At 37.3% G+C, this 117,576-nt stretch overlaps 2 protein-coding genes across 3 annotated transcripts; one reads left to right on the top strand and one right to left on the bottom strand.

Moving 5' to 3' along the window:
• Nucleotides 1-3,003: 3,003 nt before the first annotated feature.
• On the bottom strand, nt 3,004-15,334 carry DDX59 (DEAD-box helicase 59). Its single transcript, XM_026700449.2, has 8 exons — nt 14,954-15,334; nt 12,025-12,845; nt 11,292-11,459; nt 9,548-9,637; nt 8,571-8,822; nt 7,419-7,571; nt 6,684-6,812; nt 3,004-5,171 (listed from the first exon to the last, which is right to left on the bottom strand). Exons 2-8 carry the CDS (start codon nt 12,832-12,834, stop codon nt 4,902-4,904), a joined length of 1,872 nt encoding a protein of 623 aa, XP_026556234.1. The 5' UTR covers nt 12,835-12,845; nt 14,954-15,334; the 3' UTR covers nt 3,004-4,901.
• Nucleotides 15,335-37,616: 22,282 nt separating this feature from the next.
• Nucleotides 37,617-116,993, top strand: CAMSAP2 (calmodulin regulated spectrin associated protein family member 2). Of its 2 annotated transcripts, XM_087930301.1 has the most exons (18): nt 37,617-38,621; nt 57,340-57,599; nt 70,298-70,459; nt 72,037-72,120; nt 77,102-77,134; nt 79,971-80,112; nt 81,759-81,898; nt 94,591-94,684; nt 95,883-95,976; nt 97,182-97,264; nt 99,474-99,543; nt 99,802-101,998; nt 102,885-103,021; nt 106,100-106,320; nt 108,008-108,080; nt 109,785-109,900; nt 110,588-110,706; nt 113,771-116,993. In XM_087930301.1, the coding sequence occupies exons 1-18, from the start codon at nt 38,483-38,485 to the stop codon at nt 114,074-114,076; spliced, it is 4,470 nt and encodes a 1,489-aa protein (XP_087786427.1). In that variant the 5' UTR covers nt 37,617-38,482; the 3' UTR covers nt 114,077-116,993. The 2 variants fall into 2 exon arrangements, with proteins under 2 accessions (XP_087786427.1, XP_026556233.2); XM_026700448.2 differs by lacking the exon at nt 77,102-77,134.
• The last annotated feature ends 583 nt before the right edge of the window (nt 116,994-117,576 follow it).

Raw genomic sequence — 117,576 nt, 5'->3', positions numbered from 1 at the left:
GTTTGGAGGTCTAGAATAACTAGCATATGGTCGAAGAGAAACGTATTAATTTCTATAAATATCTGTAGGAATAGTTATGTGTGTTAACAGATTAATAATAAATAATAAATTATTTGATGTACTTAAAGAGTCCATTGAAAGATAACATAAAATGTATTCCTAGAATATTTAGACTTCCTTAAATTGGTATGTGTGTCTGTGTGTGTGTATGTTTAAATTTCATTTCCTGATATGTTGGTTAAGTTATACAAGCTGATACCTAATTTCAGCTATAATTGGCTTCAATTGGCCTTGTGATTGTATACCAGAGGCTAATAATTAGATAACAGGGTGGTGTCACCATTCAGGCACTCCTATCTAGTGCCCAATTTTTAACAAGTCAACTGAGCCTTTCCATTTTTTTATAACATGCATCTTTCACTCCTCCAAATGTGCTTGAAAGACAAATGTCCATTCTATCTATGCAGATGATACAACAAGACTTTCAAGAATGCTGTGGTCTTTAAAATGCACTGATGGCCCTACCAGTGTTGCAAAGAAATTAGCTGAAACTCAGATATTAAAAAATTAAAATTAAAAACATGTTAAAATGTGTTGGTTCATAAAAATAAAATAAGTCATCTATATATTAATTCTGGGACATTGATCCAATTAAGGACAATATTTCTTAATTGGTGGAAGTCTACTTGTCTTCCTGCATACAGGTGAAACTCGAAAAATTAGAATATCGTGCAAAAGTTAATTTATTTCAGTAATGCAACTTAAAAGGTGAAACTAATATATGAGATAGACTCATTATATGCAAAGCAAGATAGTTCAAGCCATGATTTGTCATAATTGAGATGATTATGGCTTACAGCTCATGAAAACCCAAATCCACAATCTCACAAAATTAGAATATTACATGCAATCAATAAAACAATATCGGACCTCTGAAAAGTATAAGCAGTACTTGGTTTGGGCCCCTTTTGCAGCAATTACTGCCTCAATGTGACCTGGCATGGAAGCTATCAGCCTGCGGCACTGCTGAGGTGTTAGGGAAGACTAGGATGCTTCAATAGCGACCTTCAGCTCTTCTGCATTGTTCGGTGTCATGTCTCTCATCTTTCTCTTGGCAATGCCCCATAGAGTCTCTATGGGGTTCAGGTCAGGCAAGTTTACTGGCCAATCAAGCACAGTAATCCCATGGTCATTGAACCAGGTTTTGGTGTTTTTGGCAGTGTGGGCAGATGCCAAGTCCTGCTGGAAAATGAAGTCAGCATCTCCATAAAGCTTGTCTGTGGAAGGAAGCATGAAGTGCTCCAAAATCTCCTGGTAGACGGCTGCATTGACCCTGGACTTAATGAAGCACAGTGGACCAACACCAGCAGATGACATGGCTCCCCAAATCAACACAGACTGTGGAAAACTTCACACTGGACTTCAAGCATCTTGCAGTGTGTGGCTCTCCATTCTTCCTCCAGACTCTGGGTCCTTGGTTTCAAAGTGAGATGCAAAAGTTGCTCTCATCAGAAAAGAGGACTTTGGACCACTGAGCAACAGACCAGTTCTGGGTTTTTTTTAGCCCAGATAAGACACTTTTGACGTTGTTTGTTGTTCAGGAGCGGCTCGACAAGAGGAATACATTTGAAGTTCATGTCCAGGATCCGTTTGTGTGTGGTGGCTCTTGATGCACTGACTCTGGCCTCAGTCCACTCATTGTGAAAATCCCAAACACTTTTGAATGGCCTTTTCCTGACAATCCTCTCCAGGCTGCAGTCATCTTTGCTGCTTGTGCAACCTTTTCTTCCACGCTTTTCCCTTCCACATAACTTTCTTTAATGTGCTTTGATACAGCACTTTGGGAACATCCAACTTCTTTTGCAATTACCTTTTGAGGCTTTCCCTTCTTATGGAGGTTGTCAATTATGGTTTTCTGCACAACTGTCAGGTCAGCAGTCTTGCCATGATTGTGATTCCTACTGAACCAGACTGAGAGACCATTTAAAGGCTCAGGAACCCTTTGCAGGTGTTATGGCTTAATTAGCTGATTAGAGTGGGACACTTTGAGCCTAGAGTACTGAACCTTGTCACAATATTCTAATTTTCTGAAATTGTGGATTTGGGATTTTCATGAGCTGTAAGCCATAATCATCTCAATTATGACACATCACGGCTTGAACTATCTTGCTTTGCATGTAATGGGTCTATCTCATATATTAGTTTCACCTTTTAAGTTGCATTACTGAAATAAATGAACTTTTGCACGATATTCTAATTTTTCAAGTTTCACCTGTAAGCTCTTCAGATGGCAGCTAGGCACAATATGATCAGTATCTGCCACATTGAGGGGGGAAATATTCTGCCCATTTAAAGAGAGAGTCATGGCAGATACCATGTAAGTTGTGAAACCTATTCAAAGTTTTCCAGCAGTGGTGGGTAGCATCAAAATCTGCTAATGTTTTTGCATAGAATCAAAATCCAGTTTTCTTTCCACTGGGATTTTGCACCAATTAGTATTGTGCAACTGCTGTGCAGGTATCAGTGGAGGGATCCTGGATTTAAGCCTCCCAATTCATAAGTATGGCATATCAGAGTTCACCGGGTTTTAAAATAGTTTGTAATTTAATATATAACTTCTTGAATTTCTCAGACCCTACAAACTTAACCACAATCTCCACATACTATTATATTCTTTCTGTACAACTTTACTGCTACCCATGTTTCATGCTATATGCTAAATAAACAAATAAATAAATCTAAGAGCAGCCTTTCAAATCCCTGTCTCTAAAGCTATTTTATAACTAAATCAAAGTAGAGCCTTGAATATAGCTAGCCATAGTCAATTATTGGGCTCAGGCTGTATTTCTAGTCTGTAATAAAAATTGAGAGGACAAATTAAAAAGTCATGGTCTAAACTATTTTTTCAGATTTGTCAGTTTCCTTTTTTCCCATTAAAACTTTAAGTTTTATAAAACTAGGACAATACAAATTTATTAAACAAAATCTAAATAAAGAGTTAGATCACAGTAGAATAAAAATAACTTTATTTGAATAATTTCATTAAAAAGGAAAGCAAAATAGAAAGCCATTTTTCTTCTACAAATAAAAGATGTTTATGACAATTAAAAACTCATACAGCTTTATAACATGGGTTTTATAGAGAGTTCATTTCAGTTGATGGTTGGTAGGTAGGCAGATATTATCTCTTGAGAAGTCTACAATGCTTGAAAGGTGAAATGAAAGAGAAGGATGAATAGCAACAAAGTGGACTCAATTACAGCACCAGTAGAAGACCTGAAGGACATGCTGGAAGTAGTCTCTGTGTTCGGTAAGAGTTGCACCAATTTGACTGCACAATCCAATCAGTGTATTTCAAGTTCAAGATCTGTATTCTTTGCCTTTTGAAATCCACTCTACCTCCACTGCAATCAACAATATTCATTTTAAGCTGTTTCCTACTGAGGTAAACTGTTGGGTCAGTCTTATCTAGCTTTCCCCAACTCGATTCCCTTCCATAGGCCTATGGAAGCATATACTTATTTGTAATAAATAAACTATGTGCAGAGATGTAATCCCAAGAATTCCTAGCCAACATGAATACTGCCAAGAATCTGAGGAATCAACATCCACCTAACTTGAAAGTATCCAGACTGGGAATGTCTGAGTGTAGCTCAATATTCCCTACTGGCTGGATGTTGCCTTGCAAAGATTTGGTAAGTTAGAAATCTCTTCCTGATCTGCCTCCATTAATTAACGATGGCCAAAACTAAAACTCTTATGTGTTAAATATGTATGCTGGTACAGTTCTTCTGTACATATGTTCATTCAGTCAGGTAGCCAATCTTTGCATGTTTTAATTTCAAAACATGAAACGCAGTGGGTACAATTACTCATTCTAGAGATTTCTCATTAAAAAATTGAATAGGTAACTAACCCAGATGTTAATGGGAGAGAAAGAATAGCTCGCTCAGAATCACGATCTTTCTACCCCTTTTCAAATTTGGAGGCCCTTCCTGTCCAGGCAAGAAATCTAAAACATGTGAATTTAATTTATTTGCCCAATTAACTGTCAGTCTGAACTGGGATTGCAAATAATTACTTGTAAGAAAAAAAAAGATTAATCTCCCCTGTCCTATAATTGGCTTGCCCCTTAATCCTTACTAACGGATATAACTGAATAAATAACTTTCTGAAGTATTTGACCAGTTTGTTGTCTCAACATCTTTTGAATTTGAATTTAAATGTACATTTTAAGTAAGTTTAAGACTCTCAGATCCTTTATTTTAACTCATACTTCAGTTACTCTCTATGCTTCTTACAGTCTTTTGCTTTTCCAAATTCTAACCGCCCATTTTAAGAAATACATTCAGAACCAACTGCTTATTTTGCACAAAGCATTTCAGTTCATCAGATACATCTTAAATTAGATCATGACTGTTTAAATACTACCTTTATCCTCAGATTTGGCAGGATTAGTTGCTACTAAATGTATATATGAATCCTGTAATATTTGGTAACAGTGAATGAGATTTCCTGATTCCCTGTTTTTCTACATATATTGCACTAAACCCAGCCATTGAAAATACATATGTATTTTGCCATTTAACCTGAGGTCTAAGCCCTTAATGAAATACTATATAAAATGACCAAGGATAAGTCATTATCTCCAGTTAACAAAATTAATCTCTTGCTGAAATAGCACTCTTGATACCTCATAATTATGGAGATGTATAAACTACCATCTCCCACCAAAATTATCGGTCTAATTGAAAAAGAAAAATACCTTGCTTAGCTCTGTCATTTTGAATTAATAGGGCTATAAACTTACGTTTTTATTGAAGCACATCCATAAAAATGGATTAAAATTTTGCATATCAAACAAGTTAACATAAACAAATTATATTGTTAAATATAGCTTGTTACTTTTGAGATATACCGGTGCTTTTATCATGTTTTTTAATAATGTCCATAAGATTATCCCCAGTTACAAGATCATTCGGATGTTCTTTGCTCCTCAGCTGTTCTTTCCGCTTTTGGTCATGCAAATATGCTGAATTTAATAACTGAGGTGGGAGAATGGTGCCAGTTGGTTTAACTCGCTTTACCACATCCCAGAAAAGTCTCTTGCTGTTATTATTAATAAATGTAATTGCAGTTCCAGTATGACCCAGTCGACCTGCTCTTCCAACCTAAAAAAGGAAAAAGCAATGGTACTTAAAATCAATGACAAATGCTACAGGTAAACTATACAGATAGACCCTGACTTGCAGCCACAATTCTAATTAGAATTTCCATCATTAAGCAAGTCATCACACCACTGAACCTGAACATTAACAACAACCAATTCTATCATAAAAATTCAAGAAAATCACTGCAGTCCTTTACTAAATCATTCAGTTGTTACATGAATTAATTGTTAAATGAATTGACTTTGAAATAATAGAAAATTCTTGTAGCTTGGGTTTAAGATTTTGGCAGTGGTTTGCTCTCCAAGCTAGTTTCAATTTATTTTCTGAACGTTTCATTACCAGACTAGGTAACACCATCAGCAGGATGTTCTTCATCAATTACTTGACTGTTAATTAAATCTGGCTTCCACAAATGACTTTGCTTGTTGGGAGCTAAGTGAGGTTGCAAATCGCAATTACAGGGCCACAAGACGCTGCAAACCGTCTTATATGTGTGCCAGTTCCCAAGCATCAGAATTGCAATCATGTGACAGTGGAGGCAGTGTGACAGTGGTAACTTCAAAGGTAGGTCATAAGTCACCTTTTTTTAAGCTGTTGTTATTTCAAACCATCATTAAACAAACAGCCATAAGTCAAGGACTCTCTGTATAATATATAATTATAAATGATTACTAAAGTTTCAGTCATGAACAAAGGAATAATAGCAATAGCACCTAGACTTATATACCACTTTATAGTGCTTTACAGCCCTCTCTAAGCAGTTTACAGAGTCAGCATATTGCCCCCAACAATTTAGGTCCTCACTGCACTCTAACCACTGCACCAGAGGCTCCCTAATATGATACAGTACAATACAATACAATATTTCTTTGGTCAATGACCAATAAAATTTAAAAAACAAAAACAGAGTGTAGCAATTAGATACAATAACATACCAGCAATTAACAAAATAATTCACAGATGTTTATCATCATGTAAGGTAGTTCAGGGTTTTTTTTTATTTTTGGCCAGGATATGTGGAATAATTGACACAATGTTGCTCAGTGCATTTTAGTAAGGAAGTTATTTAAATGAATGTAACCAAAAGCCACTGGACTTCCTTAGTTTTTTTCTTGAAAACATTTCACTTCTTGGATGAGATGCAAAACATTTTCAAGAAACAAACTGAGTCCTAAAACTTGCCTTTTGAAAAGCACCTTTGGGATCACTGACCTGGATGATTGAGAATCTCCATAGACATTGAAATGAATGCTAGTTCTTTTACCTGATTCTTCAAAATGTGCTTGGAAAACTACAATTCATTGTTTATAGCTATACCATGATACAGAACATAGCTCTTTAGGCACTCTTTAAAATGTGTAATGTACTCAAGTGAACTTCTAATTTTAAAAGTCTTTCCTCTGCAGTCAAATTTGTATCATCAAGCACTTTATAAGACTTTTGAGCAATGACACTTTTTTGTTAAAAGATTCAATATTACACTACGCCTTTTAAATCAGAAAGTGTATTTACCTGGTGCACATATTCATCCATGCTAGATGGCATGTCAAAATTCACCACCAGCTTAATATTGACAAGATCAAGTCCACGCCCAAGGACTCCAGTGCTTACTACAACTTCATACTTCCCTTGCAATAATCCCTAGCACAAGGGAAATATAATCATTATTTTCATCGATAGAAATATACCTTTCAAAATTACAAAGGCATCAGCAAAAATTCTGAATACATTTCAAAGGAAACAAAAACAATAGCTGAACAATACGGAAAAACAAGGAACTATTTAATTTAATAAAAGCTGAAAGCATTTCCCGTGAGGCATTTCCTATGAAGTTAAATTCCCAAACCTGATTCCCTTTAACCAACATGATAAATCTTCAGATATATTTTATGTTATGAAAAATAACATTTATGTAAAACTCACTACGAGGTCAATTTCAAACACTCTACCTTGTAGCTGTATACTATGACTAGAGGAACAGTTCTCGAATATTTTAGTCTTAAGATCCCTCTACATTCTTAAAAATGACTGAAGACCCCAAGAGCTTTGGTTTGTATGGGTTGTAACTACTACATTGATATTTACTGTATTACAAATTAAAACAGAAATTTTGAAATATTTGACTTTGAGGACCCCTTACAATGTCTTAGGGAACCTCTGAGACCCTCAAATTGTACTTTGGGAACTCCTAGTTTAGAGTTCGTTAAGCCACTTTAAAGACATTTATAAACCCAGATGTTTACTAACCTGTAATATTGCAGTTCTTTCTGACTGTGATTTCTCAGCATGCATCGATGTTGTCTGTAAACCAGTGATTTTATGAACAGCATTACTCAGAAGATCAGCACCCAACTTACATTCCACAAATACCAGTACTGGAGGCTTAAAGAGTTTCTTATCCTAAAAAAGAAATGTGGGTGAGGTGGGGGTTGGGGGAGGACAAGGAGATGACAGTGAGTATATAAGGTGAAAACTGGAAGTTAAATATGTACTGAAAAAAAGGAAATGGAACAGTATGAGATTTAGCAGTAGTAAATAAAGCAAACAAATTATTCAACTCTTTTCCAATATTACTAAGCCTGAAGTAATAATGCTTCAAATACTTTTCAAATAGTAAAAAGAATGTAAATATCAGCCATTATTTTCTATTACTATAGTTTTTAAAAATGCTTTTAACAGCATGAGGATTTAGGTGATCTGACCTAATTGAGAGCTGTTTAAATTCTCACAGCCCAAAAGTTATGTGTTTTGGTTTCTTATCAAGGAAACAAGTCACAATATGAATTATTTTAACAGAGATTTAACCTGGAAATAAGGAGAAACTTTCTGACAGTGAGATTAACCAATGGAACAGCTTGCCTTCAGAAGTTGTAGGAGCGTCATCACTTGAGACTTTCAAGAAGAGATTGGATTGCCATTTGTTAGAAATGCTGTAGGGTCTCCCACTTGGGTGGAGAGTTGGACTAGATGACCTGTAAGGTCCCTTCCAACTCTGATTATCTGCTATCTGTTACTATGGACAGTATAGCATGGCGTGGTTTCTATTCAAACATAGCTAAAATGCCTTGGAGTATGACCATAATTCTTTGAATATTAGTTGTTGCTTAATTTAAATAGCTTCCACCATCACAGGTTCAGACACACACACACATATACATACACACATTATACACACACACACACACATATGCAGTAGTAATATGCAAGTCTAAATAACCAATAAGATTGATACTATCATTTCAGCAGACAAGTAGCTTGAGAGAGGAATAGATTTATGGTTTTAATGGCTACATTTCCAGGAACAGAATTGATTATAGCAATGGTTCAAACTCTTTTTCTCCCAATTATCTATAGTTGATGAAAAGAAACAAAGACTTGTTTTTCCATGAGGATACTAACATTTAATATTTCAAAAAGCTTTTTCTTTTTGGAAGGCTCTTCTACCCACAAAATAATCTGGCGAATATTGGAACACGGCAGATTCTTTTCTCCAACTGTTATTTTCACTGGATTCTGCAGAAGTCGGCTTGCCAGCTCTTCGATGCTTAAAGGCATTGTGGCTGATACCAAGATGGACTGATGATCATTGGGAATATTTTCCAAGATTTCTAACACTTGCTGCTGGAAGCCCATCTTTAGCATGGTATCAACCTATTTTAAACAAAGAAATGGATTAACTAGTGTTTGTTTTCTTCCTGTTGAAGATGAGTGAAAACATTATTTTACATTCTTTTGCAACATTTATCTGGGCTTTCAGATCAGCACTTCCCAAACTTAAATACTTCAGTATTGCAAGAAGTTCATCTCCCAGCAATATCATGCTAGCTAACTAATGGTTGTAGTGGAAAATATATATTACAGTAATGCTTATTTGAGTAACAAAAAACAAATGTACTTCCTGGCTAGGAAGTACATATTCCCAGTATCTTGAATTATGTCTCTTTTCTGCCCACTGTTTCTGTCAACATTAATTATGTTGAACAGTCCAGCATGATGGGACATTGTTTGAAATTTGGTCTATTTCAATGACCAACAAAGTAGATGAAAGTAACCCTTTTATGCAATCAGCTGTCTCTTTGCCAAGAAGATCTTCAGTTGTAATTTATAACTGCTGGAACATATGTTAAAAAGTAGACAGATGAAAAGGTCTTGAGATACTATGAAATTACATGTCAAGCGAAGTTAACCCAAATATGCTAAAAATTTAATCATGCATAAACTACAGTGTTAAACTGCAATATTTTGCCCACCATGGTCTACAGTGCTTAGTTACAATGCAGAAAAAAGAGTCATTTAACCTCCCTCCTCAAAATAGAAGTCATTACAGTAGTGACTATCCACACACATATATTTTTTGAAAAATAATACACACTTACTTCATCAACAACAGCAATTTTAATATTATGAAGTTGAATAGAGGATTGCTTTAGAATTTCTCGGAGCCTTCCAGGTGTTGCTATGATTACCTAAAATAAAGACAGGAAATACAAATAATAGAAAATAAATTCATTGTTATTACGAATTCCAACAAATGTATTAAATCAAGTATCCAAGGTGAGAAAATGTTTAAATTTGAAAAACAGGGTTTTTCACAGCACATAAAACATGCAATTATTTAGATTTGCTTGGACACGGATGTACTGGTTCTGAGGACGTAGTTGAGACATGGACTGATGGGATTATCTGGGGAAAATTTGATTCTATTAGTCATGAAAAAAGGACAGATTCCTTGGACCTCTTTGCCCACCAGTATTTGAGATCTATGCCCTTCTTTGGCTGGAATGTGGCTGCATCCAAAAGTGAATACTTTAAGAGAAAGAGTGATGCTGCCTGCATTGAAGGAAGTTGAAGAAATCATTTGGGGACCAAACTGTGCTGGATAACTTCTCGCCTATCTTTATTTTCATTTTAAGGGATGGTTGTTAAGAAGGGTGTTATGCTGCAGGTAAAAGGGCCTAACATTGATCACATTTGTTATTGACCTATGGGAAACTTAGGTGGAAATGGTACATCAATCCTGGTTCTCCTTAATCTCCCAGGAGCCTTCAATACCATTGATCAGCTTATCTTTATGGACAAGGTCAGGGGGCTGGAAATGGAGAAGAGATCTAATCCAAGACTCTTGCTTTATGGGGTAGCTGGTATTATGTGTGGACCTATCAATGTGCTGGATCAGCTGAAGCTTCTGAGTGAGCACTAAGGGCAGACCCATGTAGAACACACACTGCAGTAATCCAATCACTAGGACAGTGATGGCTAACCTTTTGTCGGTGTGCCGAAATAATGCAGTGCGTGTGTGACCTCCCCCGCCCCCTGCGCATGTGATCCCCCTGCACGCACTGCACCTCTGCGCATGCGCGCGTGACCCCATGTCCCAACCCCCTGCGCATGCGCGCACGTCTCCCACATGAGCCCCACCCCTCATGCATGCACGGCAGATACCCGACAATCAGCTGGCGGGAGGTGCACACGCATGCGCAGTGGATCTGTTCTGAGGGACAGCTCACATGCCAGCAGAAATGGCTCTGCGTGCCACTTCTGGCATGCGTGCCATAGGTTCGCTATTACGGCACTAGGAGATTAAAATATGAGTAATTTTGAAGAAAACCTCCAGATATAGGAATGGATACAATCCATGTACAATATGGAGCTGTGAAAGGCCCTTCAAACCACAGCTGTTACTTAATTCTTTGAGCAAGAACTGAGACCTACAAGAAACTGCATTACTGTCAGCAATGTTAGAGGGTAAATATCACAAAATTCTCTATGCTAAAAGGCTTTGTCTTTGTAAAGATGAAAACAATGGAACATGGACTACCTCTTGCTTTACTGCAACTTTTATAATATCACAGTACTGTATTTTGTTTTACAAAGTTTGGATATTTTACTCATAACAAAGTTTTAATTAATTTGCTGAGTTGAATGAATGAACGAAGAAGAAAAAAAAGTTTTCTTTTTCTTTTATGGTCCAGTTTTGAAAATAATTATCTGCCATTCTGAAATTTGCCAATAAAATAGAGACACCATTTCAATCAAGTTCTCTGACTTTTATGCCATTCCAAACATAAACTGCATCAAATGTTCATTCAAACCTTAAGGATATAACGTAATGTTATTTACCTTAACATTTTGCTTCAGGCGGTGAAGCTGGGGCGGTAAAGGCAATCCTCCAACCAGAAGAACAGTTCTCATATTCGGCAGACCAATCATAAGCTCTTTAGCTTGCTTCTCTATCTGTATAGCTAATTCTCTTGTTGGTGTCAGAATAAGAGCAGACAAAGTGTCAGTCTTAAAAAGCACAAAAAACAAATAATAGGTTAGTGATTTTTCCTTTGATTAAACTTTTCAGAAAAATAAAATGTGAGAGGGTTAATTTATATCAAACCAACAACACCATCACTACATACGTAGTTAATCTAGTGACGTCAGTAGTTATGCCATGTATAACATATTACGGTGGTACACACCAATATTCTGTCTTAAGTGCAGAAATGAGAGCAAGTGGAAGGAAAGGAGTCATTTGAACATGGGAAGGAAGATTTGCTCATGCTTTCACTACAATTATACTTTTTTTAAAAAAAAAATCCAGTTTTCACAAGCATTAATATTTCAACTGCCCAGGTATAAATTTCTTCCACAGAATACGTTCAGGCGAGCATCATAAATTTAATCACACATTTTAAGTGAGATGACAGGAAGACAAAACCTATTTTTTTTTAAAAAAAGTTTACATGTATAGTTTCTCTGGCAAACAACACAGTTTGAGATCTTATGCAGAATTTTTCAAACGCTTTGGAATGCTCTGAACAAATCTTCCCAATAAACATGAATTCTCTCAATGAACAAAGGTTACCTCTTCTGAAGCTTTAATTATAACAGGAAGCAGGAAAGCTGCAGTTTTCCCTGAGCCAGTGTCAGCAGTTGCTACAATATCCCTGCCCTGTAACCCAACTGGAATCATCTGCATCTGGATAGGGGTTGGGACTTCATAGCCTGCTTTTTTTAAATTGCTGCTGAGAACTTCTGGGAAGCCACAATGTTCAAACTCAACAATGGGTCTTGCAACTCCTTGCCCTTCAACAGCTATGCCCAGCTGCTGTTTTAAACTTTCGATCTGTTCATCCTCAAGACTTAACAGGAATTCATTCTCTTCATACACATAAGCAGCATCAGGGAAGGTGGGCTGAGAGATGGCTTGTTCACTCTTAGTAGGCTTTAAGCTTTCCTTCTCCCCTTGGAGTTGTAGAAGGTGCTTGGCTTTACATTCCAAACTACATACATCTTCATCAGTCTTGTCACAGATGTACTCCCCATACCGACCACAGACCACACATAGAGGTTCCCCAGACTGTGGCCAGCGTTGAGTTTTACTAAAAGATTTTATGGGTTCTTCTGTATCACAAGAGTCCTCATTGTTTTCTGACACTGATTCAGTAAGGGCCAGAGTTGAATCTAAAAATATCTGTGGCACACTATGTCCTTCTACTGATTTCAATGAATCAGTCTCAACAGTTGCTGCATTTATGATGTCAGACCCCAAATCTCTGAGTTCTGTAGGCTTTTCAGATGCAGATTCATTATGGGAAGACTTGGGGTTTTTTGGGACACAACACTCCTCATGAGCAGCATTTCTCTTGACTTTGAGAGATCTGGGAACAAACATTCTTCAAGAACCTATCATGAAAATATACAATCATTAGAATTGGCAATGTTCTGACAAATTAATATTATTATATGATTCAGCAAGGGCAACAGGAAACTCAAAGAATAGATTATTCTCTATTTGTACAGGAGCAAGTTTATTTGAATTGGAATCATATAAGCTGTGGTTAGAGTCTATTAATTTTATCATGTGAGAGAGTTATTTAAACTGGAATTCATGGATCATTTTACAGCATTTAAATAACATTTAGAAAAGTAGCATAGTGGTGAGTTAATCTTGCAAGTAAAACCCATTACCTTCTAAGAGATGGGTTTTTTTTAACCAAATCCATCCATAAATATTTTTCTGATAATGGAAACAATGAACATAGTGTTGGATTGGTTTTCTTTCTTTCTTTCTTTCTTTCTTTCTTTTTTTCTTTGTTTGTTTGTTATGGAGCTATGAAGGGCTGCAAAGGCTCCAGTTTCAACGGAGGAATAAAATATAACTCTGGGAATTTTGCTGCAATAGTTACTTAACTATCAGAGGCTGAGGAAAGAACATTGTGCCATTAAATATAAGGCATCCTCCATTGCTTTCTGGACAATGCTCATAATTCAGTATTAGTTTAAATGACTGAGGCAAACATTTATTTCTAAATTAATAGACTGTCTCACAGTCTAAAATTAACAATTTGTTTCTTAAAGCAACTCAGTACTATACCAAATCAGTATATATTGTTCTTCAAATACAAAGCACCCATTGCTTGGCAGCAATACAGTCATAACCCAAGGTCATTTTGATTGAAAATAAAATAATATTTATATCAGTGGCTAGTAAAACTGAGGCCCCACTCATTTGTTTCCAGCTCCAAGTCTCACTCTGGTATTTCCTCCGCTCCTCATACTACATGCATTAAAAAGTTGTCCTGAATTATAAATTATCTTAATGTCAGTTCATTCCCACTGAGCCTCTGAAATAAGATTTACAAGTTGAGTGACTAAATCAGCACATTCTCATGTTAACCCAAATGTTCTCTTTTGCTTCACTGGCTGTTTCTTTCTCTGAAATTAAAAGAAAATCCCAAATGTTCACACAGGCTTTCTTTATTATGTGACCTCTCAAACTGACACAGAATAAATGAACAGTGATCTTTGTTAAAACTACATATTGCTGATCCCATGTTTTCAGATGGAGAGAAGATAGGAATGGTTGTCTGCACCTTTAACTTTCTCCTTTACTAATGTTATTTGATAAGTTGTTTTTAAACAGATTGTGTGTAGCAGTTAATATCCCGCTTACAATTTCCATAAAAATGGTTCCAAGAAAAATGAGGAAATAACTAGCATTAAAATCATAAAGACCAACAACTTCTAAATTAGACTCACTACTTTGTCAATTAATCAACTTTACATTTATTACAGGTATCGTGAGTTTTGATTTACAGCATTTATAAAATAACACTGCTGAGGAAAAAAGACAAAGGGCTGTCTTATGTAATATATGCTGTTCTGAATGAAAATAAGGTAGGCCTTATTTTCATTCTTATTTTAATCCGTTCTTTATCAGAGCCAGGTTTGTGGACCAACAGGGTTAAACCTAAATGGAAAATGAAATTAAATGTGCTGAAAAGAAATGTCTTAAATTGAGACGGGGATATTCTAAAAATAAAAAATCAGCTGAAGCCCTGGAGTCATATTCTGTGCACCGCAGGTTAATGTATTAATCAAATATGTAACATGTAAATTAGACAGACAGCCGCCCACAGATCAGGGTCAAAGCAACAAAACTGCAAAGCAGTCATGCCATAAGAGCAGTAGCACTTAGACTTATATACTGCTTCACAGTGCTTTTACAGCCCTCTCCAAGCAGTTTACAGAGTTAGCATATTTATTGATTTGATTTGATTTGTCAAACGCTTACAATATAATAGAAATAATAAACATAAGTATAAATGCATGAAATAGGTACGAGTAATTGGGGACAATAGAACAGGGACGGTGGGCACGATTGTGCACTTATATATTGCTCCCAACAATCTGGGGCCTCATTTTACCAATCTCGGAATCCTAAGCAACTAGGCTAAGAGATTTAGTTTTAATTGAAAAATAACTCTCAACTTTAACAGTTGCCAACTTACTGCAAATCAGCCCATAGACCTGTCATCAAGGTATCTCAAGCGATTCTCCCATCGGATCCGATACTCTCCCTAGCCTAGCACATCTCCGCAGAGATATACAAAGCGACCCAAAAAGGCTAAGCGTCGGTCCAATGTAAAAGGCAGAATGCAAGCAAAGTGGGGGAAGGAAGTTTTTGCAACAGCAGCGAGCGACGCATCCGATTTCCCGTGGAAAGCTTCCTTAACGATCCTACCACAAAGTCCGTCCTCCAGCGTACAGGACACTGAGATCTCTACGCTTCCTCCAACACTTAACTTGCCGTTCTAGCCGCCGAGACGGCGCCTCGGATTCTCCGAGATGGAAAAAAAGGCTGGTGTTTCGCGGCCTTCATTTCCGGTTCCTCTTGGAAACGCGGGCTGCGTCGTGAGCAACCGCCGCGGCGTCGCAGATGACTTCTGCATCAAATGCGAACGCGTTCTTTTTAAGCAGGCAAGGTTTCCTTGGAAGCTCCTGATGTGCAAACCAAAGGCACGTTTTGTCTTCTGCAAAAGCCTGCTAATTCCTTGCTTTTCCGAAGCGGCTGGTGCTTGCATGAGATGGAAAGACCGCTGGAGGGCAGCAGCAGATCAAACGTTACTATGTTGCTGCTCCCTCTAGTGGCCGTTTGACGTTTTGCAACCCAGGCGTAATATTCCTAACAAAGAGGGGGTGGGGGGAGAGGATAAAGCGGTTGTCGCCTTCCATAAGCGTTTCATTTTGATTAATCATAGTACACATCGCTCCACACCACAACGTGACATTTAGCTTCCTGTAGTTCCCTAGGGACGCTCAATGGCTCCTTTGTTCTCCCAAATAACAGAATAACAGAGTTGGATGGGACCTCCACGCCCCTGCCCAAGCCGGCGATGATCCTCTTGTCACTGATGCACGCAAGCAGATTGAACCCCTAGGATAGGTTTGCGTGCAGTTTAATTTGACCCCGCCTATATTCCATGCCCACTGTCACTTCTCAACTGTTTATAGAGCCCCTGCCTCTTTGATGGGGAAAACAGAAGGAGCATCACTCACTAAATAAGGCAAGGCGACAGAGACATATGTGGAAGACAGACTTCAAACAGTGGGAGAAGAAAGAAATACATTTTGAAGATTTTTTTCCCCTTTCTCAAAGAGAAAATACTGCAAAGTATATATTGCAATGGGTCTGAGACAGGCTGATTAATTTGTTTTTAAAATCGATTGGTCTTTCCAGTCAATGGGCTCTACTCAAAGTTTGTCTAAGTCAGAAGTCCCCAAACTTGGCAACTTTAAGACTTGTGGACTGGAGAATTCTAGGAGTTGAACTCCACAAGTCTTAAAGTTGCCAAGTTTGGGGACCCGGGGTCTAAGTTGTGCCACTAAAATCAGTGAGTGAGATCTATGAGATTCAGTCCTGTGGATTTCAGGGAGACAAATCTATTTCAAGGTCTATTCTAAACAGTCAGGACTGCCTTTGACCCCTGACTTTAGAAAGCAAACAGCCAACTGTTAAGCTGCTCAACAGTGCTGAAGCGCTTAGTGGAACTTCTATAACAAGAGGCAACCCACATTCAAAGATCCATGGCTTTCATGCAAAAAATGACAAACAGGCAGCTTTAGTGATTGGTTTGGTAGCTTCCTAGAGACATTTGTGTGGCCTGAGTGTGGGTCACAAAGGTGGAGGAGCAAGTGCCCTTTGATAGGAGGATAAGAGAGATGGGTCATCTCCTTGGGCTTTATGACTTCATCCCTGCAAGCTAAAGTGTCAGTTATTGTCAGTGACCAGTTATCAGAGTGAAGATGCCTTCCTGGAAGTCAGTAGCTCTTCAGAATTGCTCCTGGAAGCTTCCCTCCTTTTGTAGCCAACTCTCAGAGGGGTAAGTGAGAGTGAGTTTGAGTTAGGTTTAAGGAAGGGGTGAGGGTGAGAGGGTTTTAGGGGAAGGATGAGAGAGTGAAAGGGGGAGGGACAGTCTAAGAGGAAGAGTGAGGGTCAGGGGAAGGGGGACAGGAAGGCTAATGGGTATGGGGAATGGGAGGAAGAAAAGGTTAAAAGGTAGGAAATGAGCGGGGGGGGGGGAAGGGAGATGGAGAAGGGGAGGGGACAAAAAGGTGGAGTAGGATGGATAGTAGAGGAGGGGGACAGGACAGGGAGAGAAGGAAGAGGGGGAGGGGATATAGAAGGGAAAGGAGAAGGAGATGAAGTGGAGTGGACCCAATAAGAGAGGGGAGGGAAGAGGGACATGACAAGTAGAGAAGGGAGAGTAGTCATAAATAGATGTGGGGATGTGGGGATGTTAATGCCTTTATGACTTCATCCATGCAAGCTATTATCAGGGGTAAGGGAAAGGGAGGATGGAGAGGAGGAAGAGAGGGTTAGGCAAGAGAGGGAGGGGAATAGGGAAGAGGAAGGGGTGGGGGGACAAAGAAGAGGTAGATTGAGCGCAGAGAAGTAGAAAGGGGAGACAGAGGAGAACAGCAGGTAGGAGCAGGGAGGGGGTTATGCTGTGTTTAAGACTTCATCCATGCAGGTTATTATCAGAGGGAAGGGAGAGGGAGGTTGAGGGAGAGGATGAGGCGAATAGGGATGAGAGGGGGGGAGGAAGGAAGGGCATGGGAATAGGAAGGATGAAAGGGAAGAAGACAAAGTGGGCCAGGGAAAAGCTCAAGGGGAAGGAGGGAGGGGAAGGAAGTGAGATAGGGAGGAAAAAGTTGGGTAGAAATATATGGATGGGAGGGGGGAATTTTAATGTTTCATAACTTCAACCATGCACGTTACCAGAGGAAAGGGGAGTGGGAGGGTGAGGGAAATGAGAAGGAGGGGATAGGTAGGAGGAAAGGGAGGGGAACAAAGAGATTGAGTGGGACAGGGAGGAAATTCATCTCGCCTGCAAATCTTGAGTTTTACAAAACTTTTTAATAATGTGGTTTTTTGAGATTTGTGCCACTTGGACGACATAAGTATTCAGATTCAGGAAGGAAAAAATGAAAATCTGGATACCATAAAGGCCATTCACTTTATTACTGCATAAGACTGAACTGTGGTCTCTTGACCTGTATGCATTGGTGGGATTCAAATAATTTAATCAGTTGTCTGCCCTAATGACCAGCTGGGTGAGCATGGCCATGGTGGGTATGGCCAAGGGGTGTGACAGGCAGCACTTGGCCTCCTGCACTCCCCTGAGACCAAAAATGGGCCACGTGGGGAGGGGCACCGACCCCCACTCCATTTGGGGCCAAGTAGGCCTCCCTGCAGCCCCCTGGGAGCAAAAACGGGCCACGGGAGCCACGCCACACATCCCCGCACCACATTTTGGGCCTAGTGGGCCTCACTGAGACCCAAAACGGGGCACGTGAGGACTCCTGAAAGGGGTGGGGAAAGGAGGGGCCAGCCAGCAATTTAACAACTGATTCGGCCAAAGTGAGAACTGGTTGAATCCCACCACTATCTGGATGATGATGATGATGATGTGTCTTATCGCAACATAGAAACTATCTTACTTGTTTGGTTTGGTGATCACAAGTGTTATATGTATGTTGTATTTTAGTAAACCCTAACAAACAAGAACTTAGTTCTTGGTGATTGCTTGTTTACATAGTGTTCATGGAACGTGCATAATTGGTTTCCTATTGCCATTTTCTAGAATGTTCCAAATTCCCAGTTTTGTCTGTAAGTCTGGGATTTCTTGATGGAAATTTTCATAACCAACAGCAGATCTGATCATGTTTGGCAGCTTGTCGACTAGGTGCCGCCCTCCAACTCTAGATTAATATTCCCTACTTAAATTCTGTTTTCAAATGAGTAGACAACCTATTTAGCGGGTACTGTTTTTGATTGCCTAAATGGAAAAAAGGCTATGAAAGTAGAATTTATTGCTCAATTGTATCTCAAATCAATCTGTCCTGCTCTCAAGTTTCAGTGCTAAGAACTGAACATTCTACTTCCTAGATTTCTCTAAGCCTTTAAAGAACAGTTGCAGAATCTCTGAGAATATCCAGATTCCTCTTCATTTTTTGCATATCATATATATATGATGCCTATATTCAGGCATCCTGAAGCCACACTGTTGGAGTATCCCGGGTTTAGGTTCTGGGGTGATTTCCAGGCCTCCCCAAAATTAATAATTGGCAGGCACCTTTGGAATCTCCATCTCATTCAGTCCTTGAATGTCCCTCAGTTCTCTATATGCTGCAATCTTTGTTCAAGAGCAGTCCAGATAAACCTATACATACATAATTATTATTTGTCTGCTTATGAATTTTAATGTGTAATAATAATGAGGGACTATATAGAGTCTGATGGCTGAATCCTGTGAAGTGACAGAATTATACTAATATACAACTTTCTAGATAGAATTCTTCAACTTAGAGCTGTTTTGTTTTTTTTACAAATCAAATGTTTAAATATAACTTGCTGGTAGGGAAAGCTAGTTATCACCTTATGTGGTTCATGAATGTGGGGAAATAGGCTGGCTGTTGCCTAGGAAACCCACATTTCTTGTAACGAGTCAGTTAAAGGTGCTATTGCACTCTTTATATTTTTTTAACCATGTTTCTATCTTGAGTTGTTGAACAGCGGCAGCTCTAAACCAACTGTACACCTTCCTCCTTCTCTCTAGTTTCTTATCTTTAAGAAGCATATGGTTCTAACTTAATATGAAGAAAGCCAATAGGCAAAGTTTTCTATATACCAGAAAAGAACCATGAACACACTAATTATAGATATAGCAACATTCTAATTTTAAATACTTTCCATATGTTAGACAGTGATGGCTGTATGTTACCGTGTTTCTCATATAATAAGGCCGGGTCTTTTTTTTTTTTTTTTTGAGCCCCGAAAAATGGCTAGGCTGTCTTTTCGAGGTGACTTAATTTCCCCCCCCTTGCATCTTCAGGCGGGTGGGCGGCGACGGCTTGGATGTCGACCTCGGCATTGGTGGGGCACTTCATATCAGGGTCAACGCAGGCAGCACCATATCCGGGTGTGCAACAAAAGTACTTCCTAATGGCAAGTCCCCCACCCCTATTTGCATGTTTTAATATAGACCTTGATTTGGGGAGAGGGGCTTAATTTCATTTCATGGCTATAAAACATGCTGGGACTTCCTATTGGGGGAGGCCGTATTGTTGGAGAAACAGGGTAGGTGTCACATTTATAATGCTTATTTGATGTTCCCTTAACTACAATTGTTCATTCAGTCTTTGGAGAATGTACTTTTCAATGTTATGCCTTTAAATGAAATTACCTAGAATGTTGAAAGTTATATAGGCATTGATTAATCTACGATTAGAGTATCCCTTATAGTGAATAAATCAAAGTTGGTTGGATTCACATACAAAAATTGGCTGGATTCATACAGCCTCCTACAGTGTATAATTTTTGCTATTCATCTAATATCTAGTGCAAGGTATTGAATCTTTAAATCTATAAATCTATCTGTATGATATAATCTTAAATAGGTTTACTCAGAAATAATTTCCATTGACTTTAATGGGATTTACTGACTTCCATGTCAATTGAGTTTTCTTTCTTACAATAAAAGCCATTTGCTAATAAATACTGACTTCTTTCCTGATAATGAGATATTTTATCTAATATGCCTTTCTAAATATCAAGAGATTACAATATCATTTCAATGTCAGTTGGAATTATAAAAATCAAATGAATCCCAGAAGGTTTTTTTCTAGTCCTAGAATGTAGAAATTTGAGGAAATAGCATATGCTAATATGTATTTTCATCATGCCTTACTCTTTATGGGATAATGGAAATTCTTAAACAGCTGCAAGGGCCTCTTAACCATCCTGATAAAAAATATTTCAAGTTAATAGCATTACTTGAATGCAACTTTTTGAAGGTCCTACAGTCTCTTTCCTTGCTTAATAAAATGTAAATTAAATTTATTTTAGTCAGCAATGGTAGAGCAGCTATTACAACTCACTTTCTATAACATTCACTTGAGCCTCATTCAGCTTGAAAGTTACTCCACTAATTTGCATACTTATTTAGCTGTGGTTTGGAACAAGAGAACTGTATGAATTGGATCAGTTCACTAAGGAACAAGAACTCCCTTTCCCTTAACAGAAAATATTTATATCAGGGGTTCACATATAAAAGGCAAGTCTTGGCCTGTGACTCCAGTTCCTCCCCTGTTTTTCCAGCTAAGAAAAAATTAGAAGGATTAAAACCCATTTTAATAGAGTCTTTTTATTAAGAATTGTTTTCTCTTGATCCTGAATGTAAATATATTTAATAGCACACCCCAAACCCTGTCCTACTTGGTGCTAGATTGCAGCCCTGTTCAGTGTGCAGTGCCCCTCGTGTCCTTCTCTTCCCCTTTCCTTTCTAAGCTTGACTTCTTTTTCTCCCTTCCTAATGCTTAAGGTTTGTCCAGCTCAGGGCAAAATGCAAATACCAATTTTATTTCCCAAAACCAGAATCGAAACTTTTAATTTTTTTAAAAAAAAGTGGCTTGGGAGGTAAAATAGAACTTTTGAAAATGTTATTTAGCCCAGTTGAAACATTATGATTAACATCACTAGTTTTGAAAAAGGAAGAGTCAAGGACATAGAAACCATCCCAAAACTCTCTCTGCATAATTAGAATTAGAATTCTTTTCAGGCCAAGTGTGATTAGACACAAAAGGAATTTGTCTCCGGTGCATAAGCTCTCACTGTACAAACAACGATAGATCTTTACCATAGTCATTGTAAAAATACATTCATCACAAAACATTAGATACAACACTTAGGATAGTCATTGATACTAAATAAGCAATCAACATAAATCATGCTACGATACTAAGTAAACAATATAAATTGTAAGATACAAGCAACTAAGTTTTAGTCATAAGGCGATAAAGAGATAGGTAGTAGGGAAGACGAGAATAATGATGGTAATACTGCCTTTCTAGATAGTTTGACAGTGTTGTGATAATTAGTTGTTTAGCAGAGTGATGGCATGGGGGAAAACTGTCCTGTGTCTAGTTGTTCTGATGTGCAGTGCCCTATAGCATCATTTTGAGGGTAGAATCATCTCTGTGTTCATCATGTCAAGTCTCAATTGTTTGGGTTAACCATGATGGGCCATCAGCTATGGTTTATAAATCACAATGACTGCAGTCTACAATACCAAGCCACACTTAAACATGGTCTAATATAATATTTGAATCAGTCATAACATTGTTTGGATTTGAATCAGCAGATTATGTTAAGTTTATTAAAGTTAGGCAACAGTAACAAGTGTAGCTTAGAATACTGTATAAATTCTGTGAACGAGATGATTTAGTAGTCTGATTTTAATATACAATCATTTATACAGAAAGCCTAGATATTTGCCTTATTTGGTAGATTAGACAAGTAAACCAAAGTTACAAATGTTAATATGTCCTTTTATTATAGGGTTATATTAACAGAATATTACATATCTCAAAGTACTTCCGTTCTTTAGCCTAAAGAGAACTAGGGAAGGTAAAATATAAGATGTTTTCTGAAATTACATTTTTTTATTTGAATTCAGATTCTCTTGCCTGACCATTATCTTGCCTGCAGTTCTTTCTCCTGTTGCTTAAGGTTATATTGACAGTCCATTATATTATGGCTGCCACTCTTGGGCTTTAAAAAAAATTCCAGATAACCTCCAGTTGGCAGCAAAGAATTAAATCATTTTCTATTTCTCTTTCCTCCCATCTAATGGTCATCAGGATTTCCAAACCCAGGACTGACAGCTGAAATATAGCCAGTCTATTAAGAATAGATAATAGAACTCAGGTTCTATTTATTTATGAAACCTTGTCAAACCAGTTAATATAAAAATGGTTGATGACAAATAGATAAATGTTTTTAAAACCCTTAATGTAAACAGCATCATGAAAAAAATTGGAAAGAAAAGTTAATATCATATGGTCAGAAGCAAATTCAATAAATGTGTGACTAATCAAATCGTTACTGAATGTTGTGGTAGGAGGAATGCTTTTTTATTACAAAATCTCATATACAGTAAAATGCATTTTATATTTTTTTATACTTAAATATGTCAAGAACATTCCATAACGTGTCTCTTACAAATTGGAGATGCCAAAGATTTATTGTTGGGGGCGGGGGAGGTAACAAAATTTATTAGAACAAGAGAGAGAGGCAGAATGCTTGAATTTTTCTAAAACCCAAAATCCAAAGCTACCTAACAAAGAACTTAATCGGGGGGAAAAAACTCACAATGGCTATGTATCTGATTGTGACATATTAAAAGTGTCATATTAAAATTGTGGAAATGTGCATTTAGCAATTCTAGTTAATGGAGAAGGCAAATATACATAGAGTGAAAACTAGTATGATTTTAGCTAATACATACTTTGAGGGAGGAAGACAATATTCAATAATACTATTTTAAGAAAACTACCCTTATTTATTTAACATTGAAACTAAGATGAAATGAATAATTTGAGGGGGGAGGGGGGAAGTGACCTATTACTTGAAGAGAAAATTGATGTCCCAGGAGATTTGACCTATTGGATCTGTGCTGCTTATGAAGAGTAATATTTTTGCACAAGATGCAATTCAGGACCAGCCCATGAGATGTTGCATGAGGCAAATAACAAACAACAAAATGCAACAAGCCACACTAAACGTCCCTTTCTTCCAGAGGTGGTATTTAGCAGGTTCTGACCAGTTCTGGAGAACCGGTAATGAAAATTTTGAGTAGTTTGGAGAACCAGCAAATATCACCTCTGACTGGAGATTTTACAGTATCCGTCCCCTGCCACACCCACCAAGCCATGCCCACAGAACCGGTGGTAAAAAAAATTTGAATCCCACCACTGCTTTCTTCCCAGAACTCAGCTGGACTGCCAACTCAAATCTTATTGCATCTCTATCATCCTAAAGGAGTAAACTGCCTGGGATATAGCACTCTGTCCTCATTCTGTCCTCTGACACCATGCCATCACCCATTTCCCCATTTGAGGCCTGTTCTTTTCCCGTTAAGTAAAAGCAGTACTCATACAACTTATATCCCTCAGCTTAGTTTTCCTTCTCCATCTTGGCATTGCTTTCAAGGCATTTAAGATGAGTTGAAAGGAATGAGGTATGAACATGCTCATACCGAAGACATTTTAGCTTTAGCTGTAGGAAGTTCCATCTAAGTCAGGGGTGTCAAACTCAAGGCCCACGGACTGGATCTAGTCCATAATATGGTTGGATCCAGCCCATGGGGATGTCCCGGTCTACCCACATCACTTCGGCCCAGTCTACCCAATGCAGAGAGGAGAGATCAGGCCAGCGAAGCTTCAACCCGGTCTATCTGGTGCAAAGAGAAAAGGTCAGGCCAAGGTAGCTTCAACCCAGTCTACCCAATTAGGCCAGCGTGGCTTCGGCCCGGTCTACTCAATGCGAAGGGGAAACATGCTAGCAGTTTGGGAAGTAGCATCAAGCTGGCCATGCCCACCTAGTCAACCACACCCAACCAGTTGGCTGCACCCCAAGGTCAACCACAGCACTGATGCAGCCCTCAATGAAATTGAGTTTGACACCCCTGATCTAAGTGATGAACAAAAAGATAGAATCCTTGATATGACCCAAACACCAATAGTGATAAAGTTTATACCTGGGACTCTGGTTGTATAATGGTATGTGGGGATGAGCTAGGGAAATAGGGAAGAGCTGTAGCCAGGGGAAGTCAGATAAAAGGCAGCTTGGCCTGCAGAAGAAATGGGGGCATGATGAAGGATAATGATCTAAGGATAACATGGCCAAAGGCCTTTTCAGAATGGCTGAATATCTGTCAATGAATTGGTCATCTCACATTCTGTAATGCCTTAATATGTGTGTGTGTGTGTGTGTGTGTGTGTGTGTGTGTATACAGAATACAGTATATATATATATATATATATATATATATATATATATATATATATATATATATATATATATATATATATATATATATAGTGTATATATATACACTATACAGAAGCCTGATGATGGCAGATGAGATTCTGCTGAAACGTCGCTACAACTTTAAAAGCACAGCTACTATGACGTGCTGACTGCCTGCAATTTGGCAGTTTGAATCTCACCAGGCTCAAGGTTGACTCAGCCTTCTATCTTTCCAAGGCGGGTAAAATGAGGATCCAGATAGCTGGGGTCAGTATGCTGACTCTGTAAACTGTTTGAGAAGGCTGTAAAGCACTATGAAGCGGTATATAAGTCCAAGTGCTATTGCTATATATTGACCTACTAAGATAAGGCACACTGAAAACAGCTATCATTTTTCAGCTTTATCCCTGATAATTATTATTTAACAGGGATAAAGCTGAAAAATGATAGCTGTTTTCAGTGTGCCTTATCTAAGGTCCAATGAATCATTTTAGGATAATTTGTTAATATTGCTTTTTGAAATACAAGATATGGCTGTAATTACTGTATCTCTCAAAATACTTCCCAATATATTTTTGATATTTTTTTTCATATGGAATAAAATGAAATGGGTATTTCTATTCTCGATAATCAGTGATACATTCCTGGAGGAATGTGTTTTTGCTTCTGGCAGTAATCCACTACATGCTATTTCAAAAGAATCAGGATACATGAGGCTTCCGCTAATTTCTCTCAAGGTGTGTCAAAGAATCATAAACAATTGCCACAATAATATAGTTGAGAATGAGGCTACATCACCGCAGAAGTCTTCTGTTATGAATGGTGGGATAAATGCATTAAAAATTACATCTATATGCAGCACATTCCCAATATAGCCTTTGCTACATAATAAACTACACAAAGGCAGGCTTGATTCATAAATCACAGTACAGTAAGCTCTAAGGCAGGGGTCCCCAACCACCAGTCCCTGGACCGGTACCAGTCCGTGGAACAATTTCTACCGGGCCGCCAGTTTGCTGGCGAAAAAGTGCTTCCAGTGAGCTTTTCCGGGTAGAAAGTGGCATTTGGATGCTGAAAGAATCCTCGTGCCTTAGTTTCATCGAGGGGGGGGGGGGCGGCTTCTAACAAAACTAAGGCACCAGGATTCTTTCAGCATTCATGGCAAGGCGAGCTGAGCGACCGTCCCGAAGCCGTCGCGAAGCCCATCGACACAGGTACAAAGGAGGAGTTGAAGGTGGCGGGGAGAAGCGGGGGACAGCTGGCTGGCTGGTCGCTCGGCTCGCCTTGCCATGCGTGCTGATGCCGGTACCGGGCCGCAGATGATTTTGTGATGCCGGTACCAGGCCGCGGCACAAAAAAGGTTGGGGACCACTGCTCTAAGGTAGTTGTTTAGTTTTAGCGTAGACTGGGTTGATACATTGTGCTAAACTACGGGTATCCAACCGTGGCAACTTAAGATTTGTGGACTTCAATTCCCAGAATTCCCCAGCAAGCACGGCACACTAAAGTATAACACTGCTTCTTTGCTTTTGGCACAAAAGGCAAACCATTCCACCGCAGTTTCAATAAACCAAAGAATCAATGCTTTATTGTAATGGTATCAGTACCTGACATTTAACATGCCTATTTGAAATATATTTATTGAAGCAATTCCTGACTGCCAAATTTTATTTACTATGTCTCATTAATTGTGTACCAAGCTGCAGCTGTCATGTCAGTGCACAACAGCAACTTCTGATTCTCTGTATGATTTACATGGAGATCAATAGACTAGTATTCCATGGTTCTTGGGGAATTATTTCTATTAGAAACAATTGTTCTGCCGTGGTTAAAGATACAGAGGACTGAATTCCCTGTGACGGAATTGAGACTGCTATTTACATATTTCAGCCTATTTTTAATATTCTTTTCCTTCAGTAGCATATGTGAGGTTGGCTAGCCATTCCCTTATCTAGTCTTTTTTGTTAACTTGAAGCAAGGTATGTGTGGACTCTGTGCAAAAAAAATAAAGCTGAAGTAGCTTCTGCTTTAAAACCAAGAAAAGCTGATTTCAGAATTCTGTCTGTACTCTGAAGCAGAAAGAGATTTTATAAGTTATTTCAAAACGTTATTTTAAAGCATAACTTCAAAAACTTGTTTTTCTTAGAGGATCATTCCTTATTATAGATGAGACAACAAATATACAGTAGTCCTCAGCTTACAACTATCCATTTAATGACTGTTCAGTTACAACAGCACTAAATAAAGTGACTTATGACTCCTTTCACTCATGACCATTGCATAGTCACATGATCAAAATCTGACCTGAATATATATTTATACCCTAACAGTTGCAGTGGCCCAAGGCCCATTTGTGACCTTCCCAGCCAGCTTGTTACAAGCAAAGTCAACCGGGAAAGCTGGATTTTCTCAACAATTACGTGATTCCCTTAATTAAAATCAGGTGCAACTCACTTATCCACCTTGCTTAGCAAGGCAATTCTGCTCTGAATTGTGGTCATAGGTCAAGGACTAGGTATGTCTTGTTTGATGAAAAGAAGGACTAGGCATGACATAATAGCCATGTTCCGATATCTCAGAGGCTGCCACAAAGAAGAGTGAGTCAAGCTATTCTCCAAAACACACGACAAGAAGTAATGGGTGAAAACTAATCAAGGAGAGAAGCAACTTAGAACTAAGGAGAAGTTTCCTAAGAATTAGAACAATTAATCAGTGGAACAACTTCCCTTCAGAAGTTGTGAATGCTCCGACACTGGAAGTTTTTAAGAAGAGATTGAGTAACTATTTTGTCTGAAGTGGTGTAGGGTGTCCTGCCTAAGCTGGGGGTTGGACTAGACGACCTTCAAGGTCCCTTTCAACCCAGTTATTCTATTCTATTCTATTCTTATACTGCCTGTAACTGTCATAAAAGCAAAGTTAAAATAAAAACTAACCAACTAAATAACTGGTTTTCATCAAATGTTGGGAAGGTAAGCAAATAGGCAAGAGCTTGGGACAAGCTCTCCATGGCTGGAGATGCTGCTTATAAGAAGCCTGTCTTATATCACACATGCACACCCCAAATGTTTTCAACACAGAAACGCAGCCACAGATTTATGACATATTCTTATATGTATTTCAATCATGGTAGTTTCTGAGTCAGAGTCAGGAATGATATTTTTGCACCACATCCAACGTGATCAGCATCCTTGGAGTTTGTCATTCCAGTGACTCATTAATTGGCCCGTATGGCAAAGTGATCCTCATACTATGATGATTAATTCATCTCTGTTCAAGTTGGTTTCATTCTTCAGCAACAGAAACTCTCAGGATTTGCTGCTCCTATTTGGAGGCATAGAGAAGGATGCAGCTCACTGGATTCAAATTATATCGGTTTTCTCCATGGCGCACAAAGCATTTAACCTTGTAATATATTGAGGAGAATGGTTTTGTCCTCCATCTGTAGTCCAGGCCCTTTTGAGATAGATAGATAGATAGATAGATAGATAGATAGATAGATAGATAGATAGATAGATAGATAGATAGATAGATAGATAGATAGATAGATAGACAGACAGAGACAGACAGATAATTAAAAGGGCATGAAGTACAGATGAAGGATAAAATCATTCTCTTCAATATATATAACTTGATTCTCAATCAAAGAAAGTGAAAATCCAGTAGGTTTAAATTTACTGGCTGCGCTTGTATGACAAGAAGGCTTAACAGTCAAGGTTGTATGAGCACACAAGAAGATTCGCTGAAGTGTGCAATGCAGATATGCGTTAAAAAGAAATCTTCTTTTTATAGCACAAAAAAGATATCAGAAATACTTCATGTTATTATAAAGATTTTAGACAATAGACTGCTGTGAAGTATCTACCGTATTTTTCGGACTACAAGACACACATTCCCCCGAAAAGTGGGTGGAAATGTCTGTGCATCTTATAGAGCAAATACAGGCCCATTTTTGGCCTCCCAAAGCCTCCGTGCATCCTGTGCATTTTTGCCCTCCCCGGCAACTAGAAGCACTCTGCAGGCCAAAAATAGGCCTGTTTTTGGCCTCTGGAGGCTTCTGTGGGTGCCGTTTTTGCTCTCCCCTTAGGGAGGCTGAAAATGGGACCTGCAGAGGCCTCCAGAGGCCCAAAACGGACAATTTTTTTGGCCTGCAGAGTGCTTCTGGATGCCGGGGAGGGCAAAACCGAGATGCGCAGAAGCAAAAAAACTTTTTTTTTTGTTTTCCTCCTCTAAACCAAGCTGCATCTTATAGTCCGTGTGTCTCATAGTCTGAAAAATACAGTAGGATTGGGAAGATAGTAATTAGTAGCTGTTTTCAAATAATACATAGCACTAGCACTTAGACTTATATACCACTTCACAGTGCTTTACAGCCCTCTCTCTAAGTGGTTTACAGAGTCAACATATTGCCCCCAACATTCTGGGTCCTCATTTTACCAACCTTGGAAGAATGGAAGGCTGAAGTTAATCTTCAAGTCAGCCGGCGAGACTTGAACTGCCGAACATATTATTATTAATTTAATTATATTTTTTCAATTGAAGCAGTTGTCCAGATTCACATAACACACTGAAACATAAATCAGTCTGAGGTATTTACATCATGATAAGATAAAACTTTATGAATTTATAAACTGCTTCAGTCACAGCAACTTTAGTTGGCTAGTTTGTACTGCATTGTGTCACAGTAAACACTTTGAAAAACTCTAACAGGAAATGCCATGATAGCAACAGGGGAAAAATACCTTCCACTAGGGTTCAATTCTTGGTGATTACATTAATGCCAACTTACAGAAGTAGTCAGCTACTGCTTCTTCTGATCACAACTTTAGGCCTTATATGGAAAAAAAAATCAAGTGTGTAAGTATGTGGGAGATCTGTCAGTCCATGTGAAAAGGAACTAAGAGTCCTGGTAATTTATCAGCTGAACATAAGCAAGCAGCATGATTCATTGTTTAAAAGGCAATACAATCTTGGTCTGCATTAATAAAATTCCTGCATCCAGATCACAAGAAGTAAACAGTGCCATCTTATTTTGCACTTGTTAAATTGTGCTTGGGAATCCTACCTCCAATCCTGGACTCTTCACTTTAAAATAGTCACAGAGAAGCTGGAGTGGCTTTATAGGAAAGCTATGAGAATGTCAAGTCTGGAAACCAAGCTCAATGAGAAATGTTAGAGGAACTAGGCATGTTTAACTAGCAAAAGGGAAGGTAGGACTTTACAAGTATCTGTTCTATGTGGAAACCAAGGGCTGGACAAGGTTCAATGAGCTGAATTTAACAAAGAAAATGCAAACTTTATTAGGAGGAATTTATCATCAGTAAAAGTTGTTAAGCAGTGTATAAGACTGCCCTAGAGCAATGTTAGATTTCCCGTTGCTGGAAGTTTTCAAACTGGGGCTGGATGGCCACTAACTGTCTATGGGTTAGTGGACACCTACACTGAATAGGGACTTGAATAACTTTCAGTGACTTATAGGATCCCTTTCAACTCATATTTTGTGAGATGCTATGGTAAAGGGAATTCAACCATGGTGAAACTTCATCAGAGCTTCTTGGGCATTAATCTTTCCATAGCTTCATTTTCTGCGTCTCCAATTCCCAACAATACTTTAAAAAAATTTTTTTTTTAAGAATTATTCTTTCAGGTACAATATATGACTAAATTATAAGAATGTTTCCAATGTTTTTCAACTATTCCTCAGGATATTATTTTCTCTTTTTTATACAAGCCAATCTTTCGAGCCAATACTTTAAAAGGCACAGACTCTTCTTTTTGTGTTTCACCCAGTCTGCTATTACTAACTTCTTGTCTTGCAACTATATAGACTACATACATAAATAGATACGTCTACAACCAAAAAATCATTGAGCAACACATAATGCTTGCAACAGGAAGATTCTGGGAAGCCACAATTTTATTTAATGAATATTTTAATTATAACTCTGTTCTTTCAGCTGCGTTTTATTGTTAGCCAATTGCACAATATTTCCAATGGGCAGGTAGGCCATGAAACACATGAATTTATTAATGCTGTCTTCTATGAAACTGAAATGCTCAGAAGACAGACAAGTGCAGACAGGCTCAGAGACATGAGTAGCATTTAAATCCTTTTCATATCAGTGAAACAAAAATAGCTTTGTTTACAAATATGTCCCACTGACATCAAGGGAAAATGTCCAGCTAATGGCTATAGAACCAATTTCCTCAACCTGTATTTCTCAGGTGGTCCTGGCAGCTAGGTTTTCCTGGAAGATAAACTTCCCTAATGGGTCCCATATTTGGAAAAGTTGCTACTGAAATGCCAGCTCAGGCAAGAAGGAATAACGATTAAGTAAAGTGACTTGTTAGTTTTGTAATGGGTTAAGATTAAAAAAAAAAGTACTGATTGAACAAAAAAAAGCATACAATTGGGACTAGCAATCTGTCCTCCCAGTCTATTCACAAGGGTAATGAGCCGAAAGGATAAATTTAAAGGGAATAGCAATAGCACTTAGACTTATATACCACTTTATAGTGCTTTACAGCCCTCTCTAAGTGGTTTACAGAGTCAGCATATTGCCCCCAACAATTTGGGACCTCATTTTACCTCGAAAGGATGGAAGACTGAGTCAACTTTGAGCCTGGTGGAACTTGAACTGCCAAATTATAGGCAGCTGCCTGCAGAAGTAGCTTGCAGTAGTGCACTCTAACCACTGCACCACAGAGGCTCCTGTTTATAGATCCTGGAGGAAAGAAAAAATACAGATATAATAAGGATTGGCACCAGAAATGGTGGCAAATTGTGCACTTCCAATTCCTGCAGGCTTCTCTGGAGAAATAGATGATGATATATCTTAGATGCAATAGCAGATAGAAAATTGTTATCTTGGTAATGCAAATTAAGACAAGTTTGGAATTCTCCATTCTTAATTATCTTCCTTCATTATTCTAAATATGGCATTAAAAACAGATTGTACGGCAGTTGGTTGCCATCTCTGTCTCCTCTTAGAACCCTCTAGCCAAACTCATTGATCTTGTCTGATATGCAAAGCCTGGCAGCCTGTAATTCTGCTTCATTTCTTCCTGCTTCCTTTCCTGACCACTAAACTAAGTTGTAGGCTTTTGGATAGCTCTTACCTAAGAAATGTTAATCAAGTATTTATAAAGTAGGTAGTCCTTTTGTGAAGAAGTTGCTAAGTGAACCCATTACTATACTTCAGTTTTTCTTTGCTTTACAGACCTGCGAAGGTCTAAATGCAAGGATTGGCCACAAACGTACTTTTTTTATCACTGTCTTAACTCTGAAACAGTCACTAAAGAAAACAGTTGCTAAATGCAAAACTACCTGGATTTGACATCTGGCATTTTTCACTCCGAGTTCCAATTTCCACACATGAAAATAATCAGCTACTCTCTAAAAATAGATTTTTGAGCTTCTGGAATCTTTTATTCGCTAATTATCCAAGAGAAAGTCCATTTTACACAATGCAGTGTAGGGACACACTCTATGTGGCCTCATTTTTATCCAGTTCAAAGAGCAGATCTGTTTATCTTCATTCTTGCCAAGCTTGAAAACAAATGTTTCCAGGAAGCACCCAAACAAATCACCACTCTTCTCCAGATCAGCAATATTAAGGTGTCAAAAAGAAATCTCATCAGTGTCCCACCCATAAGCTATCCCAGTTCCAGAAGTAATAACAGTTCCCTCTCTCCCAGATTAGCAAAAAGGGAAATCATATAATTGGTTACTGTTCATTCATTCCCATCTATATTTTTAGCTCACCTTTGTTGAAACTTCCTTTTTAAACAAAAAATGATTGATTGCTCTGCAGAAAAGGTTATCAGCACCAAAGACATCTTTTCTCTTGTACTTAATGATGCAAGACTCTTGAAAATTAATGATGGGGGAAATATGTTGGGATACCGCAGGCAAGCATTTTCCTCAGCACTTCTGACCATGTTTGCACATTACCTATAAACAGCTACTACAGAAAAGGGAGAGATACCTTTGAAACAATGCCTGCAGACAGGTATCAAGAAGCAGATGATGGAGGTAGGTGGTAGAGTGAAGCAAAGATTCCCACCAGTGGGGAAATGAACGACCCAGACAATACCCAGCTGTGCACAGAACAAAACCAGCTTTGCTGTGAGTTCAAGTAAATGTGTGTAGAACCAGATAGGGAAAAAAGCTCTTGAATACTGATGACTTTATAGAAACACGTTCTCAACATTGATAATGAACTGGCATACACAGATGATGTAGATAGAGGGTGCCCTCAGTTCATGCCAAAAGCTGACTAGGCATGTCAAGTTTCACCACGCTTCCATCTGAAGTAAATGTGCATTGTAGAATACTCATAATTCCCATGAATGTAGACATTACAGAAGACAGGAGAATATACAGTAGGTACTACTGCCAATCTATTCCTTATTTTTCTTGCCATCTTATCTAGGTTCACTGAGACACATTCTATTCACTCTCAAATCCTGTATCCCTTTATGAAAAGTGAAGAGACTTCACCAACTGAATAGCAATGGATGGCAGCGGAACAGATTATTAGGAAGACACTGAGCCTTTGCCCATTGCCTCCAAACACAACATCAACAACATTCCTGACCTTGTTTTTCTCATTCTCTCTATGACCAGTTTGGTGTAGCTGTTAAGGAATCAGACTAGGATCTGGAAACCACAGGTTCTAATCCTAATTCAGGAGTGAAGCAATCTGAGTGATCTTAGGCCAGTCTCTCTCTTAGCTCTAGGAAGCAGGCAATGGCGAACCATCACCGGGAGCCAAAAAAAAAAAGATACACAATCATGTACACATCATCGTGGATATTGCCTTCATTTTATCCCCAATGAGACAGACTTAAGTCATCCACAACTGCACTAGTATTGAAGTAGTATTTTCCCTGTTACAGGTCATCTTCTTCAACATACAATTAGTCCATTTGATATTACAATAGACTCTGCCCAAAACATAATTTTACAACCCAATTTTGAAATTACGATGCCACATCTCCTGCAGTCATGTGACTGCATTGTGGGTGCTCAGTAAAAATCCACATTTACAGCCCTTCGCAACATCATGCAATCACTGAACTGAGTTTTCTAACATATTTGCTGGAAACTGGCATTAACTTCTGGTTTCTGGTGAAAATAAGGTCAAGGTGAACAATGGGTTTGCTAACCAGCCATCCTGTCTGCTTAACGACCACCACAAAAAAAGGGATCATAAAAACAGGCCGAATCACATCATGACCCACTTTACAATCATTACAACTTACAACTATAATTGATTACAGGCTCAATTACAGTCATAAGTTAAAGGCTACCCATACCCCTACACTAACCAAAGACAGCCTCAAAATACATAATATTGGGCTTTGCCACCTTGGACAACAGTCAAGAGACTGCAGTGATACATGATGGGAACTGGCAAGTGAGGCAGCAAAAGCTGGCCATGTTTTCTGCTGACTCAAAGACTGGTGGGCAGCACTTCAAGCATAGGGCGCAGGTTCTTCTTTATACATATTCAGAATGGCAACCTCTCCAGTTTGTCCATTTTAAACAATTGGGCTTTGTTACATCTATGCGGATGCAATCTGTACACTTCTCCAGAGCAATTCATCTCCAATGTCTATGGAGATTCTCACTCATCCAGGTCATGGTTGTTCCAAAGGTGTTTTTTCAAGAGGTCACTAGACTTTCTGGACTGACTTACCAACACATGTATTGGAACAGGTCAGAGAATTTATAAAGAAGGTACAACTAACACAACACGAGACCAGAAAGTCCAGTTGCCTCTTGAAAAAGCATCTTTGGGACAATCCTTCTCCAGAATATAATAGATATGAAATAGAGCAAGAGTCTCCAACCTTTGTGCCTTCGCAGCCTAGCTGTGGGGGAGAGGAACTGGACCATGTTAGTGGCAGGCAGGTGTGTACTTGTGCAAGCAGTGGGACAGCATTCATGCGCACAGCTCGACTTGCACAAGCAATGGTCCAACACTCACGTGCACAATTGCCCATTGCATTAAGCTGCACATGTTCTAGCCAGCCACTCACATGGCCCTATTCCAAATGGCCCATAGCCAGGGAGTGGGCTGTGGCTCACTGTGGGGACACCTGAAATAGAGTACAATTATTGTGCTACCACCAGGCTAGAAGGTGTTGCTCCTTGGTAAAAAGAATGTGCCTCTGCCCAGATATTACAATTCATTATAAAAGAAGGTGCCTGATAGTTTTCCGAGTACTATTTTAAGTTTAAGAAAGATTCTAATTAGTTCATACACTTAAAGGAATCTACAACCATTATAGTGAAAGCCAGTTGTGTATGTCTCAAAAAACACTGGCATCCAATATATCTAATAATGTACTACCACATAGGCTTTAAGCACCACTTGCATAAAGTAATTTCAATTTGCAGATTTTATGATAGCATATGGGGAAGAAAAGTAACCATTCAGATCCCGAAATATTACTTTTACTTGCTGCATAATAAAATTTGACCCACAATTTTATACCCTTAAATAATTTATAATTAGGAAGCAAAAGCCTGGGACTTCTTTAAAATTATATTTGCTCCAAGCTATGACAGTTATACAGCCCTGACTGAAACTATAGTTCTCTATGTCAACAAAAACATATAGACTGTAGAATTAAAAGCAGAAATGCTATTTGAACTTAATTTCAAGTATTGAGCGAGTTTTTCAAGTGAAAATATAACATTTATATTTACACTAAATACAGGTCCATAAGAATATAAATGCCTTTCTTTTAGAACAGTCCATTCTTTCCAACATAGTGTGGTGAACTTGATAATGGCTCATCAAACTCACTTTACCTGCTTCTTGGGAAAAATCCTTAACAAATCAGTTTTACAATACAATTCTAAGTTCCTTTGATAATTGAAAATGTTTTATTGTGCTGTTCTCAGGTAAACATGCACATGGGTTGTAGCTTGTAGTCCAAATACATTCAGTTACTCCACATTAGTTTAAAATTGAGATGGTTGGCAGGGTCTCAGCTATACATATAAACCTCCAACCCTATGGTTCTTTCAATAAATGTTTATGAGAGTTAACCCTTTTGAACTTGATCCTCCTTGATTCTATTTTTAATGCTACTATCTTCATAATAATTGATAAGGTTTCTTTGGTTTTGGCTTATAATTAATAAGCCAGTCAAAAGTGGTTTATTCATCAAACGACAATTTAACAAACAAAAGCTAAATATAATGGGCAAAGTGTTCTTAAGATCTTCAGGAAAATCTCTCTGGATTTTGCACTCAAAAGATTTCTTTATGCAGTTAATCTACCCCTGAAACACCCTCCCCATTTCAGCAAGGCTCAGTTGTCCAGGCAGTTTAAAATGTCATGCTGGTTTAGAATTGCGATTTTTATGCTCTTCATTTCATTTACAATGACACTGTATAATTTTGCAGTATTGTACTGAAACATACATGGATTATATTCCATGTGTACTCAGTGGTGGGATTCAAAAACTACTGGTTCTGTGGGTGTGGCTTGGTGGGTGTGGCATGGCTTGGTGGGCATGGCAGGGGAATGGTATTGTAAAATCTCCATTCCCTCCCCACTCCTGGGTGAAGGTTACTGCAAAATCACCATTTCCTCCCCACCCCACTGACCTGATTTCCAGATCTGTTCTCCTGCACAGGGCAACAAAAGAAGACCTAGCTGATCAGCTGGGACTCAATGGGAGGCAGAGAATAGATGGGGTGGGCCCAGTCAGAGGTGGTATTTGCCGGTTTTCCAAACTACTCAAAGTTTCCGCTACTGGTTCTCCAGAACTGGTCAGAACCTGCTGAATACCACTTCTGCATGTATTACCGTATATACACATGCCTTAAGATAGGAAAGGTTAAATTAATATTTTTTCAACCACCTGGACAAATCCTTCGTTTTCTTGGCAAGGGTTTTCAGAAGCAACAGAGAGAGAGAGCAACTGACCCAAGGTCAACCCAGCTGTCTTCATGCCTAAGTCAGGACTGGAACTGAAGATCTCCCAGTTTCTAGCCTGGTGCCTTGAATCCACTAACAGCAAACTGATTCTCACTGATAAACAGAGATTCTTGTGAATTAAGAATATCTAAGGAGGGAAAAAAGCAACAAAAATAGAACCAAAATCCTTTGTCAACTAAAACCCACTTCATCACTGATGCAATTTTCTGGGAGTCAGCAGACGTCCATAACCATCTTAACGGGATGGAGATGGAGAAGGAGAAGGAGAAGAAGGAGAAGGAGAAGAGCATCTTCCTAATACATGTTAATGAACCAAACCCCACAACCGGTTCGTTAGGAGGCCCTTTTCAGGCCTCAGACATCGGTTCCAAGGCATCCGTCTTTGCAAAAAAAGAAAAAATGAGAGGGGGGAGCTTCCTTGCAAGCGATACGGCAGAGCATCGCGGCCGATTCGCTTCCCCGCCGCGGCCTCTGCTCCAGGCCTTCCAGGGTTCTTCCCATTAGCCCGATGGCTCCAGTCTCCCTTCTGCTCAGAAGATGCGCCTCGGACGACGGGCGACGATGGGACGCGCCGCAACCCCGCATCCAGATCAGCCACTTATAGAGCCGGTCGGCCACGTGACCCTCCTCGAGTCACGCCGGACGTCAAGGAAAGACCGCTCCGCTTTTCTGTCCTCTCTGGTGTGCCCCCCATCCTCCTCCCCGCCCCACCAGCTCCGCCCAAGCCGAAGCCCGTTCACCATGAGGAAAGGGGGCTGTGGCGAGGCAGCGGAGCGCGCATGCGTCTGCGTGCCGGGCTCCTTTCCCACCCCCACCCCCCTTCTCCTTTTTTTTTTTCCTTCCCCAGCCTAGTGCGGCTGTAGTGGCGGAAGCACCGACAGCAGCAGAACCGGGTGGAGAGAGAGAGAGAGAGCGCCGAAAGGGCGGCAGGTTTTGGCAAGGCAGCCTCGGAAAGGGCGGAGGGAGGACAGGACAGGGGCTCTCCTTTGGAGCTGAGGCGCGGAAGGAAACGGAGAGGACCCGGGAGCGAAGGAAAGAGCAAACGCGCGCCACACCCAGCTCCGCCGCGTATCTCTCCTGCTGTGGCGCGCCCGGCTGGTTGGGCAGTCCCGCCGGTCTGCTGGCCATCTCCCAGCCGCCGCCGCCTCCGCCTTCGCCGCCTCCTCTTCCAGCTACTGCAGGAAAAGCCCCGCCGCCACCTCCCTCCCTCCCTCCCTCCCACTCGGACTCCTTTTCCCGCCCCCGCCGCCTTCGGTTAGAAGGGCAGAGAGAGAAGGAATCTCTTTCGGGTCTCCTTTTTCAAGAGCGAGGACGGCGTGGGGAAGACGATCCTGCCTGAGGGAATCTTCCAAAGTTGCCCTTCTTTTGCGTTATTTCACAATTGGCGTTGGGGACTGAGACAAAGCGCCCGAGGAGAAAGGAGGGGAGGGAAAAAAAAGAGGGGCCCCGAGCCCTTTCCTCACATTCCTATGCAGCGGCAAAAGAGGGGCGGAGAGGGAGATCGCTCCCGGTGAAACGGCGCGCCCGCCTCGCTTCTTCTGCCGCAACAAAAATCGAGGTCGAAACGTGATTCGGGGGTTTTGACAGATGCCCGTTTTTTTCCAACGCGGCTCCTTCCGGCAGGAGAACCATGTAGATCCCTCGTAGGGGGAGGGGAAGGGAAGAGGTTCCGTGGGCCGGGGTGGGGGAGGGAGAGGGAAGAAAAAATGGGGGATTCAGCGGACGTCAAGGAGATGAAGAAGACGTTCATTGTCCCAGCCATCAAACCGTTTGATCACTACGATTTCGCCCGAGCAAAGATCGCCTGTAATCTAGCGTGGCTAGTGGCCAAAGCCTTTGGGACAGGTAGGTTGATGCTTCTTGTAGTGCCTCCTTGTCTGCCATTCTGGATTCTTGCTCCATTTCTTTTACTGGTCTATGTGTTGAATCATTCATCCGTTGCAAACACGAAGAAGAAGAATAACAAAAGGAATCAAGGGAAATAACTCAAAGATGCTACGTTGTTATTGTACAATGTCCCATTATATGTTTGTGTCACTGCTACATATTATAGTGAAGGATGTGGATTGGCTCCCTGTGAATGATTTTAAAAAAATCAACCCTTCCATCAGCTTGTGTGCAAAAGGTTACTTCCTTTCAGTTGACCTCCTTAAATAGACACTGTTTTTTCCATTTAGATAGAGAGTGGGGGGACTAAACTGAAAACAGAAATGTTGAGTGGTGTTTTTGACATCTGGGGGTTATGACTAGTCATTCAGATTAGGTGAAACACAATTGTGTCCTTTCGAAACAAAGCTCAGGGTTTTCTCCTTGTCTAATCCATTGGGAGAAGGTTGAAAGAAGTATGAAAAGAGGGAGCGTCTTTTCATTGCAATGTAGGCTGTAAGGAGAAGAGTAGCCTTTTTCCCATCAAAAGCTTTCAGAGAATATTTACCCAAAAGAAGAAGTGACAATATTAACACAGAGAAGGCAATGGTAAATAATAGAGGCGTCTCCCGCCCAAAGCATTACAAGGTGACCATCTGTCATTGTTCCGTCTCTCTCTCTCCTGTTTTGTTATTGTCTACTATAGAATAATGAATGGGAAATAATGAATGGGAATTGGAATGGGAAAAGAGTATCTTTCTACTTTCAACTCTTCAACTGTGGGATTTAATATATAATATAACAAGATAACAGTTGCAATTTGTTCCTGACAAAAGGTTAGAAGGCACCTCTCTTAGAATATGTATCCAGTGGGAAGTAGCTGTTACAAATTATCAAGTTAAGGTACAAGTGAGCAGCAAGATTTACATTCAACTGTCAGTCTGTCTTTATTTGCAGGGGTGGGGTGGTTATTATCTTTCAATACTTTGTGTTTCCCCTTCTTTGAATGCTTGTGCCTAAAAATGCTGATGTGCTGGAAATTTAGGACAATACCTAAATCACAGAAATGGCATACTGTTATTATCTGCCACACAGGCTTTTACTTTGCAGGTACAATCTTGAAAAACATTTTAATTATGCATAGTTGTAATGTTGAAATAATTCTTGTCTGGTAAACAAGTGAAACCACATTCCTAAATTTCAACTCCTAGTCACCAAAAGAGTACAAGCATCAAGTACACAGAAATCAGATGATTATGTATTAATGTGTGAACTGTAAACTACAATATTTTGTGTTCATTGTGTCCCATTGAGGCACTATGCCTCATTGAAGTCAGTGAATAATTTCCAAGTAAACAGACACACATGACCAACTTGGAGAGATGTGTAATTTATTCTAAGATAAAGGGTTCTTTAAAGATACAAGCAAGAGAGTTGACTGTTTTCTGTTAGAAACTTTACTCTGTTGATCACTCTGTTGCCACTATTCAGAACAGTATTTTATAGGGGCATTATTTAAACTGTCCATAGTTGTCCTGGTCTGGTCTGATTTAGTTAAGATTTCAAGGATAATTTAGGAAAGGATGACAAATAAGTGTATGCAGTGTGAAACACAGAAGTATGTTATTTATTTGCATGAAGCAAAATTTAGAATATGATACTAGACACAGAAGACCATTATAACATCTTCTCTCAAATCAGTTACTCTCCACAGAGAGAGTCATAGGTCTTGTAAACATATGGGCTTACTATTCAGAAAAACAACAGACAATTTACCAAAGTGTAAATGTGGCTTTTGTGTTATGTTTTCATAGTACTCCAATTGTTTCATTCTGATTTCCGAAAAAACTGTTGTTTTGTGACATTATTTACTTCATACTTGAATTGGAACTGCCACTGATCAAGAAATGCTTGTTTTGATCGATCGCTTTTTTTTCCTCTAGCCTATTTAGTTGGTTGGTAGCTTTGAAATTTTCAAGTATAATGGAGAATACATTCAGAAAATGGTTGCTGTGAGAGAACTCTAACATTCTTGTTGCTAAACTGTCAATTGTCCCTTATCATACATTTGATGGGAGGCAAATCAAACAAGTTACAAGCTACCTTTTCTAGGATATTCCCTGCCATCCTCATCTTATTGCTGTCTTTCTTGCAGTCATCTTCCATAAGGGACTGGCTGGTGAACAGAGTCTCTAGTGAACATGAAGGCAATGTTGGACACTAGGGCTTTGCAGTATATCAGCTTGTTGAATTTAATGAAATGTAAAAGACTACCTCCTACTATATCGCCCAAGTAACCCCACCAGTGAGGCTGGCTCTCACTTTAGAGTAGGACCTTCTTCATAGAAAGTTAGGGAACTTTCCTAGGAAAGTATAGATGGCCCTCATGATTTCTTGTTTTACTTGACAATTGGCAACATGTTTATTCTCCTGGGTAGTTACCACAACTGCTCCTGGACTGGATTCTCTGACTACTCTTTAAAATGAATCCTTGTTTTAATCCTTCTCTAGTGGATGGAGAGAGAGAGAGAGAGAGAGAGAGAGAGAGAGAGAGAGAAGAGATTTCAGCTTTGTTCAGGTATTCCACGTCATTGTAGTTGTGCTTTTAAAGTTGTAGCAACGTTTGGCAGAATCTCATCTGCCATCATCAGGCTTCTGTATTCCTAGAAGCCTGATGATGGCAGATGATTCTGCCAAACTTGCTACAACTTTAAAAGCACAACTACAATGATGCGGAAAATACTCCAACAAAGCTGAATGCCATACATGTAAGTACATGAAATTATATATATATATATATATATATATATATATATATATATATGTACACACACACACACACACACACACATGTGTGTGTGTGTGTATATGTATGTGTGTGTATGTGTGTGTGTATGTATGTGTGTGTGTGTATGTATATATATATATATATATATATATATATATATATATATATATATATATATATATTATGGTTGATTTTTACTTTTGATTCTTTTTTATTACAGATAGCTTTTTAAATTTGTATTCTGCTCTGGGTTCTTTTATGATGTCAATGGTGGAGGTCTTTGTTGTCATATTAAGAACTATGTCATCAAGTCATCCATCTTTTGCCTGTTTTGATAATTCCATTGGAGAATAACTGCAGATCATGTTTTAGCCAATACTGTTGACAGTTTTTGGAATGGTGCATTGTGCAAATCTAGGTGCTCCAGTTTGGAACCATTGCTTTATGGCTTATTATTGTTTGTGAAGCCACCATAATTGCTATTTGAAAAACCAGCCCATAACAGCTCATTAGGATATATGAATGAATCACTCTTCTAATTTTCTTAGCAGAAAAAGCTCTTGGGAGTTATTATGTATGTGTATCTCTATGTCATTGCTCTGAAAATTATATTCCTTACAACAGGGTTGTCAAACATAACATTCAGTGGGGTTTCATTTGCCCTTCGAAGATTGCTACCGGTATTTCATTTGTTTTGCTATCTTTATAAAGGAAAAGGACTGAGAATCTTAGGATTCATTAATACATCACGCCAAACTATGGTTTCTTGAACTGCGATTTGTTATATAGGCCTTAATTAAGTGAATTTATACAAACCACAGTGGCTGGATTCAGAGAAATCAGCTAAGTAAAAAAGCAGCCTAATCACCTTACAGTATAATGAAAGGCATAAACAAATCTCATTAGTGACTAATATTGAGCAGCCCCCAACTTATGTAGCGCTAGGGACCAATTTCATGGAAGACAAGTTTTCCTTGTGGGGGGAGGCGTGGACAACCTAGATCCCTTGCATGCACAGTTGAGAGTTGGGTTCACTGTGCAGCCCAGCCTAGGGACCCCTGTAATAATGCATGCAGGGTCATCAACATACAAAATCCAATACCCTATCAATTTAGGCAATCCTAAGCAACTTTGCTTAGAAATAATTATGTTTCTGAGCACAGAATGGAACACTTATTTAGGCTGAGGAACTGTACTGACCCTGTAAGATTTTCCTAATTCTTGTAAGAATCATCAACAGGAAATATTGCCTGTTATTGGGCAATATGAAGATAGACTATACATATGTAGGTACATCCATCTCTCCCCCTCTATCAGTTGTTATCAAGACTGCTGTTTTCCTGTTGCTGATGGCAGCAAGGAGACCAGTTTGTTGCCTTCCAACTAAGTGTTATCAGTTGAATGATGGAGGAAACTGGATAAGTTCTTAGACTTGATATCCTATGGAGGATATCTTTGTGCAACATTCTAATTCATGATTTAAATGAACCATGGTTTACTATATCCAATTGCCTGGGTTTGACAACGCAGATGAATCCAAGGCATTGGATTTAGTAAGCCATGCATTTAGAACTGGTGGCAAAGGGGGTGATTTATGCTGCCCGTTTTCATAATTCATATAGTGCTAAGCAGTATTAGCATCTTTTGAATGTCTCCCCGGCCTTTATTCTTCAAATCTGTATAGATGTGCAAATCATTGATTTGTATCGTTGGAAATGTTAATTCTTTAAGTGTATTCTTACAAGGATAGGCCTTGTAAGATTCTGATGGGCTTCAGATGAGTATATTGAGTCTCTAGAGAAACTCTAAACAAGTAAACAAAGTTTTGGTCCTGACCCTTACAGTGACTTCATTGTAACATTCCAAAAACCTTCTGTCCCTTGGATGAGATGCCACACAAAGACTACCTCTGACAGTATATTTTAAAGTATTTCATACAGAGATACAGAGATATAAAGATAGAGATAGGATTATCTATAATCACAATAATGCTTATTGCAATCCTGAAGTTAGGTCAGTATTATTTTTGTACGGCAAATATGGGATAGGCTTTGCATTATTATGTTGAAGTTTTGACTATGCTTATTCCATGATATAAAAAAGTGCCTTGAAGGCAAAGAGAGATATTTATAAAATTAAAAATGAAGTATCCTTCAGTCTGTATTTCTGACTTCTTAAACTGCAAATAAGTTTACAGTAATTTGTGCTCTAATTACAACATAAGTTGACAATGTAATATAGTTTGTTTGATTTTAGTTCACGATAATGAGTGGATTCATCTTTTATGGTTTGGAAATTGTGTTTCATTTAACACGTATGGATCAAAATAATTGCAACTGAATCAGCAAACCATAGTTAACAAAATTAAAAGATACCCTGATTTGTGTATTTAGCCACTGAAATATTGTATAATATTTGATTAACTTTTGTTATAAATTACTTCTTTTGGAAATGTCACCAAGAAACTTTCAGTAATCTTTTGGGTCCTAGCAATCAATATGCGTTCTTCAAATATAATCCAGCAGAGTGAATTGACTCAATGGCTCCATTTCGTTTGCTTTAGCAGAGCTTTATGATTTGGGAGTGTGCAGTAGTGGAGTGACATTGTCATTTTTTTAAAGGTAGGATTTAGATTCAAGTTGCATTGTTTTAATAATGACGGGTCTAGAATATCTTGTGGCAAATAAATTTTCAGAAATTCGACTCTAGAAATACAGTTTTGACTAGGCACTTCATACTGAGTGGGAATTGCTTTAAATTTTGATCAAGACGCTTGAGTTTGGAAAAAAAATCTATTATAGCATTATATCTAAAAAAATTAGCTGAGTGGCTTTATCTTATAGCATCTTAAAGCTATAATGTCATAAAATCTTCCCTTATTGAATTTAATGGGACTCTCTTTCTGAATAGACACATATAAGATCACATATTAGCAGCCCCGAATTGTAGATCCTACTTTAAGGTAGGCATCATCATAACATACTAACTGAGTAGCAGTGGCATTTAGCCTTAATGCATCCTGGGCACTCATTGCATTCATTTGTATGTCATGTTGAAGTCAGATGTGACCATAGCATATTTCAGGATAGTATCATGGGTAGTCCTCAACTTGCAACCACAGTTGTGCCCAACATTTCCATTGCTAAACAAGGCAGTTGTTACATGAGTTTTGCTCCATTTTATGACTTATTTGCCGCAGTTGTTAAATAACCTAAGGCAGTTGTTAAGTGAATCATGCAGTCACTAAGAAAATCTGGCTTTCCCCATTGACTTTGCTTGTCAGAAGGCAGCTGAGAAGGTTACAAATGGTGATCACATGACTCCAAGACAGGACAGCTGTTATAAATACATGGCAGTAGCCAAGCACCTAATTTTGATCACATGACCATGGGAATGCTGCAATGGTCATAAGTGAAAATCAGCAATAAGTCATTTTTTTTCAGTGCCATTGTAACTTCAAATATATACAGAGAGTGGAAGCTGGCTGTCATGCCCCTGTTGGAGACTGACTCCGAAGGAGAGGAGGAACAGCCAACAGGGAGTGAAAGTGTGGCTCTGGAGGTTGTGGAAGAGGCTGGGGAAGGGCAGACTCTGGCTGGGCAGTCAGAGGAGACCCAGGCCCAACCCCTCTCCATCCTAGGGCACACAGGGAGGAGAGGATAAGGGAGAGATGGGAATGGCATGGTCTATGGGGGAGGAAAGGGCCTTGATCCTCTTCATGGGCTGCAGCTGTGAGAACTGGTTAAAAGGATGGACATGCGTATGGGCCAGTGCTGGAAACAAAGCGTGGAAATATCTCTAGACTGTCGTTTCTCTCTGAGTTTGGCGTCCTTCCCAGTGGGTGTGTTCCAATATCTGTGGACATCTTCAAGCCCTTACCTTGCCTGGTTCCTTTAATTGCTTCAGTGTGGTTTGTGTTGTTTTTACTCTTTATAATTTATAGGCATTTTTAGTTTAAATGGCATTTCCTCCTTTTCGTAACTACTTGTGGGGGAGTTTATTGTCTCCAGTCAAGGATATTTGGAGCTTTGAAGCAAAGTGAAGGAATAAAAGGGGCTTCACTTGTTTTTGTGACTGTGTTTATTTTGTATCCCACCCTGAGTCATCACACCGGCATTGCACCTGGCCACATATGAGGCATTGCAAAATGATGCAAAACCAGCAGAGGACCCCAGAAAAGCCAGGTAGCCAAGAGATGCTGGTGTAAAGATAGTTCACTCCCCACGGTGCATCAAGGTTAGACATGTAAGCACCAAACAGCATGAACTAGCAATCTAGGCTCTCAGGACTGCATTGGGTGTCTAGCATGTGTAGATTTCCCTGACATTGCATGCCATACGCTAAATAAATAAAATAATTTGAATGGTCACTAAAAATAAGTTTGTAAATCAAGGATTACCTGTGCTGTTTCAAAGTACCTGTTTTTATTTTAAAGTGTAATTAGAAGCATAAGCACATTTTAACTTACACAGCAATATCCATAGTAACAAGCTGTGATGTATCAGAATGACATGTATAATGACATAATCATTCTGATGTGATTTATGTCACAATGTTTTTTACAAGTATGTACCCCGCAGAATTTGCACGATGGCATTATTGTATACTTGCCATCGTTTGCTCCCTTTTTGATGCCTGTGTGACTGTATATGCCTGCATCTGGATGAAACAAATGCTAAATCCATTGCTAATATAAATACTTCAGCAACCCTATAAATAATAAATAGAAATTGTTTTCATTTATCAGAGATTTCTCACTTTACAGCATGACCTATCCAACCTATCCCATTGATAGGTTAATGCTTTCTATTGAAGTATTACGTTTGAAATTAATTCTCATTGCACCTGAAATAACAAGGGACTTCCTCCTACAATCTAATTACTTATGTGGTAGCTTAAAATCTGGTAGGATGAAAAGAACAAAGGATTTTGGACAGTGCTTATGAAAACAAGTCTAGGACTAAAAATTAAATCTTAATAGAATGGCTCACATTCTTTTCAAAGAACTCAGGAGAACTATAAAGCTAGATTCACAGATCCATGACTTGCTTGGCTTTAACCAAACATGCAGTTTGAATTGAGCTACTGTTGTTTGTAAATCATGTTTTAGAACTCAGCTAGTTTGCAAACCTTGCCAGCTGCGGGTATATATACAATAAATATTTTATTAAGCTAGTTCTGGATTAAAGCAATATGTGAATGTGACCATTATAAGCACAAGGCAGCATTTCTTCCACAGACAGACATGTCTTAATTGGTTGCATGCTGGCATGGCTTTTGTATTTCTAGACCTTATATAACCCTAAACTAGTTTCAGAGGATTTATTAACTTTATTGTCAAATCTGTTATGTGTTCTATGAAGGATCCATTTGACACAAGGTTTTAAGGGCTGAACTAGACAGGATTACCTGGTTCACATATTTCACTGGGCCATTATTTGCTTAACTGTAGAAATGTAACAACTGAAATCCATGCATCTGAAAATTGCTTGTGTTGCCACGACAAGGCTAATCATATATTGTAAATCATATTGCGACTTAGAACAGTTTTTCTCAACATGATGCCTTTCAGAAAACCACCAACCAGATTAAGACTTCTCACATTACAGCACCTTTGCTATGACTGCAACGTAATCTGTGTTGGAACTACAATTCTCAAGAATTCTGCAGCATACTCAGTAGAGAAATTCTCAGAGTTGGTCTCCTAACATATTATGAAGGGAATCAGGTTTAGAAAACTAACGTAGACCTCTGATGATATCAGGAATAGACACTTCCATATATAAGAAGAAGGCTTAAATTCATTCCCCTGTGCAGCATTTCTGAATTTTCTTTTCCCAGAAAAGATACTTATTCACAGAGGATGTCCTGCTATTAGGTCTAATATGATTCCTAAAGACTGCAAAAATTAATATGATGGAGTAGTTTTAAGTGTCATTAGTAAGTTTTCTTTCTCCAAAGGAGTTGTTCTGCCTGTCATTTCAAATAACTTGTTTAGACCAGTTGCATAATAATATACTTGAGTTGTCTAAAAGTTTTCAGCTAATTGAGCAAAGTTTCAAAACAAAGATTTCTGCGTAAACTAAGGGAGACTTCTAGTGGCATTTTATTATTCAGGAATCTGTGTACCCACTGTTGATTTAAATACATTTATTCATGTATATATTTATGTATAACAGCAGTCGGAAAACTGTCATCAGTCCAGCCAATGTAGAATGTTGGACCGACAGATTTAATTTACACAATGAAGTAGTTAATTTAGCATTTATTCAGTTTTTCAGACTTATTCAGTTGAGTTTGGAACATTTACAATCATTCTTCGGAATAACAAAAGGTATATCTGCTTGCTTCCTGACTTCTTGAGATGCTTATTTTCTCTTGCTCTGGTTCCCTTTTTAGATGAAGGTGGGGGTTGTTCTGAGATGAAGATATTCCTGTATCTATCTGTCCTTTCCATCTGAACAATCTTCTGCAGTGGTTTTGTCCTTGACTAACTGCTTGAGGTCAGCCATTTGCTGAATAAGAAGGACCACATTGAATTTCAATCCAAGTGAGACACGGTTATTTCATGGCACTTAGCTCTGCTCCTGAACAAGGAATCATGTGGGTGACTGTGGGGGAAAGGAACAACAATTTATGAAGTTGCATTGTGACATCCTAACATGACTTGTGCAGTTGCATCAGGCATCGTGTCACTGCATAATTGCAACATTTGCATGATATACAGGTAGTCCTCAACTTAACAGTTCACATAGTGACTGTTCAAAGTTACAAAGCACTGAAAAAAGTGAGTTATTACCATTTTTCACACTTATGACCATTGCAATATCCCCATGGTCATGTGATCAAACTTCAGATACTTGACAACTGACTCATATTTATGATGGTTGCAGTGTCCTGGGGTCATTTTTGCGACCTTCTGACAAGCAAAGTTCAGTGGGGAAGCCAGATTCACTTAATTACCATGTTATTAATTTAAGAACTGCAGTGATTCACTTAACAAATGTGGTAAGAAAAGTCGTAAAATGGGGCAAAATTCATTTAAGAACTGCCTCTCTTAGTAACATACATTTTGGGCTCAATTGTCGTAAGTTGAGGATTACATGTAATGGTGCGCATCTTTTTAATACTACTATGGCATATTACAGATGCCTGTGCAAAGTATAGAGATGAATGGGATTCTCTAATCTAAATAATTAGTGTGCTCTTTTTACTATCCTGCATCTTAAAACTTCTCCAGAGTTTACTAGTGGAACCCATAATCTTTTTTTAAAAAAAGTATTCAGAGGGATCCATTATATATAATCTGCTTCTCCATATAAAATAGACTAAGTAGAGTGCAATCAAAAGATAGACATAAAGAAGCAATAATTAACTTTTAATTACTAGGCACCCTGAAAGCCAATGTGGTATAAGGTATTGGCTAGCAATGGGAGAGGCAGTTTCTGTCCTCCTTCAGCTGTAGAATCTCACCAGGTGAAGTTAAGCCAATCACCTGTAGCCTAAATACCTGTCAGGATTATTAAAATGGAGCAGACTCAGGAGAAGGAAACATTATGTATGTCATCTTGAGTTCCAGAAGGAAAACAACATATAAAGGCATGTAAATCTTATAAATAAAATAAAAGTATAGTGAAGCAGGAGCATTTGATCTATTCTGGATGATCAAACTCATGCTCCAGTTTCCTATGGAATTTCTATATTGGTCCAGTATAGAAGTATTTTAATACGATAATGTTACTTGCTCTTGAAATAAGTTTGAATATTCGTATTTGGTTTCAATTTGGCAGCTGTATTCATTTTTTGAATTATCCATAGAGATATTTAGAATTTTTATAATGCAGCAGACATACTAATTACTCATTTTATTTCTGGGTTGAATATGATATGTTTATATCCTAATTACGATATATAGCTTGGGTCTTAGATGCTTAAGGGAAGACCCTGTTCCATCTCTGTGTTACTAAATCACAAGATATAATGCAGCAGCAACATATTATATTGCCAAATGCTACAAGTAAATCTTTTTCGGTGACTCTAAATAAGACTGAGAATAGAAAATGTGCTGAAAATTAATAGTACTTCAAACTTCACTTATCTACTGAAAGTGTGTGTTTATATTTATTAGGTTTTTTTCCCCATTTTCCCCCCAGGATCTCAAGGTAATATTCCCTCCTCCATTTTCCCCCTCACAACAAACATTCTGTGAAGCACCTAGGATTACATCGGGGTGGGGAAACAATGGCCCTTTTATGACTTGTGGACTTCAACTCCCAGAATTCCTGAGCCATGGAGTTGAAGTCCACAAGTCATTAAGGGGCCATCGTTCCCCACCTCTGGATTACATAATGAGTTTCCATTGCAGAGTTTGGACTTCAAACTAGATCTCCTAGGCCAGGGGTGTCAAACACACCTCATGACAGCATCGTCACGTGATGTATCATGACTTTTTTCATCTTCGCTAAACCATAGGCATGGCCAGCACGTGACACACATCCAGCCTGCACTTCATGAGTTTGACAGCCCTTGCCCTAGGCCCTAATTTGGACCTTAACCCAGTGTTTCTCAACTATAACAACTTTTAAGATGTACAGACTTCCAACTGCAACTGGGGGAATTCTGTGATTTGAAACCCACAAATATTAAAGTTGCTGAGGTTGAGAAACACCATCTTAACCATTACAATACTCTAGAACAAGTGTTAGGTACCCTGTAGATGAATTTTAGATACTGCTTCCTTATTTCTATCTTTATATTTGGATCCATCCTTGTGTAGTATATTGTACAGACTGTGTACTGTAGATTTCTCTAAACTATGTGTTTGAAATTTCCCATCAGTTCCCAGTTTTAAACCGCACTGTGGTATGTTGCTTTTAGAAATGAATGAATGGGGGTGATATAATTAGAATATAAATTGAGATGAAAGGAAAAAATATCTTTCAATTAATTTTATTTGTCTTTGTGAGCAATTTGGTATGGCTGTTCAAAGACCTTTGTTTACTTTTGCACTTGGGAACATTTTGTACTATATCGAGCAGACACATAAGGGAATTGTAGCAGCCCAGCACTGTCATTAAAGGAAAGGAGCTCAACTGAAGGTTACAAGGCTGAGGCAGGAAGAGACTGGAGTTGTTCCATCGCATCTGGACAGGGAAAATGCAGAGCTCCACTCCTAAAAAGAAAATAGCAAAGCTGCCCATCAGGGTATTACAGTAATTTTTGCAGTGCAAACCTTGATTTTTCTTTATGCCAAAACTTCTTTGGGATAGGAGGTTTGGGCTGTCCTGCTATAATCAAGACTTAGTCTTTCTGTGGTCAGTGCCTTCTGAAAATGGAAGGCAAATCTCTTCCTGATGTTATCATCTTATGTCTGGAACCAGCTGGGCTGATAATCATAACCAGCATTATATTTATGGTGAGCTAGATTGCCCAAACCGCTAGTTTAAACTGCTTATCAACTTTCTGACTTCAAAGCTCTCTGAAATAGAGGCGAAATCAGCACAGAGCATTCATTTACCAAATTTAGTATGGACTTCCTAGTGAACTGTGAACTTGAAGTGAGAGCTTGTTCACAAATCCCTCCATGCTGTAAAGGAACTTACTGTAAAATTGCCATTTTAATACCATGTGCAGGTCCTGTTCTTATGAAAATGGAAATAAGAATTCCCGATTATCCAATATTCATGATGAATATGAATTAGAGATCCATATTTCAGTAAGCTATTTGTTACTCGTTGTTTTAAATACTGGATTGTTTCTTCCTTAATGCCAACCCATTAACCTAAAATCAATGGCAACTGCAGGGACTTTTTTAAAAAGACAACATGGCAATTATGGTAGAGTGATCAGAACCCTGTCTCTTTGTACATTTATGCAACATTGACAAATAGCACTAATGATATTGCCAGCTGAGTAATGAAATGTCTGCAAGAAACAGCCAAACTTTCAGAGCACCAAGGATGCCACATTGGCATAGGTACAAAAAGGGGCAGAGCTTCCATCGCACTGTCAAGATCCTCATCTTGATTTTTTTACTTTCCCCATGGACAGTGCTGCATAAAATTTTCATGAAATTAAAAAATATTACTGATTTGTTGAGCCTGTTCTACCATAAACTACCATTTTTTTTTACAATAATTTGTATGCTGTTCTACTCACCAAATTTTAGATGGCTTACAGTATGAACATTTCAAAAGCTTGATTTTATCAAAGCCACATAAAATGGACTGGAGACACAGGTGATGCAGAAATTGTCCATAATTTATGAAGATGAATATTGACTTTAGCTTAAATATAATATTTGAGCTCGAGTAGACATGACAATGCCAAGTATTCAAAAAGAACAAAACTTAAAACAGCAACAAAAATTAGGCTGCCTTTCCATTTTCATTCTATTTTGTTAAATAAAAAATATTTTAATAATCTGTCCTCCTGTTTCATATTTAAGGTTTGTTTAAAATATTGACCCATCTTGTTTACCTGTATTGTCTATTGAAAATAAACTATAGTATTAACCTAATCTTTTAGGACAAAGGAGGAGGGGGAGCTATTGTGGTTCATTAACACCCTTGTCAGTCAAATCTACAATATTGGAATCATTTGTGATATATGTTGAAATCAAACAAAGCTGAAAATACTCAAGTACTGAATGTCTTAATTTAGCTTTGCTCTAGTCCCCACTAGAGCATAAAATTGATCCACAAGATCACACACCAGCAAATTGACTATATCAACACACATCAACTAAAATAACAGAATCTTCTTGCAAGTTTGATTGTTCTGTACCTCCTTCCTTCTTATATTCCTGTGAATTGGGGAGGTTTATGTCCGAACTGTTTCTAAAAATTATCTGGAAGTTCTGGAGTTTTAAAAAGTGTTTGAACCACTTTTGCCTAGCCCTATTCACCAGACCCTGGATATCTAATAATATCATCTTCCTTATGTGTAATGGATGTATACTTGAAATTCTCATAATTTTTTTCCAAATGTGTATCTAAGGAAGATTCTATAAGATCACATTGTTTTCACTTTAAAGAGACTAACAAATGTATTCAAGAAAAACTAGTAAGCACACTGGAGGCAATATTTTGATTAGTTACTGCTTATTTTGAAGATAAATGTGTTTCAAGATTTTATTCTTTTCCCAAATTCATGTATATATGTATGCCACTTCAGGTTTCAATTACACATTCCACCGTTGCTATGGAGATTAGCAATTTACTCAAAGTTAGGAGATAACATAGTCAAGGAATGTAAACCAAGCAGAGTCTGTGCAGAAGAAAGCTTGCCTAGGTAGTTTCACTTTCAGTAGGAATGCACAGAAGAGAAGTCAAATCCAGTCAGAATATCAAATAGCCAAGTCAGATTTGTCAGCCAGTCCAACATCAGAGTTTCATGACCAGGGTTCACAGGAATGACACGCCAAAGCAGGAAATAAGTTCTTTCCAACACAGGAACATGGGTCAGAGTTGCCTCTTAAATCATGCTGTAGCCAACTGTCTTTAATCAAGAGGGTTATTCCCTTGCTTGGCAAGGAGTCTCATAGAATGTTTTTTCTCTGCTCATTGCTCTACTTGCTGTGCAGGGCTGGGAGGCCTAACGTCATCATCTTAATGCTGATATGTTTGATGAGTCTCAGATGATTCTTAGCTTTGTGTCTCCTGAGGCTGACATTCTATAGGTTCTGCTGGAGCAGATGCTCCAAAATCAGATTCAGAGACTGAATGCAATGCCAAGAAAGCATGTTAGGCATTAATGAAGCGAAATCAAAAGACTTCAACCTTTGAAGGACAAATCATGCTAACTCACAACATCTTTACATTAAATCTATGGTAGTAAGCTATAGGGCAGGGGTGTCAAACACAAGGATTGTGGGCCGCATGTGGCCCACGTGGTGTGTAGATACGGACCATAGGGCTGCCCTGGAAACAGTGAAGGATTGGCCTGCAGTGCCTCTGCCAGTGAAAATGGAGTTCAGAAGGCCCATATTCAGGGCTCCAATGCCCCGTTTTTCAGCCGCAACAGTCTCCTGCAATCCTCTGCCAGTGAAAACAGTTTATCGGCCCAGCCGAGTTCCGTTTTCCCTGGCAGAGGGCTCAGGATGCCACAGGCACCCCGGACACAAGTGACATCAAGCTGGCCACGCCCACCCTGGCCCCCGAGGTCAAACACAACCCTGATGTGGCTGTCAATGAAATCGAGTTTGACACTCCTGCTATAGGGTAAAGAAAACATGTGCATTCAGGGCAAGTGCACTTCATTTGGCTTACTCGCATCATTGCATGTTTTTATAAGTGAGACAATACACATCCTTTCATGTGTGAGTCAGTGCAAAGTTCACATCTTTGCCTTGAAGGGCTTATGCTTATATTAATTGCAGTGTCTTTGCTTGTATTTTAAGCAGCTTAGTTTTAGGGAGGAGTAGTGTAGCTTTAGTTGTATGATTATTTTGAAATTATTAGCACTCTGTTCCTTTTGTTTGTGGAACACACTTTGAAGGACTTGGTTTTAAAAGTGGCATAGGTGTTTTTTAAGTAAAAAGTTATTACCTTTGGATGACCTGTGTTAGCTGCAACAAAAAATTGATGCAAGACATTTTATATAGAAATCTCAGAGGATAGTACATGCACACTCAGAGCTTACTGAGTCGCCTTGGTAAGTGTTACACTCATATCACATAATCCTCACTGGAATGAACATCTAGGACATTATGGGAACCAAAATCATGGCACTAAATATCAAAATCTATTTCAACTAAATAATTTAGAGAGATTCCCCCCAAGTATCTGATAAGATTATTCTTATGCTACTTATAAGTTAAGTTTGATGGTGGCCGTATTTTCTTGGAAGGGAGGAATGAAGAGCAAACCTGAAAAGGGGGCAAATTGAAAAGAGGTTCAGGACAAAAAAAAAATGTTTACATTTATAATTTTGCTTTCCAAAAAAATTTAAAAGCAAAATTTAAAACTTTATAAGATTTTACATATTCTAATAAAAATATATAAAATCAAATACTATATATAAGTTTATTTTATCAACACAATTCAGTTTCCATATTTTCACCTGAATGTGTAATTCAGTGGTTGTGCATTCAGTGATATATTTTTGCAATAAAAGTTAAAATGATTTCGTCCTTCAAAGTGGAGAGAAATTGGAGAAAGCAAATATATTTGCAATTCTCATCTTGTTCCAAGTATTCATCAAAAAGAATTGTAAAATGTTTTTCATTAAAAATAATCTTTACTGATAATAACTTGTAGAATCCAAAAGGTGCTTTTAAGATATTTATTCTAGGGCACAAATATACATATAAAGATTCAGCTTCTAACAATGGAAGAATTCTTTTTAAGTCTTTCTAAAAGTTTCATAATATTCTATATACATTGTGGAACATTTTTTGTTCATGCTGTTCTATCATGTTTTTGGTGTTTATATAAGTCAGTTGTAAATGATTTGAAAGATTCATGATCAGATTTTTTTTTGCAACATTGTACAGCTTTTTGGGTGAGAAAAGTGTTTTAATCATTTGGCCTGATTATTTTTTCAGTTATTGTAGCCAGTCAGGGGTATTTGAAAAGGCAAATAGTGCTGTCAGAGTTTTAAAAAGTCCTTCAACTTCAGTCTTCAAAGCATCTTCTTAAACCTGTTAATTTATGGAATAGTTCTGTCACGTTTAGTTTGTGTTTCTTCATATTCCAGGCTGAAGAGTTGAATTGGCAAGTCATAAATTTAACAAGTAGGCCTTGTTTCCACAGCTGTCCTGTTCTTACTGAAATAGTACACTGTTTCTATATTATATCACTTCTGACACAGACTCGTAGAATTTCTTCCCCACAGAATAAATCAGCATGTTGGAGAACTTATCACTTTATGTGGTCTCTTTACATACTGGCATATGTGACAACTTTATTTATTTAATGGAGTGAGTTTCATACTTGAAACCCCCCTTTTTTTCCTGAAGTTGCCATAACCTAGGAGTTTATCAATTGAATTTAAAATAGGTTTTTATTCAAGACTTTTTAATTCTTGAAAGAAGTAGAAAACTCACTCCAATAGATTGTGGTTGGATAGGGAAAGAGAGAAAAAGAATTTGTAGGAGATGTATATTTTGAAACTATCTCCCCATCACTACCAATATATAATTTTATTAAAGATGTTTAATTTCTGGACAGAGTTCAGTTGAAACCTCTGCTGGTTTCATATTTTGTATTTCTTATTCTTGCAAATCTTGTATTTATTCTATATATTTTATCATTGTCTGCCTCTCAATCCTCATCCCAATTTAAAGCAATTGCTGTAAATAACCTTCTCCAATGAACTGCTCCGAGCATCCAACAGTGGGAGGTGGTTAGACTTAGTTCTGATAGGCTGGGCTTGATTGATAGGACGCTCCTCCTCCTCCTCCATGTACTCCTCCTTAGCATCCCCCAGTTTTAGCTCAGCCTTCGTGAGGTAGGCAGCTTGATTGTTCCTTGGCTGGACTAGGAGAAATTAAACAGGTTTGGATTAGAACTTAAATCATTTCTAGATTCTTTTTTCAAAAGACCCATTATTCGGATGGCAAATTGGCAAAGACTGCCATCAGAACACAGATCAGCTCGCCAGAGAGCACTCAGCTCTCAACAACGACTTGACATTGTGAAAGCACTCACAACGACTTGACATTGCGAAAGCATTTTAAAAATTGCTGTAAATAACCTTTTATTTAATATCTTCACCAGACTCTTCTGGAATTGCTCTAAATATCAAACAAAATTCCTTCTCTTCCAATTCCAATACAGCCAGATTCTCTTTCGAACTCTCACTTATGTCTTATTTTTGAGAATTTCTACTTGGTTATTAAATTGCTTTACATTTCCAGACACTTGTTTTACAGAGCTTTGCAACTTTTTAACTTCGTTTTATCTACTCTTTCATCTTTAAAGATCTTTCATTGGTTCTTTATTCAAAGCTGTGAATTTGGTATTTGATGAGTATCGATAAGTGATTCAGTCAATTTAATATCAAATGATTTAACGAACTTGCTACCCAGTTTTTAAAAATATTTTTTAAAGTTTACAAATATAAATATAAAAAACTAATACAAACTAAAAGTACAAAAAGGCAAGAGAAATAGTGCAGAGAAAAAGAAAAATATATAATAAAATAAATATATATATATGTATAAACATGACTTCCCCCTGCCTCCAGACAAGTACAGACAATTAATTTATCATCTTCTCCAATATTTCAATAAAAGAGCTCTTCTTTCTATATCTCATCTCTTATCAATGAACATATTTCTTACATCTATTCCTGGTTAAGCTTTTTTGTCAAATCTTTTTAAATCTTTTATTTCTCTTTGTAATCCAAAAAGAATGTTAACCTACCAAGTGAAATTTTCTTGCCTGCTGCTCAGAAAATCTCTGTTTAGGTGTAATATAGACTACAGTATGGCTGTAAGCCTGATTTAAATTCCCCACTCCCAGTCATTTAACTCACAAGCCAACCAAAAAACCCCCTCAGTTTCTGCTCTTTTTCCCAAGGACCACCTGTCTAGAGTACAAGTGGATGATCGCACAAATTTTCCTTTATCCAGCTGGCCAAAATTCACCATCTGGAAGCCAATTTTCTCCATTATCCCCACTTGTTCACCATGAATCCTCTCCAGAAACTTTGAAGCTATCTTTTCCCATTATCATACAACCACCTATTCTACCAAATTATTACTTTCTAAGAAACAAGATAAGTGATTAAGTCTTGGCAAATTTTTCATATAATTTGAATGTTGGCTTAGAATTTAGACATTGATGTTGATATTACAGCAATTATGAAGTCGTTAAAATGTATTGTGGCTATTTAGAACAGATTATGTACTTGTTTTGAGAATTAGTCATGTTTAACTCAAGGCATGTGTGGTTTTTTTTCCAGAAAATATACCAGATGAGCTTCGAGAACCATTTTATACAGACCAGTATGACCAGGAACATATTAAACCTCCTGTGGTTAACTTGCTGCTGTCTGCAGAACTTTATTGTCGTGCGGGAAGTCTCATCCTGAAGAGTGATGCTGCTAAGCCACTCCTGGGTCATGATGCTGTTATCCAAGCTTTGGCACAAAAAGGCCTCTATGTTACGGACCAGGAGAAACTGGTAACAGAGAGAGACTTGCACAAGAAACCTATTCAAATGGTGAGTGTTGGCATTTCTGTGTTAGTTCTTGATTGTTCCTTGTAGCATTAGTACTCTTAGAAGCACTACTGGGGGTTCCCCCCAGTTTCAATACATTAGCACGTAAAAGATCATAAACTGAAAATACAAAAGAGCTACAGAGTTGAAGAGATGAATTATATAGTTCTTTCCTATTGCCCCAACAGCCTGAATCATTCCAGTTCGAAAATCTTGGTAATTGAAAAGATGGGTGTTTTGCATATTTATTTAAGATTTTTGTCTCGCTTATACAAATTTGGATTCAAATTTAGTATGAATAGTCAGTGCAATTGAATCAGTGGGACAACTTAGGCACGATTGGATGACTTAAATGAATCTCTTCTAAGTCTGGATCTGATTTCCCATGCTTTTTGATTAAAAGAGTGTAATTTATCTGTCCATATAATCTGTTCATTTGTGCTTTGATTAAAACATGTTGAAATGGCTTTAATATTTTATTTAAATTTTGGGTTGGAAGTTGTTGATATCAAATAACTATTTTAAAGAGGTTATGAGCTTATGTGGCACAGTGGTTAGAACACAATATTGCAGGCTAATTCTGTTGACTGCCAGAAGTTTGATTCTGATCAACTTAAGGTTGACTTAGTCGTCTTCCGAAGTTGGTAAAATGAGGACCCAGATTGCTGGTGGCAATATGCTGATTCTGTAAACTGCTTAGAGAGGGTTGTAAAGCACTATGAAGTGGTATATAAGTATAAATGCTATTGTTATTGCTATTCAATTTGAATGTTACAGTTGTATGTAATTGCATGCAATTGTAGAAATACAAAACATAGTGGAAATATTTCAGTGACTTTTTCTGATGCTGTCACTAAGGTATTTGACAAGTACTTGCCTTAAAAATTACTATCTGTTTAGCTGAATGAACAGTGTAGGATTAAAGTCAATATTATAGCAGATACCTAGTATTTTACTCTGTGTTTTGGATGAAGGGGTAGCAGTATCGAGAAGTGTTGATGTTTTTAAACTGATTATTATATAATTCAGTTGATGAAATCTGGATTTTTAGTGACAGAAAGGATGGAACATTGGAGCTTTAAAATCCAGAATTTAGTCCAAGAATATTTGATATCGATTCTTAGTTTTTCTATCCAGTGTGCAGTTGCAAAAAAAAAGAAAAGTTGGATAGAATTTGGTATATTTTCTGCTTCCGTGGGATAACTGCCTCCAATCAGCTGGCACAGAAGGCAACAAGGGAGCATTGCCAACATTCTTTGCGGTGCTCAACAATTGTGTCCAGCATAAATGTTTGGGAGAATAGCTGAGAACAGTTCATTATGAGTAAGACTATTTTGATGGTGCAGTGGGGAAAGAGACAGAGACTGGCTTAGAATAATTAAGCACCCACCCATCCCAAAAAATATTGAGAATATTTCCCTATTCAAAAAAACTAAAATTGGATAAATGAAAAACTTTTACCAAGATCTTTGGTAGGAGTGCAATGAATTATGAACCTAAGCATAAACCCACACAAATGCATCATGGGAAAAATACATGCATATATAAAATCCAAATGAGGTGACCTGCTCAGGTAATCTTCTTAAATGAAAGATTAGAGAGAAAAGCAACCATATGAAATAAATCTTGGTCCAAAACCTTGTTAAAGACATCTAAAGCAGGGGTGTCCAACCTTGGCAAATTTAAGACTTGTGGACTTCAACTCCCAGAATTCCTCAGCCAGCTTTGCTGGGAGTTGAAGTCCACAAGTCTTAAAGTTGCCAAGGTTGGACACCCCTGATCTAAAGCATAAGAAAACAGGCAAAAGGGCAAGAACACTTCATTGTAGATTCTGGAATTGAGAGAAAAGTATCACAGACTTTTTGTCTCTCTTTACCTTGTTATAACTTCCTCTTCTACAGCATTTTGATACATTTTGATTTTTAAAAATGGCATCAATGCCTTTTTTTTATACATGAGCTAAATCAACAGGATAATGCAAAAAAAGAAAATTATAGCAACAGTGGCAGAAGGTACCTCCTGATGAAATTTGGTGGTCAAGGGGTCTAGCCATTATAAGGCTTTTCATATTAAAACTATTCAGGTAGTCCTTGGCTTACAACAATTCATTTGATGGCCATTTGACATTAGAACATCACTGAAACAAAAAGTGACTTATGACCATTTTTTACGTTTACGAGCATTGCCACATCCCCATGGTAACCAGATCAAAATTCAGGCACTTGGCAACTGACTCATATCTATGATGATTGCACTGTCCCAGGGTCATATGTACCCTTTTTACAACCTTCTGACAAGCAAAGTCAATGGGGAAAGCCAGATTCACTTAACAGCCGTGTTACTAACTTAACAACCGCAGTGATTCTCTTAACAACAGTGGCAAGAAAGATGGTAAAATGGGCCAAAAGTCACTCAACAAATGTCTCAACAGAAATTTTGGGCTCAGTTGTGGTTGAGGACTACCTGTGTAGCATAAAATGTTACAAAATGTAACAGAAAAATATAGAGATATAAAATATCACAACAGATAAATGGCTATCTTACAGTTTTATGAATTGTTGAGAAATTTGGCTCTAGCTGCCGTGTTTCTCATATAATAAGGCCGGGTCTTTTTTTTTTTTTTTTGAGCCCCGAAAAAACGGCTAGGCCGTCTTTTCGGGGGTGACTTAATTCCCCACCTTGCATCTTCGGGTGGGTGGGCGGCGACGGCTTGGATGTTGACCTCGGCGTTAGTGGGGCACTTTGTATCAGGGTCAACACAGGCAGCACCATATCCGGGTGTGCAACAAAAGTACTTCCTAACAGCAAGCCCCCCTGCCATTTCCCCCCCCATTTCGCATGTTTTAATATAGGCCTTAATTTGGGGGGAGGGGCTTAATTTCATTTCATGCCTATAAAACATGCTGGGACTTCCTATTGGGGGAGGCAGTATTGTTGGAGAAACAGTGTACCTAATTGAAACATTTTTCTCATCTTATACATTTCATTTTTGCCAATTTAAAAGAAATCTCCAAGAGGAAACTATGGGTTCCCATTTCTTGCTGTCTTCCATAAATATAAGCGGATATGAACTCCTTAAAAATATTCTCTTCTGAACCAAAGGAGATTTTTCGAGAGGCAACTGGACTTTCTTGTTTTTCTTTGAAGTCTTTTTGCTTGTCATCCAAGAAGCTTCTTCAGCTCTGACTGGATGGTGGGGAATGGAAGGATTTATAAAACCAGCTGTCTGCAAGAAATATAAATCCTTCCATTCTCCAGAATGGTTTTGACAGGATCCGTGTATGGGATGTATTCAGCTCTGTTTGGCTATATACTGAATAGAAAATCTGAAGACACACCCCTTTCCGGGCCATCATCCCCAGTTCTTCTATTCAGTCTCTGCTGATATAGACGGCTGCTAGATTGCTCCTCTATTTTTCAGAGATAGAGTGGTGTTGGCAGCTTTAAATCTTTTTTTTTTTTTTGTCTATCCACCCAACAGTCCTTAAGGGTCTAAAAGCACCACGTGGTTTTTTTAAACAGCCCAGGTGCATACTTCAATTGCCAGAAGGCACAATATTTCCCTATTAGTTCTGGGAGGGAAGTTAGCACAGCAACCAATCACAGATTCTCAAGCATTGCTCTCAAAGACCTAGATAAGGGGATTTGGGAGCATCAAAGTGTTTTTCTGCCAGCGGGGCAGCCTGCCCATTTTAAGGGAGCCCCCACCATCCAGTCAGAACTGAAGAAGCTTCTTGGACAAGGGGATAGATGAGGAACTCATCAAATTTGCAAACAACACCAAGCTGGCAGGAATAGCCAATACTTCAGAAGATAGGCTTAAGATACAGAAGGATCTTGACAGACTTGAACATTGGGTGCTATCTAACAAAATGAAATTCAATGGTGAAAAAAGTAAAGTTCTACATTTAGGCAAGAAAAATAAAATGTACAGGTACGGTATATGTGGTACTTGCTCAATAATAGTAACTGTGAGAGGGATCTCGGAATCCTAGTGGACAATCATTTAAATGTGAGCCAGCATTTGTTTGTGCAGCAGATGCCAAAAAAGCCAGCACAGTTCTAGGCTGAATAAACAGAGAGATAGAATCAAGATCACGGGAAGTGTTAATACCACTTTATAATATCTTGGTAAGGCCACACTTGGAGTGTTGCATTCAGTTTTGGTTGCCACAATGTGAAAAAGATGTTGAGACTCTAGAAAGAGTGCAGAGAAGAGCAACAAAGATGATTAGGGGACTGGATAAAACATATGAAATGCGGTTGCAGGAACTGGGTATGTCTAGTTTAATGAAAAGAAGGACTACGGGAGACATGATAGCATTGTTCCAATATCTCAGGGGCTGCCACAAAGAAGAGGGAGTCAAGCTTTTCTCCAAAGGACCTGAGGGAAAGACAAGAAGCAATGGGTAGAAACTAATCAAGGAGAGAAGCAACTTAGAACTAAGGAGAAATTTCCTGACAGTTAGAACAATTAATCAGTGGAACAACTTGCCTCTAGAAGTTGTAGATGCTTCAACACTGGAAATTTTAAAAAATATGTTTGATAACGATTTGTCTGAGGTGGTGTAGGGTTTCCTGCCTGGGCAGGGGGGTTGGACTAGAAGACCTCCAAGGTCCCTTCCAAATCCGTTTTTCTATTCTATTCTAAAAACAAAGTCCAGTTGCCTCTTGAAAAAGCACCTTTGGGAGTGTGTGCTCTGTGATGAAAGCACCTGCACAATGCCACAATGCTAGCACGCACAAGTAGGGGGTGCGCGTATGCACACACACCTGCACTGGCCAGCAATTCATGCGGCCCAGGGGCCAACAACCCACAGCCCGGTAATTGGCCACAGTCCACAAGTTGGGTGCCTCTGAGCTAGAGATTTGCCCTATTCTAGACAGTTAAGAAGCTTGTTAGGATTAAAAGTGTGCATATAATTTACTGAATATAGTCAGGAGTCTACACAATAATTGGAACAGTTTTAGAGAGTAGCCTCTGCCCTGTGTGTGTATCCATATATACATATTCACCTCTCTATTTAAGTGGCCCACATTAACACTTTTGTTGAGGGAAAAAAAATCCCCAGAACTAATATCCCTAGTTGATAAGTAGATAAACTATTCAATATAAAGTGTATTTCTGTGCACATACGTATTGAAAAATTTAAAAGCTTATAATATTCCTTTTTTGGAGAGTGGATTGCATGAAGTTCGAAGTTAGCTTTCTTTGAGATAAATACAAGCAATTCATTTTGATAACAATTGGTGAATTTCTTTCCAAGACTGCTTGGCATTTAATTTTCCTTTGTTCCCGCAGTGTGCTTGTCTTAGCAATTGAGGTTAATACTTTGTTTCAAATAGTTCACATCTCTAAGGGCCAACTGATAAATGGAACAGAAACTCTTCTAGCTGCAGGTAGTACATTAGGACATGATACATTTACTGTTGAAAATTGTTATATTCCTCCTTCGGTTCAGATGGGGAATGGGATAAGCAAAAAAAAAAAAAAAGCTGTAGGACTTCTGAAATAGGAAGCAAGTTTATGGTATTAAGAACCAGTCACTCACTATAGTTTTTCCAAATCAGCTGCAATACTAATTTTCAGATTCCAGAGAAGTCTTTTTTATATTAAATTGCTAACCTAATAAAGGGAGGTTTCAGCATGCTAAGGGAATAATACTGTCCCATTCTTGTGAGCTGTTTTTGAATTTTTGCCCTGTTACTCAGTTTGTCCAGCGGCCAGTCCTTAACTGGCCTGCCATAACCCTGTATTCATTAGATGGGAATGTGAGGTCTAGTTATTCCCCAATCTATTTCAGTCCAGATAATCTTAGGCAAGGCCTGTATTGTAATAAGGATGAAAGGAACTATACATTTTGACATAGCAACTGTGTTTTTCACCTGTAAACTGTTAATGCTTTTGTTTAAATGTTAAGACTCCACTGATAAGTTAAATGTTAAGACTCCACTGATACATCCTACCCCAGTTGACTATTCAAATCTCAGGCAGTTTCAGGGCTATTTGTTTATTTATGACATTTCATAATATTCCACTTAAAATATAAATAAAAGACTAAGAATATGTTGCTTTACTATTTCACCTGAAGCTATTATGAAGAGAATATGTGCTCTGTCTTGTGGCTGCTTGCAGCTCTTAAAATATCTTAGGGAAAAAGAAATATTTAAAAAATATTTTAGGGAAAGATAAAATACTTTGTAATAAAAAATATTCAAAATTAACTTGAAAGGAAAGAAATATACTAAACTAGAAGAATTTTCAAATGAACATTACAAGAAGAAGGAAGGGTAAATGTGCAATGTTATCTACAAATGCTATTTCCTGGATATACAGATTTACAAAAATATCCAGTACTTTTAAAATTACTTTTTGAAAAAGTGCTAATAGAATGAATAATCTATGGCACTCTATTAATAATTTAAAATTAAGACAAATATTATAATTTAAAATAAGATTTTAAATTCTAAATAGTAGGCCCCAATTGAAAAATATGCACATTTCCCCAATGAAGGAATACTAAGACATTTGTGAAATCATGACTTGTTGTAATACATTTTTTTATTTTAAAGTTCAATTTCTCCAAAACATCAGAGTAATGGCAGAAGCATGGCAATATGTGATACAGTATATATATTCACACTATAATGAAGCAGGTGTTGGTGATTTTTTTTTTCTTGATGAGAGAAAACAATTCTGTGGTTCACATTTCTGGAGATCTGCTCTTGTAATTAAAATGTTATGCTAGTTGTTCATTTGACAGGGTTGAAATGTTACTCTAATGAATTTGTGTTGAGGGGCGGAATAATAGTATAAATATTTTGAGTGCCTTATTCAAATGTCTGCTTATGTGAGAGAGAAAGAGAAAAGGAATAGAGAGCTGAAGGAACTGTTGCATACGTACTGCATTGTGTTTGTCTACATAGGTAGTCCTTGACTTATGATTGTTGGTTTAAAAACAGCCCAGAATCATGTTGGCCATGGAATGAGCACATTTTGGTTCATAAAGCACTTCCAGCCATGCTTGGCAATTTGTTGCCAACTGTTTGGCAGCAATCAGTTGCCAAATGCAACCATGCATTCTCCATTTACAATCCTGTCTGTTGGCTTCCCCAGAAAATCAATGGGGAAGCCGGTAGGGAAAGCCTGCAAGTTCTTGCTGCTTGCTGCAAAGCTGAAATTCCCTCCTTGCAGGCAATCCCTTGATAGTTAAAGGGCTGCCTGCCAGGACGAACTCTTAGTTCCACATGGAGTTGAGATTTCCCCCTCCCTGTTGTGGCAGGCAGCCCTTTGAGAGCAAAAAGGCTGCCTGCTTGATGGGAATTCCTCCGGTTGGCTGAACAAACGGAGTTCAGATCCTGAACATCTGAGCTCTATTCCTGCAGCCCTTCAGAGGGATTCCCCCTTTGCAAATTGAGAGAGTTGAACCCAAAAGTCAACTCTCCCATTCTGTCCACTTAACAACCTGAGAAGATTACACAGTGATCCCAACTGGGATTGCAATCATTGAGTGAAGCAGTCATGTGGGCATCTTGTTTAATCATCATTTCACTTAGTTCTGTCCCAGTTGTAGTAATCAGTCAAGGACTAGAAAAGCAACAAAGATGATAAAAGGTCTGGAGGCTAAACCATATGATGAACAGTTGAGGGAACTAGGTATGTTGAGGGATTGAGGTATGTCTAGCCTATTGAAGAGAAGGATTTGGGGTGACTTAATTACTGTCCTCCAGTACTTGAGGGGCTGTCACAAGAAGACAGGATTGACTTATTCTTCAAAACACCCAAGGGCAAAACAAGAAGTAATGGGTGAAAGCTTGTTAAAGAGAGATTCAACCTAGAAGTAAGGATAAATTTTCTGACAGTGAGAACAATTAATCAATGGAATAACTTGCCTCCCAAAGTTCTGGATGCTCACTGGATGTTTTCAAAAATAGAGCGTTCAGTAACTAGACAACCATTTGACTGGCATGGTGTAAGACTCCTGAATTGTTCAGAGGGTTGGACCAGAAGAACTCAGAGGTCCTTTTCAGCCTTTTGATTCTATGTTCTATGTATAGCCTACAGCTATTCAAAACAACACTCTGCCTGTATGCTAAGTTAGTGTTCATTAATAAAGTCTAGAACGTATAATTGCAGTTATACGCCTGCATAGTGATATATCTATGTAGTGTTTACTGGTGGAACTCATAGGTTTTGTCCTATGGCATGAGATTTGTATTGATTCTATGGAGGAAATCCACAGAATTAAGGAAGGATGGAGGAAGTCCACTGAAAACTGTTCCTTGACTTCAGAAGAAGTCTGGACTCTAACATCCAATCTTTTCAAAGGATATTTTATAAATAGGAACTTAAATCAAACAGGACCAAAATGAACACAAGAAATAGACAGTAATGATATGTAAGGTAAAGGTTCCCCTAGCACATATGTGCTAATTATTTCTGGCTCTAGAGGGCAATGCTCATCTCCGTTACAAAGCCGAAGAGCCAGTGCTGTCCAAAGACATCTCCGTGGTTATGTGGCCAGCATAACTAAATGCCGAAGGCACACCGAGCGCTGTTAGCTTCCCACCAAAGTGGTCCCTATTTTTCTACTTGCATTTGTACATGCTTTTGAACTGCTAGGTTGGCAGAAGCTGGGACAAATAATGGGAGATCACTGTTACGTGGTGCTAGGGATTAGAACCGCTGAACTGCTGACCTTTCTGATTGACAAGCTCAGCGTCTTAGCCACTGAGCCACCACGTCCCCATAATGATATGTAGGTAATGAGAAATCCCTTGATCAAAACAGATTGCTTTCTCATGGATCCTCATTTCATGTATTTAATGCAATTGTACATGTGGAACTTCATATTATTGTCATGTTCCTTACCAATCTATTTTTAGGGAAAAGTAGTAAGAAACAAGCTTGAATAAAAAGCTGCCTAGCTCAGTTACTATTTTTTTAATCCCTTCAATCGATGAATAAAACCAAATATGTTGTCCTCAGTCATATAAACAGTATTTTTTATAAACTTAAAAGATTTCTAAATGCCTAAATAACCAATAAGGCCATATTTATTGATTATACTCTTATTATTGTAGCTGGCATTTAAAATACTGATTTTAAGTAAATTTAATACTAAGTTTTGTCAGTGAAACTTGTCTTGTAGACTCAGGTGGGGTCAGGGTTTATTTAACAAAATGAGCTTAGAATTTCTATGTCTGAAGCCGTGTGCCAATTTGTATACCTCTTTCTCCCACTAAATTCAGAGGGAATTATTTCTAAGAAACAAACATCGCACTGTACTTTAAGGGAATGAATCAAGGTATCAGAATGTTTTAATATTTTGTCATTTGATGAATTGAACTAAAAATAAATAAAAAGTTCATAAAATTATAAACTTTAACTTAAAAATTGGTCACAAATATTTTGATGCAAGTAATCCTTGACTTATGACTTTTGCTCATAAAATTTCTGTTGCTAAGTGAGACAGTTGTTTTGTAAGTTTGGCTCCATTTTATGGCCTTTCTAGCCACAGTTGTTAAGTGAATCTGGCTTCCCCATTGACTTTGCTCATCAGAAGTTCGCAAAAGGTGATCACACAACCCCGGGACATCACAACCATCATAAATATGAGTTGCTAAGCATCTGAATTTTGATCACATGACCATGAGAATGCTGCAACTATTGTAAGTAAGAAAAATGGTCATAAGTCACTTTTTTCAGGGCCATGTAACTTTGAACAGTCACTAAATGCACTGTTGTAAGTCAAGGACTACTTGTATTTACTACCTGTGGTCCATAATAATTGTGGAGTGTTCTTACTCCAAAAATGAGAGAAAGAGCTACACTAGTTAGGTTAGAAAAATCCAGATGACCCCTAGAATGCAGTTTTGTACCCATTATTCAGATTTTTGCAACCCATATACAGTAGCCTTAATGACATGGTCATCAGAAAGCCCTAAGCTATTTATGGAGTTAAAGATTAAAATCATTTTCTTAAATGGATTTAAGAATTAAGCTGGCAAGCAATTTAGATCTGGGTCATAAACTATAATTTTGCAGACATGACCTTTGCAATTACCCAAAAATTCAAAGTCAGTGTAAGATACAACCAGAAAACTTTCTGGATACTGCAAGTCCATATCTTTTAAGTTATGGAGGGGGGTGTGTGTGTGTGTGTTAAATTTTTATACCATTTTTTGTGTGCTTCTAGATTGGAATGCAGATAATATCATCTCAAATAAAAAAAGCACGAAACAATGGTGGCTTTTAATAGTGACATTTAATTCTTATCCTTTCAGCAAAAAATCCACTCTCCTTTTAATAAAACTGTCCCTTAATTACATTAAGTAAAGTTAGTATTAGTCACTGGTTAAATTGTTCAGGAAAATTCATGCTGCAGCAAAAAGTAAAGAATCACTATAGTTTCCTTTGACATTACAAAAACTGTGGTTACTATGAGTAATGTTGGCTTAGTTTCCATGGAGATAGCTTTCCAAGGTGAAAGGAAGACTGTGACTTTTGAATAATTACCTCAGACATTCCTTTCGCATATGTTAGACCTGGGCATCTACGAGCTGTTTTTTTCTAATCTTCTTGGGATTCTACAGAAAGCTGTGAAGTGTACAAATGTTTCTGCTTTTGAATTGCACAGTAGGACCTGTCTGTGGCAGCTTTGCATAAAACACAGGAAGGGGCAACTGTGTATTTTCTGACTTGGATATGACTAATATGACATTGGGCACTTGAGCATGCTAATTCCATTTCTTTATCCATGTCATGCTGCATATACGTTTTGATACACACACATAGACACAGAATGAGCAAGTGGAAAAAGAAAAGAGAAGAAAGAAATATTACATTTCAGTATCAATTTGGCAGATTTTCAAAGAATACAAGGGGGGGGGACCTTACTTTTATAGCAAATAGTAAGTGACCATTTGGATGACCATAAAAGAGTAAAGCTGTATACCAGGGGTGTTAAACTCCATTTCATTGAGGGCCACATCAGGGTTGTGTTCGACCTCAAGGGGCTGGGGTGGGCATGCTAGGGTGGCCAGATCAACGTTATTTGTGTTGGGGGCACCTGTGGCCTGAGCACTCTGCCAGCGAAAACAGGCTCCCGAGCTCTGCTTTCAGCTGCGACAGCCTTCTGCTAGAGAAAATGGAGCTCGGGAGGGCCACCTGCGGGCCAGTCCTTCATTGTTTCCAGGCTGGTCCCGCAGGCTGGAAGCCTTGAGTTTGACATCCCTGCTGTATATTAACCTTGAGTTTTCTCTTATAATAACAAACTTGAATTCGCAATATAATTTCACTAGCCATAGTGTCTCACAGTATCTTTCTATTGCTTTCTAGCTGTCTAATGGTAGAGTGGAAAAAGACTAACTTTATTAGACCATGCTTTATTTTCCTTTTTTTCTGGAGAAAAGAAAAAAAGAAATTGCTAAGTTTCATCTGATATTGCCATATCTCCAGGTGGAATTTGTTGTGTATGAAAGCAGATTTCTACCCCATGGAAATACTTCCATCAATTCATCCCTTGTTAACTTTCTGACCTGAAGCTCATGGTAGATAAATGTGAGCAAATATTAGAATTCTAGCAGAAGAATTAGAAGGGCAATAAAAGTAACATCTTCTCATTGTTTAAGTTTGCTTTGCTTGGGCATTGTTTTTTAAATGGCTTGTCTCTATTTTTTTTTTTACTTGATGCATTTATAATTGGCAAGATCCAATCCTGTTGTTACAAATAAAAGGAAATACAAAAATCACTTGGATCTCAAAGATTTCTGCTCTGTAAACTCAGTATTTCCATAGAATGAGGAAGGTGTTTTTTACCAATATTTATTTATCTCTTCCCTTTTCAACCACTAAAAGTCTTCAGCATTGTTCTAAAATATGAGTGTTCTGTGCAAGGATTAACATGGATGGTGATAGGAAAAATGAGTGCACTGACTTTCAGGTTTTTTTCTGTGTGCAATTCAGTATGCTGGTCATCATCTTGAAAGCTCTTCATGGCATGGGACCAGGTTAGTTCTGGGCCCATTTCTCCCTGAGAGTATCTGTCCATTCTGCCATATTGGATTGAAAGTGTACGTTCCAAGGTCCCTCTCTGAAATACTGCCATCTAGTGGGGTCTTCCTTTTTTGTGGCACCCTCTGCCCTTTTTTGGAGCACTCTTCCCTGAGATCTAGCAAGCCCCCACTTTCTCAGTTTTGGGGAAGTGCTGGAGGAGGATGTAGTTGGAACCTGAAGATGGTGTTGTTCGTTGAATTTTAAAAATAAGGATTGTAGTGTCAGGTTTTTGTTTTCATTGTGTTTAGTTTTGCTGCTGGTATGAGCTACTGAGAGTTGGGTCATTTAAGATTAATATGCATCTTTTAGATAACTAAGTAAATAATTCTAAGACTATAAAATGGATAACTGGACATAGGAGGACTTAAGTTTTAAATTTTCTATTATATATTCAAGGATAGAGGGCTACCCAATACACAACTTTTGTTTCTGGAAGTAAACATCTGTACAATATTAAATCATGAAAATTTTTCAGAAGAAGTTGCTTATTCTGTTACAATATTTAATTCCCATTTGATTCAATGTTTTGTAAAACTTATTTATTTTGTACTTCAGTTGTCTGATTCCTTTTGAAAATAAATTATTCTGGCTTCTTCTATGTTGGTATTCCACCTGTTAATGAAAAACATTATTATCTTTGCAGAGTGCTCATTTGGCTATGATTGACACCTTAATGATGGCATATACTGTAGAAATGATCAGTGTGGAAAAAGTTATTGCATGCATACAGCAGTATTCCTCCTTCTTCCAAGCTACAGACCTGCCCTATGACATAGAAGATGCGGTCATGTTCTGGATAAATAAGGTAAGCATTTCATTTAACCATCACAGTGTTTTTTTAAAGGAAGGAAATAAATGATGCACTTACTTGTCTGTTATTTGACTGCTTTCAGTCTCCTTTCAATTTCTAACTCAACAAAAATAATGCCAACTAATGTATGCCTCAAGCTCAGTTTGCCAGATTTCTAAATACTATACTCTTGGACAGTAAGCTTTGATATTTCTTTGCAATATTTTAATGCTAACCTATAGCTTTAAGCCAAAATTCAAAGCTGTATACTGGGGGAAAGAAAGAGTTTGCACAAATATTACTGCTCATTTTTGCTAATTTGGAAAATTATTCATTTCAACCATTGTGATACTAACAAAATAAAGTTGTTAATAATCTATTGGATATATTCACAAACTACTTAGCTAGGGTAGTTCCTGATTTTTCCCCAGGAACAAATTATGACCATAATTTCTTAAAACAAGCCTTAATGCGATCCTATAGTTTGAACACAGAAGTAATAAGTATGTTTGGCAGTCATAATGCACAATTGTTCTCAGGTTGCTGAGGTGTTGATGCAACTCAATAATGGTACCAATAATGAAGAATATTTGTAGCTCAGGGTTGAAATGAGGGTCCCTTGGTGCTCTCTGAGCTTAGTCCTAGCATTAATGATGTTGCCTAGTTTGGGTAATGAAACATCGGCAAGAAAACAACCAAACTCAGCACCAAGGACCCCTCAACTCAATAATGCTTTCACTGTTAGAATTGGGAAGACACTGTTGATATCATCTAGCAATCCCATCCTGCAGCTCTGAAGAGTGCTATGCTAGCTGTGCTAAATGATGGTAAAACCATCATTTATTTATTGTACAAATAAATAAAAATAGCCTACCTAGCCTGCTTTCATTCTTTTTTCCATCTGTTGTCAACTTGTTAGCAGATCCTAAATAAATTCAACTGTTGTGCAGGTTCTGGTTTTGTTACAGTCAAATTGACACTGTGCTAAAGTACATGTTACTCTTTTTTTCCCTACCAAATCCTTAAGATGGCATAAACAGCTAGTATGGAAACAAATTATTAAATAGGTGTCTATTGATTTCATGAATCAGTGCATTAGTGAGCCAAGTTCCATGCATAGGAAAACAGTGCATATATATTGCACGTTTTACTGTGGTGCAAAGACAATACTAAAAAGACTATATCTTCAGCCTTGGGGGGACACATGTGTTGGACTTCATCTGCCTTAATCAATAACACAGCTGATGGAAATACCAGCTAAGAATGAAAGGAGTAGAAGTCTTAACAATTATTAGATAGGGAAAAGTCTGTCTTAGAGTGTCTATGCAATTTCAGTGTCACTTCTAAGTATTGCTAAGCTCCAGCACTTTAAGGCTTTAGAGATTAAACCCATTTGGCCTCTTGAGATTCAGTTGTACACTGGGAGAAGAACAAGAAAAGAAGAGGGACTTGTATTGTAAACAATTTTTAAAGCCTTGGCTGCACTGTTTCAAAATTGCCCACAGTAGAATAATTATACTAAGTAGACTATTATTTGTATCTCAGCAAGAAAGCAAAATTTATTTAAAGTCTAATTTCCTTTGCCCTTTTAGGCAAATGAACATTTAAAGGATATAATGGAACAGGAGCAGAAGCTGAAAGAGCAACATGGGGCAGAAACGCCAGGAGGTCAAAAGGTATGTGTGCAAAATGCACTAGTTCACAATAATTGCAACTAATGAGGGATTTTCTCTTTTTAAAATATGTTCTAATAGACTATTAGTCAGTTTGGTGTAGTGGTTAAGGTGCTGATCTAGAAACCAGGAGACTGTGAGTTCTTGTTCACCTTAGACATGAAAGCTGGCGAGGTGACCTTGGGGCCAATCATTCTGTCTCTCAGCCCAACCCACCTTACAAAATTGTTGTTGTGGAGAAATAGGAGAAAAGAGTTTCATGTATGTTTGTAGCCTTGGATTAGGGTTAAAGGCAGGATAAAAAATAAATAAATGAATAAAAAATTCATCCATCGTTTAGATTTTTCTTACAGTACCTTGTTTTACAGGAAATACAGAGACAATTTTTTGTTTTGGTATATTAAACACTAAGAAATACAATATTAAAATGAAAAATAAAGCAATGATTAAAAACAAAAGTAAACACTGAAAGCAGTATGTGCATATCCTTATAACATGCAAATACATATTTGACTTTAAGAAGAAATATGCAAAAATTGTAAACATTCATATTCAGTATTTCCTCCCAAAATGATGTTCAGATAAAGATAGTGTTTATGGATAACATCATTACTATAATGAGTGAATAATTTTAGTCAATATATTACAAGATTTTGATGCCTCTATTGCTTTGTACTTTTTCAGCCAAAACTGTTTTCTTGTCACTTGCACAAATGGAGCTGTGCACACACTCACCAGCCCATTGTGCATGCTTACCAGTGTTTCAGCATGTTTCAGTGGCCCAGTTCTGAACAGGCCATGACCGTAGACCGGGGATTGGGGACCCCAGTCATATAGCATTATTTAAAGTGAATAATTTTTAAAATCAGGTGCTTATAAATGAACACCTTAATAAGAGCAGAATGTTTTCTCCAAATGTATACCTTGTCATTTAAGACACTTTCTACTTTCATCTCTGTGTTCTCCATTAAGCTGCGCCAAGCATCTGGAGAGTGGGAGGTGCTTAGTCTCTGCTCTGCAGATCACCTTTTTGCGATCCAGATGCATTCATGTCCACAAGGCTCATAGTGCCATTAATAATGATAATAATAATAATAGTAGTAGTAGTAGTAGTAACCACAAACAAGCAAGAGAGTCAAGAGGGCGGGGGGTGCATCACCTCATCTTTGCCAAAACTGGGGGACGCTAGGGAGGAGCCAGGGAGGAGTAAGAGTGTCCTAACAATTAAGCCCAGCCTATCCGAGCAGAGACTAAGCACCTCCCACTCTCTGGATGCTCATCGTAGTTCACCGAGAACGGGTGTATCAGGTAAGTACCAACGCCCTTTTTATTTTTAAAATGTTGTTGTGGGAAAGACACAGACATTTTAAATAATTGTATTTCACTTCAATAAACAAAAAGATTACTAATATTCTTCTCTGTATCACTTTATGAATACTTTCCTTCACATAAGTTGTAGTTAAACCATGAAACTTCTGACTAACAATACCTTCTCATTTCATCTCACCAGGAACCATGCCTACTAGATATAGAATAAGCTAGGATTTTGAACTGTGATTTAATATTCTAGCTTGCTCTAAATCTGATAACAATAGTTTCACTGATCAGATAAATCAAACAGGCTACACAGATCAGGTAAAGACACGTGTGTATGTGTCAGTGGTGGGATTCAAATTTTTCACTACCGGTTCTGTGGGAATGGCTTGGTGGGTGTGGCAGGGGAAGGGTACTGTAAAATCTCCAGTCAGAGGTAGTATCTGCCGGTTCTCTGAACTACTCAAAAAATCTGCTACCGGTTCTCCAGAACTGGTCAGAACCTGCTGAATACCATTTCTGGTATGTGTATGTGATGACTTAACAAGCTGAGACATAATCATTCTAGTATGATCTTAATGTGGAGCTACCCACGGTCATTATAAATGCAAACAACTTTTATTATCTCCCATGCAGTTTCTTACATTATTTCTTGATAATAGTATGACATGGTTGGCTTATTCTACTGATTGCTATTTTAGTCACATCCCATATGTGCAGAGTGTCAGTCCTTTGCTCAGTCATGAATATAATTTTCAAATGTAAACTTTGTTGTTGAGGTCCAGTAGCTCCTTAGCCTCAAGAGGAATCTCTCCCCCTCGCCCTCCATTTCATTTCATTTTTCTTGGTGCTTGGCTAAACAAGCTCTACTTCTTTTACTTCCTGCCTGCCTGCTAAATTGAGCCATTCCTAGCTATGCAACTGTCACAAGTAGGTTCCGCATCAGTTTTGCTAAAGTAGCTGACATAGCTCGATAATTGCCCTGTCACTTCTAATGACTCTGGTCTCCTGTTTTGACCCTTTTCTGCCCCAGCCCCCAAGTTTGTTTTCATTATGAAGAATGGAACTAAATTATTTGCTTCATTGAAGACTATAATTAATGACTCACAAACAGTCAGATTTAGGAGCATCAGTGAATTAAATTACTCCAGTTTATAGGTCCCTGCCTTCCCCCACTTCACTTCTCTGCTGTTATGCTTAGAGGATCACACTCTAGATTTAACAAGAGTAAGGGTTGAGTTTTTCTCCCCATGTTCTTCGGCCTAGAAAGAACTGTAGAGCTGTTATTTCTGCAGCATTTTAAAAACAGATATTTTACCAAAAATGCACATTAGTTTCAAGTAAGCATAACCTCTCTACATTGCCAATATTGGTGATTATTATTATTATTATTGCTTAATAAGATGTAGAAACATGTTAAGCCTTAAAATTGGACAGATGGATGGATGGATGGATGGATGGACAGACAGATAGAAAGACAGACAGACAGATAGACAGACAGATTTAATGACCCATTTCTACAGTACAGAATAATAATTGTATGGAATTGAAGATTGTGAGGTAATGCTTGTGAAGTGTTTTAATAGCATTATATTTATTTTATTATTTATCTATTGAGCTTGTATGGTGCCAAATCCATTTAGACTCATGGAAACTTACCCACCCACCCCCAATTAAAACAATTAAAATGACTGTGGTAGAACATAACAGTTCAAACCAATAACATTTCATGGTAAACAATGTAAACACTAATAGTGAAAACTAATAGATCCACAGCAAATGGCCTCCAGAGTAGCCTTGTTAAGTAGCCTTATTAAATAAAGAGAGTCTCATAATAGAACCACAATAATTCATACTCTATGGCTACAAGCTGGCACTTAACACCAAACCACCGTCCAGAAGAGATCAGTCTTCTCTGCTTTGCGGGAGGCCCATTATAAGTGGGTACTACCGTAATATCCAAAGAGAGACATTCTATGACCATGGTAAAAAAAATCATTTAATTGTTGACTCGCTCTCCCTCATCTTATAACAACATGGGGATACCTAACACCTTCTCTCATGAAGAATACACTTCAAATTGGCAAAAGCAGTCAGGAAGATATCTGGATGCTAAACCAGGTAGAGTTTTTAGGTTAAAATTAGCAGTTGGAAACCTGTTTGCAACCAAGGTGAAGCTGTTTTGGGCTGGCAACCCTCTTGTACCCTCAGACAGCTACAAAGCTTTTTGGATTTGCAAACTTCTACTGACAATTCATCCCCTCCTTTGTGAGGATTGCCAAACCCATGACGGACCTCCTAAAGGCAGGGGGTCCAGGAATGAAACCCCACCCGGGACAACCCTTACAGTGAGATCTAAGTCCCCTGAATTCCTGTTTTTGGGGCTGTGAACCAAATTGGGAAGGTGAAAGGGGGAACCGGTCCACTCACCATTGGGTCGTTTTTGCCCTCATCCTCACTGTCATAAGAATCCGGTGACTGAGCACCATTGTCTGGGGTTCCCCTACTTCAGCTGCATGGGGAAGGACCCTTTCTCCCCTCCCTTTCTGTTGGTAACTATAAAACGGCCATAGAAATGTTTTATGAGTTTACATTGAGCACATCTTCCTGGCAGTTAACACTTGCTAGCAAGCAGCTTTGTTACAATAATATAATCCTTTTTTGTGTATTTTAACTTAACTAATATTGTATTTTAACTTTCTGAATAAAATTAAAAAAATTATTGACAGCAATATAATCCTAAAAGTTACGAAGGAAGATTAGCTCTTTCATAGTCTGCCAAATGGTTTAAGACTCAAAAAGCAGGTGGGTAAGCCAAATCAAATCTGATATAAAACTAGCTCAGAAATTAATTAATAATATTTTCCCTTTGTCACCCTAGGGAAAAGAACACTCAGAATTTTAACACTTAAAATTATGATTAAAATTATTTTTAACATGGAATTATACTCACTGACAACAAAAGTTCTTAAAATAGCTTCCAATGATTGAGAATTAAATATTAGTAACTTTAAAATGGATTACAACAATATTCATGAAAGAAAAGAACATGTTTAAACAGCAATCAGAAAAAAAAATATTGCTTAGTAGACAATCTTCCAAAGAATGAAATTCACTCAGGAAAATCCACCTAGGTAAGAAATAAAATTTTGCATGTTGCTTTTAGCATGGGAATTCAGAATACATCCCTATCAGTAGCTGGGCACTTAATAACCATTATTTGTGCTTATAGTTTAGCTTAAGTGCTAGTCTCTGTATTCCCTGTATTTTCCCAGAATATAATTTTTTCTTCTTTTGTTCATTACCAAAATGCTAGTGCGAAATTCATTACTACTTCATTACTACTTTTTTGAGATAAATTTGAGATAAATTCATTACTACTTTTTTGAGATAAAAGGTACTGACTACGTGTATTTATTAATTTATCTCAGAATGAGAGTTTTTCTGCTGCTATGTGTTGAACTGACAAATAATAACTTGTTGTTTTCACATGGATACTTTTAACAATGCTATTTGCAATAAATAAATGTGTATTTCAAGACAATTAAGTAAAATTAATTTTTCATGAATCTGAAAATGGCTTAAAAAAATGTAATGGTGGAATTGCTAAATTACAGTCACCATGTTCATGTTCTTTGCCTGTTGTTTTTTCCTGCTGCTTTCCTTGAAGTCTCCTTCCAAGTGGTTTTGGAAACTGGTTCCTGTAAGTTTGTCATGTTGCTTTACTTTGATTCAGTAGTTTAATATTGTATCAGTTGCTTTGCCAATATCATGATAGTCCAATCATGCATTTCATTTCTACCTCTTCCCCACTCAATGCCTTTTAAGTAACACACACACACCCCTGGCAAAGGAAACAGCAGCAGTAATTTAACATACTCTGAAATAGTGTTGGTCCCATCATCCACCTTTCCCCATTATAGTTCCAGCTGGACAAATACCATTGCAGTGTCCATTTCACAATTTTTAGCAGTAAGGAGTAAATGACTTACAAAAGAGGAACAGATAATGGAACAGCTCTAAACAGTTGAGAACCCTTATCCACATCGGCATAGATATAATGGGTATACATCAGGATTGTGAACACTCATTTTAGTTTTATCATATATATGTATATATGTGTATGTATGTATATGTATATAGTTACAATTGCTTATTTATTACATTTAAACATAATTAAATACATTTTTAACAACAAAAATTTTCACTTCCAAACAAACTTGGCAGTAGATCTAAATTCATGTTATTTCTTTAATCCTAACATTGTGGTGGTTATAGTATCAATTTTGAAAATGCAGAAATCTACACATTCGACACATTTATTTTACTAGGGAGGAGAAATTTTTGGAGGAAGGATAAATTGTTCTAAGATATCAGAAACATAAAAGTAATTATAAAAGATGAAATGCTATGTTATTTTGGTATGTATTTATGGGATACCCATATACACACCGAGACACATACAAAGAAGAATGCATAGTATATACATTACATATACATATGCATCTTGAGGATTTTGAAAAAATTTTGGAAGACATAATATGAAACTAGGGGGAATGAAATATCTCTTTAAAGGAGTTGTGCGTTTTTTGCAGAGTGGTGTCAGGGTGATTCTGATAGCGTGGAGTGTTGGAAGGTGTGCAGAGAGGAGCAATAGCATCTGAAAAGCTTTGTTTTCTGGAGAAGGGAAGGAACCCTTTGTGTAGTACATAGCTAATAGGAAAGAGAGGACTGTGCCCAGATAAGATAATTTTCTCATAGTCAGGAAGTGATCCAAGAACCCAACTTGCCCTGTGGTAGCTGGTGCTAAAATTCCTGTGTTTGGCTGCTTCTATCACTATCAGTTTCATTATTTATAGGAAGGTCACACATGTTTGTTATTCCAGGTAATCATAGCATTGCAAGCTTTGAGAATCTCTGTAGAAGTTAATATTATTATGTCCACAACAAATCTTCTCCTTAGAAAAAGAGGGGAAAGAGGGAATATTGAACATCATGTGTAATGCTCAATTATTGTGATGAATATACAAGATGGATGGATCTCTGATGCTTATATGAATTATTTTCCCCTTCTGTAATCTAAAACAGCTTAGGCATGTTTTCTTTTCATTCATTATTGCTTCTTAATTCAGCGTAAACAGAAATGAAGTCTTTGAAGTAAAAAAGAAACAAAACGAAATTACAGGGTGATGGGCAGTTTAAAAAGTAGAACTGACATCTTGGAGGAAGGAACATGGGCTTCTGTAGGAGAATTTAAAAGCATACCAATAGCTCAGCCAATATGAAAAGGCCTCAGAGCTTGGTACTACAAGAAAAATAAACTTATATAAATTATATATTAAACACTAGTTAATTCTACCTAAGGTGAAACAAAAACACAGCTGGTGGGTTTGGGGCAATGTTTGATACATTAACTTTCGGAATCCAAAGAGAGCTGGGATTCAAATTAAAATTTGCCCAAATGCATAAATTGTCATACTTCCAAATAATAGTGAATAGTTGTCAAAAAAAAAAACCAGACTCAACTGGGAATATATAATTAAGAACTGAAAGACAGAAAAACCACTGGCTTACATTTCTTAGTTATGACTTTTTTAAGTGCCTTAATAAATTCAGTTAATATTGTTTCAGAAAAGGAACAAATCTTGGCAGGTTATGTTGAGAATGACTGATTGACTGGTAGTAGCTTAGTTAATACATAATGTTAAACCATTGCCAGTGACTTACAAAGCACAGAGATATTCCCAGATAATGCTAGAACAAAACTAAATCACATTATGATTTAATATACTGCAAAATGTAAGTCCTATTTGTGAGGTTAATTGTGGGTTCCTTGATACCAACTAAATCTATTAACTATTGCTTGGAACTAGTTTATTTAGTTCAGATTGGAATTAATCAGCTGCAAAATACATAAGAGGGAAACTAAAGCTACAGTATACTTTTCATCTCACTGGACAGAAAATACAAATATTGGAATATCATAATCTTAAGGTATTTTCTTCCAAACTTCACAAACCAAAGCTTTACCAAGGGTTTCATTTTATAATAGGTCCATTCAGGGCACTAATTCATCTTACTACAAATGACCTTGAAGCTGTTTTGTGTTCTAAAAAGTATGGCTGAACTTGAGTTCTCCAATAAGGAAATAGGATGCACTAATACTCATCTATAATGTGCTTTGTTTATGGCTTTATTCAAAATGTAAAGCAAGCACTGTGGTTTGTAATCCATGTTGTATGAGCCTAATTGTAATCTGCCTGTTTTATATGCCATTGCTCATTTCTGTTGCTCTGATCTCTTAACTCCTTAAGCATGAACATTAATGGCCTAGAAAGATTGTGTGGGTGTTGGAGAAACTTGATTAAAGACTGCACGCCTACAAATGGAACTGTTTAAATCTACATAAATTAAGAAAATGAGGTGTGGTTTGAACATTTTGAACTTGTTTCTTTGTAGATATTTATAGTTAAAGAGTTTCCAGCATATCACTCTTTGTACAAATGTTTCTGGATGGTTTTCTTCTTTTTATATGACAGGCTCGATACCGGAAGGAACAGACTCTGCTTAAGCAGCTGCCCTGTGTTCCCTTGGTGGAAAATCTGCTGAAAGATGGCAGAGATGGATGTGCTTTAGCTGCTCTGATCCATTTTTACTGCCCAGAGATTGTTAGATTAGAGGGTAAGTCTGCTTGATTACGATAAGCCTGTTAATCAGGCCTTAGACTAGCTTCTTATTTTAACTGAATCTTGACTAATTTTTCCAATTTGTTCATTGATATTAAGCCAGTGTTCATTGGCTCAGGCATAACAGAATAATGGTTTAATGCAAACCAGAATATTTCTGCTATCCTTGTTTGGCTTTAGTAGAAAAGTTCCCAACATAATGAACTTTGTGGTTTTATGAAAGTGGGAACAGGTGTCCTCACCAAACAAGTGTGCTTCAACTGAAAGTTTAACTATTAATTTAAATAAAATACAAATTGAATTATTTTTTTCTGTGGGTCATTTTTTATTGTGGGAGCAGGTTTAATAAACTAACATTTGAAATCACTAAATAGATTTGAAAATTGGCTTTTATTTGGGTGTGACAATAAATAATTGCTTAACAAAATGGCAACAAACTTTTCATGAATCTCTGGCTTATAGCCCCCCTGTGTCTTTCCCATTCCTTCAGAATGATCATTGCTGTTTTGAATTAATCACAGCTTTACATTTTTGTTCAATTATGAAAGAAACAAATAAACTGCAAGCATGGTTAAAAAACATTTTTTTTAAAAAATAGACAATATTAATAGCACTTTAAAATTATGTAAAAAAAAACCAACCCAAAGTATAATTATAGAAATAAAGCTGATTGCCTCTTCACTATCTCATGGTTGCTTAGGAGTAAATAATTACTACTAAGTGGGTTTTCGCTTGTCAAAAGTCAGCAATTTAATGAAATTAACATGTGAATGATTGCACAGTATATCACTCACTTGTTCCTGCTTTCACAGAGACATGTAAAAAAAAATCAAAAAGGTAACTGCTTAATAGGAATCAAGGATTATGATTAACTGTCCTGGCAAATTGACTTCAAACCAGATTTTGCTATTAGTTTAGAATCCCTTTTTAGATGCACCCAGTTAACCCTAATGGTTGGCCATGCCATATAAAAGTATCCCTTTTCAGGTTTTAACCACAGTATTTATTTACAGAAGTGAAAGTGAATGCAAAAACATATGGCGTGTTTATGAAGTATGTTTTAGTATTAGGTGCCATCATTCCAAAGCATTGATATTTGTTAATGTGTAATGAGCCAGTTTGGTGTAGTTAAGGCACAGGCTATAAACTGGGAGGCTTTGAGTTTTAATTCCATCTTAAGCACGTACACAGCTGCTGACCTTGAACCAGTCCCTGTCTTTCAGCCCTAAGAAGAAGCAGGCAATAGCAAACCACTTTGAAAACTTTGCCAAGAAAATTTAAAATTCTTGTCCAGGCAATAACCAGGAGACAAAAGCTGACTGGAAAGCAGCAAAAAACCCAAAAATATAATTCTACAAAATTCTGGTCCATTGTTTTATTTTCTGTGTCTAGTAGTTTGATTGTTTACAAAATCACTAGTTTAAAGAAGGTTACCTAACTATGAATTGGCATTGCTGTGAATAAAAGCCTATACGAGGAGTCCTTGGTGCTTTCTGAGCTTGGTTGTTTTCTTGTAGACGTTTCATTACCCAAACTAGGTAACATCCTACATAGCATATTGGAAATTATGGTTTTCAGTTTGTTTCTGAATACTGGGAATTGTAGAGCCACTATTGTTTTTTTCCCCTCTCCATCATATAGATATCTGTTTGAAGGAAACCATGTCACTGGCTGACAGTTTGTACAATCTGCAATTGATCCAGGAATTTTGTCAGGAATACTTAAACCAATGTTGCCATTTTGCACTGGAAGATATGTTGTATGCTGCTTCTTCAGTAAAGGTAATACAAAACAAGATGGCTGTAGTTGTTTTATTCTCTTATGTGCTGTGTAAATGCACTGAGGTCCTGCTACTGCTTTCCTTTGCTATTCTATAATTAAATCATATAACCTATATTTTAATTTATTTTCCAATAGTGATTTATTAATTGCATAAATTTTCACTCCTATACCAACTCTGCTTTCTTCTGCATTGAATCAATTATCTTTCAATATTTGTGAATATGGAATAAATTCTAGTTTGGTATTGCAATTTAAACATGTAACCTGGAATTATGCTAAATCTTCAAAACTATCGTTTTGCCCACTTTCTTTTCAAAGGGGAAAAGAAGGAAAAGTTACTCAGACACCATGACTGGAACTACCAGTGTGGTCTATTTGCATCTAACCACTTTTTCTAGTATGTTTTCTTTCTCATGAATCCCCAAATGGAATTTTCTGTTTAATTGAAGGCATCACTATAATTGTATCAAGGTGATTGGAAATAACACTTCTGGAATGGACTTGTCTATTTGCATTCATGCATTGTAATAACCTTTAGATTTCCATTCCAAAAAGATGCGTAATCTCTTTAACTAAGGTTAAGTTAAGATTAAGTTAAATAAGATTAAATCTGATGTACCTTTCCTTGGAACTGTGTCTCAGTGAACTTTCATACACAGAGTTTGGGGTTATTTTCTGAATAAATAATTATCTATCTGTTTAATCTGAGCTTGAGGGCGGAGTCTCCCTGGCATTTACTGTTGTATAAATTGTTTTGTGAGACTTTCAAATTAAAAAATAAAGAACTTTTCTGGCCTAATCAAAATTTCACCACTGTTAATATTACTTACACTTGCACATTTAAACTAATGGGTATTATGTTAACTTACTATAGTGAAGGTGTATGAGACATTGAAATTATCAAATTAAAAATAAAGCAATATGCACTTTTGCAGAATCTCTTTTTTAGTTATATTTTTACCCATTATCTCTAAATAAATCCTGTTTCTTTACATCTTGTTTCAAACCTTTGTAGCTTCTCTTCCCTTTTTTTCCCTCTTTGCTTCTCCAGTCTAACCTTTTTACCCCTTTGTCTCTTGATCTCCACCCTCTTCTGTATTCCTCTTTTCTGTTGCTTTCTGACATTGTGTCAACTTTTGACCTTATTTTTCCCTTTTTTGGTTGTTTTTTTAAATCTTAAATTCTCCATTCTCTTTCCCCCTTTCCCTTTTCTTCCCCAGCTAGAGTTGCTTGTTCATTAAAGATGGCTTCTTCTTCATCCCAATCTTCTTGTTCTTGTAATTTCTCATAAGTAGAAATCACCATTTCTAAGAAATGAAAAACGCAGCCAAAACAGCCCTTCCCTTCTTGTTCCTATTCTTTATACTTTTTGAATTCCATTTTCAGTTCATCAACAAGTAATGCCACTGTAGAAAATTTTTTAAACAACCCAAATGTTTTTAGTCTTTCAAATAATAGTTTCCAAAGGTCCCAAAGTCACCAAGCAATCCAAATACACACAGACTGTTTCGTTTAACACTTTCTTCTTTTTACACTTTCTCTTCCTGGGATTACAATTGCAAAGTTCCAATTAAAATGTATCTTTTAGAAGTCTTGTTACAATTTAGCTCTAGTCTTGTAAACCCCAAGCAGCCTCCTCCAGCAAAATCTTAATCTTAATTCTTTTCCTCTCCCTTCCCACTTACAGCAAAAAAAAAAAGATTTTTTTCCCCCAATGTTCAGAAATCTTTATTGTCCCCTTGGCTTAATTTTCCAGTTTAATTACCTGCTGATGCCAAAGCGGGTTTTTCCAATTTCTCATTCATCTGCTGTCATCGTAAGGAAGGAGAGGGAGAAAAAAAACTTTCCCTTTTCACTTTCATTCGCTGCTTCCAGATCTTCTTTGGGAGCGATGTATCTTTGATGAAATTTAAATTCCAGGATATTTTAAATGTTGCTAGTTATCCCCGTCAGCCAAAAACTTTTACTTTCTCAGCTTCCTCCTGCACATTCTTTTCCAGATGAGAGCTTCTTTGTGGCGGCCATTTCTGACCGCCGCTCCACCGCTTTTGGAAAAGGGAGTTAAGCTGGCTGAGAAGGGGTTGCGATTCCCCCCGACCCCTGCCGGATCTCCCCTATCTTCAGTTACCGCTACGAGGTAACTATAGCCCCGAATCCAGCTGGATCGGGGCACTCCAGCAGCGAGCACAAGCAGAAACCACGCACGATCATGGATTCCTGCTGCCGCCAAAGCCCTGCAAACCAGAATATATGATTATAAAATGGGATAAAATATTTAATGTAATTTAGTGAAATTTTCTTCTATTTTTTTGGAATAAAATAAATGAAATGAAATATGAGAGAATTGCACTAAAAAGTAATGGGAACATTTTAATTTCATAATACTTTAAAATATAAGAGAAACGGGGAGGAAGTAATTAAGTAAAATTTATAAGGGTGCCCATAGAAGCATGATATCGATTTGAAAAGGAATGTGTAAAATGTTTAAGACTTAAATGAATATTAATTTTAAAGATAGAGTTTAATTGCTATGGATTATTGTTTTAATTATATTATAAACTTATAATTTTTTCTTATTTTAAAATATAATATGTAGCTTTAGAATGTACTATGCAGAATCTGAATGAAAATTATGTATTATTTTAAGTGTTAAATTTAGGGGAAAGATATAAAGGCATCATACTCCAGTCAGTGATTACAGGAGAAATTTTGTGTTAATGAGAAAAGATAATAGACAGCTGAAACAGAACAGACAAAGGATGTAAGTATAATGATTTAAATTGAGATGAAATAAATAAAACAGAATTAAGAGAGTGAAAAGAGGGGAGAAGCTATATAGAAAATGTAGAATGGCAAATAAGATATGAAATGGTATATAAAAGTGAGCATGAATTTGAATTTATGTCTGTACAAAAAGATGTACCCCGGGACTAAGCCGCTTTCCAAAAAGATGTTTTATGTTTTCATGTTTTGTGTTTTGTTTGTGTATGTTTGTTTATTGAAAATTAATAAAATTCTTTTAAAAAAATAAAAGCAAGATGCTATGAAATGCTTTAATTCAAACAAAATGAGGCATACGTAAATAAAATATAAATATATAGCTAAATCCTGCCTAATATATCTTGATAAATGAACTTGATTTTCTCTAAATCTAATTAATGTTAGGATATAAATATGACTGAATCTTGCTTAATATAACCTGATAAATTTTGTCTTTCTACTCGTGATTCTGAATTATAAAATTGGACAGCCATTTCAATTAAGAGAAAACTCAATTGTAATGTCTTTCAACATTTTCAGAAACTTATTCCTCATATGTAAATAAGTAGCAAACTAGTGTAGTGCTGTAGTTAAGGGATTGGCAAGGATCAAGATGGAGATAGTCATGTTTACCTTCAGTCACAGAAACTTTCTGATTGACTAAACCAACCTCCCAAAGATGTATTTTTGTAGAGATGAAATACAGAAAAATCTATCTGTAACTGTCTTAAGCTTGTAGAGAAGGAGCCAGGATATAAATGTAACAAATGAAATGTTACAGAAAGGGCGAAAAGATTTTCCTCCCAGAATTTTGACAAGGAAACACTCAACTAGCGTTGTGCCATGGAATCTTAGATTCCTAGAACCTCAGTTTAAATGATCCCAGGGAGAGCACTTATTCTAATACTCTAAAATGATTATTTTGGAATAATTCTGGTTTGTTAATGAAGGGCGGTAGAATGCTTAACTAACTGAAAACCTTTTACTCTAGGATCATGGGTTTCTTATTTTAATGTTCAACAGAAACTGAATTCAGTTGAATAGAATACAACATGTGTGCATTTCAGTAGATATATAAGGTCATAATCTGCTTTTAAAACGTGAATAAGCCTCCCTTGCATCCTGCTGCAGCAGTACGGTTTTGAGTACCAACTGCAGCTGCAATCTGCTGTAGCTATTCTCAGTTTATCATTTTAAATTGCTTTTCCAATGAGGAATGAGCAACTTATTATATGATTTGCAACATATCTGCACTGTATGCATCCTACAGAGCACATGAGTCTCCTTTTGCAGTTTGATGATGTGGATAATTTCTGCCCTTTGATATCAGTTATTATGTGCTCCTATGTGATTGTAGCTTTTTTTTCTTTATGGCAACCAAAAATCAATTTCTTATTTAAATATATCTTTGAACCCCTTCATACTGTACTGCGGTCTTTAAGCAAGTGTGGGGAGAATAAACTATTAGTCTATATAAATAGTTTAGTGCAGAATCAAGGCTTAAGGATTAGAAAAAACAAGATTTTGAATACATGCTAGTGCTGTAAAAGTGCCAAGCTGTTAGTTAATAAGACTCCAGCAATAGCTTTATGGCTGTGAATCTTTTTCCAGATTTATAAAAGGTGGGGAGGTCAAGAGGGTTAAAAGTGGAAATATAAAGAGCTGATAGCGGGGGTGAAAGATCATAAAAGAGATGGTGTATTGGGTCTATCTGTTCTTTTATGTGCTTTGAGTGATTCCTTGGCAATAGAGCTATCAGACTGCTACTAGCTGCAGATAAATTTAGAAAACTCTAATAACCAATTGGCCATCTGAATTATTTGAGGTATAAAATCTTGTGGAAAAACCTTGTTTCCTTGAATGAAGCTAGATTTTGCCATCTATAGTGGGATTGACCAAAATATCATGGTTATGAAAAAAAGTTTAAATTCCCACAGGGCTATTTTAAAAAAATCTAATCAAAAGTATGAGAAATTAAATACAATCTTCAAGTACTTTTTGAATTAAGAATTGTTAGGCTACATTCTTTAAAAACTATGTTTTTCAATACAGTTTAATTTTTTTCGCCATGTACATTTATACATCCTAACTAGACTGTGTTATTTCTCTGTATCATATAATATATGTGGATATATACATAATCTTTTTCATTTGTTTATATATTTGTCATGTTTATGTAAGTATATTGGACATGGTGATCCTTTGAGAGCTCTATGCAACAAAATTTCATTTTAATTTATGCCGATTAGTGTACATTTAAACTTACAATAACTTTATTAAGTTCTAAATTTCTGATAAATCAAGCTAGACATTTATTAGGAAAAGTTTGGGAAGGTTCCATATAAATAAATTTCAATTTTTTCTGCTTCATCATTTTAAAACTTCAATCCTAAATAGATCTATACATGTTATTTAAGTAAACACAATAAAGCTTTCTAGTCTTTTTGGCTTTCTATTATATACTATAAAGTAGGTCATGCTCATTTATTGAGGGTTAATTACTTGGAAAGGGAGGAAGCAACTGATAATTTTCGATCCTCTTCTTTGTGACACATGCCCTGCGTAATAACCTGAATTCATCTACGCATCAGCTTTCTCTAAAATATTAATGTTGAAAGAACCCTATTTAAAATCCTCGCTACTAAAAAGCTAGTCAGCCAGAATTATGTCAGTTCCAGTCATCACGCCTCACTCAACACTGAGACAAAACAGCCACACCTGTGGACTTTTAAAAGATTACCATTTTTTAAAAAAATAATGCTAAAGTTGCTTCCATGTTACACCTTGTGTCAGGGAACTACTATTTGCTTGTTCAAAGATGACAAATGATTGCAATGCCAAATTGGTTTTGTAGGAAAAGAGATCACACATGTCATAGTATGCCTTCTCTTGAAGGGTATACCTCTCAAAGGATCCCCATTCCCATGTTGGTTGAGCTGTAAAAATGACGCCTCTAATGTATCCACAATCAGAAAAAGTATCTATAGGAAAGAAAATCCAAATGTTTGACTGTCTTTGTGATATTTTAAGGCAGACATCGAAAACCTCAGGCCCTTAAGGTTGTACCATTAAAGCATCCATGTCAGTCATTTTTCCCTCTTGAAAATAAAAGAATAACCATGTGATGGAGAAAGGAGGTTGATTCTTCCATGACTAGATTGATCCTTGAAATGAAAACGACATGTATATGAAAGTTTGACATACAAAAAGACTTGTATGTGAAAGTATTTTTTTGTAAGAAGGTTCATGTTGTACACATGTATGCCACAGTGCCTGATGTATTCAGCTTTACCTCAGAATGTTCTTCACCTGTGTCTTAAGCAGAGTTCATCAGTATTTGGAATAGGTTGGGTACCATTTTCCAAATCTTTTGAATCATCAGTCCAAAATGTTACCATCTTACTTGAAATAAATGTCAGTCTATTGGGGTTTTTTTGTCTAGTTTTACTGACTGCAAGTAATATGTACTTAATATTTCCATTGCAATATCTGAATATTTCTGAAATAAATCCAAGCTCTGGTTAATTTTACAGGCAGCCTTTGACTTATGACTATTCATTTAGAAACTGTTCAAAATTACAACTGTGCTGAAAAAATGACTGGTCCCCACCCTTAGGACCACGACAGCATCCTTGGAGTCTTGTGACCATAATCTGAATACTTTGCTACTGGGTCATGTTGGCATTGGTTGTAGCATCCTGGGGAATCACATGATTGCCATTTACAACCTCCCCAGCTGATTTGTGACAAGCCAAGTCAATAGTGGAAGTTGGATTCACTTAAAGATTGCATCAAAAATCAATTCACATAATGCCACACTTAACTACCATACAGCTTAAGAACAAATTTTCCAGTCCCAATTATGGCTGTAAGTCAAGGACTACCTGTATTTAGTATTTACAGGAATGGGACAGAGTCCTATAACACAGTTAAGTATAAAGCACAGAATGAATGTTTTTCTAAAACCAGGTAGTTTCCAGAGTCATTCCAGTAGTGCTATTATGGAGTATAGTGTAAGGGGCTAGTTTTTCACAGTGAAGTAGGAGCATTACATCAGTATCTCTCAGTATTATAATGGAATAAAGGAATTGTTATTTTCTTCAGGGCCAGTGATGTCACTTTTGGTGAAGTAACGGTCGTTCAAAAGTAACAGCAAGAACAAAAGTTAGAACATATTTACAAAAGAAATCTACAAGCTTGTTTTTTAAAAATTGCTAAATGTTTTTGAAATGTGATTAAAATATTCAGCCTAGACCATTTTTAGCTTTAAATAAGTGGTCGTCTTAGTAAATAATATGGATAGGATTTCTGAAGCAGCCCTCCCACACCCATCCTTACATCACAAGCTGCTTTTAAAATGAATGGTTTTTAATATGATACATCTATAAACAAGTCAGAGATAATATTTGGTTTATTCAAGCATCTTAGGTGAGATTAAACAATAGTTGAAGTCTTTGCCTATTGTATAAACACATTCAATATAATGCATTTTTAGTAAAGAAAAAACATGTAATGATCCGTTTTTCCCCTTGAGTGATAAAAAATCAGGATATTTCCATTCACTTTCAATATTGTGCTGAATATAAAAGCAATGCATTTTTCCTTCTTCCAATGCTATTTGAAGGTTGATAACTATGGCAACTGGATGCTTGTTTTCAGCTAAGGGAGACACTTGCAGCATGTGAATGATCATGTTGCTGCTTAGCCACTCTTTCCTCTTCATTTCTCCCTTGATAAAAGTTATTACTAAATTAGGAAGTCCTTAATCATGGTTTTCTTTTACTTGAATTGGAAATCATCATTATCAGTTTTGGAATATACTGGGCTTCTAAGGTTTAATTTGAAGCTGGTTTAAGATACCAGGAAGCTGGGGTTTCCCCACCCCCACCCCAAATTGGATGAAATAGAAAACACTGACTGGGTTCACAATTACAACAAACCATAATATGGTTTCTTTTTGACATTATGATGAATGAATGCATTTATTGCAGCTTGTCATTAGGTACAGCCCAGGCCTTTGTGGTTTCTCTAGCAAACCCATAACAAGATTAAAGCATAACATGTTATGAACATTGACAGTAGTAAATCTGAAACTCCTATATAGTATTCTGTTATGTCAGAAAGATAAACATGACTAAATAAGTCTGAGCAAAGGCCTCATTTAGAATTTAGCTTAAGTCCTATAAAGAATTCTTAGAATTTAGTTTATTAAGCCCTATATAGAATTACCAGAGCTAAGCCAATGACTTTTTTCAGTGTTGAACAATATGTATAATTATCAGGTTATTATCATAGGCGTCCTGAATATGTGTTAAGACATGCATGTATTCTCAAATTGCTAGGATGCAAGCAAGAATATGTAGCTTGGAAAGTAATCTCTTGATTAGAGAGCCTAGCCTGCATGGTGAACATGATTGGATAAAATCTGGCTTTATTTTTGTTTATAACCAACTAGCAAAATATGTCAAAACTTGCTAGTATTGTCCATCCTATTATGATGGAATACTGTATGTGACCCAAGTACAACTATGACTGGTAACCTATATCTTCTCTGGGTTACTATGAAGAACACCAAAATTGTGGTGCAAGGGTGAGCGGGGTGTCAATATCTATGAGGCCATCTGGTGACAACCATGAAATATGGAAGGTTTCAGCTGGAAATGTAGGAGTAAAGTACAGTGAAATAATGAATGACATGAAAGAAAATATATATGGTGTGGGTCTGTGGAAAGAGAAAGGGGAAGATATACAATATAACTGAATAGAAATGGATAAAAATGGCTGATTTTGTCAAATGGAGTTGATGGATACTTTCATGGAAACGAAGGCATAAAATTAATTAGGAATAGAAGAGCTAAATTATGTGTCAGACAGTAAGAACCAGAGTCATCTAGTTTGTTGATGGTAGTTGTGTGTTGCATCCATTATCAGAGATGACTTGTTCTATACAGCAGTCCATAGAAAAAATATTTTGTAAGATAACATGAACAGATAAAGGAAAAATAGGATGAGAGTATGGAAAAAGCAATTGCATTATTAGACACCCAAGAATGAATGAGCATGGTGACTATTTGGTAAGCATCTATTAAGAAAAAGATGTATTAGTTTCAACTTTATAGTTTAATACACAAGGTATCAAATTAATATAAACCTTAATATATGATTTATTTAACTGTATATGATGAATGAGAAGTGCAAAGGTGATATTATATTTATATAAAATACAAAAGATTTATACATCTGAAGACCAACCAAAATATGTTGAGATAAATGCTCCAAAGTATCATTGCAGAATTCTTGCAGGAAAATTCCTGTAGTTTCCATTAATGCATCTAAATACCCTTATTTGCTGTTAACCTCTTTTTTTCTTTCCTTATACACTAACAGGCATATTGATGAAAGCAGCAGGGTTGATAAATGTGGTATGTAACCTATTATTTATGTTAGGAATGAATCTTAGGGAAAATAGCCACAAAAGAACAGAAAGGCAGTTAAAAAAATGAAGATAAACGTATATTGTCTGTAGAAAAGGGAAGTACTAGTTCTGTGTGAAAAAGCATTCAGAGAGAGATTCATCTCCAAATAGGATGTATCGAATGTTAGGAAAGATTACGTGGAAACAAAGTGAATGTACTTGAAAAATATGGGAATTATCCTAAGAAGAATGAAAAGACAGGTGGAATGAGATTGAAAGATGCATATCAGAGGATAATTATTGAAAACATTAGGAAGATTGGAAGATAACGTATATAGAGAGAACAAGTAGTTTCAGGGAATATAGTCAAAGAGCAAGGAACCATTAGAATTACAACAACAAAGAAAATGCTTATTATTTTGATGGGAATAAAATGTTTCAGAAATGGGTTGAAGAGAGCTCAACAAGGAACTTGAAGTTAATGTAAAAGAATAACAGTGATGTACTGTGAACATGTTGAAAATTATAGGGAATCCATGTGTCCCTGGAAAAATGTTAAATAGGTGAGGTTTGCTTATCTAATGGCTGTGTTTAATGTTTGCATCAAGGCTACATCTGGGCATGCCTGACAGTTGGAAGAAAGGTATTATGAGTGTGGATTGATTATAAAACTCAATGACCAGTATGAAAAAAAGTGCATTGAAAATGAAGAACGACTTACTTTCAAAACAAATGTATATGAAGGAGTGAATGGGTCAAGAGAAAGGGGAAGACCAAGAAAATGGATGTTTGAGTCAATGAGATCTTCCTAAAGAAAGAGGTTTTTTTAAAACCATGAAGCAGTACATGGTTATTATAAAGCAGGAATGTCTTGCAAGAACAGAAAGCTATGGAAAGGTTCAGTGAATGGTTTAGCAAGGTTCCATTTTTCTTCCTTATTGGTGACTTTAATTTTTTAGTCTTACTATTTCTTATTTCCTTTCTGGGTTTTGATTGACACTGTTTATTTGTTTATCCTGAAAGGGAATTGTAGGATAGATGCTATGATTCTGTTCAGTTATATGAGTCTGTATGTGGGATTTATTTTTTTTAACCTGTGGTGAAACTCAGGAAAGTAAAAATCATCGTCATCATGTCTAGCACCTACAGTAAATATATTAATCTAGTGCCATAAGTGGAAGGCGAGTTATCTCTAAAACTTTAGGGAAACTTAATTATAGTTTCATGTGATTTCAAAAATATGAATATCTGGAATATATAAATGTTTCATTTTGATTTTTAGCCATTGTTCTTGAACAAAATTTGGTGTGGTTACTATCTCAATACACCATTAGTTTTGTTAGCTTAATGTGGGCTAATGATGGATCTAACAAGCTTACTCAAAAGGGTCTTCTAGGAAAGGCCACTGAAGTGTCCCAGCAGGAGGACTTAATATGCAATGAGAGAATGAGGCAAAATGTCCAGTTAAGAAGAATATGCATATTCACAGGAACTTTGTGTGTACTTGTATAGGTAGTCCTTGGTCAACAATGGCTATTGGGAGTGGAATTTCTGTTGTTAAGTGACACTGTCATAAAGTGTGATATCACGTGATCCCACTGCTTAGCAATGGCACTTCTGGTTGCAGTTAAGCAAATCTTGTGCTTTTATTAAGGATGATATCATACCATGTGCAACCTCCTGCTAGCTTCCCTATTGACTTTGCTTGTAGAAAGCCCAGCAAATACGGTTGCTAATCAACTCACCTGATTATGGGATGCTACAACATCATAATTGCAAGATGTTTATGATGATGTGATTGTAGGAATGCTGCACCATCCAGAATTTTAAGGACTAGTCATAAGTATCATTTGTTCAGCAACATCATAATTTCAAATGGTTACTGCATGAGTGGCCATTAAGTGAGAATCACTGTAGATGCATTCAATTCTTCAGTGGTATTTGCTCAGCCCTCCTTCAGTTAGCTGCCTTCTTATTGATTTTCACTCTGCTTTTGCCTTTACAAAACAGCTCTGAATATTTTTATTTGGCACTTTCCTAGCATTGTATGCAGAAGTAGGGAAGAAGAGAGAGAGAGGTTAGCTTAACCTGATAAATTCATATGATACTTGCCAAGTAATGTTTTGCTCTACTTTATCACTGGCTTGTGAGCATAAGTATATCCAATTAACTGGGTGATAAAGATAATAATCAGAAGTTATTTTGTAGCGCCGCATTTTTTTCAAAAATAATTCAGAAGTGCTTTCAACTCAACATGATCAGAACATCTTTATGCTGCTCAGTAGAACAGCTGCTGGATGTATATTTTGTGTATTTTCGTAGATATTGTACTCTCAAATTGAAATTGGAGACGTGGGTACTCTATCATTCTTATCCATTTTTAAGTGCTTTGGTTTTATTGTATTGCGAACAGTTGCTGGGGTGCATCCACAGTTTCGTTGTACTTGTGCAATGACAATAAAGTTCTTCTAATATTCTAATATTCTAATCTTCTTTCAAGCTTTTCCAGAAACTTGATAAAATATACAGCTGTTTTAAGGAACTGAGTCATAATTTGATTCAGTTACCATTCTTTTTAGGCTCACCGGAAAACCTGTAAAAAGTCAGGCTGCTTTATTGAAGAGCAGATAAGTGTTTGTAAAAGGTTTGAATGGTTTCTTCCAAATGTATGCTGAGGATACACATTACACAACCCTGTTGTAGTATGGCCACAACCTGAAATGTGGCTGTGATTCAAGATTCAAAATAAGTGAGTAAATCATATATAATGGCTTTCAAAATCTCTGCATTCCTGACACAGCAAAGGGGAATCAATTGATATATAATTTAAATAGTGTGTTTAGGCAAACTTCCATTGGATCATGTGAACAGGAATCTAATTTTGATGGATTTCTCTTCCAGCGATTCTTTTTTCCCTGTGAAAAATCTGGCCCCGGATTTCAGACTTTGCAACAAAACTGATCCCATCACTCGCTTTTGCTTACTGTTGTTACTCTTTTGATTAAAACTGTTGCCCAGTCTAGAACTCTGGTACCAGGAAGAAATGCCTGGATAATTACAGATTAAGTTAAGGATTATGAGGATTTTGTATTAAATAGCTTCATCATTGCCAATGTGTGCAAATACTGACATTTCTTTTTGTTCGCTTCTTCTGTTCTGTTAATAGGTTTAACTGAAGGTTATACAATGTGCTGCACTTCAGATGCTTTGAACTTCAGCTCTCATTAACTTCATCCAGTATTGGATTAAAGAAATCTTGTGCTGGCTGGGGAATTCTGGGAGTTGAAGTCCACACATCTGAAAATTGTTGAGGCTGAGAAACAGTGCTCTAAAATAATCTGAATGGTAGCAGATGGTTTATTTCTGATTTAAAGTTTGCCATTGTAGTTTTCATGTCAAACGTGTAACACCTTTTACTCCAAATCTCAATATAAAGTTATAACGGTAGAGAACCTAGACTCCATGAATTCTTTTCTTCAGAACTTATATATTAACACTAGTGTCTTTTATTTACAGAGTAATTATTTAGTGTTCATGGCAGAGCTGTTCTGGTGGTTTGAAGTGGTGAAGCCATCATTTGTCCAGCCGCGAGTTGTAGGTCATCCCCAAGGTGACTTTTTTAAAAAAAATTCTGTGATCTTCTGTTCAGTATCTGTTGTTTAACATGGAACATATTTCTGAAGTGATGAAATACAGAAGCCTACACTGTTCCAGGCATGGGGAAATAACTTACTGAAGTCCTGCTTTTATATTATGACAAACAACAAGAGATTCGGTGGTAGATCTTATGTTCTTCAAGCAGAATATTCCAGGTTGAATCCTGGCACTTCCCATTCCCTACCCACATTCTTGTCTTTTTAAGGGCTCAGGAAGACTTTGTATAAATTGAAGCGGGAGTACTACCAAGGCAGACAGTAACAGATTATGTAGAACAATAATGTAACTTAGTAAAGAAAGCTTTGTGAGTTGTGCATCTCATCATGTCTTGGCTCGTGCAACTTCAGTGCTTTAAGGGACAATGCATCCAGATCTCTGTACCACACTATGATTTATATTATGTCCTTGTGCTTATTAAAGTAGAACTTCAAGTAACAGCATTCAAAGAACCCTTGTTGTTTCTAGCATTTCTCCTGCTTGGTTTCAGGATCTGCTTGTTTGTGAACTGCATTCCTTCAGTTCACACAATTAAGCTGTCAATCCATGATGCAACAGGGAGTTGTATTTCCTCTCATTATAGAACCTAATCCCAATTTGGACTGAGAAGGAGTACTTGGCCCAACATCACCCAGGCAGCTTCCATGCCTAAGAGAATAATACAACCTGAGTTTTCCCACTCGTAATCTATCATCTTAACTGCTTTCCCATACTGGTCCCCCTGGATAGCAATGAACTGCACGTCTTTTTGACTGACAGAAACTTGGACAGAAAGGGTGGATCATATAAACAGATTTTCTGTCAACTAGCTGATCATCCTTCATTGTCAGGAAAACGTTTCATATTTCCACATGTGGCGTAAGCTTAGGATGTACTTAACGTTCTAGAAGTTAACTTGTAATGTGGAGCAAATTTTGCAGGTCTATCCATTTCCGTACCTTAATAGTTTAATTCAGAGCTCCCAACTGAAAAAAGCTTGCCAATGTCACTTCAACATCAATATTTTCATGAGCTCCTAAATGTAATTGATAACAAAGTAAGATAACTAAATGAGATGAGGTCCCTAACAGGTACATGCTGGACCATTTGAAGTTTTGTCTATGTCTTCATTTTTCTACAACTTTAAATGTGTGAAATATTTATCTTCTGTGCAGCTGAACCTCCAAAGGAAGCATCTTCTGTTCCTCCTACAAATGCCAATCAAAGAAGTTACCCAGGTGTTTTGCATGATTCCGATCTGATAACCAGGTATCAGTCCAGTTGAGCATGTCTCTCAATCTCCACCCTACCCCACCCCTATTTTCTTTTCCCCTTCTCTCAATGAACTGTACAAAATATATGCTTTGCTCTTTGGAGCATCATAGAAAAGGAGATGAAACTTGCCATGCTTTCTCATTGATGTAGAGTAGGCCTTTGTATGTTAAAAAGTATTAAGGCACCAGAATTAAAGATATGTAAAATGCTGGTGTCCTCTCTTCAACATATCAAGGAGTTAACACATAAATGCTTATTTTTGATCATCAGTAGAACTTAATTTTATATATATTTTGGGAACCAAATTGTTGTCTGAGATGCAAAAGACAATCTGTCCTGCCACATAGCATATTTAATAGTTTTTCATGCCTCACAAAATGTTAGCTGTGTTTATAAGAATCTGAATCTGAAACTATATTTCTATCCATCCTACATTATGATGTATCTAGGAAGCAAGATGTTACACTAATTAGAATTATTAGGCTAAAACACAAGAGCCCACATTTAAGCCTCCACTTCATTTTACAGCTAACTTTAACATGAGGCCAGTGACTGTCTCTAAGCCTTACAAAGCTTAAAAGTGAGGGAAATCCTATACATACTGCATGTATTTATTAATTGAAATATCATATATGGGAACCATTAATACATAGACAAGGCTTAAAATGCCATAATATTCACAACATAGATGGTATTTGAAGAGTAGGTGCTATTGTAGTGAAGATAACAGCTTTCTTAGGTGTGATGGTTCTATATGATCAGAAAATGATCTGCACTGAATTAAACAAAATATGCATATAGATTAACATAATAATACTATATGCTTTCTCAGGGGGCAAAAATTGTACTGATTTGTTTTAATATGGAAAAATAATTCTCCTAATTTCTTATTCATTAAGAAGGCCATTGGAGCATTGAAATGGATATTGTCCCTTTCTAATTTTGAATAGGGTTTCCCTAACTGGACAGTACTAATGATTTATGATGTTGTTACTTGGTGTTTTAATTTTTGTGACTCAAATGGAATATATGTTTTCTAAAATTAGTCGCAATTAAAGCATTGTATAAGGAAGAATAATTGATAAATAAATAGACAATGTAAGATTGCTTGTTAACTGTGCTCAGGACTGTATGTTTTTCAAGTGACAAACAGACAGACACCCAAACTAACAAGTGGTGGGGTTTTCTCCTTTTTCCAGTGTGGGGACTTCAACTTTTATACCATCTCATCAGATTCCTCCTCCAAGGCACACACAGCAACAGCCTTACTCATCAGCCCCAGGTACCAACGTGTAACTGAATGACTAGATTTTAGGCTATTCATGTTCTACTATTTCATCATTCATCCAAAGAGAATGTTTTTACAGACTGTTTCTTAGAATCACAAGTAATCTTCATGAAGCACTACAACGCATGACTTAGAATTACAGGCAGTCCTCGAGATACAACCACAAGTGAGCCCAAAATTTATGTTGCTAAGTGAAACATTTAAGTGAATTTTGCCATATTTTACAACCTTTTTTGCCACAGTTGTTAAGTTGGTAATCCGGTTGTTAAGTGAATCTGGCTTCCTCGTTGATTTTGCTTATAAGAAGGGTTGCAGAATGCGATCTCATGACCCCAGAACACTGCAATCGTCATAAATATGGGTTTGGTGCCAAGCACCTCAATTTTGATCACATGACCATGGAAATGCTGCAACAGTCCTAAGTGTGAAAAATGGTCACATCACTCCTTTCAGTGCCATTGTAATGATCACTACTTGAAGTGTTGTAAGTCGAGGACTATCTGTATTAGAATTCTGTTTATTTTTTATTTCTTTTCCTTTAAAAAAAAGGGTACAGATGACCTTCTTATGACTGCTCTCAATTATCCACCAAAGAAATGTTAAGTTATAGCCCTTCATTGGCCCAGTGTCATTTAGATAATTTTATGGCTAAAGTAGAATCTATTTTTCCATTCCAAGTTTGATACCCAGTTCACTAGGCCATTTCACTAGGCCATTTCTATCATTATTGAAAATGAGAATGCTCATCTGGGTTTAGAGTACAATCATCTAGTGGAGAATCTTTCTATATATGATCACTCTTCATATAGTTGTGGATTCTGGAAAAACAGAATCTGTAATCATATAGTGACTCTTATATAGAAAAATAGTTTTTTAAGAGAAAGTTGTTTTCTGTGTATAGGGAATGATTTAACTATCCCAGCTTTTGATAATTGAAGTTTATTATCAGCCTCATTACTACCATGATAATATAGGACAGCGGAACAGGTTCATCACATTTTCAGTGGATCACTTTATATATTTTGGGAATAAACAAACACTTTTGATGGAATATTCTATAGAGCTAATTGTTTTGTTGATGGTATAACACTTTGATTAAGTACTTAATTTTGTTTTACACATTTTTAAATTGGGAAGGAATGTATAAATATAATTCATGTTGAATATGAGCAATAGATACATGCAGAATAATTCTGATATAAGTTACACTTTGATTATGTAAGTGGTAGTAGAGGTAATCCTTAACTTACAACCATTCATTTGGTGATCGTTCAAAGTTACAACAGCACTGAAAAAAGCAACATCACCATTTTTACCCTTATGATCATTGCATCGTCCCCATGGTCACATGATCAAAATTTGGTGGTTTGGCAACTGGATCATATTTATGATGATTGCAGTGTCCTGGGGTCATGTGATCACCTTTTGCCACCAACTGACAAAGTCAATGGGAAATTCATATTCACTTAATGACCATGTTACTAACTTAACAACTGCAGTGATTCACTTAACTGACAAAAAAAAAGATGGTAAAATGGGGCAAAACCTGCTTAACAACAATCTTGCTTAGCAATGGAAAATTTGGGCTCAATTATCATAGATTGAGGACTACCCATACAACCTACATGTTGAAGGTTTTACTCCAAAAGCATCTGGGCCCTTTTTGTTTCATTTATTAGTTCAGCTCCTGTATTTTATTTGTATTTTATATCATTGTCCTAATTCCCTCTGATGATAGATGGATGGATGGATGGATGGATAGATGGATGGAGAGAGGGAGGGAGGCAGGCAGGCAGATTTATTTCTAAACAATCATTACAGGGTGTTGTTTTTTTTAAAGGGCATAGGCAGAACCTGAAGCCTCTCAGTAGGGTGGAAAAGTGGTGGTTTATGAAAGCATTCAAGGGAGGCTGGAGAAGAGGTGAATGGAAGTAGGGAAAGACAAAGTTGGGTAATCAAAACAACTTTGTAGGTCTCATCAGATGTTTTGTCAAGCTGCATGTACCACCTTTTCTTAGTTCCTGGCCTAAGACTACAGTATTACAAATGCGTATTTAATTTATGTAGCCTGCTTTATAAATCAGTGGCAAAAATTGATCTCAATTTCTTAAGCCGATTCAATTGTTGCTTTCTGTTTATATTTTCATTTTAAAACTTTCCAAAGAATTATTCTTATATTGCATTCTGTATTGATTTTAAATAGGCGGCATTAAAAGATCAACTTCTATGTCCTACGTGGATGGATATGTAGGGACGTGGCCCAAAGAAAAAAGGTAAAATCTTTGCCTACTGGGACTTAATTGCCTTATATAATGAATTAAGTCATTATTTAATAATTTTCCAGATGTCATCTTTACATATAGTACAGTATATATATTCATATCTTGAATATAGGGTTGAAATTACATCTTGTTGCTTTAGTTTGAAGACAGATAAAGAATATTATTTTTAATTCTAACTTGTTGGAATATTTAAACTTCAATATTGCATTGGCTGTTCTAAGACTTTCTTAATTTTAAAATCCCCTTTAGGTCTTCAGTCCACGGGGTTTCGTTTGACATTTCTTTTGATAAAGAAGACAGCATCCATATGACACCTCCAAACAGAGGAATTATGAGATCTATTAGTAATGAAGGCCTTGTACAGAATACTAACCATATGCCCAGACATATCAAAAAGAATACATTTTTCAAGCCTCTGAATGATGAAGAGGATAGTGAAGATTCTGAAATAGAAAAGGATGACGAACTTTTCAGCGATCTAGAAGCAGACAGCAATCAAAGAAATGCCATCCAGGTTAACACGTACACCCTACCGAATGGAGCACTGCAAAATAAGTTGGTTACTACTGATGAATTTGGCAATCAAATCGAGACACCGAGCATTGAACAGGCTTTGCAGATTATCCACGATAGTGAGAAATCTGCCAACATTACTCCACCAGCACAATTTACAAATGGGTTTTTCCTTCACAACAAAGAGATGAGCATCCTAAACTCAAACATAGCGCTGAATCAAAGTAGCCCTGATATTATCGCAGATACAAAAGGTGCCCTCAGTCCTGTTACTGACAACACAGAAGTAGACACTGGAATACATGTCCCTTCAGACATTCCAGAGACTCTGGATGAAGATTCTACTTTAAGGGATTATACAGTCAGCCTGGATTCTGATCTGGAAGAATCATCTCGCTTTCTGCATGAATCTGACAGCAGAGGCATGAACCATAAGGAGCAATTGAGTCCTTGTCCAAGCTCAATAAGTACTAAATCTCAAGCTGGCAGTAGTCCATCTTCAAGTTCTGGAGTTAGAATGACCAGCTTTGCAGAGCAGAAATTTAAAAAGATGAATCACGCCGACAGCAGAAGTAGTGGCAGCAGTTCTCAGAAAACCACCCCCGAAGGTTCCGAGATGAACATTCCACACACTGTTTCTTGGGCTCAAATCCCAGAGGAATCCCCTCTCCCTCAGGGTAGGGACACAACACAGTTGCTGGCTTCTGAAATGGTGCAACTGAAGATGAAACTGGAAGAGAAGAGGCGAGCGATTGAAGCCCAGAAGAAGAAGGTTGAGGCAGCGTTCACAAAGCAGAGACAAAAAATGGGAAGGACGGCATTCCTTAACGTTGTGAAAAAGAAAAGCGATGGGATTTCACCACTCAGGGAAGAAGCAGCTGGAGCAGAGGGCGAGAAAGTGTTCACTGACAACAATGGAGTGAAAGAAAAAGAAAACCAAAAGCCAGGTGAACAACTGAACAAGACTTCTGAGGCCCTGAAAGTAAGCACTGAAACTCCCTCAACGACATGGCTGAAGCCTCCAAACACCCCAGCTGATGGTGAGAAGCCATCTAATTTGGTAAGTCCTTCAGAAGAGAATTTAAATGAAGGTGACCTTTTAGAATATACAAAATCCATCGAGAAGCTCAACTCTTCTCTACATTTCTTACAACAAGAAATGCAACGCCTGTCACTTCAGCAAGAGATGCTACTGCAGATGAGGGAACAGCAAGCTTGGGTTATTTCACCTCCTCAACCTTCTCCTCAGAAACAAATTCGGGAATTGAAGTCTTCAGTGAGGCTTAGTGGATCATCATCTCCTGTTGTCCCATTTTCCGTAGAAACACCTCGGCCATCCCACCAATCCCCACAGTCATCTTCTAGGAAGAATTCATCTCTCCCAGGTAAAATACAAAGGACTCCAAGGCCAAATGAACTGAAAATTACACCTTTGAATCGCACTTTGACTGCCCCACGGTCTGTGGATAGCCTTCCCCGGTTGAGAAGATTTTCTCCAAGCCAGGTTCAGACTAGATCTTTTGTTTGTTTTGGGGATGATGGCGAACAGAACCCTCCAACTGGGGGGAAAAACATAACTGAACAGGCTGCTGACAAGGAAGAAGCAGGTGAAAAGGATGGTGAGAAGCAAGAGACTGAAGAGAAAGTTGAGCAAAAATCAGAAGAAGAACAGATCAGACCTCTGGAATCCATGGTATCTGAAGTATTGTCACAGCCCGTTACAGAAATTGTCTGCCTTACTCCAAACGAAGAGCCTTTGAATTCACCAGTGTTGCCCCCACCTTCATCTAAACCTGTTAGCCTCATAGAAGTTTCTCTCACAGATTTAAAGCCACCAGAGAAGTCAGAAGACTCACTTGAAAAATCAGAGGGTGAGAGTGACAAAGAACAAGCAGAGGATGACCAGAAAGTATGCTGTGGATTCTTCTTCAAGGTAAGTGAGTGGATATATTACAATCTGTTTGGACAATTGAGTTGTAAGATTATGCTGCATCAAATAATGGTAATGTGGGGGAAAATGAATATTTTTCACTCATTTCAGGTAGTCCTCAACTTACAACCACAGCAAAGCCCCAAATATCTGTTGCTAAGCAAGATAGTTGTTAAGTGAGTTGTTCCACATTTTACGATCTTTTTGACACAATTGTTAAGGGTGCTGAATGAATCTGGCTTCCCGATTGACTTTGCTTGTCAGATGCCACCTGGAAAGGTTACAAATGGTGTTCACATGATCCTGAGACAAGTGTAAATGTCATAAATACATGCCAGTTGCCAACTGATTGAATTTTGATTGCGTGACTATGGGGATGCTACAGCAATTGTAAGTGTTAAAATCAGTCATAAGTCACTTCTTTCAGTGCCATTGTAACTTCAAGCAGTCATTAAACAAATAATTGTAAGTTGAGGACTACCTGTATTGCTCTTTATAGTAGTTTTTCAAAGATCATACTACATTTAGGATGTTTGGGGAAAACAAGCATTTTAGAATAACAGGGATTTTGTTTCTTTGGTGGTTAGGTTTTCCAGCTATGTTCCTACTAATACTTTCTCCTGATACTATATGGAACTCTACTTAAGATCATGGGCATCTTTCCAGAGAATAACAAGTTTAAAGGGGAAAGAAGAAAAAAAGAAAAAAATTATGTTTGTTTAACTCATCTTATTTTGAATTTTTGTGAGCAAAACAAGGGAACATGATAGTTTTCATTTCAAATTTTCTAATCCAATTGGGGAAAGTTGTATGGGAATTATATGAGGTCAATATGTTGCCCTGTCTGGACTCTAAATGATAATTTCAAAATATTATTTATTATTACTAGGATGATCAAAAACCAGAAAATGACATGGCTGTGAAACGGGCAGCATTATTGGAGAAGCGATTGAGAAGAGAAAGAGAAACTTTACTTCGAAAGCAGCAATTGGAAGCAGAGATGGAACATAAGAAAGAAGAAACAAAGTAAGATTAAATGCATACATTAATAGTTCTGAAAGAAATATTGCTTTTTAAAGTTGGTCTATTAAAATCAACACCTTTATAATTAGTCTCATTAATCAAGTAAAATTTCGCATAATTTACTTATGAAGAAGTCAGTCTTTACAGACTTCTGTAAGACTCTATTATATATCAGGGATAGAAAAAAAGATACAGTGACTAAACATGAGTGACATAGTAATTAATATTAATATATTGTATATGTCTGATCAAGTATTTGTGATTAAATAAGGCTGGAATGTACTGCCATGCCCTCAGTATGGTGACAGTTTTTAAATAACGGATAGGTTTAAAGATATCAGGCAAATTTGATTTTTTGCCTCATCATCAGAGCACGTTATACTGAAGATTGAATATTCTATATTTCCTTTAACTGTTTTTAAACATGAATAGAGATTTGGCAGCACTAGTCACATAAGTTAGCAACCAGAGTACTTTGAATTTTTAAAATTGTAATTGTTCAACAAATCAGGATCTGAAGCAATCATTTTATTCTGATTATTCTCACTTGGACTGTGCATGCTTAGAAAATTATTCAGAAGTGATTGGACCTTGAACTAGTGTAATCATAGCATCTCTCTGCTGCTCATTAAATCAGGTCATTTTTTTAGGTTTCCATGTTAAGATTTGATTCATTAGGCTTACATTGATTGATTATGTGTCATTAAGTCTTTGGCTATTAGTGACTGCTCACTAACAGATAGATTTTCTCCATGATTATCTGTCCCTTACAAGGTCTCTCTGCTCTTCTAATGGCGCACCTATCACTATATAATTGAGTCAATCCACCTAGCTGCTGGTTGCTCTCTTCTCTTTTCTTCCTCTTATCCTGGCATTAGAGCCATATCTAGAGAAGTAGAGCTCATATAACGTATGAAGCTATTTTGAGCCTGGTCATTTATGCCCCAAGTGAGAACTCTGTAAAAACGTGTGGTCCGAGTTTTAATTGTTTTGTATCTTCTGCCAGAAAGCAACAGTCCACAAAGATTGTAAGTAGGATGGGAAGAGTCTCTGATAAAGTTGTGCAACTTCCTCAAACAGCGAGATGTGAAGATGTCATCCAGGGCTGGTAGCTGGATCTCAATGTTATTCTGGGCAGTTTTAATGATTCTCTATAGAGCTTTTTTGTCCGCTACAGATCTGCTCCCATACCATGCAAGAATGCCATATGTCAGAACACTCTCAATGGTGCTGCGGTAGTAGAACAGAAGTAGATGCTGAGATAGATTTAGAAAGTTGGCAGTTCAGCAGTTTGAATCCCTAGCGCCGTAACAGAGAGAGCTCCTGTTACTTGTCCCAACTTCTGCCAACCTAGCAGTTTGAAAGCACGTAAAAAATGCAAGTAGAAAAATAGGGACCAATTTGGTGGGAAGGTAACAGGGCTCCATGCGGCTTTGGTGTTTAGTCCTGCTGGCCACATGACCATGAGATGTCTTCGGACAGCACTGGCTCTTTGGCTTAGAAATGGAGATGAGCACCATCTCTAGAGCTGGAAATGACTAGCACGCATGTGCGGGGGAACCTTTACCTTTTTACTGCAAAGCACACCACCTGAGTCAATTTTAAACTTTTTTCTTCTTGTTGTTCCATCACTTAAGTCATGACTGACTCTTCGTGGACCATAGCACAATAGGCTCCCCTGTCCTCCACTGTCTCCTGGTGTTGACCCAAATTTATTTTCATTGCATCAACAACATTATCTATCTCATCCTCAAAGATTTCATGTTCAGATGTTATGGGGAGCTATTAATGTTTAAAAATCAAAAAGAGATTATTTCATTGTCAAGGACACACTCTAAAAATAAAGTGTGAAAACTCAAAAATTGTGCGCATCAAAAGAAACCATGGCTTCTTTATTTCTAACCTTGGCCCATGGAATTCTGCACAAGAAACACATTCATTTATTATTTCTATGTATATTAACCCAATTTATTTCATAAACTTCATTTTTCTTTAAAAAAACCCATAATACTTTCTATTTCAGTTTACCAACTAATTCCCTCACTCTGCTCAAGCTGAAATCTGCTTAATGTAACGAGGAAATCATCATCAATACGATGATTTAAGTTGTACTGCTCTTAAGTTCCCATAATCTCCAGTCAGCATAGATGGCTAGAAGGCATTAAATTTGAGGTGGCTGCCCCACACCTGTTCTTCTGCACGCCAACTTTTAGGAGGTATTTTTGGAATCCAATATCAGTCTGACTGCAAAGTAATCATATGCTTCCAAATGGAAAATTCAGTAATTCAAAATGTATTTTGTATCCAATTTTTAAAAATACAATATTTCAAATATCTAATTTCTCTTTAACAGAATGCATATGCAAAATAAATAATTTGATTCTCATAGGTATTCACTGATCAATATCATAATGCATCATTTGTTTAAAAAAAAAAGGCTCTTAAGGGACTGTTTAATCTATATAAAGTAAAGCTGTTGTTCCTGTAACCTTTGAGTGCAACAATGCATCATAATGCAACACTCTTTGAACCAAGATACTTCAAACAGGCTAATTTACAGAATGCGTCTAAAATCTGAAGCCCATAACTCCTGGGGAATTGAAATATGGCCAATTTTATAATGGATTTATAATGTAAAAATTATCACAGAACAGCTAATGACACCATACAAAATGTCTTAAAACACTTCCCGTACTGATATCTGGCTGTGCCATATAATTCAGCATGGGCTCTTTTCAAGGCAGATAAATCTCTGAATGTATCCCAACTTTTCCAGTGAAGGCAGAACATTAGAAGTTCTGTCACTGTTGAAGGCATTGAGGAATCTGGAAAGGAAAATATATCTTGGAAAGGAGATCTCAATAGGTCATGAGCTGTCTAGTATGTATTTAAAAGCAATGCTGCTGGGCCAGTGTATGGGTGTGAATGTTCACACAGACCTTAAATTAAGCACATAATGTAAGTTAAATTTATACCAGCACTTGAAAATTAAATGTGATCTGCTATATTATGCATCACTTGTGACCACCAGCAGTGTTCTTATGAAATAGGATTTTATAACCATGCTTTTGGAATTTCAAGGAGGAAGTCTGAGGAAGAACGTCAGAAAAAGGAAGATGAAAAAGCACGACGAGAGTTTATTAAGCAGGAATATATGAGGCGAAAGCAGCTGAAACTAATGGAAGACATGGACATTGTCTTAAAACATCGGCCTCATTTTTCCAAACAAAAGAAGGCACGTCCAAAATCCATTCATAGAGATCACATTGAGTCACCTAAAACTCCAATCAAAGGTCCTCCAGGTAATAATTGCTTCCAGAAAAAAACATACTGTATTTGTGCCCCTACACAAACTAAGAGCAATAACAATAGACTTACTGGTATATAGCACTTCACAGTGCTTTTTTAGCCCTCTCTAAGTGGTTTACAGAGTCAGCATATTGCCCCCAACAATCTGAGTCCTCATTTTACTGACCTCGGAAGGATGGAAGGTTGAGTCAATCTTGAGTCTGATGAGATTCGAACTGCCAAATTGCAGGCAACTGGCAGGCAGCAGAAGTAGCCTGCAGTACTGCATTCTAACCACTTCACCACCATGGCTCTTGCCCCTTGGGTTAAAGCAACAGCATATAATTTTCCAGGATCTATTAATCCAGGGAATATAAACCCTCTTAAACCCGTTCTATTTTTTTCTTTTGTGGGGCTTAAATGTTTTGGGGGTGGGCTGTTTCTTTTTTAATGGATACATTTAAAATTACAATGGCACTTAAAAGTTTGAAAATCCTTTTGAATTTTTAATATTTCTGCACACAAGTATGATCTAAAACATAATCTGTTTCCACATGTTATAGATAAAAAGAAGACAATGAGTCAAAAGCATTACACATGTTCACTTATTTGTTGATGAAAATGATCTAATGTTATTTATTTGTGAGTGACAAAAGTATTCAAGCCTTTGTTTTCAGTAACCCTATCCCCAAGCAACAATTCATTAAAGCCAAAAAGTTCTCTTTTGGTTTCATCCATGCAGAGAACATTAATCAATAAATAGCCTTCTGGCTTTTTCTTATCATCTTTTGTAAATGGTAGACAGGCAACAATATTCTCTTTGGAGAGTAATGGCTTTCTCCTTCAACCCTGGCATGCACACCATTGTTGTTCAGTGTTCTCCTGATGGTGGCAGAGAAAGTAATTATTAAACATCCAGATAGCTTCCCTTATAGATAGTTTTCAGGATGTATCTTGATTTCAGGTAGTCCTTGAGTTACAAATGTAATGGAGCCTGCCCGTTCCATTTGTAACCCAAGGATTTGTGGGAGTGAATCTCTTACCTTGAACAGGATCACTCCCTCCTTTTGCCCACACATTTGTTAATCGAATGCAAGGCTCGTTAAGTGCATATGAGGTATTTCAGGGTGGGGAAGACCATGGGAGGGCCTAGTAATGGAAGAGGCTACCTGTCTAATACCACCCAAGGCCTCCCCACCCCACTGAAATAACTCATACTCCCCACAATGGCTTTTCCCCCCACCTAACCTGCCACACTGGGTCACTTACCATGCGAAGATATAGCAAGTGGTCTCCTCTCCAGCCTTTCAGCTGCATTTGCCCCTCTAAAGTTCTGGCACGTGTCAGGCCGAAACAAAGCATCTGAGAGATCTGCCCCTCAGAAGCTCTGTTTCAGCCTGCAATATGCTGAGTGAGGCCTCTGGAGGCCCCAACAGAGCGTCAGAGATCTGCCCATCAGAAGGTCCATTTTTGCCAGCAATGTTCAGAACAAATGTTGCAGAGCCTCTGTGGTTGTTCGTAAGGACGAACAACTGCCTTGGTACTGCAAGATTCTTAGTTTCGGGACTTGTTCATAAACACTAGGAGGCGCTTGTTGCATAACTTCGAATGTTTGCTAAAGGAACCCTCATAACCCAGGGATTATCTGTATTTTAAAGTTTATAAATGGCTGTGTCAATGTTTTTTATTTCTTTTTCTCAGTATCGAGCCTTTCTCTTGCATCATTAAACACAGCAGACAATGAGAGTATGCAATCAGGCAAGAGGACACCAAGGTAAAGTTTCAATTTACAATTCTGTTTCTTATAGAAATTATCTTAAAAGCCCAGTACAATGCTGTTTCACTATGTGCTATAGCTACTTAGAATATAATCAAGAAATCAGTGACCGTGGTTCTACTAGTACAAATAATGGATCTGTTCCTATGATCACATTGCTTCACAGGGACACCATGTAAAGGGAAGAGGGAATGGCCTTGAGAAACAGAAGGAAGAACTTCTAGCAAGACAACAGTCAAATAAAAAGGGTGTGAGTCCAGGACAGGAATGTAACCTGAGTAAATGTCTCAGAGAAGATCCTTCCTAGTTCTCACAAAAATAAGGGGAAGGAATAGGAAAGTTAATTTAAGGAGGCAAGATGTTACTAATACTGCGCTGATTCGACTCCTTTTTTCAAAGCCAGTCTCAATCAGTATTGATAGGAAGTGAGAAGTCCAACCCATGGCCACTCCCTTGCGGTTTTGCCAGATGTCTCAGTACTCTCTCTGCTTCTTTTTAACATCTACATGAAACTGCTGGCATGATCATCTGATACCATGGGATGAGATAGCATCAGTATTCAGATTATACACAGTTTTACATCTCCATACCTCATGATCCAGTAAATGCTATGGCTGCCCTTTATGAATACCTTGAGGCTGTAGGGGTCTGAATGGGAAACAGCAGGCTTCAGCTGAACCCTGGCAAGACAGAGTAGCTATGGGTGTAAGGGACTTCAGGATCCAATCGTTTATCATCTTTAACTCTGGATGAGGTAGCACTATGCCAGATAGATCCAGTGTGCAATAGCACAAGCAAAGATCAAATGGCTAAGAGGGCTTGTACTCAACTTCATGTTGTGCACCATTACCTGGATCGTGAGGCATGGTCATTAATGCCCTAGTCATCTCTCGGTTGCATTATTGCAATCTACTCCAGATGGGGCTACCCTTGAAGAATATTCAGAAACTACAGCTTCTGTAGAATGCAGCAGTGGATATAGTTCTGGAGGCCCCTAAAGTAGGATGTATAACACTGCTGATGCATGAACTGCATTAGTTGCTTCTGGGTCCAATTCAAGATGTTGGTTATCACCTTTAAAGCCCTATATGACATGGTCCAGGGTCTCTGAGGAGCCATCTCACCCCATTGGTGCTAGTCCACCCCATTTGCACCAGTAGAAGAGACTGCTTCAGACCCTGTCTGCTAAGGAATTCCAGCATGCAGGTTCATTGGAGAAGGGCTATTTCTGCTAGATATCTCTCAAATTTATATATTTAGTTACATGATAGCAGTGTTCCAATATTGGGGGGGCTGCCACAAACAAAAGGGGGTCAATCTATTATCCGAAGTACCTGAGGGCAGGACAAGAAGCAATGGATAGAAACTAATCAAGGAGAGAAGCAACCTAGAACTAAGAAGAAATTCCCTGACAGTTACAACAATTCATCAGTCGAACAACTTGCCTCCAGAAGTTGTAAGTGCTCCAACACTGGAAGCTTTTGAGAAGAGATTGGAGAACCATTTGTGTGAAATAATATAGGCTTTCTTGTCTGAATGGGGGGTTGGACTAGAAGACCGCCAAGGTCCCTTCCAACTCTGTCATTTTGTCATTCTGTTATATTTACCTTTAGCTATTCCCACATATGGTTTTCGCTTTAGTATTGAAAATCAAACATTATTATAGGCCCAATATGTTTTCTGTTTATGGTCTTAATTTAGATCTGAGTCTGTAGAAGGATTTTTATCTCCAAGTTGTTGCGGTAGTCGGAATGGGGAAAAAGACTGGGAAAATGCATCAACTACTTCTTCGGTAGCTTCTGCTACAGAATATACAGGTTGGTATTACAACTCTAGTTTGAAGGAAAATCCTTGGTTAAACCGAATTAACCCATTGGGGATATTAATTAATCAATTTCTCCAGGTGAGCACATATTTGGTTTTCAACTGAGAAGAATGGTAATTTTTCCCACTCCCTTCATCTTCTCCACCCATTTTCCACTTAACTGAAAAATTGTCCTAGACATATTGCAGTATGGCTAGCGATTACTTCCATTGGAATCATGTTTCTCCACTTTTATCCAGGAACCATGCAAATTTCTATGGATGATAGAGCAAACCATAAACCTTAATCCACATGTGAGTCCCACCAGCTCCCCCCCCCCTTTTTTTTTACAAGTTTCAGAGGCCCCAGGTCATTCCACTCATTTTAGTGGCAAAATGATGATTTTTATCACTGCCGGGAGCTTTGAATGTGCTATGGACCCTGTTTCTTGGTTTTACTATTAGTTTGTTAACTAACTTGGCTGCTCTGTGTAATTTTTGGATATGTTTATTGTTTTTAGTTGTCTTAACTGTTTTATAGTTTTAGAATTGTAAGCTGCCCAGAGCCACTTGGCTAAGATAGGTGACTATGGAATTTGAATAAATGAGTGAATGGATGATCATGGTATGTAAGTCTTGTTTTTCTAAATCATATTGACCTTTTTTGATGTCCTCTTCCTCTCTCTCTTTTTAAAAATTAGGACCAAAGCTCTACAAAGAACCCAGTGCAAAATCCAATAAGCACATCATCCAAAATGCACTTGCCCATTGTTGTCTGGCCGGAAAAGTAAATGAAGGACAGAAGAATAAAATACTAGAGGTAAGACTAACCTACGAAGAAATAAAAAAGAAAAATTCAATCTAAAGCTGGGATTGCAATATGTGACATTAGAGGAGTAATCGTCCAAGCTATTGTTTTAAGCATATTTAATGGATAGGATGCCATGAGAAAAAGAATGGTCTCCATATTTTTAAATATTTTTATCTCCATTAGTATTTTTATAAATAACTCAAGGGGGAAGTCATAGCTAATACTCCTTCCTATTTTTGTCAGAACCTCAACAGTGTGAGGTAGGCTGGGCTGATAGAGAGTGACTATCCCTTAGTTACCCAGCTGCATTCATGCTTAAGGCAGCACTACAACTTTTATATAGTCTCCTGATTTTTAGCCTTAACCACTAGACCAAGCACATCTGTTCATACAGTGTAAGTCCTTGACTTACAACCATTTGTTTAACGACTCTTCAAAGTTACAGCAGTGCTGGCTTCCAGTTTTGAGCTTCTTCGGCGACAGACAGAAATCCACGATTGTGCATGGTTTCAGTCTGGTCTCACCGCTGGAGCACCCCGAGCCAGCTGGTTTCGGGGCTAAGCCACCCCGTAGAGGTGGTGAAGAGGGGAGAGACTGCCAGCAGGGTTGAGGAGAGCCGCATCTCTCCTCCTCAGCTGGCCACTACTCCCTTTCCTGAAGGCAGTTGCAGCAGTGGTCAGAAATGGCCACCTCAAAGAAGAATTTGACCGGAAAAGAATGTGCAGGAGGAAGATAAGTGAAAGTTTTGGCTGACCGGGTTAAATTGCAAAAGCAATAACTAAGGTACCCTGGAATTTAAACTTACAAAAAAATAACATCGTTCCCAAAGAAGAGTCTGAAGCAATGAAGGAAAGTGAAAAGGGAAAGGTTTGGTTTTTTTCTTTCTTCTCTCCCTTTCCCTATTATGATAACTAAGAGACTTAAATAAGAAATTGGAAAAATCCACTTTGACATCAACAGGCAATTAAGCTGAAAATAAAACAAAATGTCAAAGGGATAACAAAGATTTCTGGACACTAATAAAAAATTTTCATAAACACGAAAGGAGAGAAAAAGAATAAAAGGGCAGGATCTGGAAAGATGGAGGAGACTGCCTGGAATTGAAAGGAATCTACAGTAAAACTTCAACAAGACTTCTAAAAGATACATTTTAATTGAAACTTTGTAACTAAACAGTAGAGCCCCAGGAAGAGAAAGTGAAAAAAAAAAAGCAAAAAGAAACAGCTTGCGTGTATTTGGATTACTTGGTGATCTTCGGATTCTTGGTTATTGCACTTGAATGACTAAAATTAATCAGGTGGTTGTTTAAAAATTTACACAATGGCACTACTTTTGGATGAATTGAAAATGGAATTTAAAAAGTACAAAGAAGATGCACAAGAAGGGAGGGGTTCTTTTGGCTTCGTTTTTCAATTCTTAGAAATGGAGATTTGGAACTATGAGAAACAACAAGAAACGTCTGCAAAACAAGAAGACTGGGACAAAGAAGAAGCCACCTTTAATGAACAAGTAATTCTATGTGGGGAAGAAAAAGAAAAGGGGGAAAAGAGAATGGAGAATTTAAGACTTAAAAAAACAACCAAAGAAAAGAAAAATAATTTGAAAAATAAGTATAATATTGGAAAGCAACAGAAGAGGGGAAAACAGAAGAGAAAAATGGAGGTAGAGAGACATGGGGGTAAAAAGGGGAGAGAGAAGAAGAGAGGGAAGAAGGAAAGGAAAAGAAGTTACAAAGGACCGAAACAAGATATAGGGCCTATTTAGAGATAATGGGTGAAAATTTAACTGAAAAAGGGATTCTGTAAAGGTACATAAGATTGTATTGTTATATTAGTAATAGAAATAACTTTAGAAAATTGGAAATAATGTATGATTAAAATGAGGGATAAAATAGTTAGTGTAATTTAGTGAAATGTTTAATAAAATAAATGAAATAAAATAAATAAGAAAATTGAATTAGGAAGGGACGGGAACATTTTAATTAGTTAATACTTTATAAAATATAAGTGAAGGGGGGGATTAATCATGGTAAGCTTATAACTGTTCCCATAGAAGTATGATATTTAATTGAAAAGTAATGTTATAGAAGTTAAGATTTTAATGAATATTAATATTAATGATAGAATTGAGTTGGAATGGAATGTGTTGTTTTTGATTACATATATTTATAATCTTTTTTTTTAAAGAATATAATATGTATTTTAAGAATGTACCAAGCAGAATCTGAATGGAAGTTATGTACTATATTGAATGTTAAAACTTTAATATATATATTGAAGCCTAAATAAGAGTTAAATGGATAAATTTAAAAGATATAAAGGTGTCATACTCCAATTAGCAAACTACAGGATAAACTTTGTTTAATGAGAAAAGATAATATGAAATTGAAACAGGACAGACAAAAAATACAAATATAATGATTTGAATTGAGACGATATAATTAAAATAAAATTGAGAAAATTAGAGGGGAGAAGCTATGTAGAAAATGTAAAACAGTAATAAAATATGGAATAGAACATAAAAATGAGCATGAAATTGAATTTGTGTCTGTACGAAGAAATGCGACCCGGGATCATGCTACTTTCAAAAAAGATGTTTGTGTTTTTTTTGTGAAAACTCAAATAAAATTTACAAAAAAAAAGCAACATACAGGTAATCCCTACACTTTTAACCACTGCAGCATCCCTACAATCACATGATCAAATTTTAGGCAATTAATATGCATGGTAGCAGTATTCTGGGATCTCTTGGTCATCATTTATTATTTTTCCAGGGGGCTTCCAACAAGCAAAGTGAATAGGAGAAGCCAGATTTGCTTAGTAACCATATGATTCACTTACAACCACAGCAAAAAAAGGTCATAAACTTGGGCAAAACTCATCAACCATATTGCTTGTGTTCCTGTACCAATATCTCAAACATCATATAATAACAATGGATGTTTTAATTGACATCTTGAACCTGGAATCATTTTCTAAGAGTTCAGGAAAACTCCCTTGTACTTTAAAGCATTCAAGTGCATTTTTATCTTTGCCACAATAAGAACTTTCTTTTCTACTTTATTCCCTTGCAGGAAATGGAGAAATCAAATGCCAACAACTTCCTAATCCTCTTCCGGGACTCCGGCTGCCAGTTCCGTTCTTTATATACATACTGCCCTGAAACTGAAGAGATCAATAAACTGACTGGGATAGGCCCCAGATCAATCACTAAAAGAATGATCGAGGGGCTGTATAAATATAACTCTGACAAGAAGCAGTTCAGCCACATACCTGCAAAAACACTCTCTGCAAGCGTTGATGCAATTACTATTCACAGCCATTTATGGCAGAGCAAGAGACCAGTAACTCCCAAAAAGCTCTCATCTTCAAAGACATAGCTACCTGTGGGAAGCTATTTCTTGCTTTGGGCAATTGGGGCAAACTTGACCTTCATATTTGCTGTCTATTACTAAATAGACTCCGATTTGGTAACAAGGCTTCTCTGAAGAACAAGCTCTGCTGCTGTCATTGCCAACTGGAATGTAAACACAGTGTTGAAGTCTTGCAGGAAACTGACACTTCGGTGTTGTGCATCATGAACAATGGATTCACACCTGGGGATTTTAGTTGTTTACTCATGATATGTGGTGTTCCTTTCCTCGGTTCTGCAGCTCTCTGAATGTTTGCACACTTATGAGACTGAAGTTTTAAAAGTTTTACATTTACTGCCTTATGCTGTTAATGCTTGTTTTGGAATTTGCTTCTGTACTTTATAACTTTACTGGACTATTGTGTCTTACATGCCACACCATTATTATTATTATTATTATTATGGTTGGTCACACCGTCAGCCAGATGTTTAGACTGGATTTGGCATTTTTATCCACCTATCAAGTCCTTCCAAGGATCTGGGAATAGGCTGGTGTCATTATTATTATTTTATTAATATCCTGCAGATAACAAAGGACACAAGCCTGATTCACAATAAAATTAAGCTTACCTAAACTCCATTTTAACTCTGATTTTTTTAAGCACATCATATAGGAGAAAACCTTGTAAGACATATGCAGGATTGTTGCTAGCGTGTCTTAAACTCTAATAGGGAAATGTGGTGTTAACTATTGTTGTGAAGACATCATCCTTATATTTAACAATCTATCATGGCACTGATCCAGGATAGCATGAAATGAAAATGTATGCACTGGTAGACTTTTTTCCCCCATCCTTATTTTCTTCTAAACAGGCATCCTTTCTTCAGTTCTTCCCAAGCTTCTGCCTAAATTGCATCCTGTAATTTTGCACAGATTCTCCCGGCTATAAGGAAACATACTATAAGCAAACAATACTAATTGTATACAAACCAACATAGATATTTAAATCAGATCCATACGTCGGGAACATTTAAAATCCAGTATTAAATGTGTTAAAATAATACATTTCATATGGGTCTTTTGGAGGAAGTGGAAAGAAAAGGGTGTATCTGGTTTATGATCAAGATGTTGCCCATTATATGGACCAAAATTAAATTTCTTCCCACAATAGAGTTGATTTTATTAGAGTAATTTACTGCATTGGTTAGATTTTTGACAACCTAACTGAAAGGAACTAGGGCAACCTACAATGTAATATAGAAATATCACTAGGACATCTTTTCAGTATTTATGAAGGGCTGTGTTGCATCTAATTACTTTAGAAAAGTAATTCCTGTTTGGAACTTTGCTTAACTGACAGGTGGCAACATTTGAACTTGAAATCTACCCTTATTTTTCCTATTACTTTTTCCACATTCAAACACCAGACAATTTAGTTGTGGGGTGGGAGGGGAGCTAGGTGGAACCACATTCTCAGGAAAAGACTTGAATTACTGCTCTGGTTCTGTTTCAGTATTGTAAAAAGTGTTGAAACTTAGACAGTATTGAACTATCTGTCTTATGCTTGAATTTTATAATATGTCCTGCAAAGGAAAATGTAAACGTTCTGTACACTTCTCCTGTTGAAAAGCTTGATTCACTACAGTTTGCTTTTGTTCTTTGTATAGATGATGTACAGGAATAAAAAATCCTAAATTTAGAGAACACTTTTTTTAAATTATTAAACAGCCCTAAGCATCAATGTTTCTGAGTTGTTTATCAATTTTTTTCAAAGATGCAGCCAATATTTTATTGTAATTTATGTTATTATATTTATGTATATTTGTTAAAACTATAAAAATGAAATATATTTGTGGTTAGTTGATTCCTACTGCTTGCATGTAAGGACAGGGACATCTAACCCATCTTTTATCCAAATGTAAACATATTGTATATATATAGAGAGAAAGAAAGTACACACAAACACACCTATATATGTATGTATAAAATAGGAGATTGTTCTATGCATTCTACCCTCTATGCTAATCCTCCAACTAATGGCAGAGGGAAATTTTATTGCGAACTCAAATAAATGTACACCTAATTTTAAGATAGTTCAAGTATATCTGTGGTTAGGAGAGACAAGTTTGGACATAACTGACGTTGGTGAAAGAAGAAATTATGTGCAAGAGCTTTGAAACTAAAGTATTCTTGCTAAAAAAAGAAACATTTTTAAAAATATACACTACACTGATTCTTGCACACCTAGCTAAACAGGATGATTTTTAAAATGTAGCAGCCGAGGATGTTATTTTAAATTATTGAATGTATTATGAATTTTGTCTACATTTCAGAAAAACATTCTGTGCAATGTCTAAAAGTAGAATGTGAATATTACAAATAAAAGTCAAGACCCCTGAGATTAAAATTTTACTATATAGTATAATAGCAAAGTAATGACAGGGTTGAGGCTGCTGTTTTTTTAATTTTTAAGGTTTAACATTTTCTACTAGCCATTCTCTTAATTTGATATCCTGTTTGGGAAAAGAAAAGTTTTTGTGAATAATCCCTGTGTTTTACCAGTGATAATACATGTGCGCTGGTTCTTTATAAGAAAGGTATTGTTTATATGAGAGAATTTGCCAAACATCCTAATTTGGGGTTCAGGTATTTAAAGTCTGACAGTCATGATGGCTACTGAAATTTGATGGGGTAGGGGAAATGACTGTTGGTGTATGTTTTTAATTCTTTGGCTGTTTAAAGCCAATTTCTGCTTATTTATAATTTAATGGGCACCGTCCGTTGAAAACTGTACAGTGATTGTATGCTTCCTTGTCCACTTTTTGGAGCATTGCTACTTTATTCTCTTTTTCAAATGCTGTGCTGTAAAATACTGTCGTATAGCTGCTTACTTAGTACAATGTAGTTCTTCTCTTCCATCTAAATAAAAAGCATGGCACTGAAATCCTAATAGTGATGTTATTTGTGGTATACAATTTCAATTTAGATTACATAGCTGTATAAGATATTATACCGCTAGTTAATTAATACTTTTTTATCTCCCTGTATGGGGTTAGACAATATCCTACAAAGAGAGAGATTTTACAACAGATTTATTAACTACTTTAACTGAGGGGGTTTCAAAATGGCAGCCCGTGGGCCGGATGCATCACATCCAGGCCATGCCCACCCCAGTTCCGTGAATGGAAAAATGGCCGCAAAACATCATGTGACGGCATCGTGACGTGGCACGTTTGACACCCATGCTTTAATTCAAATATAGCAAAACCTCTAATGGGCCATTTGGGGAAAGAGTGTCCATTAAAGCCAAATGTCAGTTAAATTCAAAAGATATGTTTGCCCATCTATAAAAAGTCTGCCTGTCATTTTCCTAATGTGTAAAAACTGCACCAGGCCACTTAGTTTTTTTCAAATATGTGGAATTTGCACTGTAGCAGCCATCTTGTTGTAGTCCTCCTGGAGCAGCATTGTCTTCTAGCTACCTGCAGCAATAGTCCCAATCCACTACAAGCCTAAGAGCTGTAGAA

Source organism: Pseudonaja textilis, chromosome 3, assembly GCF_049901715.1.
Source record: "Pseudonaja textilis isolate UNSWEBS1 chromosome 3, rPseTex1.2, whole genome shotgun sequence".
Taxonomy (NCBI): domain Eukaryota; kingdom Metazoa; phylum Chordata; class Lepidosauria; order Squamata; family Elapidae; genus Pseudonaja; species Pseudonaja textilis.
The sequence above is the reverse complement of the archived record's forward strand: the minus strand, read 5'-3'. Positions and strand labels throughout refer to the sequence as shown.

Bases quoted from the DNA above. Each gene is read 5' to 3' on its own strand.
- DDX59 (XM_026700449.2), bottom strand. From the start codon at position 12,834: ATGTTTGTTCCCAGATCTCTCAAAGTCAAGAGAAATGCTGCTCATGAG. The intron at 8,823-9,547 runs GTAAGTGTGTAT...TGTTTAAAATAG, and splicing joins AAATTGCTGTTGTTGATGAA to GTTGATACCATGCTAAAGAT. The intron at 7,572-8,570 runs GTTAGTATCCTC...TTTCTTTTTTAG, and splicing joins AGCTTTTTGAAATATTAAAT to GATAAGAAACTCTTTAAGCC.
- CAMSAP2 (XM_087930301.1), top strand. From the start codon at position 38,483: ATGGGGGATTCAGCGGACGTCAAGGAGATGAAGAAGACGTTCATTGTC. The intron at 38,622-57,339 runs GTAGGTTGATGC...TTTTTTTTCCAG, and splicing joins GGCCAAAGCCTTTGGGACAG to AAAATATACCAGATGAGCTT. The intron at 106,321-108,007 runs GTAATAATTGCT...TCTTTTTCTCAG, and splicing joins TCCAATCAAAGGTCCTCCAG to TATCGAGCCTTTCTCTTGCA.